Here is a 142844-nt window from a genome sequence, read left to right as displayed (position 1 = left end):
ACAGGGAGAACACACCACACTCCTCACAGACAGTCACCTGGAGGAAACCCACACAGACACAGGGAGAACACACCCCACTCCTCACAGACAGTCACCTGGAGGAAACTTACGCAGACACAGGGAGAACACACCACACTCCTCACAGACAGTCACCTGGAGGAAACCCACACGGACACAGAGAGAACACACCACACTCCTCACAGACAGTCACCCGGAGGAAACCCACACAGACACAGGGAGAACACACCACACTCCTCACAGACAGTCACCCGGAGGAAACCCACACAGACACAGGGAGAACACACCACACTCCTCACAGACAGTCACCCGGAAAGAGCAGAGTACAGGGAAGGTACTTACAATGATGTTGGCCAGCAGAAGAAAGGCAGAGATCTCCTTCAGGATCTTCCTCTTCCAGGGCAGGGGTTTGCGGACAGGGATGGCGATGGAACCGCGAGGAGACATAGGGATGTGGCTGTGTCTTCGCTCCTCTTGTGCATGAAGAGCCAACAAGTTGGAAAAGATGCTGGCCCGTCGTACGTCATGGTGTGGCTCACGGCGGATGCCCTCAATGATGAAGACGTTCTGCACACACAGCTCCAACACGGTCAGCACAGACCAGGCCAGATTCAATGCGTTGGTATGTCCGTCCACCCCTGACCCCACAACAGCCACTATGGTGAAGTAGGAGACAGTAAACTGACCCATGGAGGAACCCAGAAGTAGACCCATGTCCAGGCTCCGTGTTGGGTTCTTGCCTGAGGCATGTTCGCGCTTCTCCAGTCTGTAGATGACGCATCCAGCCACAGTGACCACAAACATCAGAGCAATGGTCACTGTGTTGGTGATGTAGTACATGGTCAGTGCTGTGTTCTTCTTCTCTACGTCATCGGATGTTACGTCAACCTCGTAGACGATGAAGGTGGCCAGGCCGGCAACCAGCACCGCCAGACCAGCAGCCGGGCCCAGGAGGACGTCCCGGAGGTGGAAGCGGTGCTCGTGAGCCGGGTGATCGTCCACCAGCCGGCCCACGTTCTTCCACATCACGTAGGTCATGGCTGAGGCAAACAGGCTGTACTCGATGTTGAAGGGGTACAGGTAGTAGTAGGCATGCTCAAAGATGGTGCAAGACGTATGACTGCACTGGCAACTGCTGTCTCCATCGGCTGCTGCAGCTGAGAGAGAGAGATTGTATCAATCATGGGCGGCACAGTGGCGCAGTCACACAGCTCAGTCATTTCAGGACGTGTGTGGTGCACTAGAGAGGGAGTGAACTGGCATTAAACCTCTGTTTCTCTCATGCTTCGGGGTGTTTTGATGTCTCTCTTTAAGAGGTACTATGGCCCCCTACTGGACTGGCGTGACAATGCAACCATTATCTTATTTGTCTGGAAAAGGATATTTAAAAATCAAAATAGTAGGAGTAAAATCTCAGGTTATTTTTTAATTTTTTTAACACGTTGACTGCTGATGAACAGAGCCAATCACAACGCTTGCTTTCAGCCCACCCCTAACACTCCAGAGCCAATTGCAGCAGCCGTACACAGCCTGCACATATACGCCAAATCTGTCCATTAAATTGAGTTTGAAGCCTTCTCCATGTTCACGTACTGCCTGGGCGTACATTGTGTACACCACTTCTGGGTGTTTTTAAGCGGCTTCTTTCCTCCTCTCTGGTATTTGGACAGGTATCCAAACGGAGCCATCAGTTTCTGAATCACAGAGGAGAGGAGGAGGATGGATACGACAAAGCAGTAACTGTTAGGGTTTCTGGAAGCACCCCATGTGTAGGTGAGTTGGAGCTGGAAAAACATCAAAACACCCAGGGCACACCCTGAAGGACTGAGATTGGGAAATGATACTGTAATCCCGAAGTTAGAACTGTCCAATAGGAACATGTTTACTTATCTTATCTTCAAATCCATCTACTACGGAGGCTCGACCTGACCTTTGGCTTACGTTATCGTAACTGAGAATCCCTGATTTGCGAAATAACCCCCTGTTAAACCACAGTGCAGACGTTTGGCGTTTTCTCAGAAAAGACTCAATCATAAACTGTTCCGATAATAAACATGAGCCAATGTGTGGATCCACAGGCTCTCACGTAGATCCATGGATATACAGTGTTTTTTGAAGTGGGGTTAGAATAGTACGTCCTTGAATTCCAAGACAATAGGACAGTATTTTACAGGGATGGCACTGAAGTAAACATGTGGAAAACATACCTTTAAGTAAAACAGTACGTGAGGTCTGGTTATTATTGCCGTCGGGATACACCGTTTGATGCAGTGACTCCTCTGTAACCGCGGTCATCCACAGCATCAGGTTTGTGACCAAGGTGAGCATTAGCCCACAGCTGTAGATAAAGAGAAGGTGTTAGAGATCGTCATCCCCAGTGCAACCCTAGCCATTTCCTATTATTTATTTCATCCCAATGCAGTTGTGTCTAATTCTACCCACAAGCGACAGATCAGGAGGCAAAAGGATTTCATTCCCACGGCCGGGGGTCTCTGCCTCAGTCTCAGAGACGTCACGGTGCAACTCGAAGAAGGATATTTACTTTCTGGACCTGAATTTGGCAGCTTGCTCAACACATTTAGAGGAGAACACTGCCTGTTCTATTCTCAGAGCTAATGTGGTTAACCGAATGCTGAGTGATTGGGGAGAGGGAGATCATCCTGCTTGGGATGACTATTAACTATTAATTGCCCAGTGACAGGGCTGAGGCTGGCACTACTTCTGTGATTTTACAATCTAAACGCCCTCAGGTAGCAGCACTGCTGTGTCTGATCCACTCGCACCAGCACAACACACACTAACACACCACCACCACGTCAGAGTCACTGCAGCGCAGAGAATGCTCCACCACCACATGCTCTGATGGGGGTCCTGAATGTACGCAGAGAAACAGTGGACTACAGTCTGTGAGTGTGGAACTACAGAGTGCTCCTGTGTGGTCAGTGGAGCTGAGAAAATGGACAGTGAGTGTAGATACAAAGGTAGGTGTTCCTAATCCAGTGATCGTTAAGCTTCTAAACATATTTAAGAAAAACCAGCTCAGCTCCTCACCACGCTCCTACGGACTGACATGTGAAATGTTGTTGCAAGTGTACATTTACACACTAAAAAGGTTTTCCCCACACTCACCGAGTGATGTTCCTCTGAACTTGCACACAGTCCTTCGCATGGAGCCAGAGGAAGTAAGTCTGGAATGTGGAGGAATGTCAGATTAAGAACAATAAACAGAACCCAAACCTTTATTTCAATGAGACAAAAGAACTGTGGCTTTTTTCTTTTAATACTTTTGTGATCATCTCACCTGCACCAGGATAAACACTCCTTGAACAACAGGGAAAGCGATTTTTACAGGTGACTCACAGTGAGTATAACCCACATAGAAGGCAATCTTAAAAACATCCATGATTAAACTACACACCCCAAACAGCACCAGACCACCTGCGGAAGAAAAATGAGCAGACCACTTTAGGCAAGAGTAACAACAGAAATAAACCACAACAAAGCAAACACCATGTGGGGAAAAAAAAACATCTTATATATAAAGGGCTTGACGATACGGACAAAACCGATATCACTTAATTTTGGTCGATACGATATAATTCCGATATCAATACGAACAATATAAAATCCACTCAAAAACTGCCCCGAACAAGACGTCTCCATCAAACAAATATACTGGCTTTGTCAGCATTAATATTTTAAAATGAATTTTAAAGTGAGTGCTGAACTGACAACAGCGCCCTCTAAAGACCGTCAGTGACAGATGCTGTAAATAACGTGTTGTGAAATATCAAAAATGCGTTTAATAATCATTCATTATCTGTAACCCTTATCCAATTCAGGGTCGCGGTGGGTCCAGAGTCTACCTGGAATCATTGGGCGCAAGGCGGGAATACACCCTGGAGGGGGCGCCAGTCCTTCACAGGGCAACACACACTCACACATTCACACACTTTTGATCCACCTGCAACGTGTGTTTTTTTGGACTGTGGGAGGAAACCAGAGCACCCAGAGGAAACCCACGCGGACACGGGGAGAACACACCACACTCCTCACAGACAGTCACCCGGAGCGGGAATCGAACCCACAACCTCCAGGCCCCTGGAGCTGTGTGACTGCTTTTGTTGCCTTGTTTAATAATCATATCATTGTAATTGAAACATTTTATATAGTGATATACATTGATATTGAATTATTGTCCAGCCCTAATATATATATATTGACTTCTAAACCTGTTTTAGACCGTTTTAACTTTATTGTTAATAGATTGGCGGCACGGTGGTGCAGCAGGTAGTGTCGCAGTCACACAGCTCCAGAGACCTGGAGGTTGTGGGTTCGATTCCCGCTCCGGGTGACTATCTGTGAGGAGTTGGTGTGTTCTCCCTGTGTCTGCGTGGGTTTCCTCTGGGTGCTCCGGTTTCCTCCCACAGTCCAAAAAAACACACGTTGCAGGTGGATTGGCGACTCAAAAGTGTCCGTAGGTGTGAGTGTGTGTGTGTCTGTGTTGCCCTGTGAAGGACTGGCGCCCCCTCCAGGGTGTATTCCCGCCTTGCGCCCAATGATTCCAGGTAGGCTCTGGACCCCCCTCGACCCTAAATTGGATAAGGGTTACAGATAATGGATGGATGGATGGATGTTAATAGATTTATATCAATTACCACATTCTATTGACAGGCCATTTTTACTCCATTTATGATATAACTCCAATAATGCTGCAGTGTGTTTGCAGAAATGAACAGACACTATATTCACATTTGTGGGATGATTAATGATTATATTCTAAAATGCTGGTGGCTATGATGATGAAATGATGGCTGTTCCAAGAAAAGAAATCCATCGTTAAGATATGCATTGAATAAACAAACCCATAGTGACCATCTCTTTTTATGCTCTTCCAGGAAAAGGGTTAATTTTTACTAAAATAGGCCACTGTCATAAAGCAAAACACTGACAAACACAGACTTCTTCGAAAGCGTCCACGATAAGCGTCCACGTCTGTGAAGAGTAGATCTTTAGGCTACGAAGTGTGAGAGTGTACGGTACTTATTTGTGTTTCTATAACCCCTTGGTTTCATTTTGTACCAATTATATTTATACATCTGCTTTTCTGTTGATACAATTATGATGTTTGTCAACTTTATTTATAAAAATAAGTAGAGGATCTGTGTAGAAAATGCTAGGATGTTTATCTAACCCTCATTACCACCTAAATGATATGAAAATGTTATTTTCATAAATGTATATAAATGTACAGACATCTTGGTAGTCATCGATGTCATTAGTAAATAGTTTATCTCTAATTTTTCAGTAACAAATTACATTAGCTGTGTTTGCTATTGTTACATAAAGTTTTATTGCCTCCTATTTGAACCCTGCTTTAGATTTCACTCATGTACTTCAGTAAAATGCTGATAGGAGTTGAATTTTCCCGAGTGTATTTAAACTGTAACGCTTCTACTCAGGTATATATTAGTGAGGACACAGATGACTTGTTCCCCAGTTGCAGTAATTTGTCTGATTCTTTGACTTTTGAGCTCCAGTATTTTATTTTCTCCAAGAAGAACTTAATTTTCTCCATCGAGAAAATGAGTGCTGTACTACATTCCGTTTCTGTTCTAAAATGCTGTGATTTCACAGCTGTGGAAGGTACTGTTTATATCTCTTTTCATTCATTCATTGTCTGTAACCCTTATCGAGTTCTGGGCGGCGGTGGGTCCAGAGCGTACCCGCAATCACTGGGCGCAAGGTGGGAACACACCCTGGAGGGGGCGCCAGTCCTTCACAGGGCAACACAGACACACACTCACACCTATGGACAATTTTGAGTCTCCAATCCACTTACCAACGTGTGTTTTGGACTGTGGAAGGAAACCCACGCAGACACAGGGAGAACACACCACACTCCTCACAGACAGTTACCCAGAGGAAACCCACGCAGACACAGGGAGAACACACCACACTCCTCACAGACAGTCACCCGGAGCGGGACTTGAACCCACAACCTCCAGGTCCCTGGAGCTGTGACAGAGACACTACCTGCTTCCCTTCTATTTCTTTTCATTCTTATTATACATATTATTATTATTATTATTCTGCTCTGCTTAAATGTAATTGCACTTTGACTCCAGTTCTTATTCCTCCCAAGTAACAATGCTTTGACTGTGGATTTAAGCTATTCTACCTACCTATAGGAACTTAAGGACACATAGCAAGTGGCTGTGTGGGGGTTAAGTCTCCTGTAGGGTTCATTGGTATAATGCTTAGATGGCTGAATGCAATCAAATCCTCACAGAAATGTTCCAAACTACATTCTCCCAGAATAGCTATAGTTTGTACTGCAGAACACAGGGAATGGGATTTTATCGTGCGTTTCCTGACAATGTCGCCCCTGACCCTGTTTTTGCCCCCCTCGAGAGCTTCTTACCTCTGAGCCACACGGGCCCCGCGTGCACGTCCTTGTAGAGCACGGCCTCTTCCTCGCGGCACGTGTACGCCTTATAGAAGATCATCCACGCGGTGGTGGGGATGATGAGGACGATGAGGAAGATCTGCAGGTGCTTGTTGGTCATCTGCACGCCGTTGAAGACGCTGCCGCTGACCACGGCGCACCCGAGGATGAGGAGGTTGATGAGGATGAAGGCGGACAGCACCCAGCCCCAGCTGCCCGCGCGGTCCCGCCACACGCTGGTCGAGGACAGCGCCACGCTGACGGAGCGCTGCGTGCGCGGAGCCGCGAGCACCGTGGAGATGTGCTGAGGGCCATCAGCTTCGTCCTTCTTCCCCTCCAAACACAAGCCGTTCATGTACAGGTTAAGGTCATAGAAGTCAAGGATCTTTAGCGCGCTGATGTCCATATTACAGCGCACACACACACACACACACACACCTGCAGTGCTCAGGTAACCACACTCCTGAGAGCATCACTTACATATATTTATATATGTGCGATTTCCCTGGTCACATGACTCACCACACCTGGACTGCGTCATACTGGGCGTGGACGATGCTGTAAAAGTTTTATATCCTCGGTTTTTCCTCTCCCATATTCTGTCAGCAAGAGATATTCTGCAATCTATGAAATATTAGATTTAAATTTTAAACTATTTTTAAACAATATGGTGCATTTGTTGCTTAATTTCATAGTTTTTGAGACTGTAACCCAGTAAACAAGGAACGTCCCTGGACGTTCAAAATAGGTCTAAAAGTAGTCTGTCCGTCAAGGACATATTTTAAACGTCAATGGACGTCCAAAATCCATCTTAATAAGTTAGTTAAATGGTGACCAATCGATAACGTCAGTGGACGTCCAAAACGCGTTTTATACAAGTAATTTATTTCGGGACCAATTAATAACGTCAATGGACGTCCAAAATACATCTAATAGTCGTCTTTTCAATGTCTGTGTTTGGACGTCTTTTCAACTTTCATTTTCAACCTTAAGAGAACGTTGATTAGACGGCAGTCATTACGTTATTTCAACGTTGAATCAACGGCTAATTGTTTACTGGGTAGGTTTCAGAGATAAAACAGCTCTTTTGTTTCATTCATTGTTAAGCTCAAACGACGTGTGCAGTCCTTACACATTTACCTCATTGTGAGACATGTACAAGTTACACAGAGAGTAAATTATTCTCAGTGATCGTAACAGTGATAAAAGAAAGGCTATAAGAGGGTTGTGAACAAATGCACAAAGTGCAAATGCTTTTGTTTTGTTTTTAATATCAGGGTTTGCATTTCGGGGCGGCACTGTGGCGCAGCAGGTAGTGTCGCAGTCACACAGCTCCAGGGGCCTGGAGGTTGTGGGTTCGATTCCCGCTCCGGGTGACTGTCTGTGAGGAGTGTGGTGTGTTCTCCCTGTGTCCGCGTGGGTTTCCTCCGGGTGCTCCGGTTTCCTCCCACAGTCCAAAAACACACGTTGGTAGGTGGATTGGCGACTCGAAAGTGTCCGTAGGTGTGAGTGTGTGAGTGAATGTGTCTGTGTTGCCCTGTGAAGGACTGGCGCCCCCTCCAGGGTGTGTTCCCGCCTTGCGCCCGATGATTCCAGGTAGGCTCTGGACCCCCCGCGACCCTAAATTGGATAAGGGTTACAGACGATGGATAGATTGGTTTGCATTTCATCTTTGAAATTTGATTGGTTTAATTATGGTTTAATTTGTGTGTGTGTGTGTACATGAGCACATGTGGTTTAATGAGGATGTATTACTGAGTGAATGTAGCTGACTGGTGATTTAATGTACTCTGAATATATTTAATAACGGTAAAGTACAGTTAAATATATTAAAACCATTTTGCTGCTCATAAGGATGTTGCCTGGGGCTTAGCAAAAGTTTAAATATATATATATATATACTATGTTCTGACATATCTCTTTGGGAACTATTGAGGATAATACATAAGATGGCTACAGTTTTGTAGACATCAGTTCATATTACATTCATTCTGAGATATAGGGAATAACCAGGTGATCAGACCCTCTTAGACGTGGCAGTGTACTATTAACAACGATGGTTCTACAAGGGTTCTATAGCACTTTAAGAACCTTTTGTATGATTAAAGGGTTCTTTGCATTATGAAAAGGTTCTTCAGACTGATGGAGAACGTGATCTGTACAGTGCCTTTTAGAGAAGGGGTTCTATACGGCACCAGACACAGTAGTTTCTCTATTGATCATGTCAAGCTTGTAACGGTAGAGAACCCTTTCATGACGTGAAGGACCCTTAAATCATGCCAAAGGTTTGTCAAGTGTTCAGGGTTCTATATAGAACCATTTTCTTTACTAAAGGACCCTTGTAGCACGCTATCTTTTTTAAGTGTGTGGCTTGTACTCCGCTGATAAGACTATAGACAAGTTTCTGGAAGATTTGAGTTAATAATTTGAAGTGAGGTAATGGAGGATATTAGTATTTTTGGATCACCATAAGCATTTAAAGCTCACCTCATTGCTATTGAACAGAGATCAATAGGAGGCTTTAAACTCCTCTGGTGAATGGTAGGCATTACATATATTTGGGTTACTGTGAGTATTTGGAAAAACTGCAGCTACAATGTTGGTCTTTCACTATTTCTACTTTTATCTTTGCAGACATTCCAGATGGAGACTGGAGGTAACGCTAAAGAGGAACTTTTACCTTCTGTGTTCAGTCAGTCGTCAATATAACGATCCCCAGCCTCAAACCACAAACTACAGAGACGAGCTGAAGTAACAATTACGGGCAGTTGTCTGACCAATGGAAGTCAAGAAAACATATTTCTATTTTTCTTCTGCTCATTCTGTGATGAAACGTTTCTTCTCCTTGTGACAAAGGGATGTCTCAGGGTGGCAAAATAAACCCTCCTTTCCCTGGAAATGAGAATTGTTTTTTAATGGAAACAAACTGATTGGGGCTTGGGAAATTTGGGAAGCTGTACAAATTGTGGATGACCTCTGACTTGCGCCTACTGAGACGATTAGGAGAGGAAATGTTGTGGTCATGCTCCAGTTGGTTGTGATGTCATGAGGATTGATGGACAGCTCTGTGTCGCCTGACATCTTAACGATCTCACACGTTCTGTAAAAGCATGTGTAGTGACTCGGTGGAGTATTAAAACCTCCTCTTGGGAAAATCAGATTGATATACGCTGAGAAAGTGACCAGAAAAAACTCACCTGCAAGTGTATGCAGAATTTAACTCTGTCAGATTCAGCTTTATTTATTGAAGTTTTTTTTAATGCGTTTAAGCTGTGGATGTTTTTCTTCGTAGATGAATTGTAAAGTAACTGACCATTTTTCAAACGGGTTCATGCTCAGCAAAAGCATCCATAATTTGAATAGAATATAATACTGGCTTTAAAAGATACGTACTGCAAACATATTTTTTGAGAACTGACAAAATAGAAACAGGAGCCAAATAAAACAACGGATCATGGAAACTATGTTTTAATTCAAAACTAGTTTCAGTTCTCAGTATCAGAACGGCAGGGCTTTCAAACGTAATGAAACAGTGCAACACTAGCACGTGCGCTTGTGCGATAATATTATTTTGCACACGTTTTGATCACTAATGTGAGCGCCGTGAACTCAGGTTTAGTCTAGTTTTCAGCAGCTAAATGTATGAAATCTCACGACTGATCTGAAGTTTCACTGATGGACAATAAATGTAAAATATTTGTAACAAATAACAATAACAGCATATTAACAGTAAGAGCAAAGCCTCCCTGAGCGTGCATCCTTTAACCGTTTAGACCCTGAACTAAAGTTCTGAAACTGTGTACTTGTTTCTTACACGTATTCTAAACTAAAAAGTTCTCTAGTTATCTGAGGGGTGATATCAATCACAATGTGCCATACCCGACCCCTCCAGAACAACACGACTATTTCCAGGTTTTAGGATCGCAATTTGCTTGCATTGTGCTTATGTAAGAGAACAATAAACCACAGTTTGCTACGTGTCTTAAAGCATATTTGTGCCATTTGAAAAAGAAAACAGATGCATTGCATCATTGTAAAAAAAAAAAAAGTATATTTTTAAAGTTGTGTTTCACTCTCTCTAAAGCCTTCTCTGAGTTGTTTTTGTTATCGTCAAAAAGCAATGAATAAAAGCTGTAATATAACAACTGTTTTGAGAATGTTTATCATGTCTCTGAGGATAAACACACGCTTTTTAATAAAGCAGCAACCGTACAATCAAATTATTGTTCAAGATAAATAGTAAGGTTCCTCATCAAATCTAATTTTTCCTCTTGAGAATAAATAAAACACAACAGGTCGGTTTGGAAAACTCAAGATAAATTAACGATGGTGCCATTTCAGTAGTTATATATTTATCTACATGTATTCTGAAGAAACTCCCTTAAGATACAGATTGTATTTGCAACGTGTATTTTGGACGTTTTTAAATTTAGATAACTATCCAGTTCTATAGTTCTTCCCAGCCTTTATAGTTCTACAGAAGTACGACTCTATCTGGTAATGCAACACAGTCTATTTTCCATGAACCTTTAAATAGAGTCAATTTGATTTTGCTGTAAACACAAGATCAGAAGAGTGTTGTTTATTTTTCAATGACCATGGGCTGCATGTAGGATTGGCTGGACAAACCAGTTAGCCAGGATTTTGCAGCAGAGGGAGGAGGCAAAAGAACAACTTCAACCTGTTGCTGAGAATGTGCCGTAGTGCATGATGTCACTGTCTCTTCTTTATGTTTAATGTATTAAAATGTAAACTGAAAAAAATCAAATTCTGAATCTCCAAGGTTTTAGATGGTTTTTCGTTGTTGTTGTTGTTGTATTTTCAAAAACAGGACCCTTCCATTTTTAATATCGAAAGATGTGCTGTATTCCTCTGAAGAATATAGAGGTGAATAAGAGGTGATATTTCATAACGTGATATAATTCTGTGGCACAGTGCCTATCAACCATATCGTTTTTCACCATTCACTCCTCTGTCTCCGCCCAGAGTGACCCCATATCTGAGTTGTTTACTGAATACCACAGGAAGCTGCAGGTGCCTTGGTGCAAACGCGTTCTGTGTCTTTAAGACTGCTGCTCATCCCCAAAGTCACACAGGAGGACACCTTTGTCTGAAAGGTATAGTGTAGACCATAAACAGAGCTAAGAGTCAAGGGTTCCACAATAAATTGCTAAACCACAGATCACTTTCCTGATTGGTGTAAACTTTCCTCTGCTTTAAGGTAGAAGGTATCTATTAATACAAGATCTAATTATACAAGAATACAAGCGTATCTAATAACACAAGATCTATCAGCGTGGTGGAAAACTGACTAATAATTTACACAATTTCAAATAAATGTTTTGGCAAGTTACAGCTGCATTGGCTTCAACAAACAAATAAAAGGCATTGTATCAAAAAGTCACTTTCCTGTTTAGGAACAGTCCTGAAAAAACCTACTCCAAATATGATCAGTGATCAGTGATCATCCGGTGAGTGTACACTTGATAGTATTTGATTTCTTAAGCACAACACAGTCTAGACCCCATAATCTTTGGTTGGTAATTGTTTTGTAAACATGAAGTTTAAAATACAAAGAAATGCTACACATGCTTCATGCCGGTTAGAGTCAGACATGTAGTTTACCAGGTCCTTAAGTGAGATTATCCCTGAAGGGGATGGGACACCACAGGAGAAAACTGATCTTTCCCAGTAGCAGGTCTCTGAGGACACAAGCGTGGGAGAATGGAAATGACATTGTCTTCCACTTACATTTTCATTGTTATTAAATTAGTCTTCTGACCTAAGCACAGTGATGATGAAAACCCAAGCTTAGCCAGTCTGTCTTCATCATTAGACTCGGCTTTACCTTGAATGACCGAGTCTCTAGAAAGGAACATTTGGCAAAACTAGTAATCACGGAAAACGTTATGTGAACCCTTTTTATCTTAATGGGAGTGGACATGGAGTTTTGGAAATGTTTCACACTCTATTTGAATTCACAGAAACAGGGAGAGAATGCTGTGAAGATACGAAAAACGAGAAGGGAATACAGCAAAATACTGTGGCATTAATGCTTAGGTACTTAGGCTAATTACTCAAAAAGCTAAAACTATTCACTTAATATATTACTACACACAGAAACCAAAATCTAAACCAATATTTAAAAGGAAAGCTGGATATTCGATAGTGTTTAACAGTTAAATGGTTTATATATGACCTTTGGTCCCTTCACAACAATGGCAGTGAAAAACCTGCCAAATACCAGGAAGTCCAACTCCTAGAGTTGAGCACTCTTTGGGCAACAGGTGCCAGATTGCTTCTCAGAAGCTGATTTCCATTTAAAGAGTCTCTACTAAACTACATATGCAATATTTTGGAACTGATATTCATGCTTTTGTCAATGCACTCAATATAAAGATTTAAAAATTACACCGTTTAAGAGAAATATTTAGCGCGCCCAACGTAGTGGAAGTGTGTATTGCCTTAAACAGGTAAAATGTAACCAAACCTCACTTTATAGGAGTATGCTGTGATTTTACATTTACAAAATTACAGTGTGATTGATCATGATGTTTTACAGAGGCACAGTGTCTCTTCCATGATGATGGATGACTGAGGTTGACTCCCATATAGCTGCTGCTGCTGTATACAGGGGACACTGTGTGGGCACTAAAAGCATCGTTTTATGATTAATGTTTAAGAGTTCACGAATGAATGAATGAATGAATGAATGAATGAATGAATGAATGTGTGGCCTGTGTGTCACCTCAAATGTTTACTCCAAGGAATTAGAAGCCATGAGTGTTCCTTTAAGAGAACTAGTTTAAAAACAATGTATATATATATATTTTCCTGGCATTTCTAATTCATTTTACTAATACGGGAAGACTCTGTACGAGTAATCGACTTAAAAACGTTAAAATTCTAGTATTTCCTTGTTTTTTTTGGAATAGATATAAAACAACTAAATGTGTAGAGGGGTATGAACAACACAGTGGTGAGAGGAAACTGTATTTTTATTTTATTAGAATCTCTCACAGCAGTTTTTATGATAATTGAGTTAGAATCTCTCAATTTGTTGAATAAATATTTCAGCAAAAATGTCAAGCTCATGGTGTAAGTTGATTGGATGAACATTATTATTATTATTAGGTAAAATTCAGACGTCCTCTACAAGAAAATGGCTGCTTAGCCCTGTTTGACCTAACCCAGAGTTTCCCGGATTGTTGGGCCTCTGGTTCAGTGTATTGCAGTCGATTTTTTAAAATGTATTTATTTATTCTTGGGCAAAAGCACATCACAATGACACAGATTTTAAAAATGTCTGGAAGTAGTTGCAATTTTCACAGCCAGGCATAACACTTACTCTTCAAACAGCTGTGCAAGCGAATGATGACAGAGTCTATTACTCATTCGCCAGAACCTCCGTGGAACACCAAAAAATATGGTTTTAATGTTTGCTCGGAGTGAACGAATACATCTGAATTACATTGATATGTTTCAGATAATCGCATTAAAATAAAACAAGCCCAATCAGAATATAACTAAACTGTATATGACGATGTTTGTTAACAAAACATTGTATATTAGAAATGAACCATTTAAATTAATGGTTTAATTTAAAGGCTCAGGGAAGGTTCCCAAACATTCAAAACCAACCCTGTTCACTCAGCCTCACTGTGTAAAGTCATTGTGACATCTGACATCTTTCTTTACTGCTGTTGTGCTAATTTCACAATGATTGGCTAATTAGACAATAAATAAGATCCTTTAAAACAAGTGCTTTTAGAGTGCTCTGATACTCTGTGATCAAATAAATATAACCCAGATTAACAAGTCACTATTTTTAGTACTTGAGCATGTGAATACAGCGTATACATATGTGATAATCATGTTTTAAAGAGTGGACAATACAATAGTTTACATAACTCTACCCCTGCCCACACCCTTACACTAACATTCTCACAAATATGCACATGTAATCTGAGTGTGTAAACAGGTTTAGGTCACCATGGTGTAATATATTCCTTGTACACACACACACATACAAATAAAGCACTCTCAAAACGCATAAGCACCATAAGGCCATTAACAGAACATTACCGAAGTATACTGGAGTTATTTACATAATATAATTTAATTACAGGGCGACACGGAGGTGCAGCAGGTAGGTGTCGCTGTCACACAGCTCCAGGGTCCTGGAGGTTGTGGGTTCGAGTCCTGCTCCAGGTGACTGTCTGTGAGGAGTGTGGTGTGTTCTCTCTGTGTCTGCGTGGGTTTCCTCCGGGTGACTGTCTGTGAGGAGTGTGGTGTGTTCTTCTTGTGTCTGCGTGGGTTTCCTTCGGGTGACTGTCTGTGAGGAGTGTGGTGTGTTCTCTCTGTGTCTGCGTGGGTTTAATCCGGGTGACTGTCTGTGAGGAGTGTGGTGTGTTCTCCCTGTGTCTGTGTGGGTTTCCTCTGGGTGACTGTCTGTGAGGAGTGTGGTGTGTTAGGACATATTTTAAAGGTCAATGAACGTCCAAATTCCATCTTAATAAGTTAGTTAAGTGGTGACCAATCGATAACGTCAGTGGACGTCCAAAATGCGTTTTATACAAATAATTTATTTCGGGATCAATTAATAACGTCAATGGACGTCCAAAATACGTCGAATAGTCGTCTTTTCAATGTCTGTGTTTGGACGTCTTTTCAACTTTCATTTTCAACCTTAAGAGAACGTTGATTAGACGGCAGTCATTACGTTATTTCAACGTTGAATCAACGGCTAAATGTTTACTGGGATAGCTTTTACTTTGATTTTCTGCTATGGCAACACTGTGGACATGGGTTAAGTCTTTGAATATAAAATGCATGTGGTGGCTGTGAGTGTTGATAACACACAAAACCCAAACACCGTCGTAATTGTGTTTTACAGATAAAATATGAGTAACATTTACTTATTGCCAAATTAAATATCTGGATGTTGATGATGATTTTTTTCATGCAACCTTTCCTCCTCCAAAAGTGACATAGTGCAGTTTCTGCAGGGCTGAGCTTGGTGTAACTACGACAGAGGCTCTGTTTTCCCTATTACAGGTGAGTGAAGCATCACAATGATTTAGAAGAAGTCGTCACTGTACAAAATCGTACATTTACAGCAGAAGGAAACAAACTTCTTAACTTTCACTGGAAGTGAATGTAGACAGATTTTATTTAGTGCAATTTTGGAGCATTTCTATTGGTCCATTCATCAGGAAATGTTCACACAATGAGAAGGACAGCTGTCAAAAATGTATGGTTTTTTTTGGATAGCAGTGAAGAAAACTTGACTATAATAAGTATATGACCAATCACTGCAGAGCCTCAACTATGTTCTTCTGTTAAAGCAACACCAAGGAAGATGTCTTTTATTGCACTCCTCCAATAGTTACATAGTGCAGTCTCTATAGTGCTGAGCTCAGAGTAGCAACAACAGAGGCTCTGTTCTTTGTATTCCTTAAACCCATGTATCACGGTAACCCTTATCCAGTTCAGGGCGGCGGTGGGTCCAGAGCCTACCCAGAATCACTGGGCGCAAGGCAGGAACACACTCACACATACTCACACACATTGAGTCGCCAGTCCACCTACCAACGTGTGTTTTTGGAGAGTGGGAGGAATCTGCAGCTACTCGCCTGGATATCAGAAGTGATAGAGCAGCATTGGCTACTGAGGTTAGAGCAGTGGTTTATTCTTAACACCACAGGTTTTGTCAAAGGTGGAATATTACAGAAAAGGCTGTGCCCTTTGGTCAGCGGGTGGTTCCGTGTTTCCCCTCAGTTTCCCTGAGTTTTTTTTTTTTTGGTCATAATCGTACTGCTTTGGATGACTGTGTACTAGTCCCATTTATTTGATTGTTACTAAAGAGCTTTAGGGCGGCACGGTGGCGCAGCAGGTAGTGGCGCAGTCACACAGCTCCAGGGACCTGGAGGTTGTAGGTTCATTTCCTGCTCCGGGTGACTGTCTGTGAGGAGTGTGGTGTGTTCTCCCTGTGTCTGCGTGGGTGTCCTCCAGGTGACTGTCTGTGAGGAGTGTGGTGTGTTCTCTCTGTGTCTGCGTGGGTGTCCTCCGGGTGACTGTCTGTGAGGAGTGTGGTGTGTTCTCTCTGTGTCTGCGTGGGTTCCCTCCGGGTGACTGTCTGTGAGGAGTGTGGTGTGTTTTCCCTGTGTCTGCGTGGGTGTCCTCCGGGTGACTGTCTGTGAGGAGTGTGGTGTGTTCTCTCTGTGTCCGCGTGGGTTTCCTCCGGGTGACTGTCTGTGAGGAGTGTGGTGTGTTCTCCCTGTGTCCGCGTGGGTTTCCTCCGGGTGACTGTCTGTGAGGAGTGTGGTGTGTTCTCTCTGTGTCCGCGTGGGTTTCCTCCGGGTGACTGTCTGTGAGGAGTGTGGTGTGTTCTCCCTGTGTCTGCGTGGGTTTCCTCCGGGTGACTGTCTGTGAGGAGTGTGGTGTGTTTTCCCTGTGTCTGCGTGGGTTTCCTCCGGGTGACTGTCTGTGAGGAGTGTGGTGTGTTCTCCCTGTGTCTCCGTGGGTGTCCTCCAGGTGACTGTCTGTGAGGAGTGTGGTGTGTTCTTCCTGTGTCTGCGTGGGTGTCCTCCGGGTGACTGTCTGTGAGGAGTGTGGTGTGTTCTCCCTGTGTCTCCGTGGGTGTCCTCCGGGTGACTGTCTGTGAGGAGTGTGGTGTGTTCTCCCTGTGTCTGCGTGGGTTTCCTCTGGGTGCTCCTTCCAGAGTCCAAAAACACACGTTGGTAGGGGGACTGGCGACTCAAAAGTGTCCATAGGTGTGAGTGTGTGTGTGTTGCCCTGTGAAGGACTGGCGCCCCCTCCAGGGTGTATTCAAGCCTTACGCCCAATGATTCCAGGTAGGCTCTCGACCCACCCCGACCCTGAACTGGATAAGGGTTACAGATAATGAATGAATGAATGAATAAAGAGCTTTACAAAGTAAACTAAAGGCAAAAGGTATGTGAAAAGTAAATTGTACTATTATTTATTATTGATATTATAACTCAGAAGAGGAATGAATGAGTTATGACTCAAGTCGCTACTTGAAACTAGCTACGAAAGCCCAGCTTGACTTGAAATGAAAGAATCAAGTAAAAAACACTAAGCTCTGTGCAGAACGTCAGTGGAAATGTTTAGTACGTCCTACACCCATCAGCATGGGAACAAACGCGTCTCAGGCTCTGTTCCTTTCAGTCGGATCTTAATGTGAGTTACAGCAAAGCAGTCCAGGTGAAGAGTTATATTTACACCTAATCAGGAATTATGAACTAAACTGAAGTGTTAAAGATGGACCAGGGAAATGTTGATTCCTCACAAATAAGCTTTAGTAAAGTGCAATTTGTAATTAGAAAAGTACAAGTGGTTTAAATATGTACGTTTTTTGTTGAGTACATGAAAGTGGATGAAACTACTTACTTCAAAATCCATGCTGTAGAAACTGGACACTATACCAGAATGTCCTTCTTGATCCTTGATGGAGAATGTCCCAGAGTGTCCATCTTGATTCATGATGGACAGGGCACCAGAGTGGCTTTCTTCACTCATGATGAGATCAACCTGCAGGAGCCCAACGGATGATATTTGTGTGCTGCGTCCTCGATGTAAACAACCGGTCTCTCTTACAGTTACTTTGCAAGTGTTCACACACTGAGACGTCAAGAGCATAGCCCACATTTTCAAACCCCCATCACATTCATTTAGCTTTTATTGACCTTGGTACTTCACTTGATTAACAGTAAAACATCCTCAATTAATTTCATGGCCCTGATAAGGGAAGTTGTGTGCACAGTTTGACCTTTGAATAAACCTACGCCACTCCCCTAAAACTACACAGTGCCTTCAGAAGCTCAAACTGGAACACAAATATTTAGAAGCCGTCCAACCAGTGAGATGAAGCCCAAATACAGTCAGTCATCTCTCTTTTGTGATGAATATGCCATATCTCATGCTGTTGGCTCTGTCTATAACCCATGTCTAAGGGACCTCTATCTTAAATTGAACTTTGTCTGAAATGATGCTCCAACAGACTGCTTATCATTCTTTGCGCTCGAGGTACTTACTACAAACTAAAGCAGAGATAGGTCTGAATATATCAGCTGTTTTAAAAGGAACACTATACAGGCAAATGCAAATGTTTGCACACCCCTGGTCAAATCACACTTTGGTCAAATTCATTCATTCATTCATTCATTATCTGTAAGCGCTTATCCAGTTCAGGGTCGCGGTGGGTCCAGAGCCTACTTGGAATCATTGGGCGCAAGGCGGGAATACACCCTGGAGGGGGCGCCAGTCCTTCACAGGGCAACACAGACACACATTCACTCACACCTACGGATACTTTTGAGTCACCAATCCACCTACCAACGTGTGTTTTTGGATTGTGGGAGGAAACTGGAGCACCCGGAGGAAACCCACGCAGACACAGAGAGAACACACTACACTTTTCACAGACAGTCACCCGGAGGAAACCCACGCAGACACAGAGAGAACACACCACACTTCTCACAGACAGTCACCCGGAGGAAACCCACGCAGACACAGAGAGAACACACCACACTCCTCACAGACAGTCACCCGGAGAAAACCCACGCAGACACAGGGAGAACACACCACACTCCTCACAGACAGTCACCCGGAGGAAACCCACGCGGACACAGAGAGAACACACCACACTCCTCACAGACAGTCACCCGGAGGAAACCCACGCGGACACAGGGAGAACACACCACACTCCTCACAGACAGTCACCCGGAGGAAACCCACGCGGACACAGAGAGAACACACCACACTCCTCACAGACAGTCACCCGGAGAAAACCCACGCAAAAACAGGGAGAACACACCACACTCCTCACAGACAGTCACCCGGAGGAAACCCACGCGGACACAGGGAGAACACACCACACTCCTCACAGACAGTCACCCGGAGGAAACCCACGCGGACACAGAGAGAACACACCACACTCCTCACAGACAGTCACCCGGAGGAAACCCACGCGGACACAGAGAGAACACACCACACTCCTCACAGACAGTCACCCGGAGCGGGAATCGAACCCACAACCTCCAGGTCCCTGGAGCTGTGTGACTGCGACACTAACCTGCTGCACCACCGAGCCGCCTTTGGTCAAATTATATACATTAATTAATTGTCTACAGAGGAAAATTTAAATAGGAAAAAAATAAGCATTTTCAAAAAATTACTCCTCTGTTACTTTCCATTAATTGTGTCCTCTCTAGAGTATGTATATTTTTCTCTTTTATTTATCCACAGTGCATGTCATCTGAGCAGGAGCATGCAAACTATTGCGTACAAATGTATATAGGAGAACAATACAGTACAGGAAATTATGTTCTAACATTTACCCGGTGACCCCACACTGAACCTAATGGAGTCCAGTTCATAGTCAGTATTCCCCTCTGATAACAGTATTTGTCAAGAGCGATAGTTCCAGAATTCTGTTCTTTTCCTCTGTCGATGCAGAAGGAAAGAAAATGTTCACCCCGTCCACTCTGTCCAACCGACAATGGGCTTTTATTAACTTTTCACCTCCAGTGACTCATATCAGCCCTTGAGATCAGTTTGATATTAAGCCTTGCCCATTTCCAATTTAATTATTTGACTAAATAAACCAGTGGAGGACTGATAAGCACCGGTTGTTTGCGGGAACACTTCTATTTTAATGCTTTTCAAATGGTACACATTGAGATTCGTTCCAAGATTAAGTTTGTCTATTAAGAAGTTTAGATAACGAAGACATTTGAAATGAATAGCAGTTTATGTGAATTATGCTGTTAATAGTAATATCCAAATGTTATTTCCTGTTTCTGTAAAGCCCACTTCGAGGAAGGATCGTCAATAAACAAAATTTGGGTTTCCTATAAAATGTGATCTTTCTTAAAGCTTTGTACAAAAATGTGCCATAGTCAGATATCGTTTTGTTGAAACGTAAATACACACTTTAAGGTTTTTAGTTTTATATTTGATGCCTATTTATGTATTATCCAAAAATATTTTCACTAAATGTTAGATTTTTACTCTGTGTAATGTGTGATAATTTTCTAAAATCTACAAAACATCTGCTATTTCCCCAAAAGTGTCTTTTACAAAGTTGCGCAGGACTGCGTACGAACACTGTTGTAAGAAGATAATCACAGATATACAAAACCCTCTCCAAGAATATGTTTCAAAATGTCATTCCAAGTCAATTTAGATCCATTTATCATTAAAACAACTAATCCTTACCTACAGCAGTGCTTCTCGCAGGTCTTCAATGATGAGGAAATTCCCACATTCTGTATTTATATCCTCTCTATAGCACTGAGATTTATGGCCATCGTAAGGATATAGACAAAGACATGAAGCTCCATTGTAATAAATAAAACTGGAAAGTGTTCAGTGTACTGTTATGTAGTGTGACAGCCTCATTAATCATGTCCAGAAAGTACAACACTTATGGGATAATGGCTGGGGCAGTATTTATAAAGGAACACATTAAAAGAAACAATGGAGGAAATATTAAATGACTTGTCATTGCTCCCAGAATAGAGTACTATAAGATTTTGTAAGGGATTTTTTTCATCTTAGTCAGCTCTGTTAATTATTCATTCATTAATTCATTGTCTGTAACCCTTGGGCGCAAGGCGGGAACACACCGTGGAGGGGGCGCCAGTCCTTTACAGGGTGACACACACTCACACATTTACTCACACATTCACACCTACGGATACTTTTGAGTCTCCAATATGTGTTTTTGGAGCGTGGGAGGAAACCGGAGCACCCGGAGGAAACCCACGCAGACACAGATAGAACACACCACACTCCTCACAGAGAGTCACCCGGAGGAAACCCACGCAGACACAGAGAGAACACACCACACTCCTCACAGAGAGTCACCCGGAGGAAACCCACGCAGACACAGAGAGAACACACCACCCTCCTCACAGACAGTCACCCGGAGGAAACCCACGCAGACACAGAGAGAACACACCACACTCCTCACAGAGAGTCACCCGGAGGAAACCCACGCAGACACAGAGAGAACACACCACACTCCTCACAGACAGTCACCCAGAGGAAACCCACACAGACACAGAGAGAACACACCACACTCCTCACAGACAGTCACCCGGAGGAAACCCACGCAGACACAGGGAGAACACACCACACTCCTCACAGACAGTCACCCGGAGGAAACCCACTCAGACACAGGGAGAACACACCACACTCCTCACAGACAGTCACCTGGAGGAAACCCACACAGACACAGGGAAAACACACCACACTTTAATGTTTATCAGTTTAATGTAGCAATTCATTGTGGGGTCGCAAGGAATCAGACATCTGCAAATCTAAATACCTCTAAAAGCTACATACATATATACATACAAGAAATAAGTATTATCTGATGTTTGACACCTAGTTTGTTGGGGTTTTTTTTTATCTGAAATACATTTTTTTTGTATAATTGTTTGACTTTCACTTGTGGTGGAAATGCAGACACAAGATATTGTAAATCATTTTCTTCCTTATAGATATGCTTTTTCCTTTTTAAATTTACTACTATTTTACAATTAAAATATTACCTTTAAATATACATAAGACATACATTATCACCAGGCAACTAGGTTATTAAATACAACCTCCCTGCAGTACGTAAACCAGTCTGAATCTACACAGTGGATTTATAGAAAAATGTGGAAAACTGTTTGAAGTTTAATTGAAAGTAAACACCCTGCATTAGGGGCAAGTAAATCTCAAGTCCAGATTAATCACACTGAAAGTACATTTTTTTCCTGGGAGCTGCAGGTTTAGGTAGTACTTCACATAGTTGCACACACAGTAAACATCAATGTTTATCAACAAAAATGACTGTTCAGCTGCTGATTTTAACATATTAATACGTGTACCCCCAGTCAGCAAACGAATATAAAATAATATACAATAAAATGGCAGAAAATTAAAAAATAATCAATTTGTGTAGTGTGTAGTGATATTTGAACACTACAGGGAAACGCCAGGCTCAGGCCACGCCCCTTCCCCCCCGACCGTTAGCGTCCTCGGTGTCCATGGAGACAGGGCCGCTCTGGCGGATAGCGGAGGAGAGGAAGAGGACTAGGCCTCCGTCCAAAACTGAAGAAACACAGCGTACATAGAGACACGGAGAGAGAAAACAGCGCACACCATGGAGGCAGAGGTCCGACAGCGCCATGAATGACAAATACCACCGAGCGGCTCGGGACGGGTACCTGGACCTGCTCAAACAGGCCACGAGGAAGGAGCTGAACGCGGCGGATGAAGATGGCATGACCCCGACCCTGTGGGCCGCGTACCACGGCAACCTGGAGGCGCTCAGACTCATAACAGCCAGAGGGTGAGCTCACCACACACATTCAGTCATTTCTCTGCCTTTTACACACTCATATAACCTTACCACTCTACAACAAGGCTGCCTTTACCGAGGGGGTGGGAGTGGCTGCAAACGACTGTATTAATGGTTTTAATAAGGTCATAAACAAGCAGCAATCTATCACCTGTAAGTTGTGAAGAGAGAGGCTACAGTTTTTAAGAATAAAGATGAATAATTATCATCTGACAACGGGTCAAACAGATCATTTATGTGTTATAACCAGTCTTATAACTGGCTTTTTATATCCCTTAATGTGTAAACTCAATTAATAAACTCCACTCTTAAATTGTAAGGGTAGACTTTGCATAAAGTGGTTCCAGTGTAGTCCATTTTGGCTTATAGCTGCCCAAACCTCTTCTTCTTTCTGCTCCAGACATGAACAAATAGAACGACTGATATTAAAACTATATTAGGTCATTTATATTAATATAATCAGGACAGCGTTTTACTCCTATGGAGTATAGTAAATGCATAACCAAACATTGGTCTACAATTTCAGTCTAATCTAAACATTAGGCCCATGATAATATATAGAATAGTTATTTATTTGTTTGCAGTTCTGTAACTCCTTAAAAGCGTTTTCTTGTGATTTTTTTATTACTTTTAAAGAGCACACACAAAAAGCATTTGCTGAAACTGAAATGATTATAATGATTTTAAGTGACTCTAGTTATCTGATGGCCCACAATTCTAGCTCATAAGGATGTTGGACATAACAGTAGCCCATATTGTCTTGTTGGCTGTATATTATTATTTTATAATCGTTCTGACAGTTTTACACGGGTCTAAGGAGATGTTCCTCCATTTTATAGGAGAAAAACATAATCATAACGGTGCTATCAGCAGCTTGTAAAGTGTGTACAGGGTAAAGTGTTTATAGGGATGTGTAAAGCTTGTGTATAAGTAGAGAAGGCATCAAAATACACAGTGCACCAGTGTTCACATCATTCAACTTGATTTGAATGAAATATTGATCTCATGTTTAATCGATTCTTTGACACTCATTTTCAGTTTTTAAATCTCCTGATTGTACTGTTGCAGAAGTGAAATAATTCAGCTTTTCAGCCATCTGTTTTATTTAATAGTTTGGCCCCTTAATGATGAAGGACCTATGAAAGAACACATTCAAAAGCTTTTTTTTTTTTTCAGAATCCTTCCGCCTGACCTGTTTTCCTCTGCTCAGCTGAGAGACCCATTATGAAAGAGGTTAATTGGCAAAAGTCCTCAAATGCTGTCCTGTGCAACAGTAGTGGGTTTGGCCAACTGAACGGCGCCAGCTATCGTGTGATCTCTCCCAAACAAAGCCTGGCTCGAGTGCCATGTGCACGGGCTGCTAACACACCTCTGTGGACGTACCCGGAGCAATTACAGTGGGTGCCTTTAGTTTTCCCCGGTTGACTGTGCACCACCCTTTTCCGTATTGGGAGCTGCATGTGAGTGCATCACATGAGTTCCCACCACAGCTCAGAACATGAGACTTTACACAAGGCCATGAGAAGAACACGTTGCTCTTCCAATCTTAATTTATTGCGACATAAACTCTGGAGAACTGCTAATAAGCTCTAAATATGGACATTTATGGTCAGTGGTTGATCATATAGCAGTCAGCCCTTGTGAGAATGCATTCAGTAAGTTTAGCAGCTTTATTGCACAGTGGCAGCAATCTATCTAGTCACAATGACAATGAAATATTGGGCTAAATGTGACTTTCAGCTGGGTCCTACTTTGCTGGTTTGGAATAAACTTCTTAAATCAGCATCCCACCCCACACACTGATAACTGACTTGTGGGCTTCGTAGACTAGCTGTTCACAAAATGTTAATCAATGGTACACTATAAGGAATATTTTTCATTCTGGAACACCTGTATCAACAGTAGCTGTTGCGGTTGGATTGTCACGCCTGAGTCAGGGCAGAGCAAACAAGGAAATTACTGAAGAAATTACAATGTCCTCTAGAATTAAACTGTATACTTCAGGTAGACTTTGCAAACTGGGAACTTTGTGGTACTTTGAAGGAGCTAAAGGTTGTAGACAAACGTTTTAAGTCGGGGAAAATCTAAGGCTACATTCACGAATCCTCACCATTTCCAGTCGGTTTGCACGCTCAAAACTGTCCCACTGTCTGTAAATAATAATAATAAAAAAAGGTCTCGGTATGCTAGGCTCTCTCTCTCTCTCTCTCTCTCTCTCTCTCTCTCTCTCTCTTCTGAGGTTTTTTTATACAAATGAGAGAACTCAAAATATTAAAAGACACAAATTGAGATGAGGATATTGCATTATTCCTGCTCCACAGCTGGTAATATTGACTTATTCTTGCTCTTTCGGATTATTTAATTTGGAACTGATGTCAAATTCTGGAGAGCGCTAACTGCATGAAAGTAAACACAGAGCGAAAGTGCTACAGAATGAAACAGCTCGAGTTACACATGAGTTTCTGTGGGAATTCAAACAGTGAAAACCTACAGACAAGTTACACTTCAGCCACATAGAAACAACAGTCGTTTTCTTCATCAACTATACCGTTCCACCTTAAAAAATGCTGAGCTCCTGAATGTAAACAAACCAGAGAGAACAGTGTTTCCCCACAATGGTAGACGTTCTCTTTAACGTAATCCCACAGAGTTTGTAAACCTATAGATGAACAAAAAGCATCCGAACTCTTGTGCTATTTTGTATGGCCAGACTTAGATCAATCTTGCAGCCTGAGGGACAGAATTGGTCATATACCGTTCTTACTTGGACCACCATATTTATGTAGAATCTGGGTTCTTTATTTTAAAATCATTTTGTGAACCACAGTTGGCAACATAATGATCAACAAAATGCCCACCAATCACTGCAGCAGCGGTCTGTAAGCTTTACTTTATCCCAAGTGAATCAAAGACATGTTCATCTTGATCTAGTTTACTGTATTTGCTAACATCCATTATAATATAATCTGTAACTTTGCAATTATTTTTAAGTCAGTATCCATTGTCTTACACACATTTGAGAATTATGTAAATAAATATATGGACAATAAGCCAGAACTGAACTGTATACACCCAGAGACAGTAATTCTGTTCTAACCAGGTTTGTCTTACGTTCTTCCCCGAATAAACTGAAGCGTAAGTGACACGTAGCTGTAACATGTCAAAAAGGAGGTTGAAATCAGGGTCGGACATATTGGTTGGGATAATCCCAACTGCACACACATCTTCACTGTCGTCTGTGAAAACCTCGCAGCTTTGCTCATCTATAATGCACCACTGCAAGGCCTTGGCTACAGCCCGTCAAATATTGATGAACTCCACTGCTGCATGAGTGCCATGGAGCTGAGCGGGATCCAGGTCAGGAGTTGCATACATTAAACTTCTCTGAAAACGAATGCTCATCTGGGGTCATTTTCTTTTACACTCCTTTTCCCAGTAAGTATAGTTTTATGGACTGGAAAGGATTAATCTTTCCTTGTAATCTTTGCCCTACTGTTTACTTTCAAGCTTGTAAAGTACTTTCAACTTTTCTGTACTGAAAAACATTAACACAGAGTTGGCAGTGAATAATATTTATCGCAGCCCTGCTGTTTATCCAATGAAGCTGCATTTTTGTTGTAATCACTTTTAATTCTTAAAACGGAAAAACTGCAACCTGTTTAACTTTTCACGTCACCGGGTCTGTACCCTCAAGGGTATGTCTTCAGTAGCTTTAGATATAGAACAATAGGATACATTATATAAACAAAAGTGCTGGGACACACTTCCAAATAATTGAATTCAGGCGATTCATTCAGTCCCAATGCCACATGGGGAATAAAATTTAAACCTAGCAATGCACCTTGCCTTTATCAAGGATGGGTCATTCTCAAGGATGGTACTGTAATAGGACACCAACATTACCAGTCAGATCATGAAATTTCGTCCAGGCGATAAAACGACAGCAGTATTTGTTGTGATTGATACGTCACTGTTAATGATGCAAAAAATTTTAATATTACGCTTGATACTTCAAGTTAAATGAGAACTGCCAGGAAAGCACCACATGATTACGTGACGTTTGGCTTCATGAACACACACCAAGAATCTGTCCCAAAACCTAGTGAGCTGTCAAGATAGAGAGCATTTTACATCAAAGTGTGCATGCTCCTGAAACGTGGGCTGTCCCAATTCCTAGACACCTTAAATACGCTGCCTACTGAGATACCTTAATCTGGATTTTAAGGCAGCACTGAACTGTTCCTCAGCCACAAAGGCAATCCCATGATGCAATGCAAACACAACTCCTGTCTATTTCACTCTTCTCCCAGAGCAAAATAATTAAAATCAAGATAAACCTGGAAGACTAGAATCCATGGCGCTGAAATGCTAGCTGCTGAGGGAAGTAAACACAGAGTGCAGTGGTGCTATAGCTCTCTGACCACAGCGTCTCAATAATCTGCCTCATGAGGATGGACGTCCGTAAAACACGCTGCCGACTTAAACAGCTGTCCACTGAGTCAGTGCCTACTTAGGCAGATCACTAGGTTTTGGGGCAGACCTCAAGTGTGTTCCAGCTCGGGTTCTTAAACAGCATCTCTTAATAATGGGCCGTGTTACTAGTGACACGCCAACTGCCAGTCACCTGCAGTGTCCTGTTGCATCTTGAATTTGGCAACAACAGACACAGTGGAGTTATGAGTGCAGTGTAGGAACTGTGGATAAGTTTTTGTCAGAACATGCACTGTCCTGTGAATAAAGTGTGGAACACTGGTGTGTTTGTCAGCCTCCTGAAGATGTTATGTGTTGGTGTCTCAATACTCTATACAGTGTACCAGTGCCACAGGTAGATTATCAAGTTGAGGTAATATCATTCATTCTATACAATGATATGTGCAAATGAAAATATTAACTTTTCCTTCTGGAACAGTTGGACTTTTGTGGTACCTTTGAATGTACCTTGAACAAAAAATATATACAGTGGGACCTCGAGCTACGAATTTAATTTGTTTTCCGGAACTGAGTTCTTAACTGGAACTGCTCGTAACTGGAACGAATTTTCCCCATTTAAAATAACGAAAATTGGATTAATCGGTTCCCGCCCTCTGACAAGTCCTCAAAATGTCCTAAATTATGAAAAAATGCATGTTTTTCAATATGAAAGACACACACAAAACTTAAAATTACACAACAAAATAAACTGATGAAAGAACATATACAAAATAGATTAAGAAACATGTATAAAATACGGTACAGTAATCTTACCTTGGCGACAGATGAGCGTAGCTAACGGAGAGCGGCTGAGGAGAGAGAGAGGGAGGGATACTGGCACGGAACGAAGCGTAGATAACAGGACTTTCTTGCACTTTCTAAATTACTTCATAAATTGACATCAGCTTCTCCATTTCTTCGTGCACAGCTGACCTTATTTGTGTCAAAATTGTAGTGCCTTTCGCTGTTTTAGCACTTTTGATTGCGGCTTTTGTGGTCTTCTTGGAGGCCATGGTGCACAATAAAGTTTGCAAAAACCACCAATTGTAAAACGTTATAAAGAACGAGATACGGCTTGATACTGCACGGTCACACGTGAGAAGAACGTGGTGGCTGCATGGAGAGGAATCTGTGAACGAACACCACACCAACTATCGGTCGGATCCCGAAGATCAGCTCTTCGTAAATCGAAAACATTCGTGACTGGATCAGAAATTTTGCTCGCACCTCTACTCGTAACTCGATTTGTACGTATTCAGAACACGTCGTAGCTCGAGGTTCCACTGTGTTTGTACAGGATCATTCTGCGTAAAGAAATGTTCATTAAAGATTAGTTGCATACCATGGATGAAGTTCAGTGTTTACTCCTTCGAGTGTGACATTTGGAAACCTATGTGAGATAGATGGTGCAGTTCATATTTTTTGGAGAAAGCCTAGCATGGACCTTTGAGGAAGTCACCCGTGTTATCAGTCATCGCAGGTATAATAAAACACTGGGATAGTGCAGCACACCTAAAGTCCCTCAGATTCAACTTGAGAGTTACATAATCCCACAAGGGTCAATCAGTGCATACATTTGGAACTATCTTTGAGTAAGAAATTAGGAAATGCATGACATCCCTGCAGGAAGGGAAGCTATTTCCTCGTCTATCTATAATTTGAGTTAGAAACCGTGCTTTCAGGGAAACTAAAACATTCCAGAATTAATGTTGCTTTTTCAGTTTGTGCAGGAATTCAGGGTGACATCACACCTAGTGAAATCCTACCGGTGTTCCCTGAAAGGGGATACCCACAGAGTTACAACATAGGCAAGCCAATGGTCATATTACAGATGCTCTGGTTCAGCTTCATTGGAGATGACCCTCCGGTCACATTCAGTCAGGCAGACAACAGCAGGGTCTTTATAGTTATTTTTATGCTTGTTCTCTATGCACAAATCATGCTTCTGTGCTTTTGTGTTTGTCTTAATATTGTCCACATTTTGAGCATTTTATGGGAGTAATTTACAGACGCAGTAGAGCACTTCAGTTTGATAATCCTGTGAATAATTTACTGCTCCCTATGATCTATGGGTGTTCCTGAGAAGCCAGTGCTGAAAACATGATCAAAGAATCATGCGCTAGCCTCAGCTGTTTCACGTCGACTGCGAAGAATTATAAAAGCTTAACACAGCCCGATCCTGTTTCACGCGACACCTTGAAGTGTTGAGCACATAACTCTGCCATTGTATGAAACATGAACTGTTTTTATTATGCCCTGTCTCATATTCACCCAGATGGAATTACATCATCCATGCTTCCATAGGTGTTCACACCTGGTGCATGAGGATGTGTCGACGAGCCTTTTTATAACATCGGTTATTGACTTCTGTCTCATTTGCTAATGTTGTAGAGGGAATCCAGACAAGTGCGACATATGGGGGAACACGCCACTCCACCTGGCCTCTGCCAATGGCCACCTCAACTGCCTGTCCTTCCTGGTGTCATTTGGTGCCAATACTTGGTGCCTGGACAACGACTACCACACACCCCTGGACATGGCGGCAACCAAGAATCACATGGATTGTGTGCGCTACCTCGACTCCATCGCTGCCAAGCAGACGGCCCTCAACCCCAAGCTGGTGGCCAAGCTGAAGGACCGGGCCTTCCGTGACGCCGAACGCCGCATCAAGGAGTGTGCGAAACTGCAGCGCAAACATCACCGTCGCATGGAGCGCAAATTCCAGAAGGAGGCCACTGAGGCCTCTGTCTCTGATGCCATGAGCTTCTCCAGCTACAGTAGCAGCACACTTAGCCGCAAGCTGCATCACTTCAACACTGCCACAAACGTGCCATATTCCCAGGTGTGCCTCGCTGACATACCAGAATCACATCTTATTTCAGAAATTACCTTGCTGACCTAGTATTCATTCACCCCACCATTTAGTTTTATTTAAATACATAATACAATACACATTTGTCTATTACAGCACTCCTTACACCAGTGTTTAACCTCACTTTTACATCCTGTTTAGAAAGGAGTTGCAATCCCCTCTCTCTGAATTCTCTTTGGATTTGTAATTTTGAGCTGCTTTAAAATCTGTACGTGCAGGTGCTGTCAATTCTAGCATGTCTGTGTGGAACCTTTTTCCACTTCTTTCTTTGGACATGCTGTAGCGTGATACATAGACAGAACACAGTATCTTTTTTCTTTTTTGGAAATGTTATCTATACAAGATTAAGTACCCTTTCCTGATAAGGTCTTTCACACTCATTCTTGTCTCATAAAAACACTAAATTAATTAGTGTTTTCAACTAAATTAAACTAAATTTCATGCTTCATCAATAATAATATATAATATATGCTTCAAAATAACATTCACAATGTGACTCCTGCCATAATTCATCAAATAACTAAAGTTTAAATTCTTAAAAACAAATAAATGAAGTTATCACACTACTATGTAGAAATACACAACTAATGTAACTGATGATATCAAAAGCATTAGTAAGGTAGCCTTTAAAATAATGAAAATTATAACTAATTATTAGCATCACAGAGTCAATATTAGCTGTTTCCAAGTCACGTAACATGGAAACAGTGAACATACCAATTACAGCATGCCAATCGGACAACGGCGACCCTGGGCATTTTTGACAGAATTGAAATGGTATTACATTCCATTTTATAAACATTCAGTATTATAAATTATACATATACTATATTTTAAAAAGTGAATGTCAGCAGTTATGTTGCTAGCAGAGTTGCTTAAATTCATCTGTTAATTGCTAATTGGCAAAAACAATCTGGTGCGTGTGTTTTGTATATAGGATTTATCAAATTCCACCGGTATTGGAGTTATATACCATAGTCCCAGTTGCTGACTTTGTCTCTGATGTTTCAGGCTACCCTCCACGCCACGGCCAGAGGCAAAACCAAGATTCAGAAGAAGCTGGAGAAAAAGAAGCAAGGGGATGGGACCTTCAAGATCTATGAAGATGGCAGGAAGAGTGTGCGCTCTCTTTCAGGGCTACAGCTAGGCAATGATGTCATGTTCCTTAAGCAGGGCACCTACGTCAACCCCAAAGAGCGTGGCCGGCGCAACATCCGTGACATGTTCCCGCGGGATGAAGATGCCATCTCGCGTGCCATAAGCGAGCCCGACTTGCATGGGCCTGATGTGGACTACTCTGAGATCAGCACCGACTCAGGTCACGACTCACTGTTCAACCGCCCGGGCCTGGGCACCATGGTCTTCCGACGCAACTACGTGAGCAGCGGCCTCTTCGACATCGGAGCCCGAGACGAGGGCAGTTTGTCTGTCAGCAGGCGAGCGCACAATGTGCGTCTGCGCAGCCGGCTGCAGCGCTCCCCCAGTCTGGATGAGGACAGTATCGGCAGTGCCCGGAGCCTCCAGGAGAGGAACGTCGAAGAGCTTCCCTGGGATGAAGTGGAGCTTGGGCTGGACAATGACGATGAACCAGAGAGTAGCCCGCTGGAGGTGTTTCTGGCCGCCCAGACCATGCAAGAGTTCATCCCCATCTTTAAAAGAGAGAAAATTGACTTGGATGCTTTGCTGCTGTGTTCTGATGATGACCTCAAGAGCATCCACATCCCTCTTGGTCCCCGTAAGAAGATTCTTGATGCCTGCATGAGACGGCTGGAGACCATTGAGGACCCTGACAGCATAGAGGACACGGCATTGTAAGTTGCAAACCCGTGTGTTTATTAGTTCCACTTAAAATATCCTTTGCAGAGCATGATGTTTTAGTTAATTTTACACTTGCTAAATACCTAATGTACAGTTGATATTGTCCACCGACCCCCTGATGTAGTCAGTCAATGTATAGCATATGTCCAATTAACCAGCTTCATTTCTGAATATTATTTCTTTTTACAGATAGCAAAAAGGAACAGTTTTGGACTTTTTCACAGTGGTAACACAGGAGTACCTGATGCTCACACTCAGCAAAGGATTCACCGAATGGAACTTCTGTCATGAATTGTCAGGACTCTTCTATTTTCGAATTGCACGCGAAGGTCCCGTCATCATAGGAAACGTAATAACACTGAATCTCTAAAATACCTCCTTAACTGGCACATACAGTGAAGTATATAAGCTCATAGTGACAACAATCAAGCCGAAGTTGCCATAAATATCTATGGGCAAATCCTGCTGAGAGCCCTGGCAAGGTCACACCTAATCAGAATCCCTCTCAGCCCAATTATTCTGCCCCTGTGGGGCATGAGTATTAGTGCCTGTGCTTCCAGTGCCTGCACATGTCTAATGAAAATGTAATTTCAGACATAACCTAAGTATAATATTAGGCTTTTTTTAGTTGTTTTTTTAAGCTGTAGACATTAACTGATGCACAGTTTCAAACATACAAAGATTATGCAATGTAAGTGGCAAGTTGGGTCAGGTTTTAACCTTTTACTCAGTAAAACAGTTATTCACTGCGGAAGTGATGTCAATCTCGGATTGACCAGCAGTCGCCAATACTAACCTTTTGAATGATATAGGCTTATACATTAAATAGACTGGGACATAAGCATGAAAAACTTACACCGTCTTCACAAAACTTGTGTCTCTTTGCACTATGTATTAATTGCAGTGTAAAACAGACCCTAATATCAGTTAAATCCAGGACATATCAATTAATACTAATAAACAGTATAGCCAAAAGTTCGTGGACATCTGATCATCTGTTGGTAAGGGCACAGACTGGTAGGTAGTCCTCCTTTGGTGCAGTAACCACCCAAGGATTTGATGGCATTCAGCAACAGGGACATTCCCAAGGACAGGCACTTGTTGGGACAGTGTGTTAAATGCAATAAAAACTAGAATCTGTGATTTGTTAATTCCACTGAAGTTTTATTTAATTGACAAAAACACAAAGAAAAGAAATTCCAGTGTTTTCATTGAACAACTTAATTGCAATTTTTAAATATAAACACATTAAAATTTCATGCCTGCAACACACTCCAAAAAACTTGGGTCAGAGGCACCTTGACTACAGTTACATCACCTGTGTGTGGGTAGGTCAGTCAAGCACACTGTGTCTTTGAAGCCATGTTGTTGAAGCATGTACAGAACGAGGCCTGGCATTGTCTTGCTGAAATAACCATGGACTCCCCAGGATCCCCCACGTCCAATTCAATGCAAATGTCTCGTATATCGTCGCTGTCCAGTTAAACACGTCTCAACATCTGCCAAAATAGTATCTTTACAGAAGAAGGAAAAACATTTCTCAAGTTTCAATGGAAGTATATGTAAAAAGTTTTTTTTCCAAGTCATTTTGGAGCATTTCTATTGGTCCATTCATCATGGCATTTTTACAGTGTGAAGAACTGCTGCTGTGTTGAAATGATGTAGTAAACTAAACATCCACAAACATGGAGATACATGTTTTTAACTGGACAATGACGATGTGCAATTCACACATAACTTTCCTCATTAGCATGGAAAGCATGACGCACATTTTTTACGAAAAACAAGCTGAAACATGGCCTCCCTCGATTACAACACGTCTCCACATCCTTTGGACCAGCTGACATGAGCTTGGGCACCGAGAACTCATTTCCACATAGAATTTATTTGCCTTTCTCTAAATGTAATATAATTTCTGGTAGCATTTCTTGATGTAGTGGTGGATGTGTGACAAGTTTTTTCCAAAGCGCTCCCCAGCCTGTTTGGCTATATTTATGACAGTAGCATGACATCTCATCTCATGCCATGCCATCTGAGGGCTCAAAGGTCATGCACTTTAACAGTCCTGCTGTATACATACAGAGATTTCTCTGGATCACCTCAGTGTTTTACAGTATTGTGTAAAATACATGTTGAAATATATTTAAAACTTGTTTCTGAACTGTTAGAGTTCTCCCACAAAGTGGTTAGCCTCAAACTATATTTGCTTACAAAAGGTAATTTGGTAACTTATTATGATTCAGATGTATCTTAAATATTCTGTACATTTTTTCACTCTTATTTTGCTGTTGTCCCAACTGTTTGTGGAGTGTGTTTCAGGCATCAGATTCTAAGTTTATTTATAGTTACAAAATTACATTCAGTTTTTCTGTAAAGTACTCTTTGTACTTTTTAAATAAAAACTTCAAGCAACAAGGGTGTGTTCCCGATTTGCAGCCAGTGATTCCGGGTGGGCTCCGGACCCACCACGACCCTGAAATGGCTAAGCACATACAGACAATGAATGAATGAATGAATAAATAAAAATCTCAAGAGAATGAACACTTCACAGATTCTGGTTATTATCCCATTTTACAAAATGTCCCAATTTTTCTGGTAGCGGGGTGTGTATAAGCTGTGTGTATGTCTTCGTCCTCTGTATGTGCACTTTAAAGTAGCTGAAATCACTAATCCACAAACTTTTAGACAAACGTTGTGTACATTAGTTCCTAGTGGGAACACTACTTTCTTAATGAAAGACTGCACAAGAAATGTCTTTTACGCTTTGTTGGGTTGTTTACATGTGTCAAGCCATTCTTCAGTCCAGGAGACAAAACGAGTGTGTTATCATTTCTGAAACATCCTGCTTTTTGCTGGCTGATTGTGGTTTGCGCTCATGCCACATTATTACAGACACATTGTTAATCTACATGTAATACAGCACGTCCTACATGAATGTATCTGGCATCCAACACAACTGCAGTTTTAACGTTATTCCATACTATACTATTCAATACTTACTTATTGTGTACTTCTTTTATTCATTCATTAATTCATTATCTGTAACCCTTATCCAGTTCAGGGTCACGGTGGGTCCAGAGCCTACCTGAAATCATTGGGCGCAAGGCAGGAACACAACCTGGAGGGGGCGCCAGTCCTTCACAGGGCAACACAGACACACAGTTGCCAATCCACCTACCAACGTGTGTTTTTGGACTGTGGGAGGAAACCCACGCAGACACAGGGAGAACACACCACACTCCTCACAGTTCTTTTATTCATGTTTTTTTTTTATTATTTTATAAACTGATAACAAAAGATTATAATTACAAGTGAAATCCACAAATGTTCATATTAACTTTATGAGCAGTGATTAAAGACAATAAACTGATAATGTGATAGCGATAGTGTCCCTGTAAACGTTTGTCTTTGAGTCACACCTAAGATTATATTTTACATATTGTTTTTTGCAAAACAGCACAGGGTTTTATATGCAATACCATTGTACGCAGTGTTTAAATACAGTATAAAATTACCGCATTTCAAATACGGTATACAACTGAGTGTGTGCACGTGCGATGTATATCTGGTACAGTTTTATCCTGTATTTCAGATCAGTACTGTATATATTTTAAGACTACATCTTCCCAGAAACTCCTGGACACGGAACTGAAATGGTTTTCCCATAAAATTATAAGAGACAGGTTGTTAAAATACCCCCACCCACATATAAGTGTATTAAATTTCTCTTATTCACTCTTTCATTGTCTGTAAGCGATTATCGAGTTCAGGGTCGCGATGGGTCCAGAGCCTGCCCGGAATCACTGGGCACAATGCACACACCCTGGAGAGGTGCCAGTCGCCAGTCCACCTACGACCATGGGAGGAAAGCGGCGCACCTGGAGTAAACCCACACAGTGAACACACCAATCTCCTCACAGACAGTCACTTGAGATGAGGCTCAGACTCTCAACCTCAGGTCCCCGGGGCTTTTTAGGATAATAGCTGTTTTCTACTGTAGGAGGAAATGTCACGATAACGCCATGGGCTGAATGGTATTGTCTTTGCCTTTATGACGTTGTTAAATTCCCAGAAAAGAGCATCCAGAGTATGTTATTCCAGACTTCATGTTTCCTAATATGCTTTTTATGCCTTTTATCACATAGACAAATCAGTCCTCTGTCTGTGTCATGAAGGGCACAGACACTATTTAAATCATGGCATTGTCATGTTCTTTCTCTTACGAAAGAATAACAATGTCAACAGTCTTTTTTTATATATCAAGACTCAGAAAATGATCAGAAAAGTAGTTTAACCAGCAGGAAGTAAGGGTAGCAGGGGAGTCTTAGTGGGATGAGTTACCAGGGTCCCAAGTCGGGGGAGAGTCCTTGAGGAGTCTGTAATTTTATTTTCCTTTAAATATAAATATAATTTAAACATCACTATAAATGTTTCTAACTAATGTGAAGAATGGGTAAATAAACCTTAGCCCTACATATTTTGTCTGAGGCACCCTCACTCCTTCCATGAAATGGTTGAGTCCACCTTCACCGGGCGTTTTAACTTGGCGCATTTAACTGGGTTGGGTGGGTGGACTCGTGATATGACATCAAAAGCTAATGATTTGTAATGTCCTCTCTGTAATGACAGTTGAAATTATGCTATGCTATATTTGATGCTATGGAAGCAGATACCCTAAGCCAGGTCAAAATGACCCTTATTATACAACTCATCAAGCAGCAATACCTTGTGAAATTGTTGTAAAAAAGGGCTTACGTCAAATGAACATTTATTGATTCCACATAGAAGTGCCATTTGAAGCCATAAGCTGTTAAGTAATCTCATTATCTTTGTAGACGAAGTCAACATTATGGTCGTAGGTGTTTTATGGCTCTTTCCATAAACTTTATTCTTCAGTAATACAGTAGATGAGGTTTTTCGTCTTGTTGAGGATACTTGAGTGAGGTGAGTGTCAGTTTTTGGTTCCCTTTTCAGTTCTGTTGCTGTTCTCAATGAGAACCTTTAGCCAAACTTTGTGCTAAGTGCTAATGGAACACATATACACATTTCTCATATAATAGAGAAATCCTTATTCTGTGAAAATGAGATGTTTCCCATGATTTCACCCCACACCCTTCCATTTGAATGTACTCTGGTGTCCTTAAGTGTAAAAGTTCACCACAAATTCTTAAAAGTTTAGTGTTTAAAAGTATGGGGTCGTTCTGCTAGCTGCTGCAAGACCTTAACCTTTGTCCTGAAAACCTAGCCTGTTACAGTAAATGAATAAAGCTAAATTAGCGTAGCGGAGGAAGGGTGGGGCAGCTGAACAGGACTGATACAATTTTATGAAGGACACCTAACTTTTATTATCTGTAATCTTAGCCTAAAACTACGAAATATGAGTTCAAAGGTCAAGTCATGATGTTAAGGCAGAGGTCAAGCAAATCCATTGGCTGAATCCAGGGCTGTAGAACATGTGGCAGAGCTCTTATCACTCACTCCCACCAAATCTAGCGGCTAGCAACGAAACAATTAAACAGTGTTATCTTTTTTTTTTTTTTTTTTATCTTCAGGTTTAATCCCTCAGCTCCCGAACTGATAGTGAGAGAAAAAATACAAATACAAACAGAAGATAGGAAAGGGCTATGGTTACTAACATGATTTTATCTGCTGGCTGAATCTGTAAACAGCAACAAAAAGCCATTATTAATATTATTACCTTGATGTTTATTTCTGATTGATTTTAGCTTGTCATTTACCCATGTGAAGGTTGAATGATTTGTTCTGGATCACACACAACACTCAGATTATTCCAAAGTTAATGGATAGAGATCCATCAGACAACTCAGTGTGAGGGCTGCTTTATACCTCTCTAGCTGGCCATGACTCTGAGCTGATATGCTCTGTGTTCCATAGATGGCACTGTGGCGCATCAAGTGTTAATGTCACACAGCTCCAGGGTCCTGGGGTTGGGGATGCGAGTCCTGCTCCGGGTGACTGTCTGTGAGGAGTGTGGTGTGTTCTCCCTGTGTCTGCGTGGGTTTCCTCCGGGTGACTGTCTGTGAGGAGTGCGGTGTGTTCTCCCTGTGTTTGCGTGGGTTTCCTCTGGGTGACTGTCTGTGAGGAGTGTGGTGTGTTCTCCCTGTGTCTGCGTGGGTTTCCTCCAGGTGACTGTCTGTGAGGAGTGTGGTGTGTTCTCCCTGTGTCTGCGTGGGTTTCCTCCGGGTGACTGTCTGTGAGGAGTGTGGTGTGTTCTCCCTGTGTCTGCGTGGGTTTCCTCCGGGTGACTGTCTGTGAGGAGTGTGATGTGTTCTCCGTGTCTGTGTGGGTTTCCTCCAGGTGACTGTCTGTGAGGAATGTGGTGTGTTCTCTCTGTGTCTGTGTGGGTTTCCTCCAGGTGACTGTCTGTGAGGAGTGTGGTGTGTTCTCCCTGTGTCTGCGTGGGTTTCCTCCGGGTGACTGTCTGTGAGGAGTGTGGTGTGTTCTCCCTGTGTCTGCGTGGGTTTCCTCCGGGTGACTGTCTGTGAGGAGTGTGATGTGTTCTTTCTGTGTCTGCGTGGGTTTCCTCCGGGTGACTGTCTGTGAGGAGTGTGATGTGTTCTCCCTGTGTCTGCGTGGGTTTCCTCCGGGTGACTGTCTGTGAGGAGTGTGATGTGTTCTTTCTGTGTCTGCGTGGGTTTCCTCCGGGTGACTGTCTGTGAGGAGTGTGGTGTGTTCTCCCTGTGTCTGCGTGGGTTTCCTCCGGGTGACTGTCTGTGAGGAGTGTGGTGTGTTCTCCCTGTGTCTGCGTGGGTTTCCTCCGGGTGACTGTCTGTGAGGAGTGTGATGTGTTCTTTCTGTGTCTGCGTGGGTTTCCTCCGGGTGACTGTCTGTGAGGAGTGTGATGTGTTCTCCCTGTGTCTGCGTGGGTTTCCTCCGGGTGACTGTCTGTGAGGAGTGTGATGTGTTCTTTCTGTGTCTGCGTAGGTTTCCTCCGGGTGACTGTCTGTGAGGAGTGTGTTGTGTTCTCCCTGTGTCTGCGTGGGTTTCCTCCGGGTGACTGTCTGTGAGGAGCGTGGTGTGTTCTCCCTGTGACCCACCACCATCCTGAACTGGATAAGGGCTACAGACATTGAATGAATGAATGAATTTTTGCATCCCAGTTTTCCACCTAGGCCACTGCTCACTGGACTTGATAATGGAGAGTGACTAATACATTTTTAGAGTTTGCATTATTATGTATTTTTCTAAATCAATTTTGTAGTTGTACACACCTGAAATGTATCATAATTCATAGATGTGTAAAGTATGACTATATCTTCATCTTGAAAAATTAAGGTGTCTTTTTTAACACCTTAATTTTAATTGTTGAAAACAGATTTATAAAAATGAGCTCTGTTCTTATTGACTGCCCTGCACTGATTTTTGAAAACAGGAAACTCCAAACAAGCTGCTGAATTACCGTATAAGGACTGTATGGACTAAGTATTGTATGGTAGGGTTTTAAATTCTTTACATTTTTTAACACAGTTAATGAGTCATTTCTATCTACAAACAATATGAATAGTTTTTATGAAAGTAATTACTTATTATTTTACTCTTTTAAACACATTTTAAATATGGGGCAGCTCTATGATAAATAGGTCTAGTACAGGATCTTGGGTATATCCTCATCACTAGGTTTCAGGTTTCATAACGAGAAGAACAATCATTACAGAAAACTGACTGCTCCATTTAACCTTGTCCAGGAAACGAACCATAAACACAGATAACTTCTAATGTAGTTTATGAGGCTTTAAATAGTGAGCTTGATTCAGGGTGATTCACCCTTTATATTTGTAATGCCAACATTGAATTTTTACATTTATTTATTGCTTTTGAGATAAGGATTGATCCATACCTTGATTTAGCAGGAAAAGGTTTTACACACAGAAATATAAACACAAGAATTAACTTCTACAAATCATACTTATTACTTAATTCAGATTTTAAAATAAGTGTTTAAACAGTTAACTAAGATCTATATGTGTGTTATCATTGTTCTCTTTATTCTCACATTGGTTTTCTTTAAGTTCAATATTACGATTGTTCAAAAGAATAATGTCAAAGATTTCAGCTGTAGTCATCATCAGCCTGGCAATATTTAAACTGACAGAGAGAGGGAGACAGAGAGAGAGAGAGAGAGAGAGACAGAGAGAGAGAGAGAGAGAGTAAAGAATAAAATAGATGATAGGTTCATTGTTTTACTATATATTACACATGTTCCAGATACTGACAGAAATCTGTCTCTGATGCTATAGCTTCTGCAAGATGGACATTATGAGATGAAGCTGAAGATGAATCAAAATGTAAAGTTAGTCCATGTAAGAACTTGTTTATTCTCCATAGAACAGGTCCCCACATGGGAGAGGCCTTATTTACAAAACAAAAACATGTAAATCCTATGAGTTGACATCTACGCAAACTGTTCGTTCATGCTTCCATTCATTTTGTGTAACCCATTGATCCTGATCAGGGTCGTGATGTGTGGGCTTAAAGCAGGAGCACACCCTGGCCATAGCTTCTGATCATGGTTCAAGTCCCTAGCACACAAAATGGTTGTGGTAAGTAGTAAACCTGACCACTAGAGGTCACACTTGAGCTGTGTTTGGCATCACTGTACCAGCGCACCACTTTGTTCATGGAGATGTCAACATAGTTTCATTTCACTTTTTAAAAACCAGTGTTTCTCTCTTAAGGTCTTATATAACTTTTTTAAAAATATATTTTTGTCAGTAATGTACAAAATATGTAAGTGTTTCCATGCTATTACTCAGTAATGCTGTGATTAATCATTTGTTCAGTGTGAAAACAAACAAACACAAAACACCTAACGTCACACAGCTCCAGGGACCTGTAGGTTGTGGGTTCGATTCTGAGGATACTACCCTCTCCTACAGTGAACTTGTAATTTATAGTAAACATCGTACGTGATGTGAATGTGGACCAATATTCACTGTGAGTTTTTTTGTTGCAAAGCTATGGACAGTGGCTTGAAAATCATTGTGATGCTTCACTGACCTGTGATAGGAAGAATAGAGCCTCTGCCGTTGCTACTCTAGGCAAAACATTGACTTAGTATCTCAAAATTATGAGATAATATCTCAAAAGAATGAGATGTCTCAAGATAATGGGATTATATTTCAAATGAATGAGATATTATCTCGATAGATTGACTTAGTATCTCAAAATAATTAGATAATATCTCAAAAGAATGAGATGTCTCAAAATAATGAGATTATATTTCAAATGAATGAGATATTATCTCAAAACATTGACTTAGTATGTCAAAATTATGAGATATCTCAAAAGAATGAGATGTCTCAAAATAACGAGATTATATTTCAAATGAATGAGATATTATCTCGATAGATTGACTTAGTATCTCAAAATAATTAGATAATATCTCAAAAGAATGAGATGTCTCAAAATAATGAGATCATATTTTAAATGAATGAGATATTATCTCAAAAGAATGAGATGTTTAAAATAATGAGATCATATTTCAAATCAATGAGATATTATCTCAAAACATTGACTTAGTATCTCACAATAATGAGATAATATCTCAAAATAATGAGATGTTTAAAATGAGATCATATTTCAAATGAATGAGATATTATCTCAATAGATTGACATAGTATCTCAAAATAATGAGATAATATCTCAAAAGAATGAGATGTCTCAAAATAATGAGATTATATATCAAATGAATGAGATATTATCTCAGTCGATTGACCTAGCATCTCAAAATAATGACATAATATCTCAAAAGAATGAGATGTCTCAAAATAATGAGATTATATATCAAATGAATGAGATATTATCTCAGTCGATTGACCTAGCATCTCAAAATAATGAGATAATATCTCAAAAGAATGAGATGTCTCAAAATAATGAGATCGTATTTCAAATGAATTAGATATTATCTCAAAACATTGACTTAGTATCTCAAAATTATGAGATAATATCTCAAAAGAATGAGATGTCTCAATACAATGAGATTGTATTTCAAATGAATGAGAAATTATCTCAGTCGATTGACCTAGTATCTCAAAATAATGACATAATATCTCAAAAGAATGATATTATCTCAATAGATTGACCTAGTATCTCAAAATAATTAGATTGCAACTTACATATTATTGAAAAAAAATAAATTGGTGCCTTTTTTATTATTATATTATGTAGCAGAAGCTGACTTTCATAGGGTATCAACACTAAGATAAAGTCTCACATTTAAACAAATGACTTGGGTGGACGTAAATGTTGTGTTATTCGTATCAGTTTGAAATTCACAGTGATAACAACAGCCTGATTAATTGAAAGGGTCATGTAAAATTCCAAGATATTAACAGATGGCTTATGGGTCACACAGTAAGCACTGGATCCAGCATGAGTGACATCTTTAATAATTTAACAGCCTGTTATTAACATTATAAACATGGACACTGTGAGAGGTACGAAGTATTTCTGTAGCACTCTGAGAAACTGAAAAGCTTCAGGAAATTCCTTGTCAAGCCTCTTCCAATTATTGGGACTAAATGGACGGATGTTTCCTCTGATAGGTATCTACAGATAAAACCACAGAAACAAGATTGAGAAACTTACTCAAAAACAGTTATGATGCAGATACAGGAATCGGTAGTGTAAAACACATGGCCAGATGTTTGTGGACATCCTTTTAATCCAAAATTTCTTCTGAAATCCTTACACATACTTCAGCCAGGAGTACACTCTGGGTGTGAAGAATGGCTCCACCTCTCTCCCATCACTTGAGCACAGTCAAGAGGCAATGCAATACCAGTCTAAAAAAAAGCAGTGACTGTTATCACATGTTTCGGAGGATGCTTCACACTCCCAGATCGGTGGCTTTGTGGGTGACTAGCGGTGACTAACGATAGAGGAGACAACTGGGATAAAATGAAAAAGAGGGCTCAAGAGTGCCCCCTATGTGCAATTAATGTGCCCTTCTTTCAAGTGTGTATCATTCCAAACTGTTGTGAGGAACATTTTCCACAATCCACTCTGAGCCAGTGATGTTTTGGACATGAATCAGTTGCCAGACAGATAAAAAAAAATGACGTTATGTAACTCTTAATTTTTTATTTACTTTTTAACTTTTTACAAATAATTTAAAGAGCCATGTATTTGAAAATGGTGAATTTAGGGGGGAAAGTGCTGGTAAATTTGTATTCATTTTATTCATTTATTTTTTAAAAAATGAAGGGTTAATTAAAATGCATATTCCAAAGAGTACCTTAGGGTTTGGGACAAGCTCTCAGGACAGTGCTACTATAAAATAATAGTCTCAGATCTCATTATTCCTGAAGACATGTTAGAGCATGTAGGAGGTGTGGAGTAGTGCGGGGGTCAGTGACCTGGAGGGAGACTTTTCAGTGACATTTCTCAAGGATTGTTCAAGGATGTTCTCTCTGTTTGCCACCTCTGTAACATTAGGATGTAGAAGCTATGTTTTGATGAACCACACAGGGTACCACTTAGGAAGTAGGAGTTTGGTATTCAGCATATCATTGAACACAGAACTTTATCTATAAAATGGTAACTTTAGGGGAGGATGTTAAAAACATTCTTTAGTTGTATATAGATTTTTTTTCAAGTATTTTTGGCATATCTTCACTCCTCCTATAGAATCATCGCTTTAGTTTTGAACTCTGTGTTGAGTTTGGTGCATTTTTGAAAGCAAGGCAATGCTGAAAAGCTTGTGTGTTTTCCTTTTATGATTTCCATGACGAAGTGAGTGTGTGATGAAATTTATTTATATAACGATTCCCAACCAAGCTTGTCCAAATAAGGGTCCTCTCTCAATGCTTCAGGGATCCACTAGAGGGCCTGAAGAACAAAAAACAATTTGCCATTTCAAATTGGAGGAGAAAAAGATCTGGGTGTTTGTGCCTAAATAACACACATTCATTATTTCTGGAATGTGATGGAACCTAATGCTTAATATGAAGCCAGGGCCGTCACTAGAGAACCTTGAGGTGAGGCTACAGCACGTCCCATTATTACTCACAGGAGGAGTTTCAGTTTCAGTGGAAGAGAGATGACACCATGAGAAGAAGCAAAGAGAAGAAAGGAGGATGAATAATTAAACTTAGATCCACCCTCACCGTCTCTTTAAACAGGAGCCCAGTGGGAACAGCTTTTGTTGATGGACTGCTGTAATGCAAAGTCAGTCTGACAGGCAGTAGGTCAGAGTCAAGAAGCTAAAGCTAGAAGATCTCTCCTATACGATAAAATAATGTGTTCAGATTGCGATAAATTCCTCAAATAAAAGCATGTACAATGTAGTAAGTGAGGTGCTACAGTGGTGCAACAGGTGTCACAGTCACACAGCTCCAGGGTCCTGGGTTCTAGTCCCGCTCCGGGTGACTGTCTGTGAGGAGTGTGGTGTGTTCTCCCTGTGTCTGCGTGGGTTTCCTCCGGGTGACTGTCTGTGAGGAGTGTGGTGTGTTCTCCCTGTGTCTGCGTGGGTTCCCTCCGGGTGACTGTCTGAGAAGTGCGTGGTGTGTTCTCCCTGTGTCTGCGTGGGTTTCCTCTGGGTGACTGTCTGTGAGGAGTGTGGTGTGTTCTCCCTGTGTCTGTGTGGGTTTCCTCCGGGTGACTGTCTGTGAGGAGTGTGGTGTGTTCTCTCTGTTTCTGCGTGGGTTTCCTCTGGGTGACTGTCTGTGAGGAGTGTGGTGTGTTCTCTCTGTGTCTGTGTGGGTTTCCTCCGAGTGACTGTCTGTGAGGAGTGTGGTGTGTTCTCTCTGTGTCTGCGTGGGTTTCCTCCGGGTGACTGTCTGTGAAGTGCGTGGTGTGTTCTCCCTGTGTCTGCGTGGGTTTCCTCTGGGTGACTGTCTGTGAGGAGTGTGGTGTGTTCTCCCTGTGTCTGCATGGGTTACCTCCGGGTGACTGTGTTCTCCCTGTATCTGCGTGGGTTTCCTCCGGGTGACTGTCTGTGAGGAGTGTGGTGTGTTCTCCCTGTGTCTGCATGGGTTTCCTCCGGGTGACTGTGTTCTCCCTGTATCTGCGTGGGTTTCCTCCGGGTGACTGTCTTTGACGAGTGTGGTGTGTTCTCTCTGTGTCTGCGTGGGTTTCCTCTGGGTGACTGTCTGTGAGGAGTGTGGTGTGTTCTCCCTGTGTCTGTGTGGGTTTCCTCCGAGTGACTGTCTGTGAGGAGTGTGGTGTGTTCTCTCTGTATCTGCGTGGGTTTCCTCCGGGTGACTGTCTGTGAGGAGTGTGGTGTGTTCTCCCTGTGTCTGCATGGGTTTCCTCCGGGTGACTGTCTTTGAGGAGTGTGGTGTGTTCTCCCTGTGTCTGCATGGGTTTCCTCCGGGTGACTGTGTTCTCCCTGTATCTGCGTGGGTTTCCTCCGGGTGACTGTCTTTGAGGAGTGTGGTGTGTTCTCTCTGTGTCTGCGTGGGTTTCCTCTGGGTGACTGTCTGTGAGGAGTGTGGTGTGTTCTCTCTGTGTCTGCGTGGGTTTTCTCCGGGTGACGATCTGTGAGGAGTGTGGTGTGTTCTCCCTGTGTCAGCCTGGGTTTCCTCCGGGTGACTGTCTGTGAGGAGTGTGGTGTGTTCTCCCTGTGTCTGCGTGGGTTTCCTCCGGGTGACTGTCTGTGAGGAGTGTGGTGTGTTCTCCCTGTGTCTGCATGGGTTTCCTCCGGGTGACTGTCTGTGAGGAGTGTGGTGTGTTCTCTCTGTGTCTGCGTGGGTTTCCTCCGGGTGACTGTCTGTGAGGAGTGTGGTGTGTTCTCCCTGTGTCCGCGTGGGTTTCCTCCGGGTGACTGTCTATGAGGAGTGTGGTTGAGCTTAAATAGCAAACTGAGCTGATAAAATGGGAAGTGAGTATAAAAACAAGAAGGTGGCTTTAATGTTATGGCTTGTTGGTGTATGAGAAAAGGTTATAGAAAAGTGTCAACTGTTAATTAAAACATCCAACAAAATCCCTGAAAACAGCCAGGAGACAGAATCCTCACGTGTCTTATGCAGGACAAATGAAGGAGGTTTTAGAAAGTAGAAAACAAATGAGTGGAATGAATGAGAGCTGGATGTTTTCTCTGCTCTCCTTCTCTCGTCAGCCTTCCAGGCAGGGAGCAGTGTCACTGCTACAGTTGCTCAGCTGACCCTTACACTAGGTGTGGCCTGCTACAGCTCAAACAGCAGCGCTGTGTATACCAGTTTGACTGTAAAAGAAGAAGGAGGGAGGGGAAAGGGTGTGCGATAAGTGCTGAAATAACTGGAACTACAGCATGCTTCTCTGTTTCTGACTGCAGTCAACTCCAGCACTGTTTACGCCACACAGAAGGAGAGTATGAGCACAGAGGAAGCAGTTTCACTCAAACAAATCCAAGACAGCACTCCGCCAGCCATGGATAGTGAGCAAAAAGAAAGTAGCCAGGCAGCAGAAAACCCAGAAGAAAGCACAAAAGCTGTTGACAATGGCTCTAAACCAGCAGACCTTTGCGATGGCAACATTCAGTCCTGCACTGAACCTCAAGCTGTGGAGGTAACATGTGATTCCTGCATGGAGAACCCCCAAAAAGCGTCTAAGTCCTGTCTCACATGCTTGGTGTCGTACTGCGAGGAGCACTTGAGGCCACATCTGGAGAACAGCAAGTTTCAGAGCCACAGACTGGTCGAGCCACAGCTGGATATGGAGCTGCGCACCTGCCACCTTCACCAGCAGGACCTGGAGCTGTACTGCATGACCGAAAGCTGCTGCATCTGCTCCAGCTGTGAGAGCCAGGAGCACCAGGGACATGAGATTTCTCCAATAGGAGAGGCTAGAAAACACATAGAGGTAGGTTATCACAGCCTCTAGGGAATTTCAAGATGTTATCCGTGGCTTCCTGTTCCAGTGGAGAATAGTCATTAGTCATTCTTCTTTAAAGGGAAAGACAACCTTTAAATAAGAAAAATGATGTGTGGCCTAGCCTTGAATGGATACAAAAAAATCAAAAATCTATTTGCCGGAAAATGGCAATATATATTTAGTCCAATTAAAATAATGAAACTATGACAGTGAAAATGTTAGTCTCAGGGTGTTCGTTGGATCTTTCAGCAGGACAATGATCTAAAACACCTGTCCAAATCAACACAAATATAACACAAAAATGAACAAAAATCAGTCTTCACCTGTGGCCATATCAACCCATGTTCAAACTCCATAGAAACTCTGTGTGGTGAGATACAGGAGACCAGAGAGGACCTAGGACCCTGGATGATCTGGACAGATTCTGTAAAGCGGATGTTCTCAAATTCCTCTCTCTTTATCTTCTAACCTTTTAGGATGTTATCAGAGAAGACTCAGCGGTGTTGTGTTGTCAAAGGCAGAGTGAAAGGTTAAAATAATTATACCTTATAACCTTTATTACTCATCTTTTCCAGGGGTGCAAATAATTGTGGAGGGGACTTTATTTAAACTGAAGTGTACATGCACTTGAGTATAAACTAGCACAGGGAGAACCCACCACAGTCCTCACAGACATTCACCTGGAGGAAACCCACGCAGACACAGGGAGAACACACCACACTCCACACAGACAGTCACCCGAAGGAAACCCACGCAGACACAGGGAGAACACACCACACTCCTCAAAAACAGTCACCTGAAGGAAACCCACGCAGACACAGGGAGAACACACCACTCTCCTCACAGACAGTCACCCGGAGGAAACCCACGCAGACACAGGGAGAACACACCACACTCCTCAAAAACAGTCACCCGAAGGAAACCCACGCAGACACAGGGAGAACACACCCCACTCCTCAAAAACAGTCACCCGAAGGAAACCCACGCAGACACAGGGAGAACACACCACTCTCCTCACAGACAGTCACCCGGAGGAAACCCACGCAGACACAGGGAGAACACACCACACTCCTCAAAAACAGTCACCCGAAGGAAACCCACGCAGACACAGGGAGAACACACCCCACTCCTCAAAAACAGTCACCCGAAGGAAACCCACGCAGACACAGGGAGAACACACCACTCTCCTCACAGACAGTCACCCGGAGGAAACCCACGCAGACACAGGGAGAACACACCCCACTCCTCAAAAACAGTCACCCGAAGGAAACCCACGCAGACACAGGGAGAACACACCACTCTCCTCACAGACAGTCACCCTGAGGAAACCCACGCAGACACAGGGAGAACACACCACTCTCCTCACAGACAGTCACCCGGAGGAAACCCACGCAGACACAGGGAGAACACACCCCACTCCTCAAAAACAGTCACCCGAAGGAAACCCACGCAGACACAGGGAGAACACACCACTCTCCTCACAGACAGTCACCCGGAGGAAATCTTACCGTTATATATAAGCTTACATCAATAAAGAAATAAAGAAATACAACCCAAGTACACCCAATCTCTTAATTCACACAAAAGAAAAAACCCTCTATGATTATGGCAATCTGAGAGAGAAATTACTGCCCCAAGCCAACCCCTCACTAGGACAATTAAACCATACACTCTGCAGGAACCTGATGACACTATGACACATATGAACAAAGAGTACATATGAAAATATTATGGAAACAAGACGGATACGTACCAATATTCCTAAGTATAGCTCAAATTGAAATATATATAAAAAAGAAAACAGTGACCTGCAGACAGCCAGGCCTTGTTCCTCTAATTAAAATAAACTAATTCTGACCCACGTTTATCTTCCAGAGCTGGTGAGACTGAGGTAATTCGACACTGTTTGGCTGCACTCCACCCAAAACGAAAAGCTAAATAATTAAATAATAATAAAAAAAAAGCTTCGGGAATACGAAAGGCTCAGGTGTAACTCAATGTAGATTCTTTTTTTCTGTAATATTTTTGGTTGGACGTATGGCGTGTAACTATTTCCCTAAGTACATGTATTTTTGGTAAATATAATTCGTTACTATCCCCCTCTGAACATATCCTACATCGCTCACCTTGTCTTGACCCAGTTGTGAGTTAATCATTGAAGAGACTGGCAAAGGCTTCAAAGAAATTCACAGCTTGGAGAAAACTTTAATCTAAGAATGGAAGCAGCTGTTTCGATTGATCTTGGGAAGACAATTTAACAATGACCTTTTCTCAGATACCTCAGGCTTTGTAGACATTGTAAGCTTGTGTTTTCATTAAAACCAACCTCAGAGGAGAGCTTTATAACAAGAACATTGGGAATGTTTTGGTAACAAAGTCTTACATGTAAAATTGTCCAGCGGCACTCTGACTTCCTTACCACATACTTTGCAATTCCCTCCCACACTCTGGGCTCTTTGTGTGTGTGTGGGTGTGTGGGTGTGTGTGTGTTTGTTTATCTGAAGGCAGAGATCCAACAGAAGCAGAAGGAAATGGTGAAGACCTTGTCAGCGGCAGAACAGGCCATCAGCAAGCTACAGAGCAACACCGAATCCATAGAAGTGAGCCCTTGCCTTATATAATACTTTACTGCGTTACTGTTATCTCTGACACTGCTTTACCTTATGATATGAAGCTGAGTCCATGGGTTAAAGGAGAATTCTCCTGTGCAAAGTCATCCTGAGTGGTTTGATGTGAAAGGTTCACTGCAGAGAAACATAAGCTTCTTTCAAACAACCCAGAGATTTTCTAGGAATTTACCTGGAGGAGTGTCCCGGACTTTACTCAGACTTTATTATCCAAGCTAGTCCCTAGTACCAAGTCCAGGTGAAGTCAGACTGAGTGAACACGTGTGTGAACAGAACCTGGACCCCATGCCTCACTCTCCACTCCAGGCATCACCAGACCAGACTCCTGAGGGTTTTTTTTTTTTTTGGAGTGAGCTTCTCTGGAGTTTTAGCTGAAAATGGCTTTACTGATTAAGACCCTTGTTTACACCTGGTCATTTCACACTGTAGTATCAGGGTTATGTCCTGATAGACATTATTCATTCATTCATTCATTATCTGTAAGCGCTTATCCAGTTCAGGGTCGCGGTGGGTCCAGAGCCTACCTGGAATCATTGGGCGCAAGGCGGGAATACACCCTGGAGGGGGCGCCAGTCCTTCACAGGGCAACACACACACACACACTCACACCTACGGACACCCTTGAGTCGCCAATCCACCTGCAACGTGTGTTTTTGGACTGTGGGAGGAAACCGGAGCACCCGGAGGAAACGCACGCAGACACAGGGAGAACACACCACACTCCTCACAGACAGTCACACGGAGGAAACCCACGCAGACACAGGGAGAACACACCACACTCCTCACAGACAGTCACCCGGAGGAAACCCACGCAGACACAGGGAGAACACACCACACTCCTCACAGACAGTCACCCGGAGGAAACCCACGCAGACACAGGGAGAACACACCACACTCCTCACAGACAGTCACCCGGAGAAAACCCACGCAGACACAGGGAGAACACACCACACTCCTCACAGACAGTCACCCGGAGGAAACCCACGCAGACACATGGAGAACACACCACACTCCTCACAGACAGTCACCCGGAGAAAACCCACGCGGACACAGAAAGAAAACACCACACTCCTCAAAGACAGTCACCCGGAGGAAACCCATGCGGACACAGAGAGAACACACCAACTCCTCACAGCTGATAGACATTATGCAAGTGCTAATGCAGTAAAGACACAATTATTCACTGTATGTGCTTAGGTTTGGCAGTCAGACTGCAATGTGGCGTCACACATACAGCTCAGTTCCATGATTAGCCAAGTCACTATAAATGATCAGAACTGGAGAATATAATATTGGCTTTAATCTTTGCTTCTAGACCTCTGTGGCTGGGGTACGTGCTGTAATAGAGCAGCAGTTCTCAGCCCTGAAGGCTGCAGTGGACGATGCCCAAAAGAGCACCATGGAGGTCCTGGAGGGGGAACATAAACAGGCTCTGAGTCAAGCGGAGGGCATCCAGACGCACCTGGAGCAGAGGATCGGAGAACTGAAGAAGACCATGGCCCAAGTGGAGCGTCTCAGCAGGAATAAGAATGATGTTGATTTTTTACAGGTCAGGTTTGTTTGGGGTTCATTTACATAGCGAGGCTCATCGTCGAAGAAGGTGTCAGGTGTTTTTAACCTACTTCAGATCTCAGTTTTATTAGACAAAGAGTCTAAGAAGTTATGATTATGTTTCTGGAGATTGTTCCAACTGAAGGTTTCCTCGCCATGTGCTGCTCTCAAATCTGTTTACGCTCAAAACCGGTCTAATGTGTTACTGAAGCCCTACTGTCTGTAAATGATTAGAAAAATTAACTGGCTCAGTTCGGTATGCTAGGCTCTCTCGCCCTCCCTCCCTCTCTCTCTCTCACTCCCCCCCCCCCCTCTCTCTCTCTCTTTCTCCCCCCCTCTCTCTCTCCCCCTCTCTCTCTCGCTCTCTCTCTCTCCCCCTCTCTCTCCCTCTCTCTCTCCCCCCCCCCTCTCTCTCGCTCTCTCTCTCTCGCTCTCTCTCCCCTCTCTCTCTTCCCCTTTCTCTCTCTCCCCCTCACTCTCTCTCGCTCCCTCTCTCTCTCTCGCTCTCTCTCTCACCCTCTCTCTCTCTCTCCCCCACTCTCTCTCACTCCCTCTCTCTCTCCCCTCTCTCTCTCCCTCTCTCTCTCTCTCTCTCTCTCTCTCTCTCTCTCTCCCCCTCTCTCTGTCACCCTCTCTCACCCTCACTCTCTCTCTCTGTCTCCCCCCCCCCTCTCTCTCTCATATAGCAGAGGCATCTGGGGCATTTTTAGACAACTGAGAGTACTCCAAAGTTGAAAAGCGCGAATTGAGATGGGGATGTTGCTCTATTCCTGCTCCATGGGGGGGGGGGGGGGGGCTGTTTCAGATCATTTAAGGTGGAAATGTCTCCAAACTCGTGAGACGGCTAACTGCATTAGCATCAGTGCTACAAAACTAAACAGCTCGATTTACAAATGAGTTTCTGTTTTAAAGTTAGTTTTTTATGTTGAGCCATTTCATGTCATATTCCAAATCAATGGTATTGCAGGAATACACAGACTGGAGAAAGGGCTTGGTAGATGTCTCTTTGCCAGGAGTTTACATCAGCCTCATCGACCAGCTGGCGAATTTTAGCATTGTTGTTAAGGAATCAACTCAGAGTTTGTGTGATCTGCTGCTGTCAACCTACATTGATCAGCTCAAGGAACTCTGTAAAAGTGGTAAGAGTTAAAGCAATGTACATATATTTCATTAAAGTGTATTACCTAGATGACAGAACCCTGAATGCCATCTTACTTTCCTCACAGAGAAACTAGGAATTAAGACCATGGTTCAGCCCAGTTCCCCGATCAAACGACTAGCAACGTTCCCGGACCCTGCAACTAGAGATGACTTTATCAAATGTAAGTTATTAACTCTGTTTTCTTAAAAAAATATATATGAATAAATGTATAATAAGAGTGTGGTGTGTTCTCGCTGTGTCTGCGTGGGTTTCCTCCGGGTGACTGTGAGGAGTGTGGTGTGTTCTCCCTGTGTCTGCGTGGGTTTCCTCCGGGTGACTGTCTGTGAGAAGTGTGGTGTGTTCTCCCTGTGTCTGCGTGGGTTTCCTCCGGGTGACTGTCTGTGAGGAGTGTGGTGTGTTCTCCCTGTGTCTGCGTGGGTGTCCTCCGGGTGACTGTCTGTGAGGAGTGTGGTGTGTTCTCCCTGTGTCTGCGTGGGTTTCCTCCGGGTGACTGTCTGTGAGGAGTGTGGTGTGTTCTCGCTGTGTCTGCGTGGGTTTCCTCCGGGTGACTGTCTGTGAGAAGTGTGGTGTGTTCTCCCTGTGTCTGCGTGGGATTCCTCCGGGTGACGGTCTGTGAGGAGTGTGGTGTGTTCTCCCTGTGTCTGCGTGGGTTTCCTCCGGGTGACTGTCTGTGAGGAGTGTGGTGTGTTCTCCCTGTGTCTGCGTGGGTTTCCTCCGGGTGACTGTCTCTGAGGAGTGTGGTGTGTTCTCCCTGTGACTGTGTGGGTTTCCTCCGGGTGCTCCGGTTTCCTCCCACGCTCCAAAAACACACGTTGGTAGGTGGATTGGTGACTCAAAAGTGTCCGTAGGTGTGAGTGTGTGACTGAATGTGTGAGTGTGTGTCGCCCTGTGAAGGACTGGGTGTGTTCCTACCTTGTGCCCAGTGATTCCAGGGAGGGTCTGGACACACCGCCGCCCTGAACTGGATAAATGAATGTACTCACCTGAGTAATATCACATCAAACTTATACCTCTATCCATGTATTAACAAGTAAAGCAACACAAATGTGTTTTCATTTCCTGTTTTTTTTAGTGACAGTATCTGTGCTGTGACTAGCCACCACTGAGGGGTTGAGTGTTAGTATTTTATTTTAGACCAAAATATGAAACAGATAAGAACAGGGTCTGAAAAGATCAGTTCCTCCGCTGACAGATGATGGGTGTATTGAGATGCTCCACTGTAATTATATAAGTTACTAGCTTTATTAGCACTTCTACACAGCTGTTTTGACTCAGGGTACTCTTCTTGTAACTTATAAAAATGTTTCAGCCATTTTACAGCAAATTAATAATTGATTTACTGTAACACAGATTTCTTAAATTACAGCATTTTGTTTGATTTTGCTGCGGTTTCTGAAACCTCATGTCCATGCTTAACTTATATAGAAAAAGAAAACTATCCCAGAATTCCCTGCAATCTGACATACATTGTGCGTTTTTAAAAGTAACACTGAATCATTCTTTTAAACTTAAAATTACAGCTTCAGAATCATTGTGATGCTCCACTGACTGGTAATAAATAGAATAGGACCTCTGTCATTACTACTCTGGGCTCAAACCTGCTGAAACCGCACTATGTAACTTCACCTATGTAAAAAGGTAGCCCATTCATATTAATGTAATTTCCTGTAATTGTAATATCCTGTGCAGATGCTACCAACCTGAGCTTCAATCCTGACTCCACACACATGTTCCTGAGGCTCACTGAAGACAACAGAAAGGCGAGCAACACCACACCATGGCAGCACAATTACCCGGACACTCCTGACCGCTTCGAGCACTGGCGGCAGGTGATGACCTCAGAGAGCCTTTACCTGGGCCGCCATTACTTTGAGGTGGAGCTGACGGGTGAGGGTGCCTATGTGGGACTGACCTACAAACGTCTTGACCGCAAAGGCCAAGAAAACAGCAGCTGCATTACGGGCAACGACATCTCGTGGTGTTTCGGACGAGAGAGCCACGGCTACTCTGCATGGCACTGTGATGAAGAGACCACTCTTGAAGTGGATGAGTTTCCAAGGATTGGACTCTATGTGGACTATGAGAAGGGCCTGCTGGCTTTCTATGGAGTATCTGAAACGATGACCCTCCTTTATAACTACACCACTAACTTTCTGGAGCCATTGTACCCTGTTTTCTGGCTCTCCAAGAAGGACAATGCAGTTGTTCTAGTCAAGCCAGGCAACTAATATCAGCAGATAGTTTATAGGAAACTTGGTATTTTGCGTTTTATCATATGTGCAACTTACACGAGATGTAGATGACCACATATAGGAGCCACGATGTTTAAACTTAAGAGTTGATTAAAGTGTTTAGGTTTATAAAATTTTAGGTGAACATTTATTTTTCCCAGACATCCACCAATGAGAAAACAAACACAAATCCTCAAAAAACAAAAAGCCCATTCAGTCCAGTTCCATAGCGGTTTTATTTATTTCGATAGAAGAACATTACACAGCATCACTGTCCGTGGACTGATTTTACAAAGATGAATGTATGTGATTTTTCCTAAACCATAAGTAAATCTGCATATTTAAAAAAATATACATCAAAGACCCATTTGTAATAAAGCATTACACTGTATTTTCATAGCATCACTGAGACAAACTGGTACTAAATTAATCACAACAGATTCTTACTTGAGTAGAAATCCTGTTTGAAATGTTTGTATAATTACATCCTTAAGACGTAAACAAAGACATTCGTAGATAATGCGAGCCTGTTTCTGCACTGACAAACAGTAAAAGATGTTGGGAATCTCTACACCCTATTTGGTTAAACCTCAGGAGCTGAATTAGAGACATTTAATTCTTTAAAAATGGATGGAATTCTGCTATAACGCTCATGTCCTTTTTTTTAAAACAACTTTTCATTTAACAAATGAAGATAGTTAATTCTTTCTTGCAGCAGGCAGTACGTACATTTTACGCACTGAGGTCAGTTTCATCATAAACAGGATTTACAAAGTGCACACCCGAGTGAGTTAAGGTAATGCCTTTCAAACTGTCTGTTCCGTACAGCCCAAGCTGATCTGGCAACGCTTGCGGTTTCTCAAACATTGGGTTGTCAAAGCCGTGATCTAGGGGCCCTCCTAGTTCTCCGATCTCACTGTCTCTCTTCCAGTAGCTAATAGAGGGCAAGCGTGGCATCCTGAGCTGACCTCGACGGTAGAGGACCACAGCCAGGACCATGAAAGCCAGCAGAACCAGGACGCCCAACACAATCCCAGCCACCTCGCCACCGCCCAACCCAGTCACATCATTAGAACTTGCCAGAAAGTCTGCACTTTCTATTCCCAGGTGAGAGCCTTGGCTATTGATGTCCTTCACTATGTCTCGGGCAAGGGTCTCAGCCAATGTTCCAGATTGTGAACCTGTGTTCTGGTCCAAAAGGACTACCTGGATTTCATGGGTGGTTGAGTAAGGGATGACACCCAAAAACCTCAGCATTTTCGACACTTTTGAAACTGCCATCTGAATGGAGTTATACTTTGGCAGGGCAAGGAAGAGATGTTGTAGACGTTGGCGATAAGAGTCGAGGTTGAAGCTGCTGGTGAACTGAATGGTCACAATGGCGCCACACACATCGCAGCAGTGTCCCGCTGGACGCAGGGGCTTCTGGCAGTCCAGGGGTGAGCATTGTACGCTTTTGCAAATCTCTTTTGAATTGCCAGCATTGCCACATTGACAGCCGGTTGTATCTGGGCATGCTGATCCACGAACACTGATCGACGAAGATCCCTGGATTTGAAGTTTACCGAGGGGCGAGTTCGCATACTGGGAGAATTCATAGTTGTTGCTGAAGGCCTGCCCTAGCACTGACACACTTTTGACAGTAACGGTGTTTTCATTCCCAGAAACATTCACTTGAAATGATGAGGCATCCCTGAACACCACATCGTCGTACTGGCAAGGTACACTCTCTTCATGAACGAAGAAGAGATACGAACCTTTCTGGAAGTCGTCTTTAGAAGAAGCCGCCTCCCACATAGCTGGATTAAACCACTTCAGAGAATCAGAGTCTTTGAACTCGGCTGTGACACCTGCCCCACAGCTAGGGTCTTGACCGTTTCGAACAGAAAAACCAGCACCAGACGCCAGAATAAACTCTCCATGCATGGGCAGATGCATCTCAGCAAGTGTATGAGTGGCCTTCACATACACAGCCACTTCCCTCTGAGCTGGAAACACCACTCGGTCACTCCCGCAGGGCACAGAGCCTTTGTCCCAGTTTGCAGAACTTTCAAAGTTAGTGTCTGGGATCCACTGCTTGTAGACCCCACCGGCAGAACCGAAGATGCAGAGGAAAGGAAGGAGATCTCTTGCAGTAGCCATCATGACAGAGTGAAGAGACAGGACAGAATGCAGTGAATGTGACCTTTGCTGTGTCAGTAAATGTGTGACTATCACATGAAAACAGTAAACTCTTGTTAATGAGAATTCGTAACAGCGGTTTGGAAGTCAAATATTTACCACAGACAGAATCACTCTGAGGAAGAGCAAATGAAGAAGGAAACCAGTTATGTCACCCTTTTACAGTCTAGTTCCAGGACATTCTTATAATCTGTTACTGTCGAACGTGCTGGGACAGCCACTGGGTTTCTATTAAAGCAATATCAAATCTTAGGAAGGGCTAATGTAAGTTAATGACAACTGTGATGGCTATCTCTGTTTTAAGGAATGCCATTTGCAGAAGTGAATCTTACCTGACCTAAAACTTTTACTGGACTTTACAGTAAATATTGAAAGATATTACGATATTTAAGATCGATTTTTGCACTCAAAATGACATGTAATATACATAGGATTTCGTTAGTATAAAGATTATAAGCTACAGAGTCTAGGTTTATCATGAACGTGGTGTGATCTGGTCCTGTAACAAATCTGTCCTGAAAGAGCACGCATGGACATTGTGTTATGTAGTGTTGTTATGTATTAGAATGGCTCAGTAGAACAAGAATTTAAGTAAAGTAATTTTTGAAAAGATAAATTGGCAAACAAATCTGTTATAAGTACTCAGTATACACACTATATTGCCAAAAGTATTCACTCACCCATCCATATCATTGAATGTATGTGCTCCACTCACTTCCATGGCCACAGGTGTATAAAACCAAACATCTAGGCATACAGACTGCTTCAACAAACATTTGTGAAAGAATGGGTCGCTCTCAGGAGCTCAGTGAATTCCAGTGTGGTGTTGTGATAGGATGCCACCTGTGCAAATGTTCTCGCTGCTGAATATTCCACAGTCAACTGTCAGTGGTATTACAACAAAGTGGAAGAAACTGGGAACCACAGCAACTCAGCCACAAAGTGGTAGGCCACGTAAAATGGCAGAGTGGGGTCAGCAGGTGCTGAGGGGCATAGTGCGCAGAGGTTGCCAACTTAATGTAGAGCCACTCACTACAGACCTCCAAACTTCATGAAGCCTTCAGATTTGCTCAAGAACAGGGCGTAGAGAGCTTCATGGAATGGGTTTCCACGGCCGAGCAGCTGCATCCAAGCCTTACATCAAAAAGCGCAATGCAAATTGTTGGATGCCATGGTGTAAAGCACGCCGCCACTGGACTCTTTATTTATTTCACAAACAGCATTCCCAAAATATGCTTAAATCATCTTATAGAATTTAAAAATCTGTATTTATACAGAAAGTTCTATAGTATTTCCCTGAAAATATACTATACTAAAAATACTTTAGTAACATGTTTATTAAAATTATTTTTTAGCATTACATTGGGTTACATTGAAAATGTATATATTATTGACACAATAAATGCTTTTTGATACGGTAACACCATATTGGTAATTGACCAAACCTTTCCATTTTACATTAAAATATATTAAAATCGGTTTGAAATTAAGCTCTCCATTTTGCATATTTGATAACTGAAGTTATGTGGTTGTTTTGTTCTTGGAAATATGAATTTAATTTTGTAAAATGTGTTCCCACTCCAAACGGATTGGAGACAAGAGAGCTGTGTGGCTGTATCTCAAATGTTCCCCTACTCCCTTCAAAGTGCACTACTTAGGTCCTAACTCGATGCCTTCTGCTAAACACATTGTGTCTAACAGAGATACACGAATTTGTATTTGGCATTTAGGTTTATACCGAAAATGATATAAGTCTATAAATCTTAATGAAACATAGTTGAATGCACTATAAACCTAAAAAGTGTGAGAAGCAGTTTGAGACACAGCCTCTGTTGTGGAACTCGTTCTCCTCGTTTGAGCCACGCGACGTCACAGCCTTGGGGAAGCATCTCAAATGACTCCGCCCTCCCTACATAGTCCACTATTGACAACAGCTAAATAGTGCACTACTGAAAGGTATTGAGGTCAGTTTGGACTGCAGCCGCAGCTGAAATACAACAGGGGTCCTTCAGGCAGAGCTACTGACGCCTAATGTTTACGTACACGTCACCAGGAAGTTCACCCGAAATGTTAAGGCAGGTGAGTGCGAGTCTTTTCAGGAGATATTACATTAAAACACTGTTGGGAAAAGTTTATATTTTGCGTTAAGCTTTTAAAGCGGAACGTCTTGAATGCAGACAGAGCTGATATGACATTTGTGTAACTGATATTACACTGCGTTTACAAACTAGAGCCTGAAACATGACCACAGCTTTAATGTATAATGATTTCACACGCTGGATAATCAAAAGACAACTGTAATAAAGTATGAATAAAGTAATGAGACTGATCTAAACAGGATTCCCAGGCGGATGTCCCCCTCTTTGATGAGGATGAGAGTGACACCAGCAAAAACAAGTCAAAAATCCAGTGAGTCCTTTAATCTTGTTTTCTTTTATTATTATTATTATTATTATTATTATTATTAACAATTACTGTTATTACAGAGTGAAATAAGACCTAACATTTAAAAATCAATTAGATGTTAACCATCATCAGGGATGTAACTAAACCTGAGGCGGTAAATTGAGCTAAATTCTGGATTATTCTTTTAAACCGAATAAAAGTGAATCCTAATTTAATATGAAACAAAAGTTAAAGTAAACATCTGTACACCAGAGAAACCTGAAGGGTGCTGTTAAGGGTTCACCCACGGTATCGTCCCGTTTCCAGAAAAGTTGTGACACTAAAATGCAATAACAACAAGAATCTGTGATTTGTGCATTCTTTTGAAAATGTATTTAATTAGAAAAAGCTTAAAACACAGTCCAAAACAGAGGGGACAGAGGCATGTTTAACACTTTCTTGCATCGCTTTTCCTCAGAAATGCCTTTTTTATTCATTTGATACAAATGAATATGTTTGTGTCAGTGCATGAATCAATGTCACCTGGAGGAAACCCACGCAGACACAGAGAGAACACACCACACTCCTCACAGACAGTCACCCAGAGGAAACCCACGCAGACACAGGGAGAACACACCACACTCCTCACAGACAGTCACCCGGAGGAAACCCACGCAGACACAGGGAGAACACACCACACTCCTCACAGACAGTCACCTGGAGGAAACCCACGCAGACACAGAGAGAACACACCACACTCCTCACAGACAGTCACCTGGAGGAAACCCACGCAGACACAGAGAGAACACACCACACTCCTCACAGACAGTCACCCGGAGGAAACCTACGCAGACACAGAGCGAACACACCACACTCCTCACAGACAGTCACCCGGAGGAAACCCACGCAGACACAGGGAGAACACACCACACTCCTCACAGACAGTCACCTGGAGGAAACCCACGCAGACACAGAGAGAACACACCACACTCCTCACAGACAGTCACCTGGAGGAAACCCACGCAGACACAGGGAGAACACACCACACTCCTCACAGACAGTCACCTGGAGGAAACCCACGCAGACACAGAGCGAACACACCACACTCCTCACAGACAGTCACCCGGAGGAAACCCACGCAGACACAGGGAGAACACACCACACTCCTCACAGACAGTCACCTGGAGGAAACCCATGCAGACACAGAGAGAACACACCACACTCCTCACAGACAGTCACCCGGAGGAAACCTACGCAGACACAGAGCGAACACACCACACTCCTCACAGACAGTCACCCGGAGGAAACCCACGCAGACACAGAGAGAACACACCACACTCCTCACAGACAGTCACCTGGAGGAAACCCACGCAGACACAGAGAGAACACACCACACTCCTCACAGACACAGAGAGAACACACCACACTCCTCACAGACAGTCACCCGGAGGAAACCCACGCAGAAAATCACCTACCTGCTGTGCCACCGTGCCGCCCTACCAAATATATACAGTAGTTTTTTTTTCTTCTTTTCTTTGTGTTATTTTCAGTTAAATAAAGCTTCAAGAGAATAAACAAATCACAGATTCTTCAATGTCTATTGCATTTTACTAAATTTCTGGAAATTGGAACAGTCCTTCTGTGCCATATATTGTTATTTTTTAATTGTTGGACACGTGTTTATTGTACTGTATGTTTCACAAATTAAATGTTTTTTTTTCTCCTCTCAGACACCCTTTGGCTACTTTTTTTCACTTATTCTTTCGCCTAAGTGCCGTCCTGGTTTATCTGCTGTGTGAGATTATAAGCAATAGCTTTATTGCCTGTATGGTCACAATCATTCTCCTGTTGTCATGTGATTTCTGGACAGTCAAGGTGCGTATAATTACCTTTATTTTTTTTAATAGTATTTTGAAAAAACTGGTAGCACATACATAGAGTCATAAAGTGTGTTCATAGAGTTGCTGAGTACGTTTGGGTCGTTCTGATGAAAAACGTGACCATTTTCAGTTGTTTCTCATTAAGTCAATATGTATTTACAAAGTGATTAGTTATTTAGTTTTTAAAAAATGTTACACCTCATAGTTTATCCTCAAACAGGGGTGTCTAAACAAATCCACGGTGCCTTTCCGACCAAGCAGAAGTGACACCTCATTCCACCTGTTTTTAATCAATAGATCTTCAAAGTAAAACCTGGCCTTTGAGGATTTGGTTTGACCCCCTGCACTAAAACAAATTCTGATATATATCTACAGGGTGGGCCATTTATATGGATACACCTTAATAAAATGGGAATGGTTGGTGATATTAACTTCCTGTTTGTGGCACATTAGTATATGGGAGGGGGGAAACCTTTCAAGATGGGTGGTGACCATGGCGGCCATTTTGAAGTCGGCCATTTTGGATCCAACTTTTGTTTTTTCAATGGGAAGAGGGTCATGTGACACATCAAACTTATTGGGAATTTCACAAGAAAAACAATGGCTTCCAGTATCCATAGTTTCAGGTGCTGCACATCTTGATGGTATGGTGTGGTATATGGGGCACAAAGATAGTGGGGCCATTCTTCATAAATGTAAACATCAAGGCAACTGGATATGTGAAATTGCTACATGATGGTGTGTTTTACTCTTTATGCGCTGAAGCTGGCAAGTTTTTCCAGCAAGATGGTGCACCACGACATTATAGGTGTCAGGTCCGAGCGTTCCTAGATGAACAGTTTCCTGGAAAGTGGATTGGTCGTCGTGAGCCAGTTGAATGGCCCCCAAGGTCTCCCGATCTGACCCCCTTAGACTTTTATGTTTGGGGTCATCTGAAGGCAACTGTCTATACTGTGAATATACGAGATGTGCAGCACCTGAAACCACGGATACTGGAAACCTGTGCTAGCATTTCTCCTGTGGTGTTGCTATCAGTGTGTGAAGAGTGTGAGAAGAGGGTTGCATTGACAATCCAACACAATGGGCAGCACTTTGAACACATTTTATAAGTGGTCAGAAACTTGTAAATAACTCATGAAAGAATAAAGTTACGAAAAAACAAAAGTTGGATCCAAAATTGCCGACTTCAAAATGGCCGCCATGGTCACCACCCATCTTGAAAAGTGTCAGAAATAGGAAGTTAATATCACCAACCATTCCCATTTTATTAAGGTGTATCCATATAAATGGCGCACCCTGTATATTAATATTTTAGGGTCAGGATTATATTATATTATATATTAAAACATATGATGTTGTGCAGACCTTTCTGGTTTTAGATATTCCTTACAAATGCCATGATAGTGCCACGTTCAAAGTCACTGAAGTCTTTAATACAACCACCAGTCTAAGAGTTTTTCTTTGGAGATTGCAGGACATGAGGAGGGTGTGACTGAGCAGTTTCTGCAAACCTTGACTATTGACTGTAAACGGTATTACGGCACATGTTGCGTTGCCTTTTGACAAACGTGTGTCTTCTATTAGAACGTCACTGGACGGTTACTGGTGGGACTGAGATGGTGGAATCAGGTGGATGAGAATGGGAAAAGTCACTGGGTGTTTGAGTCTAGGAAAGTAAGTGTATTTCAAAGCACCAAAGTCCTCCTGATTTTCAATTACTAAAATATTACTCTAATTTCTCCCCCTGCTGACTTTTATTGTGCGTGAACAAATGTCAAATAGTGATGTTTTTCACTGTGACTGGTAGAATAACTTTTAATTTTCAGGTACGAAAAACATTTCTATAACCTCCTTCGAATTTGGGAAAACTTTGTTTCTTTTTTTTCTGTTTCCTTTTTCAGGAAAACAGCAAAAAAAACATCTCAACTTCAGAGTCAAGGATTTTCTGGCTCGGTCTTATTGTGTGTCCCGTCTTATGGGTTTTCTTTATCTTCTCCGCGCTGTTTTCCTTCAAAATCAAATGGCTGGTGAGTTCTTAAAAGTCAAGCGTATTTACAAGCGCATAAACATTGCTTGGGTTTATTTATATTTTTATACTTAATACAAGCCTTGATTCCCAAAATGTAAGATTTGTACTTTTATTTTGTAAGTTATTTAAATATTTATTTTATTTACTAATGATGCATACGCATTTTCTGAAACGTATGCCTTCAGCACACGGCAAAAACACTTGATACAAGAGCACTTGTAGACGGAGAATGCTGTTAAATATCAACAGACTTCTTATACAATGATCCAGTAATGCTTGGGTTTACAAAGAGCTTCTAGGGAGGGTCTCCTCCTTGTTACAACTCTGAGGGAAGTCTTGGGGACAGAGAATCACTACCGTGGTTTTTACAAATTCAAATCAGATTAAATGAAGTAAATAAAGTAGCTAAGCTACACAGAGCAGACTGGTTTTAGAGCTCTGTCCGTGTGTGTGTTGTGTTTTAGACCTCAGTATGTATTCTGTTGCAGCTGTCAGAAGTTGTATTATGTGGGAAGGTAAATAAGGCCTTGTATGGTATAAAAGCTTAGTGCACTTTAACCCACACAGCCATTGTGTCACTGTTGAAGTGCTGGAGTTCTGATCAAACACACTCAGCACACAGTGTAATCCGCCGCTCTGTTTGGTCTTGTATGTTTGAGCAGGCGGTGGTGATTATGGGAGTTGCTTTACAGTGGGCTAACCTCTATGGGTATGTTCGGTGCAAAGTTGGAGCTGGGACGAATCTGAGGAGCGTGGCTACAAACTACCTTGGTCTTCAGCTCTTTAAACAGGTAAACTAGCAGTTAGCAGCGTGTTTACGTTCCTTCAGGATACACATTCACGCAGACTTTAAACTGACCAGTGTTGTTTTGTTTTCACGCAGGCAATGAACAAATCACAAGGACCTTAATGTGACAAAGTTAGCGCTGCTGCTAATGTAATGTTTTTTTCTTTGACATTCAGAGGGACACTCTCTTCTTTTTCGTTTACCTTTCTCTGACCACATGAGCGTGGAGGAGCCATTTTGGCTTTTTTTTATTTGATGAAATCTGTGTAGGGAGTTTGAACCAGGTTATTATTACCTTTATTTGTCCATTCCATTTGAATAGCAATATATTGTTGATATATTCCGAGGTTTGAGTGGAATATGTAGCTGTATATTTAAAAGGTTTTGTAAGGGCCAAAAATGAATTAATGAAAAGAATAACTCTGTCCTGCTTCTTAACCGTTGATAAAAATGTACATTTTAGTAGCTGTAATAATTCCATGTAATTTGCTGATGGATGCATGAGAGGAATATTTTAACAAGGGACTAGTTCATTTGGCAGTTCTTTGTAATAAAAAATAATAAAACCCCAGAAATGTGTGTTATATTTATTATTAAAATTGATTATCTTTATAATTGAAGTATATTATTAATAATAATTTATGCTAGAATATTAACTGTAGTTGTACAATATCAGGGTGGTGCAGCAGGTAGGTGTCGCAGTCACACAGCTCCAGGGACCTGGAGGTTGTGGATTCGATTCCCGCTCCGGGTGACTGTCTGTGAGGAGTGTGGTGTGTTCTCTCTGTGTCTGCGTGGGTTTCCTCCGGGTGAATGTCTGTGAGGAGTGTGGTGTGTTCTCCCTGTGTCTGCGTGGGTTTCCTCCGGGTGACTGTCTGTGAGGAGTGTGGTGTGTTCTCCCTGTGTCTGCGTGGGTTTCCTCCGGGTGCTCCGGTTTCCTCCCACAATCCAAAAACACACATTGGTAGGTGGATAGGTGACTCAAAAGTGTCCGTAGGTGTGTGTGAGTGTGTGTGTTGCCCTGAGAAGGACTGGTGCCCAATGATTCCAGGTAGGCTCTGGACCCACCATGACCCTGAAGCGGTTACAGATAATGAATGTACAATATATTTTAAAGTACCCCCCCCCATGTCACATGTCGACCAACCACAGCACTTTATTTTATATTTAGGCATCGAGGTGTTATATTTAGGTGTACGAGTCTTGTCGCAGCAACGAGGAGTTAACAACTCCAGCAGCACTGCTGTGTCTGATCCACTCTCACCACCACAACACACACTAACACACCACCACCACGTCAGTGTCACTGCAGCGCTGAGAATGATCCACCACATCACACCTGCTCTGTGGGGGTGGAAAAAAGTATGCAGAGCAACAGGTGGACTACAGTCTGTAACTGTAGAACTACAAAGTGCTGTGTGTGGTCAGTGGAGCTGAAGGAATGGACAATGAATGTAGAAACGAGGTGGTCAGTATGTTATGGTTGATCGTTGTTGTATATGTTGTAGAAATATAAATAGCGCCACTCAGTGGCTAATACCTATAACAATCTGAAGACTGGTGGAGAAGCCAGCCTTCAAATATCAAGTATCCTCGTCATTGGCCAGTTCTTAGGCTTTCATAACATCATTAACTCTAACTGGTCAATCTCTGGCGTGTATTTCTTGGATACGATCAGCATCACGGAGCATTAAATTACAAGTTGCACTACATTTTTGTTGTTGTTGTTGTAGCGCCCTCTAGTGAAAAATTTACTACAAAATTCCTCCAGGTGACTGTCTGTGAGGAGTGTGGTGTGTTCTCTCTGTGTCTGCGTGGGTTTCCTCCGGGTGACTGTCTGTGAGGAGTGTGGTGTGTTCTCTCTGTGTCTGCGTGGGTTTCCTCCGGGTGACTGTCTGTGAGGAGTGTGGTGTGTTCTCTCTGTGTCAGTGTGGGTTTCCTCCGGGTGACTGTCTGTGAGGAGTGTGGTGTGTTCTCCCTGTGTCCGTGTGGGTTTCCTCCGGGTGACTGTCTGTGAGGAGTGTGGTGTGTTCTCCCTGTGTCTGCGTGGGTTTTCCTCCCACAGTCCAAAAACACACGTTGGTAGGTGGATTTCAGAATCAGAATCAGAATCTCTTTATTTCGCCAGGTATGTTAGACATACTAGGAATTTGTCTTGGTGACAGCAACACATGTATGACATGTAACACGTACACAGACTGTTAACAAAACTTTAAAAGAGGTACAATAAACAATAAATAGACTAAAAAAATACAGTTAAGTACTAGAAAAAAAGAGCGTTAAGACATAAATTAGACAACATAAAATATAAACTCTATACTGTACAGATATGCGTATGAATATAAATGTTTCCAGATATTCCTAAAGTAGGTTATATTATATATATTGTTGTAGAAGTTACAGAAATAGAACTTCTGTACAGCTGTGCAAAATAGCATAGTGCAAGTGAGTAAAGTGTCCTGTTCAGTGCAGTTATGTCCAGTCGGTTTAGTTCAGTGGTTTGGAGACTCAGAGGTGTTCACTGTGGTTGAGGAGAGCTACAGCTCTGGGAAAGAAGCTGTTGGCATGTCGTGTTGTGCTGCTTTTGATGATCCTTAGTCTTCTACCAGAAGGGAGAGTCTGGAAGAGGTGATGTCCAGGATGTGAGGGGTCAAGCATAATTTTGCGAGCGCGTTTCCTCACCCTGCTGGTGTGGATCTCCTGAAGCGTTGGCAGGTTACATCCAATGATCTTCTCTGCTTATCTGATGATGCGCTGGAGCCTGGCTCTTTCTTGTGAGGTAGAGGAACCAAACCAGGTGGTTATGGATGAGGTGATGATGGACTCGATGATCGCTGTGTAGAACTGGATCATCAGGGTCTGTGGCAGGTCAAATTTCTTGAGCTGTCTCAAGAAGAACATTCTCTGCTGAGCTTTCTTGGTGATGGAGACGGTGTTCCTCTCCCACTTCAGGTCCCTGGATATGGTGGTGCCCAGGAACTTGAGTGACTCTACAGTGGAAACTGCGGTGCCCTTGATGTAGAGGGGGGATACAGGGGGTGGGTTGCGTCGGAAATCCACCACCATCTCTACAGTCTTGTCTGTGTTCAGCAGCAAGTGGTTGTCACTGCACCAGGACACCAGCTGACCAACCTCCTTTCTGTAAGCAGACTCATCACTATTGGCTATGAGGCCCACCAGAGTGGAATCATCTGCAAACTTCAGGAGCTTTACAGCTGGTTCCTTGGAGACACAGTCGTTGGTGTAAAGGCTGAAGAGAAGGGGTGAAAGAACACACCCTTGTGGAACTCCAGTACTGAGTGTTCGAAGGTCTGAGGTGTGTTTCCCAAGCCGCACATACTGTCTTCTGTCTGTGAGGAAGTTTGCAATCCACTGACACATGGAGTCCGGCACTGACAGCTGGGACAGTTTGCTTTGAAGTAGCTGCGGCACAACGGTGTTGAAAGCCGAGCTAAAGTCAACAAACAGAACCCGAGCGTAGGTTCCAGAGCTGTCTAGATGCTGAAGGATGAAGTGGAGAGTTAGGTTGACCACATCATCAACAGATCTGTTTGCTCTGTATTGGCAACTCAAAAGTGTCCGTAGGTGTGAGTGTGTGAGTGAATGTGTGTGTCTGTGTTGCCCTGTGAAGGACTGGCGCCCCCTCCAGGGTGTATTCCCACCTTGCGCCCAATGATTCCAGGTAGGCTCTGGACCCACTGCGAGCCTGAACTGGATAAGGGTTACAGATAATGAATGAATGAATCTATGAGATACAGTGTAGTAGATATGAAACAAAGGACTTTTCACTACAGCACCCACATCAGCCCAAGATATCTCACGTGTTTATAGAGCCTCATATACTCACAGAACCTTAAAGTTATAGTTATAGTTATAGTCAGAAATACTCAAAGTCAGCACTGGTTTCTTTTTGAGTCTGTGGCTTTCAGACTGTCACTGAATTCACAGAGTCCCCTGGAGAAAAGGCTGTACGTCTGTTTTAAGACAGGTTTGGCCTCGTTATCTTGATTAAAACTCAAAGATATGTTCTTGGGGAAAAAGAAAAAGTTTCCCTCAAAGATCACAGAGTTCAGGAAGGCGTGCAGTGGCCTGTGGAGAATAGACACTAGTGGAGTTCACAGAACAACAAAGCAGTGCTGCGCTTTGAAACGAAAGGCACTTAATGACTTATTAATAACTGGGTGACTTTGAAGTATTTAGAGTTGGGCACATTATCATCTGCCACATTTAATACAGACATAACATGAGCCTGGATACTTTTATACTTTTATAAATATAGCATTTTATTATTTCATTCTTTATAAAGATAGCTGACCAAACTGGAAAGTTATTTTTATTGATCTGGGAATCATCATGGAATTAAGTAAACACACACACACACACACACATACACACACACATACACACACACACACACACACATACACACATACACACACACACACATACACACACACACACATACACACACACACACACACATACACACACACACACACACACACACACACACATACACACACACATACACATACACATACACACACACACACACACACAATGCTATGGTTATGGATAAATAGTCAGGAACATGAAATCCATCAAACTAAACAGTGAGAACAATTTCAAACTAAAAAATAAAATGTGAGAGTAACTGTTAAAAATATATAAAAAAGCAACTAACAAAACTAAAGCCATTCAACACAGAGCTGAGAGAAACATTTTCAAGCCCAGAAAGGAAGTCAAAGTCAAGGTTTTTCTGGAGAGATATGAGATAATAAACAATTAACTGATTGAAAACCAGTTGTTTAAAGGGTCCCAATATTTTTAGGGGCCACTGTATGTTTCTTTGTGTTAAATTAGTGTCATCTTAAAACTCCAGGTTATTAATTTTACAAAATTCTGTTCTGGAGAAGCCTATCACACTTAAGCTGTAAACGACATCCAGGCTGAGATACGTCCAGAAACAGATCCTGTCCCAGGAGTAAGCATAGTCCTGTCTCTCCTTTTTCTCCCTCTCTTCTTTGTCCATGTTCTCCAAGAAGCTAAAAACGTTCTGGACAGCGGCCTCTTTCGTAGTTAGCTTTACAGAAGTTGTCACGGTGTCACGGAGGTTGATATCTGTTGAAAGGGAGGAGGGAGTCACTGGGCAGCTTTATTCTCTTCATCAAGTAAATTACAGGTCACATACCGACGAGTACAAGCTTAAAGGGACTTTGTGAATCTCCCCCTTCAACACTTGACCCCTTTGCACCCACATTGTTCAACGTTATCAAATGTCAATAAAGTGCACACTTCAAGAAGGCCTTAGGGCTTAGGGTAAGAATGGAGAGGGGTAAAGCTGCAGACAGCAAAAGTAGAGTCTCACACGTCTTTGCAGGTTTAAAAATCTTGGCCAAATGGATACATTAGGGACATGTTCAGAAAAACGTGGACATATGGTCTCTCCAGTTGAACAGGTGTCATTCAGCTTGCTCCTTGTCCAGAGGTGGGCAGGGGACAATAAGACATTTTTTCTTCATGAGCGCTGGACTTGTGAGACCTTATCTACAAGCTCTTAGTCTAAGAAACGGAACAGAACCCATTACGAGTGTCTGATGTGTCTCTTTCTCCCTGCTAAACTCCGTAGGACCAGTTGTGTTTGTTTTGGTAAGACACAGTTTTGTGTTGCTACCAGGAAATCTGCAAAACTCAACCTAAAGCCAAATCAAACCACTCAAAATGAGAGAGTTTATGTGTATCAATGTAGGTTATGCTTACAGTTTTTCTGGTATTTGTCACCCTGTCGAGCTTTGCCTGGTCCACGCTTGTCAGACCACATGCTACCGTTTTTAGCCAGTCGCGTCAACACCATGGATAGCAGCACGCTTACGACCAGGACGATCAGGCAGAAGCAGTAGTGATAGTCTGATGAACACAGAAACAAGTGTTATTCGTGTAAGTGTTCTGAAGGTAGAATTTATCTCCATGGCATGAATATCCCTGCTAAAATACAGTCTTCGTTAGTATTTAAATCACTAATAAACAAGTTTGATGATATGATCAGGGTAAAATCTACTGTGCCTTTCTTAAAGGTACACTCTACTCTATACAACTGAATGCTGTAATGAACTTAGGGTGACCATATTGTGGTTTTTAAAAAGAGGAAACTAGGGTCCTATGGATGATCATCATGGTTAGGGTGTTGTGTGTGTGGAGGCTTCAAGCATCTTGGTGTGTGTGTGTGAGGACAGCAGCGAGTTAAAATCATGCAACTATATTAATAAACATTTACTCATTCATCAAAATAAAAAGCCTATTGCTAAATCATTCATTCATTATCTGTAACCCTTATCCAGTTCAGGGTCGCGGTGGGTCCAGAGCCTACCTGGAATCATTGGGCACAAGGCGGGAATACACCCTGGAGGGGGCGCCAGTCCTTCACAGGGCAACACACACTCGCACATTCACTCACACCTACGGAGACTTTTGAGTCACCAATCCACCTACCAATGTGTGGGAGGACTGTGGGAGGAAACCGGAGAAAACCTACGCAGACACAGGGAGAACACACCACACTCCTCACAGACAGTCACCTGGAGGAAATCCACGCGGACACAGGGAGAACACACCACACTCCTCACAGACAGTCACCCAGAGGAAACCCACGCAGACACAGGGAGAACACACCACACTCCTCACAGACAGTCACCTGGAGGAAACCCACGCAGACACAGGGAGAACACACCACACTCCTCACAGACAGTCACCGGGAGGAAACCCACTCAGACACAGAGAGAACACACCACACTCCTCACAGACGGTCACCCGGAGGAATCCCACGCAGACACAGGGAGAACACACCACACTCCTCACAGACAGTCACCCGGAGGAAACCCACTCAGACACAGAGAGAACACATCACACTCCTCACAGACGGTCACCCGGAGGAAACCCACGCAGACACAGGGAGAACACACCACACTCCTCACAGACAGTCACCCGGAGGAAACCCACGCAGACACAGAGAGAACACACCACACTCCTCACAGACGGTCACCCGGAGGAAACCCACGCAGACACAGGGAGAACACACCACACTCCTCACAGACAGTCACCCGGAGGAAACCCACACAGACACAGAGAGAACACACCACACTCCTCACAGACAGTCACCCGGAGCGAGACTCGAACCCACAACCTCCAGGTCCCTGGAGCTGTGACAGAGACACTTCCTGGTGCACCATCGTGCCACCTGTTGCTAAATCAGCTCCTTTTTATTTCAAAGTATTTCTTAAAATAAGAAAAAGCATTCACGTCCTTTTACAAAACATATTTTTTATTTTCGTGCCAGTGTGTGATAAATTAACTAATACATGAAATTAAACTGATTTGGATTCATTTGCATTTGAGTTCATGTATTTTAGGCTGCTGTAAATTGGCCGTGAAGAGAAGCAGTTTAACCGATGTTGGACTTAAAGAGATGTGTTTAAAGCTGTATGTAGAAGCAAATCCTGACGTGAAATCAGTACAAAATCCCTGACATTTAACACAGTTTAGAATGTCTGCCTGGATGCGTATGAAAAAGAGGACGTATGGTCACTCTAACTGAATACAGACACTACTTTTTTTGGGTGTTGCTAAAATGCCTCGTATGTCACATTATGCTGAGTGTGACCTGAATAATCATATGTTGTTGTACTCACAGAGCAGTGGGCTGCAGATGCCAGAGTCAGGCACGTTTTTGCTGAGCAAAAGCAGAAACACAGTAAAGCTAAACACCAGCTTGATCTTGAAGGGGTTGCGTTCCCCACCGTCCAACGGCAAAGCAAAGCTGACCAGGTCAACCAACATGATGAGGGCACTGGGCAGCACCAGTGACACCAATGCATTAAAGGGGTTGATGGCAAGAGAGACCTGTGAACAAGTTCAGCAGTTCTTTTGGGTTAAGGGTCCCATTTCATCAAGTCACCTGTGATACCAGCTACTGAAGCCTCTTCATAAGAGACACATGCAGTTCATAAGAATGGATTATGTTCAGATCTTTAAAACTGTATCAGTGTGTATCTGTTAAGAGTTAAGTTCTTAAACTGGACATATTTCACCCCCTTTCCACAAGTTCAAACAGTTCCCTGGGTTCAGAATAAAATGTCTGTGACATGACTTGGTCAAAATACCACAAGGATCAAACACCACAACAGTGTTCTCCCCCTGTCTACACAGCCCTGTTCAGAGCAATCGGTTCCTTAAAATGAGAACAAGCCCAAGCTCAGTTCTGATTGAGAGCCCAGGAGTGAGGAGCGAGGAGAAGAAGCTCTGGATTTTGTCTGTTTTCTCTCTGTTTTCTTTGTTCTCCGTTCTCATTTTCACCATGTTTTTCACCTCTTGATTCTCTGCACTTGTTGTGTTCTGCTCTTTGTGCTCTCATATAAAAGCAGGACCAGTGCTGTGTTTGAAGGTGGGACAATTCTAAAGTCTAGTTTGAATTTGAAATTGAATCTTGAATCCAGTTTCCTGTTTTTAATCACTGTTAATTAACTGATCTTTTAATTAAACACAGTGGCTACATGTTGTCAGACCTACCAGTGATTACAAAATCCAGGACTGGACAATATCTAGGACAATGCAATGCTTCAAATTACATTCACTAACAAACAAATGCACTGAAACCACTTTTGAAATCACTGTTCCAAAAAGGTCTTTGACATTAGAGCAAAGCGTATATTTACACTGAGGTAGTGGTCTTCTTGTTTTTGGTGGAGATCCACTGATAAAGTTTTCCACTCCCCTTGATCAGCTCCCACTGTAGATATCGACCCGTACTGGAGTTTCAGGCCGCAAGCTGAACCAACACAAGTAAGTTACTGACAGTAAACGATGTAATTCAGATTAATACGATTTCTTCTGTTGTGGAAGTGTGAAAATGAACAAAAGGCAGAAATACACAACTGAAAGGTAGTACATCACACAACACATTTCCTTCACATGCAGTTCTCGGGCGGGGACCTTTAACATTTTACAGTAAGGGTATGTAAATGAACAATACATAATACGGTGTTAGGTAATTAGGTAAACTACAGTCACTAATAGCATTAATTAACAATAGAAATAAGAATGAGCATTATTTTGGGATTTTATAATGTTATTTAATGTTAGTAAAATTGTAGAGTGTAACGTGTCACTCATATGGATGTAAAAGACCACATTAAGGCAACGAGAAATGGAGTATCTACACTTGGATTTAACAAGGAGTAGTAATTTATTCGGACAAGTGGGGAGCCTACATTAGGAGGCTATAGAATATGTACAGACCATTATTAGGGCTGCCAAAAATCCCATAATTCATTCTTCCTACAGAGTCTAGTGCTGCATTAGCAGTTTTATTTCGCATTAGAAACACAGCGTCGCTACAGTGAAGTTCAGAAGGTAGATTACATTTCCTACTGGAATACGTATTAAATTTCATACCTCCCATTCTTTCCCTTCCTCTCTCTCTCTCTCTCTCTCTCTCTCTCTCTCTCTCTCTCTCTCACTCACTCACTCACACACAGAGGGCTCCTGTTTCGTCTCCTTCCTCTCTTAATACAGCTGTGCTCTAGCATTAATTTTCTCTATTAAAGCATCGGTCTCCGATTCGAAAGCTCTCCCTGAAACTAAAGAGATTCTGCTTTAGAAATAAACTGAGATATTATAATAGAATACATTTTTATAGTAAAGTAGCAAAAGATTCCTCTTTCTTGTTTGACATTTCACATTTATCTCCTTCCCAAAAACACAACTTTAACACAACGCCACTACAGTTACTAAATATTAAAGTAACCTCAAACATATAACAATAACAATAACAATATAATTCCAATAAAATAAGTGTTAAACTTACATTGATTCCTTTATTTTACATTTAAATATCTGTTATTAAAAGCTTCAATTTTAAAAAGGGACAGTATTAAATGCGATTAATCACAATTAATCACAGCAAATTGTGAAATTAATTAGTCAACTGCACCAAAACACTCTAAAATTCATTCTTACAACGTGAAAAATATATAATACCCGAAATATATTTTGCTGCTTTCTGGCGGCTGCTTTAACATCATTCGTTTGTATCAGCAAAACTTTACAGCTGTGAAACTGGTCACATAACACTGACAAAACAACTGCGTGCCGTGCCCAGTGCCTGCCTTGCTACGTGCTGAAGGTTTGACCTCACTGCTTTATAATAAAGGTGCTCCAAAATGTCTGTGAGCAGTGCCATAGATGAAGAACCATCTCTTACACAGACATGGTTCTTTATTGAAACAAAGTAGGTTCTTCTGTGTCATCGCTCCAAGAACCGTTTGCAGCACCTTGTTTTTTAAGAGTGTGTAGTAAAGGGAAAACATTTACGAAACAAATTCATGGTTCTTACTGCTTTGATTCCATCCATTAATGGCCACAGGACATGAGTCGGATACGAAGGGGTAGGTGAAGAGGTTGATTCCACACACCACCGTTACGTGCACAGCAATGGCATAATTCACAGTGCCGTCGCGTCTCACCAGAATATCCTTAGAAACCGGCTTCACCACTGTGTAAACTCTGAAAACGACAGCGAAAGCTTGGCTCTAGGCCGTAAGGTCAACACATAAAGGTTATGTTCACTCCCTCTGAGCTTGGAAGACTCAAGGTTAATGCCAAGGTCTTTTTGCCGGTTATTTCCCCAGAAATCGCTCTGAAGTCTGTTGAATGTCAGTCAGAACAGATCAGTAACTACAGCTCATCACCAACTAAAATATCCAATATTTTCTTAATGTTGACACTTCTTGCCTTTTTCAGTGCTTCCATTGAGTTCAGGAGGATGGCTTCTGCAGGTAACTTTCCATATTTCCTGCCTTAAAAATATATTCGTAGCTGTTTTTGTAAAATATTTCACTTTCAGAACTACAGCAATTGATCTCAGCTTCCAAACATTTACAGACTGCTGTTTACAAAGAAGAGGTGATGAAACACAGCAGTAAACATGTCCATTCCCAACTTATTTAAAAATTAACCAGTTGCAGCATTTGGTAAACTATCTATGTACTATTTTCTAACTAAATAAAGGCTTCAATGATTCGAATGTGATTGTTTATATTGTGGTGAGGGCCACATGGAGGGCCCTGGACTTGCCAGTGACCAATCTGCAGGCCAAGACCAATCTGGTCTCTGTTCAATTTGTCTTACATCCTGAGGTCATGAGAAAGAAGACCCTTGAGCAGTAACAGCTGCGTCTCAGTCCTCTTCTTAGAATATGCTACAATGCGTACATTTTTGGAAATGACGATGTTCCTACGTCAAGTAAATTACAAGTAAATTGCTTATCCGTACGTATACTTCACAATAAAGGTACGTTAATTAACAGTACTAAAGTATTCAGTGATAAGACAGTAAAAGCATTACTAAACGATTAATCAATGTCACAATTAATAATTATAAGTAATTATAAAAACAAGCACATTCCTTATTTTAGGATTTTATCAAATATTTCGTTTCTTATCATTTGTTAATGATTAATTGTGACATTAATCATTACCGAACCACTTAGTAAAGATTATTACTGTCTTATTAGTGTCCCATTAATGAATGTACACTTGTTATTAAACGTTAACAAAAAGACTGGACAGAACGAAGTATATAATAACTATAAAATCTCACTCACGCATTGTCCACGGTCAGATTAGGGGTCCAGATTTTATTGGCTGGCAGCATAAGTTCATCAAAGTTGTACTGTGTGTTTGTCCATGCAAGGTCTGGATCTTTCCATTCCTATTAAATTGGCAACAGAGCGTGTTCCATAAACATCTGTTTGTATTGCGTTAAACATGGAGTAATCGTGTCAGGAACTTACCATTTTGATTTTCATGAAGCTTGAAAAGCGCAGAACTTTCGTATCCTTGTAATGGGAAAAAAAACAAACAATCGGAAAAAGTTATTCAGTGTAGCTCTTTGTTTATATTCGCAACATGCAAATCAAGTCGGTTAGTGCCTTTGTCTGTAAAATGACCGTTTTTTAACGATACAAAATTACGATTCTTGTTTTGTCTGTATTTTACACATTGTCCTATCTTCTCCAGAGGCGCTTGGTAATATGTATGACCTATATATAATACTCTATAATGATAGGTTGGTTACAGGAAGAACACTTACAACCGACAGAGTCTGGTACTGGATGGATGTGAGGTTCACATTGACGACACACTCCGAAGTCTGTGGAGAACTGTACAGATGCTTTCCGATGATTTCATTTGCTAGACATCGACGCGAAACACAAACTGCTGTGGCTCCCATCAGCACTGTATCTAGAATGCAATTCACATTCATGCAGTTCTCATCACAGTTTATAATACACTACTAGAACTGGGAAATTAACAAAGCAATAAACCTGAACTGAAGGTTTAACGTTTGTCATTTTAACATTGTAAATAAACGTGTGAGAAATAACAGTGACTGCTCACCTGAAAAGGAAGAAATGCCAAGAAGAATAGGGATGAGGATATCTTTTGAGGACACCATAGCCTTAAATACACACAATGAATACTGTTATATCTACAGTTCAGAGAAAAACATTTGATTTGAAGTGTCCAAAGAAAGCCATGCATCTCCAAAACAGGACAAAACCTTCCTGTCAATGGAAGTCAGTGTATAAATGTTTCTATTGGTCCATTCGTCATACAACCTTCACAAAGTGTGAAGGACAGCTTCTGTGCTCAAATGATGTAGAAAATTAAATAATGACAAAAATGGAAATACAGATTTTTCTTTTGACAGCGACTAATGCAAACCACAACTTCTAAACCTTCCAAAGAACAAATAAACAGATTAATAAAAGTAAAACACGTCTTCTAAAACCTTATGATATTGAAAATCATCAGTGTTTTTTATGAAACTGTGTGAACGAGGACCAACACAAATGGTGCAAAATTCTAAAAACGTATTAATATAATATAATTTATTTGTTACACAGCATTAAACCTACCTTTAACTGAAACCTAACCCAAACGGAGGCTGCAGGACTGAATGCTTCTGAGCGTTTCTCCTGAGGACACACATCAGAAAGCAGTTTAAAAGGCTCCACTGCTACCGTTAGCATGCATGTGATGTATGACGTAAAGGAAAAGCACAACTAAAGCATAAGAGAGCATCAACATAACTATAAACATGTACAACCCTTTTAGCCACTCACCTGCCGTGGATCCGAATACGCCACTCAGAGCTAATACATGTGGCTTCTGTGAGGTCTATTCACTGTTCCCTCCATTATTTGTCCTGCTGATCTTGATGCTATTGGATGGGAACAATACAACAGTATTGAAGCAGTCTATTACACCTGGATGGTGACTCTGTGGGTTTACTCAGGCTGTTGATTCAGTTGGGTTTGATTTCAACTCACAGAGTCATGCATGTATGAGTTTGTATAGGTTATTGACAATAGTAGATCAGTTTGTTTAACCCTAGAAATGCCCAAGATCTCTCTACAGGTCTTTGGCACATTTTACACATTTAAAAAGGACCAATTTTCATCGTTTTCTATGTAGTACTTTTTCTTTACAAGTTGGAATTGTATTTTGTTACAGAATTTTAATGGAAAGCAATGACATACTGCAGTAATTTTGCAGATCAGAAGCTTTACCTTAGACCAGATTAATAAAATTGTATTTTGGCCACACGATCCTTGCCTAATCAAAGGTAAAAAAACAAAACAAAAGCATTTAAAATGAATAAAATCATCTTCAGAGCGTGAGGCACATTAGGAGCTGGTTTGAATTCATCCTTTGGTCATAGGTTAAATGTAACTTTACACCGTCATCCGTACACACAGAGCTGCATATGCATGTAGTCCCCTAAAGCCCTGCCTTGCATCTTCACAGGATTGGTTCCTTAAAGGGTATGTTATTTTAGTCTGATTCTCTTATGTTACTGTGAACTCTTTCAGAGTTGTTTGTCTCTTTTCTGCCTGTGTATCATCGGTTTATAACCGTGATGCTTGGGGGAAGATTGTTTATGGAACAACTGAGGGCGAGAACGTTTTCTATAAATTGTGTATGCTCCCACTGACGGTGGGAGAGAGTAACCAAGTCACGACCAAGAAACATCTCTGTAAACTTCTCCATCTCTACTTTAAAATAAAACATCCTTACTCTTCACACGCGCATGACTCTTTCTAATTCATTCTCAGCAAACTCAACCAACAGATATTATGTTAGATTATGAAACAGGATAGCTAGTCAGGAAGTGCATTCCTGGTGAAAATGTGTATGAATCCATGAAATATAAGGCCTTTTAAATAAATGAATTATTTATTTATTTGTTTATTTTTGCTCTATGACACGATAGGATTCTATTTATATCTCTCAGGCAACATCCAGTGATTTTTAATGTCTTTACAAATACACAAATTTCTTTCTGAGTTTCTCATCTCCATAATGACTATATGATGTTTTTGACTGTTAGCCACAAGCAATATGAAAACCTGCACAAAATGGTTAAATATATATATATATATTTTTTTTTTTTCCCGACATAATTTTATGTTGTAGTATTACTGACTTCATACAGTCAGAGCCATCTTACATTTTTCTGAATAATCAGCAAACACCTAGTTTGAGGACAGGTAAATATTGACCATAATATTGAGGACAGTGAAGTTGTTGTGGTACAAAGTGAACATTCAAAGTTAAAATTCATTGATTTATTTACTATACATCATTGTTTAAATAACACACAGACCATCATTTGACACCCGCAAAATGATTATTTTCTTTATTCTTGACTGATATGCGTTACATTAACTTTATTTTTGATCGACAAGAAAATCCAAAATCTAAAGAGTATGCAGCGGGCTACTTCCGGTTTCAAAACGAATCACGTAGCCTGCGCGCTCCCGACAGGGGATGCCTCTCGCGGCACACCTGTTGCATGGCAACAGAATTCAAGAAGAAAATTGTAAACACAAATTCCACACTAAAATGCCATGCTGGTGAAGTATTGATCTGTTTATTTAATTAATTATTCCATTTTAATTAAAACAGCATAATTAATTAATTTTAAATAATTATTCATTTCCGTGATCAGTGATGACGTAGATTGGTTCTACTCCCGTCGCCCCGGAGAAGTCGGACACTGTTTGTTTGTAAATAAGAGTAAACATGTTTGTGTTTAAAGGTGCGATTGGAACGTAAAGCGCTTCTACCTGCGATTTGCTTCAGTTCTTAACGGACCCTTAAATCGATCAACTGAACTTTCCAGAGCTCCAGGCTTTTCTATTCTTCTTTTTTTCCAGCTTTCCACAGTTTCTTTTTACTTTTCCGAGATTTTCTCCACTGTTTCAATGGAGTTTTTCGGTTCCCGCGGCTTCTCTCACCTGAAGCTGCGCCACCTGCTGTTGGCGGCTGGCACCGTCTCCGCCGCTGCTGGACTCTACGTCCTCTACTCCCGCAGGAGAGCTCGGCATCGGCCCACGACAGCGGAGGACCTCCACGTTCAGGCCGAACCTGAGGGTACAGTCATCAAATGTTTAATTTGTTAATTAATCCGTTAATTTTTAAAGCTGCACAGTTTGCCCTTGTTTAAATTCTGTAGCACGGAACAGAGAAACGGGAGCTCACACGAGCCTGTTCTCAAACTTACAATAACCAATAACGAACCAATAATGGCAATAACCAATCGACCAATAACGGTAGTTCTACAGTCAGACCGTCCAATCAGAAGAGTTTAGGCTACTTCACCACGCCTCCTTCTCACTCAAGCGAACCAAACGGAGTACGGGAGGGCGGGACTAGTTTGTGAACTAAACTTCTCGAAATTCTATAAGCTCTAGAAAAACAAAATCCCGGACGTTTGTGAAATTCCACCCGGACATTTTTTTAAGCCTAAAAAAGAGGACATGTCCGGGGAAAAGAAGACATCTGGTCACGCTAGCTAAGGAGCCCTGTCGTTCCTATAGTATTATGGTTGTTTAGCCTATAGCAGTAGTGATGGGAATTTCGGCTCTTTTTGGTGAGCCGGCTCTTTTGGCTCGGCTCTTCATAAAGAGCCGGCTCCTAAATGGCTCTTTGTTTTACCATTTATTTCCACTGGTACAGAACAATATTACCTACATTTTACATGACTATATGGACAAAATATTATGTGTGTGGCAGTTATCTCAGATCGTTGTTATGTGTTTCTTTGCGTTGGCTGTGGTGTCTATATGTAGATGCTTAGCAGTTCATATATTATTCCAGGTGGTTGCTAGGGTGTTGGTATGTGGTTGCTGTGGTTTGGCATAATCTCTCATTTACACAAGTTTAATTCCCTTATCTGTGAATATTTTGTCACAAATGCCTTTTCTGTTCTCCTCTGATTGCAGGACATCGCTGACCAGAATTGGCAGGTTGCACTCTGCCCAGTGACCACTGATGTAAGTGTGAAGACAGGCCACGCTTTTGGTATATGGTGACTGTGACTTCCAGAACTGTGTCCAACAGGGTTCTTCCTGTTTGCAGTTTCTGAGGCTTTTCCTGGAGAGGCTGGTCCCTACTTTTCTCTCCAGTGAGATACAGAAGTCTAACAGGACTCTGCACCTTTCCCACGAACGTTGGCTCTGTGGACACTCGCAGGTAACTTGCACACCTCCAACGTTGTTCAGAGCTACACAGCAGTTGCTTTTAACAGCACAATGTGACTGATTTAGAAGTGTTTTTTATATACTTCTATTTTACAGAGTATTTACATCAGGCGGCACTTTGTGCTGCAGGTGCGTGGGACAGTGTCTCACTCGAGGTGGATCCTCACCAACGATTTCTATACGTTCACTGATGAGGTGAAATTACACTTCTTATGTTATGCTAATGTTCCTATATTGTGTTCAGTAATTATTCATAAAAGTTCTTAATTTCTCGCACAGGGCCCCTGTTACTATGCCTCAGTGCACACGGTCACCATTGCTGAGGTATGACCTTGTCTTAAAGTATGATAGACATGAGTGTGAGGTGTCACTTAACAGGAGTTTTATGTTGTGTACTTTAGCACATTGACGGCCGGCTGGCTAAAGTGGGCTCCTACAGCTGGACCAAGCACCTCCGCACTTCATCTGAGAGTGGTGTGCAGGTAAGTAGGTTCCAGTTGATGCTAACTCATTTCTGCTTGTATCATATACCCTCTTAAGCCAGGTCACAGTTCTGCATTTTAGCCAAAGGTGCTACAGGTTGGATATCTGTTGTTCTGCAGGTCACAGAGCCTTTCCAGACCTATCAGGAACTGTACATCTTCGATGATAGCTGGATTGTTACTTATTGCTCTGAGCCGGAAAATGCTCCACCTGAGCCACAGCCTACGTGCACTTCCCCTCCATACGAACAGTCCAGGCCTTCGGCTGAGGTCAATTTAAATGTCTCTATATATGGTGTAATTACCTTCAGAATTTCAACATGGCTGTAACAAACACTGTATATTTGGTTCTGCAGGCTGAGGGTGACTGTGCTGAGGCTTGTGAAGTGCCTGCTTTATTGTGAGTACAGCATTGAGTTGTGTTCTCAGAGTGGAGTACATTTCTCCTTTCTCTCATCTGGGTCATGAGTACATATGGAATGATCTTTGTTTTCACAGTACCTACATGTTGTCTAAGAGTATTACCAACTTCCCTCTTAGACTGGATGCCCTGCGCCATGCTTTTTCTGTAAGTGTGAATTCTGACTGTTTTTAAGTAATAAAGTCTCCCCAGGCTTTACTTATCTGTGACTTCCTTCACTTTGTAGGCCATTATGAGTGACCAGTTTTGCTGCAATCACGTCTCTGTGGCTGGCAGGATGATCCTTGGTGCACTGGCCAGTCTAAATGCCAAGGTAAGAAAGCATGACCTAAAACACATGCATCTTGAATCATTCTAAACCGAGGGGTCAATTAAAACATTCTGATCATCTGTCTCCTTCCTTCAGAATCTGACTGACTTCCAAGTGGCGTTTGACAGCTTGCTGGCGGTAGCTCAGTATCCCTCCAACCGTGAGGCTATCGAAGCAGAGCTGGCGCAGATTGGGGTGAGTTTAGATTCTAGTCTAAATCAGAACACAGTTTACCACACTGATTTTACTCTGACACTGGATTATCTTGTTCTCTCAGATTATGCACTACAACCTCATGGATGTGGTGTTTGAATTGGTGCTGTTTGGAGTTCTTGGAAGAATGAGGCCTCAGAACTGTCCAGTAAGAGAGATTCCTTATGGCAGTAGAGACTACAAAGAGTTAGATCTTAAATGCTGTACAGCGTGTAGTGAGAACAGGGGGTTTAAACCAGTAACACAGCACTGGAACTGAGTAAACCTGCAACATAGAATATCTTACAGCCCTGATGGTGGATCAGGACTTTTTACATGTAGAAATTCATTCTACAAGAGCAAATATATGACATTATCTCATTATCTTCATTATCTCTCACACTCTTTCAGACTCCAGGGGGATTTCTCAGTTACCTCATGGCCATGCTGCACTCTCTCTTCTCCTCAACTGAGCAGAGATATCCCAGGGCGGACCAATTCCAGCTTACCATCCAGGTAACAGTCATTATCCACCATGAGAGAGCTTTAGTGGAATTGTCTTTAATCAGTTTAGATGAACATTAACTTACACACATTGATTCAGTCAAATGAGTGAAATTCAGTTTGTACATAATTCCTCACTTGGCCTCTCTCTTTTCGTCTCTCAGAGCACGCTGTTGCAGCTCCTGGATGACGTCTTTGCCCTGGAGGAGCGTGTGTATGAGGATCCCGGGACCCTGAACACTGCAGTGTGGGAGTATATTGAATACCACACCCAGCAGCTCCTGGACAGGCTTGAGGACTTCTAGAGGACTCCCTCATTTCTAATCTAGCACCTGATCACCCTCTCATCCCTTCAATGCCTTTTCCTTATCCTTTCCTATGCCCGTGTGTCCAGTGTTTCTCAGTCCTGGTCCTAAATTTCCTCTAGAGTTCCTCTGCTCTGAGCAGCTGGGTGTTCTCTCCTCCTCAGTGCACCGTATTCAGTGTATGAAGGCCTCCTTAAAGACCTGATGTTTTGAATCTGGTGTGTCTGAGCAGAGAAATGTGTGGGACAGGGCTACCCCAGGACAAGCACTGAGACACACTGAGTTACACCCCACCCCTGTCCTTTCCCTACCTTTCTTTATAAAAACAAACAAAAAAAACATTATATTTCAATGACATATTAATGCCTTTATTGCTGTGTTATAGTTATGCCATTATTGATCTGCTAGTTTGTGCATGTAGTAGTTTATATTTAAGCATTTGCAATGTGTTTACAGCACTGTTTTTACTGATAGAAATGTGTAAAACACTATGATTTTAATCTCATTCTCTTTCTTCACCCGCTGCTTTAGTATTTGTATTGAGTTTGAAAATATATGCTAATGCTAATGCTAATTCTAACCCAAGTTCCTCTTTTCTCTCATTGTGTTCCTGACCGCGCTGTGAGACGCAAGGTGGGATTGTGTTTTATTGGTGTAAATATTGGCAGTAATATATAGCACGTGTTAATGAGTAGCCTGGCCTTTGTCTTTTCCTCTCTGTCTGCAGGGAATGCCGCTCACTGTGTTTAGGTTCCAGTCGCCGAAATGGGGATCAAATGAGGAGGCCTGTCCCGTGATGTCATCCACCGTCTTCTAGCACCACAGCTCCCCGTACGTACATTCCAGTTAGTCACTTTTCTGTAGTTGACTGCTGTTTTATACATAGTGTTTTATGTATGGTGTTCCCCATGTTTATTTTCTCTGTGTGAATCTCGATGCTGTTGAGTATTCAGATTCTTTACTTTTCTATCTTCAGCTTCAGAAGCTCTGGAATACCAAGACCAGCTGAAGGAGTAGCCTACAACTGGAAACATTATAGACAACGTAAGATAAACCTATTTTCATTTGTATACAAAATGTAAGAAGATATATAATATTCAGAATATGAAGAATATTAATTATACTGTTTGTTGTTTTCCTCAGGAGGAGTCAGTAAAGTAGGGGGGTGATTTAAGGAATTAGGAATGATGATGAGGATGATTTGAGGAGTCAATTAACTAGGGGACAGTTTGAGGAGTCAGTAAAGCCGGGGGTGAATCAAGGAGTCAGTAAAGCAGGGGCTGAATCGAGGAGTCAGTAAAGCAGGGGATGAATCAAGGAGTCAGTAAAGCAGGGGATGAATCGAGGAGTCAGTAAAGCAGGGGATGAATCGAGGAGTCAGTAAAGAAGGGGATGAATCGAGGAGTCAGTAAAGAAGGGGATGATTTGAAGCGTGTGCCTTTGACTCAGAGCTGGGAGAGTCCAGCGTGGGGACTGGTCTGCAGCAGGCACCAGCATGTCCACGGCTGAGACGAAGAAACACTTGTTCTCATACTTTGTATGAGGACATCTGTCATTACTCCCATGTTCTTTAGATTTCATGGAGGCAACCACTGGATCTTGAATCCTGTTTGGTTTTAGAGCAAGGGGAAGTGTTGCTGACAAATATATTCATATATTGAGTTGTATGAGGCTTCGTGTGTTTAATTTCTTTATATTGATGAGCAGGGCTCTGTTTCTTTTGTTGGCTGAAGCTGTTCTCATGGGCAGTGTTGCCTTTTGATTAGGTAAAAATAATAGGTTTGATACATTCTTGATACCCATTAATTTTCCTTATGAACCATTAAATGGAACCATTGATTCACCTTGATGTTGAGTGTATTTCTATGTTTATATATATGTTAGGCTTTAAGCTACACCTTGCTTTCTACATATTTTTCTGACTTCCTGCTTTATTTAACGTAATGAAGCAGCACAGAGATGAAGGCAGCTGGATTATGTACGATGACCTGCTTCCTACTCGCTGCCCTGATCTCCAGGAGATCAAACGTAGTTTAATGAGAGAGAACCATCTGATAATGGTCTGGACACTATGATGATTAAGCTTCAGCTAACCATACTAATGACTGTATAATAACACAGTGAGCTATAAAAGGGAGTGCAGCCATCGTTTTCCACTAGAGATATGTGTAAGGCGCTGTGTTAGTGTTATTATTAGTCTCACTTGAGATCCTTTCCCAGTTTGTGTGTGTGTGTGTGTGAAGTGAAGAAGTGCATGCAGCACCTTGTGACTCAAACTCATTTCTGGGAACATTCAAACCTATATATTGTAACATAAAAGCTACATAAATGAAGAGGAGGCTGATTTTATTTGGAGAATGAATGAGAACGTTTGAGCGGCTGAACATGGCGCCTGTATACGGAGAAAAGAGCCAATCTGCCGTTCATCTGTTGTGGTATATATATATATATATATATGCTTGAATTGAAGCCAGAATGAGCTGAAAAAAATCTATGTTTTGGGATTTAAAAAGGATTAAACATCATCTATAAAAGGAATACCTAATCTATAAGGAATATGGGTTTGAATGAATGATAAATAATTCTTTATAAAATTTGGGTTTGAAATGAAGAGCTTTAATAAAACATTCATTCATTGTCTGTAACCCTTATCCAGTTCAGGGTCGCGGTGGGTCCAGAGCCTACCTGGAATCATTGGGCGCAAGGCAGGAATACACCCTGGAGGGGGCGCCAGTCCTTCACAGGGCAACACAGACACACACACATTCACTCACACAATCACATCTACGGACACTTTTGAGTCGCCAATCCACCTACCAATTTGTGTTTTTGGACTGTGGGAGGAAACCGGAGCACCCGGAGGAAACCCACGCGGACACAGGGAGAACACACCAACTCCTCACAGACAGTCACCCGGAGGAAACCCACGCGGACACAGGGAGAACACACCAACTCCTCACAGACAGTCACCCGGAGGAAACCCACGCGGACACAGGGAGAACACACCAACTCCTCACAGACAGCCACCCGGAGGAAACCCACGCGGACACAGGGAGAACACACCAACTCCTCACAGACAGTCACCCGGAGGTAACCCACGCGGACACAGGGAGAACACACCAACTCCTCACAGACAGTCACCCGGAGGAAACCCACGCGGACACAGGGAGAACACACCACACTCCTCACAGACAGTCACCCGGAGGAAACCCACGCGGACACAGGGAGAACACACCAACTCCTCACAGACAGTCACCCGGAGGAAACCCACGCAGACACAGGGAGAACACACTACACTCCTCACAGACAGTCACCCGGAGGAAACCCACGCGGACACAGGGAGAACACACTACACTCCTCACAGTCAGTCACCCGGAGCGGGAATCGAACCCACAACCTCCAGGTCCCTGGAGCTGTGTGACTGCGACACTACCTGCTGCGCCATTCAATAAAATACTACTGACTTAATCATCTATGTATGTCTGTTATTTAAGTTTGTGATGGCAGCAAAATCCTTAGGTTTATGAGACAAGCCAAAGACGTGTCAATAAGGTAAAACAACCCTGAAGCAAATGGTGATATAAAACGGAAGACAAATATAGCTCGATGCATTTAAACGTAAAGGGCGAATATATTATTATTTAATCTGTGTTGTCTCTGTAATAGGGCTGCAACAACTAATCGATTAAAATCGAGTGTTAAAATTGTTTGCAACTAATTTAATAATCGATTAGTTGGGTCTAAGTTATTATACACATAGGTGCAGTTGCTACACGTGACGAACTCTGGAAGAAGGGTTTGAAAAATGGCGGAGGTGGTCACAGCAGAGGATAATGTTAACACAAGCAGAGAGAAAAATGTCAACACTTTACATTAACGCCTTCAAGGAACAGCATTAGGTGCAAAATGTGCACAGCTGATCTCGCATGGCACGGCAGCACAACATCACTGCATGAGCACCTGAAAAGGAAGCCTGTTGGTGCTATGTGTGAAAGAGATGAAGTATAGTAAGTTAATTCTAACTTTTCTCTCACTCAATGTTACTAGAGCCTGCTAGAGTAGTTAAAAAACATTTGTTTTTCTTAGAACATTGATATTACACTCGCGTTTAGCGAACAAGACTTAGCTTCCCCCCGAGTTTTCTCTTCCTCCTTAAATGTGTCAGCTCGACCAGCAGTTCCAAAACAAGCCGTAGTCTTAGTCAAGATAACGTTAGTGACAAGTTCTATTTTTTCTCTCACTCAATGTCACTAGAGCCTGCTAGAGTAGTTAAACAAGATGTCTCATTTTTGTAAATTTATATCACTCTTGTATTTAGCGAGTTTTCCGTTCCACCTTAAATGTGGCGGCAGTTACATTCAGAGTAAAAAAAAAAAAATCAATCCAAATATTTTTTAAAATAATACATTTAAAGCCTTTTTCAAGGCCTTTTCTGACTGGCATTGCGTGTTAGTGTTTGAGTATCACAGCCAAGTGTTTATTACATTATAAGTGTATATTACATTACATACACTGTGTTAAATATTGATAAACATAAAATTAATGTAACGGTTGGGTTAATTCTTCATGTAAACACTAATTTTTAATAATGGCAGGTTGTGTGTTCCTTATATAATTACAACATTAGTTCTCTAAAATCTTAAATATCTTAACGATATCTGATCATGTGTTAGTTGAATTTCCCTTTTATTCTTAGCACATGGCAACATCACCCAATATCCATTTATGTAATTTCAGTTTGCCTGCGTTGTTGTCTGCATTTTAGATCAGTAGTTATTAACTTTAAAAAGATGTATGTCCATATCTACACTTTCTCTCTCACCTCAGATAAAAACAGCCCAGCATTGCTGACTATGTTTTGAAGAAGATCTGCACACCACAGCAAGCAGCTGTTCTCACTGATGGTGTCCTGAATACGCTAGTCACAGACAGGAAACCAAATTTGGCTTGTCTTCCTTTTTATCCGATTAATAATCAATTAATCGAAAAAATAATCGTTAGATTAATCGATTATCAAAATAATCATTAGTTGCAGCCCTACTCTGTAAATTCTATTGTATTGTCTCTTTTATACTCTTGGGACGGTTTGCTATTTGGATTTAGTTCTTAGGGATATTTTGTAATACAGAAAAAGATTATGTAGATATTTGAGACCATATTTTCCTAAGAGTTATATTCTTTTATATCCGTTATAATCTGAATTTTTGAAGTTTTGACTTTTCTCTTTTTTATATCTACATTCTCTTTGAATTCTTAGTTACATTAGCTTTGACAATCCAGTTAGCTTTGTTCAATTTCGGTGACAATTAAAGAGGTAAATACGCAAAACCATATGCAATAAATATGCAAACAATTTTTAATACGTGGTAAAGTTCATTTTAATTTAAACTCTTTACTAAAACACACATTTTTGTTTAATTCTTTTTATTGATTTTCTTACGTCTGATACATGTTCATGTCATTAATTATAAAAAGCATAACATTTACATTTTACATAAACCTTTCCAAAAAACAAATTATGATTAAAAGTAGAAACATTAGGAATAATGAGTAAATAATGTGACGATCTAAAAAAGTATCATGCAATGAAGACACACACAACATTATCAGTCCTTACACTGTGGACTATGGCTCTGTAGATAATGGAATTTTTTTTAATGTTTCTATTTATTTCTATTAAACGTTACCAGAATTATTTAATTTGAGTATATTCCAGAGTAAAATGTAATCATGTCCCTGCTTCTCCTTCACACTTATTGGATGTATCTGCGTTATTAATATCAAACGGCTGTTAAATATGGGGTAATATACACCTGTACTGTATCATTTTTAGACTTATATTGTGCATTTTGACACAACATTTACCATCCTTCATCTACATTTCTGTATCTATAGCTCTGCTCCAAGCTTTTCTTATCTACTCTGAAGACCCCTCCGTTATTTTATTTCCATTGTACAAATCCATCACATCGAATATCCACTTGGATCGTACTGGATCTTTTAAGACAGGAGGAAATCTATCGTTCCCCGTTCTGGTGTAAAACCTGGAGCCTGGAGGACCACCTAAATATGCCTTTTACAGTATTTCTACCATTTACATCTGGAGTTTAAACACTGATAAAGGTGGAGTGGTAAACTTTGCTATTAATCCCTGTGAGAAGTAGGATTTAAGAACTGAATATTTAGCCATTTGTATTTGCAGTGTAAAGAATGGAGTGGAAGACTCCTCTTAGCTCCTGTCTAGCACTGATTCGCCTTAAATGTTACTTTATGTCGGTTTTGATGCTGCACACAAACTATTCTCAGAAATCCTTGGACCCTGATTGGCCCCTGAGGTCAATTCTTTTAACGAAAAAAGCTCTAACATGTTCCTTAATATTCCTTTTTTCCAACTAAGGGTTCTACTATGGCCAGAAATCCAGATTGTTTACTTTGCAAAATTCTGTTCTAGTGATGCCAATTACAGATAAGATATAAATAATGTCAAGACAAAAGTAGATCCAGAAGTAGATTTTGTCAAGGCGGTTTGCCAAGAGCTGCCTCTTCTTTGTCTTCTCATTCGACTTATCCATGTTCTCCAAGAACGTTACTATCTTCTTCATTGAAGCCTCTTCTGTAGACACCTCAGCAGAGACCGTGGGCACACCATTCACGATTAAATCTGTTAAAATACAACAGAATAGGAACAGGGCTGAGATGCTAACAGACATTCACAAGGACTTTTTAATTATCTGCTTTTCTGCATTAAACAGAGATATTCAACGCCTAAAACACTTAGTGTTTAAACTAAAAAAACAGGCGTATTTACACGGACAGGGCTGAACTGCAGGAAAGCCGGTCAAGCATGCACTCTGTGTTTATGAAGCCCCACTGTTGAACACAATGTAGAACAAGGACTGGCAACGTCTTGCTAAAATAACCATTTACGTCCTTGAAAAAGACGTCACCTTGATGGCAGCCAATGTCTCTCTAAAATCCAACTCAATGTCCATGTTCCATGAAAACAAGCTGAAACCTGCTCTTTTGAACCATGAAAGTTAAACTCCATCCCAGAGAACACACAAGCGATCTGCACAGAATCGGCATATGGCTTTTTGGTTGTTTTAATAGTTTCAGGTTACTTTTTTTTTTTATACAGAGTGTCAGACTGTGTAAAGTAACAGTTTTTCCAGAGCACTCCCAAGCCGTTGGGCCTATGTTTATTAGAGTAGCGTAATAATTTATGCACAATGAGCGGTGGCTTCCAGCCTCGTCTTAAACAGACTGAGATTTCTCTGGATTTTCTGGAGTATTTTGTAGAATAGATGGTGAAAGCCCAATATACTTTGTAGTTTTACACAAACTGGTGATCCACAACACATCTTTGCTTCCAAAGACTGCGCCTTTGCTGGATACTCCTTTATAACTTTTATGTTCATCTACTTATAGTGGAATCTATAAACTCTTCACTCTGTTTTTGCCACTGATGCAATTATTTTGAGTGTGTTGCAGGCAAATTATAACAAATTATAAATGTGTTAACATTTTAAAAACTACACTCGTGTTCGTCAAAAAAAAAGTAATCAGGAGAATTAATAAATTGCACGTTCTTGTTTTAATTGCATTTACAAAATGCTCCTTCTTTCTGGAAATGGGAATGAAGTTAAAAATGAAAGTGCAGACTTGTTTATTTCACAGAATATATTAGGGCTTCTCTGAAAACCTAGAAAGCCACGAGGGATCCATTTCCTAACTGCGTTGTGTTGCAAGTCCATTGGCCAAAATCAGGAAGTAAAGGTTCTGTTTAGACGTGTAATATTTTGCAAGATTGTAATAAAGCGTTTAGGTTAAATTTCTTTGAAAAATGTATTGTGTTTCTGAAAAACTAACACAGTGTTTGTATTAAACGTCATTGTTGTGTTTCCAAAGCTTACCCAGTGTATCGTTATTTGCTTTGGGTTTGTCCAATGCATCTGCTTGTTGCAGCGTGCAGGAAAAGAGCATCCCATCCGTCGCTAGTCGTGTGAAGATCATGGACGTCAACAAGCTCACAACTAGAGCAACCAAGCAGATACAAAAATGATAACCTGCCAAAATGAGATGTGAATGAGAGGTTAATAAGGTTTCATTAGATACACTGCTTATGTGTGTTAACCATTAGCTTTATCCATCCCATAAATCCTAATACTCACGGATTAGAGGGCTGCAGATGCCCGTGTCTGGCAAGCTGTCAGTGAGGATGAGGAGGGACATGGTGAAGCTCAGCACCAGCGTGATTTTGAAGGAGCTGCGTTTCCCTCCCTCAAGAGGCAGAGCAAAACTCACCAGGTCAGCCACCATGATGAGCACACTGGGCAGGATTAGTGTCACTATTGTATTGAAGGGGTTGATGGACATAATGACCTGACGGGTTAGAGACAAGACACAGAGAAGTAGAGCCTTGAGTCGTGAGAATCTTTTGAGTCCAGTTCAGTAGGAGACAGCAATGACAGGTCATCTATTAGATTTAGACCCAGGTCGTACACATTTATGAGTCATTTCTGACAACGATAAAACGATCCACGGTCAGTTTGGTCAAACGCTCGAGAGCCTAAAGTGGCCAAAATAGTAAAAAAGATGTTGGTTCATGCGTCAGAAAACAGATCTGGGTCACTTTTGGCAAAGACCTGGAACGGATTTGAGACAACAGTGACCCAAACAATGAGTTCTGATTGATATTTAAACCTAGATTTGTGTTTGTTTGGCTCAGTGAGAGTGGACCACCCAAGTGCTGTGAATCTGGCCAGTGACTTATGAGAACTGGGCTGTGGGCTAGACGTTGGTTATCTGGGACTTTGAAAGAACCTGAAACAAACCTGTCTGAGGTGAAAATAATATTACGTTATATTTATATTTTAAGTTTTATTTATATTATTCCTAATATTTGAAACCTGTGGAGCATGAGTTATCTTCTTTTCCAATCACAAAATAAATAAACAAAACATTATTTGATCCGCCATGTTACGATTAGCCTATTACTGTACTTTTATTATGTACTTTATTCTCCGAATAAAGCTAAGATAGAGATAGTTACATAGAGATAGTTGCGATCATGGATGGATCCATCCTGATTGAGGTCCACTGACATCGTTTGCCATTCCCCTCGACTAGATCCCACCATAGACACTGATCCGTACAGAAAACGCAGGCCGCACGCTGAAACGGCACAAAAGTGGGAATTTGTATGTTTCGGAAAACGTAGCAACAGCACAAAGTGAATGAGACAAGCTGACGTTTCACATACAGTTTTGGCTCCATCCGTTAAGGGCCACAGGGCACGGAGCCTCGACAAAAGGGTAGTTGAAAAGGTTGATTGCACACACTACTGTAGTGTACAATTGGATGGAATGCTGCACAGTGCCATCTTGTCTCACCAGGAGTTCGGTAGAGACTGGCTTCACCTCCGTCATCACCCTAGCGCACCAGAAGAGAACAGAATCCAGGTCGAATATTTACAATGGAATAAGATAAATTCCTTTTCCTTACAAACAATACTGATGACATACACTTGGGGGTTGGACTGTGGTTGGACAGAGCATCCACGGCTGTGGCTGTTTAGTCTTTATTCTTAAGCATTGAATAACATGACAACTTTTTAAACTGATATTGTACTGAAACGGTAGGCCTTTAAATAAAACGATTGATAGGTTCTTTATTTTCCTCAAGGAGGAAAAATGTTAACATTGTTAATATGATGGATATTTATTCCCTTTAATTCTTTTATGAAGCATCAGGTCTCTTTAGTGGAATTTGTTAGGCATTGAACAGAGGACTTTTGCTCAAGTAATAGTTACATTTATCTTTTAATTAACATATTAGCAGCCATATGGAGTATTCATTCATTCATTATCTGTAACCCTTATCCAGTTCAGGGTCACGGTGGGTCCAGAGCCTACCTGGAATCATTGGGCGCAAGGCAGGAATACACCCTGGAGGGGGCGCCAGTCCTTCACAGGGTAACACAGACACACACACACCTACGGACACATTTGAGTTGCCAATCCACCTACCAACGTGTGTTTTTTGGACTGTGGGAGGAAACCGGCGCACCCAGAGGAAACCCACGCAGACACAGGAAGAACACACCACACTCCTCACAGACAGTCACCCGGAGGAAACCCACGCAGACACAGGGAGAACACACCACACTCCTCACAGACAGTCACCCGGAGGAAACCCACACAGACACAGGGAGAACACACCACACTCCTCACAGACAGTCACCTGGAGGAAACCCACGCAGACACAGGGAGAACACACCACACTCCTCACAGACAGTCACCCGGAGGAAACCCACGCAGACACATGGAGAACACACCACACTCCTCACAGACAGTCACCCGGAGGAAACCCACGCAGACACAGGGAGAACACACCACACTCCTCACAGACAGTCACCTGGAGGAAACCCACGCAGACACAGGGAGAACACACCACACTCCTCACAGACAGTCACCCGGAGCGGGAATCGAACCCACAACCTCCAGGCCCCTGGAGCTGTGTAACTGCGACACTACCTGCTGCACCACCGTGCCGCTCAATGAAGTATTCAGTAGTATTCAAACTACTATTACTATGAATACCATTAGTATTTATTCACAAATTGGTCCCAGTTTACATTAAGTTCCTCTAATAACTGGGTCGTTACAAATGAAGCACCTGTGCTACCATAGTGTAACTAACCACTGACTAGAGCAGCCTTAGAGTGATGGTATACTCAAGTGGTTTATGAGTAATTACATGATAATATATTTAATATTTGAATCATTAATTTGTATCTGTATGAAACAATAAAGGTTTATTTGTTGTGTGGTATTTTAATCCACAACCTGAGAACTTCAGAGAGCTGTGAACTGACAACAGCATCTTTGATCCTGAAGCGGTTACAGGACATGAATGACTGAATGAATGAATGAATCTAGCAATTACAGGAATTAACAGAGGAGGTTAAAACAGCCATAAATAAATAAATAAACAAGCCTCAGCGTTAAAAATGAAAACTCACGCATTGTCCACAGTTAGATCCGGAGTCCAGATCATGTCATATGGCAGCATAAGTTCTGAGAAATTGTACTTTTGATCAGACCATGCCAAGTCCGGGTCATTCCATTCCTGTTAAACACAGCAAACAGAAACAAAACATAACCCATCTCTGCGTGTGAAGTGCTGCAGATTGGAATGATTGGGAACTGAACTAACCATGTTGATTTTCATGCGGCTGGAGAAGCGTAACTTTGACGTGTCCTAAAAGATAAAAGATAAACAAGCCGTTTTTGTTTTGGACGTGACGATAGACGCATCCTCCACTCACGCTACTTAGAAGTCAGTTCCGCAGGGGGGCGGCGTACTCACCACAGACAGGGTCTCGTACTGGATGGATTTGAGGTTCACCAGGACGGCGCATGAGGGAGGCTGCGGGGCACTGAACAGCGACTTTGCAATCATGGTATTAGCCAGGCATCGCCGCGAGACGCAGTCTCCCGCCACAGCATTGGACCACGCTTTGAGAGCGGCAAACAGGGTGGAAATGTTCATGAGCAGGTCTTTTATCGTGTGTGAAAACTGGTGATCAATTTGAGGCCCAAATACATGCAGCATTCCAAATAAAATCAGATTGATCTAGAATTAAACTGTAGATATCATCTTAATGATGGAAGAGTCAGGTCATAACTTTAAAGAGATGTTGTCCTGACAGTAACACTAGCATTTCTTACCAATTAAATATGAAAGGATGCAAAATGTCTCCAGTGTTCTCTCAGCAGGCCCCATGTTACCTTCCCTACAAACATAACAGAAGCATTTATAACAGGACAATTAGAGAAACAGCGTGTAATTTAACCATAGCTTCCACCTACCTTTAATACCTGAGTAGAGGAGCTGACCCAGAGTCTCTGCTCGGGGGTTCTTGAAGACCAATGTCAGCTCCTAATAAGGCCGTCTCTCCGATACGAAGTGGTTATGACGTAAGAAAAAACACACAGCTCTTGTTTAAAGCCTCTACATCCACACGTCAATGCAACGCCAGCACTGTCCCACGGCTGTGGCCACTGCTGGGTTTTTAAATGAACCCAGGCATTGATGTTTAACCACGCGAGCATCGTTTTAATTACCTCCATACACCCGAAGAGGGGCTGTGTCCTGACAGACTTCAAAAGGATCAGCCAAAGCAATCATTTCAGACAATTCATCCAATGCTTCCAGTGTGTTCTCCAGGTTTAATTAAGCTATTGAAAGAGTGCAATACAATGGAGGCCATCATCAGATGCTTGTAATATGCAGCTAGATTGTGGCTGGTCAGAGCTAATTAGGAATTCTGCTGGTTAAACTGGTTTAGCGCCAGTGTTAGAGTATTGATAATGGACAAAACCAAAGGCTCCACATGTTTGTTTTATTAGTAAGTCAGTTTACAGGAGGCTGAATTACAACCTGGAGCTGGGAGAGCCACGTTGTTTTCATGGCCTCCCCCCACATTTAATAAAGAGGTCCCAGCACCAATGTCACTACAGAGAAAGCTGGTGGAGCCCAGCCAATGGTTTTTCTGTAATTAAGGGATTTATCAGGGAATGCGATCCCCTTTTCTGCAGCTAGACGTTGTGTAGTCTTCACTAAATCATCACTAGGAAACTCTACCTTGTATCTACTACACTCGCTGTCCATTTTATGAACTCCACTGGCCACACAGGAGCACCCTGTAGTTCTACAATCACAGACTGTATACCCCTATTTCCACCTGCCCTTCACTGGCTCCCACAGAGCGATGTGGTGTGACGTGGTGGTGGTGTGTTAGCGTGTGTCGTGCTGGTGCGAGTGGATCAGACACAGCAGTGCCTGCTGGAGTTTTTGAATGGAAATGAGATAAACGAATGATCTCTGATGTTTACATAGTCCTGTATGTGTCTCCCACCCTCTCCAACAATGATCTCTGGATATGCAAATGAGCAAAATAGTATTTGTGCTTTGTAATTGTGAAAAATGAACCTAGAGAATTAGACTGCGTAAACTCGATTTATTTGTAGAAGATTTCACCAGTTATTTACAGCAAGGGAGAAACCACACTGTCTCTCCGGCGCATTTGTGAGCGTATGGATTTATGCAAAACACAGCAGCACATTACAGATGTGGTAATGGGACGAGTTGTTTTAACACATTAATTAAAACGTCAGTTTGCTAGTTGTTAGTAATGAATCAATTAGTAATTCAGCTGTAAGTAACGTTTGGATTATGACCTCAAACACAGAGCAGTGGTTCTGCTGAAATGATACGGCATTAGGGCAGAGAAACTGTTATTCAACTGTTATTCAACTCTTTCTGCTTTGTTTTTGACCAATTCACTTATAGTTCCCTAAGATATATATATTATTTTCAGAAATCCAGATTATTAAACTTACAGAAATCTGTTCTGGTCACAGAGAGCACACACAGACTATAAATGATATCAATGCTCAGATAAACCCAGAAGCACCTTTTGTCCAAATTATCTGCAAAGATCTGCTTTTTCTTTGTCGTCTTCTCCTTTTTGTCCAGGTTCTCTACGTAATTCACAATCTTCTCTAGAGAATCCCGCTCCATGGTAAAGCCGATGTATTTCGAGACTGCGTTGTTCACGCTGTCATCTGTTAAAAAGAGGAGAGTATCAGTGGACAACTGATTTCTACAGGAGTTTATGTTGTGAAACAGTGTACGTGTGAAGCTTCTTCCAGCCATTTTGTGATGTAACACTGCTTTAGTCGTCCGTACGACCACAGTGACCCTCTCAGTGGTAATTAGCATGGTCTAGTTTAGTGCGTTGTGTGTCCTTTAGACCTGTCTGAGATTTGAACCTGCCTGTTGTCTGAAGCTTTTGGAGTTTGAAGGGTTTGAGGCTACCATCTGCAGCCAGCTTTGTGAAAACCATGGACAACAGCATACTCAGCACCAGGACAAGGAGGCAGAAGCAGAAGTGATACTCTGACAAACAGAACACAGAGATGTAACCAGAACAGACACTGTATACAACAAAAAACATTTTTGCTGAAATGGTTAAACTGGTAATGAACCTTCCCAGTAAACAAGGAACGTCCCTGGACGTTCAAAATAGGTCTAAAAGTAGTCTGTCCGTCAAGGACATATTTTAAACGTCAATGAACGTCCAAATTCCATCTTAATAAGTTAGTTAAATGGTGACCAATCGATAACGTCAGTGGACGTCCAAAACGCGTTTTATACAAGTAATTTATTTCGGGACCAATTAATAACGTCATTGGACGTCCAAAATACGTCTCATAGTCGTCTTTTCAATGTCTGTGTTCGGACGTCTTTTCAACTTTCATTTTCCACCTTAAGAGAACGTTGATTAGACGGCAGTCGTTACGTTATTTCAACGTTGAATCAACGGCTAAATGTTTACTGGGTTAAGTTCTTCACACGCATTTCTTAAACAAAAATTCTTTACGGAACCCAAAGTGGTTCTTTTATGGCATCGTTCAAAGAAAATTGTGTAGCTCCTTTATTTTTAAACGTATACCGTTCAGAAATAAGCACAACTGGGAAGCAATGATACGAGGTAACAATGTTATTTAAGTTCCTGTAAATGCTTTGCAGCCTATGGCCACCAGGGGGAGGCAGGAAGCTGGCGTCATTAAGTATTGTCTTTGAGAGGGGGCAGGATATAAAGCTGGATATAAACGTTAGTTAGAAAACATTAAAAGGTTCCTCATTTCTTTTTCTTATAGGACACATTTGACTTTCATTTCCACGAAGGAGGAATAGGCGCTGCTTCTTATCACAGTGGAGCAGCTCCCTGCCGCCCCCTGGTGACTGGAAGTCTGGTCCCTTACACCAGCCAACCATTTACTGAGTGGCTCCTTTAAAAAATATAAACTCTAACACACATTAAAATATGTATGAATATTCGTGGTTAAACAAATGTAAACATCAATTGCTTTCCTCTGTGTGTGCACAGACAGCAGTGGCGTGAGGTTTTGTGTTAGCTGACTGTGCTAGCTCCAGTGTACAAACCCAAGCTGTGGTATTTAAGGTGGAAGAGAAAACATAATTAAGAAGACTACTAGTCCTTTATTCAGCTAATGTTAAACTCACTGTTAGTCTAAAACATTAACTAAAACTACAAACTCACACAGATAGCGAGCATATATCGGTCCACTGTCATAAAATGGCTGACACAACACTGACTGTAGACGACTGCTGGTCCACCATTGGGACACTCAGATTACTGTCCTGTACAGGATATAACTCATTTATAATCTCCTCAGACAGAGTTTACATTCACAGAGACTTTTATTCTGGAAAACACACTAAAACAAATATTACCAACAACTCTGACAGATAAAATAATGAGTATAAGACTGATATAAAATGATTAAATGATAAAAATGTAGACACTGTGCTGATTTAAATTATTTACTAATGTTATTTATAAAGAATAACAAAGAACCTAATGAAGGACAAAAATATAGATTGGACTGTGAATGGAAAAGTGTTAAAAATGTGGCGTTTTGTCTAAAATTCTGTTTAATCAGCAGCGGTCCGCCCAGAAAACGCTGTGTAAAACACTAGTGGACCTCCAACTTTGTCCTCAGTGAAACAACAGTGGTCCGCCGTCTCCTTGCTCTGAGGGCAATTTCAACATAAACACTAAACTAACATTAAAACTGCAGCAGATACATTTTCACATCTGTACAATTTGCCTGTTTATGAGGCAGATGTGAATAAAAGGAGGTAGCAGGTAGTGTCGCAGTCACACAGCACCAGGGGCCTGGAGGTTGTGGGTTCAATTCCCGCTCCAGGTGACTGTCTGTGAGGAGTGTGGTGTGTTCTCTCTGTGTCCGCGTGGGTTTCCTCCGGGTGACTGTCTGTGAGGAGTGTGGTGTGTTCTCTCTGTGTCCGCGTGGGTTTCCTCCGGGTGACTGTCTGTGAGGAGTGTGGTGTGTTCTCTCTGTGTCTGCGTGGGTTTCCTCCGGGTGACTGTCTGTGAGGAGTTTGGTGTGTTCTCTCTGTGTCTCTCTGTGTTTATATAAACACAGTGTTTATATAAAATATAGTCAAATTACTGACCAATACTTTTTCCAATTTTGTATATAAATGTTTCCTCAAAACTACTGCATTAATGTTAATGAGTCCTTCTTACAGTAACAGAGGGCTGCAGACTGCATTGGGGAGTACTCACGGAGAAGGGGGCTGCAGGCGCCGGTGTCCGGCAGGTTGTTAGTGAGGATGAGGAGGAACATGGTGAAGCTGAGCACCAGTGTGATTTTGAAGGAACTGCGCTTCCCTCCGTCCAGCGGCAGAGCAAAACTCACCAGGTCAGCCACCATGATGAGTGCACTGGGCAGTACCAGTGTCACCATTGCATTAAAGGGGTTGATGGACATATTGACCTAGTGTGGAAGGAGTTATCACTGTCAGGGTGAGTGAAAGAAAGAAAGTATCTTGACTCTTCATTGTTTCGTTTAAAGTGTAGTTATACGCTCTTCAACACACCAATAAGCAGAAAAACTATTTTATCAGCTCCACTTATCCACAGTGGTCCAAATGTGGTTCTAAATCCTTTTTTTATTTTACCCTGACAGGACCCTCACAGAAAAGATAACATTGTGGTGGTGGATCATTCTCAGCGCTGCAGTGACACTGACGTGGTGGTGGTGTGTTAGTGTGTGTTGTGCTGGTGTAGAGTGGATCAGACACAGTGGACCACAGAGTGGACAGAGAGTGGACACAGGGTTTAAAAACTCCAGCAGCACTGCTGTGTCTGATCCACTCTACACCAGCACAACACACACTAACACACCACCACCACGTCACTGTCACTGCAGCGCTGAGAATGATCCACCACATTATAATGTGGGTCTCGTCGCCCCGAGTGTAGATACAAGAAGGTCGTGTTAATATTTTTTTCTGGTCAATGTATGAAATCATTATTATGTGGGTGTTGCTGTGTAATATTTTGTCTCTTGCATTGTGCTAATGTTGTAGTTGAAATACGACTCAGGGCAACACATGCGAAACATATAGTGAATTTAAGAAGACTCAATACTATTCAAATACATAGATTAATAAACTCAATCGATTATTATATATATTATACTAATTATTAGAAAGATGGAGATCATTTACTAGGAGAAAGTTGCGGTTATTTGTTCGTTCATTCCGACTGAGCTCTACTGACAGGGTCTTCCATTCCCCTCGACTGTCTCCCACAGAAGACACAGACCCATACGTGAGATTCAGGCCACAAGCTGAACAAACAGAAACGTGGTCATATCAAAACAGGGCAAGACACTACACAAAATCAATATAGAAAGTCTCTGAAATATGGGTAAGAAAAACCGTATATAGCTCTGTACTTCTTCACCATCAGTCGACGTTAACCCTGTCTCCTTCAGCACATATTTGTTAATAAGTTTAACCATTTCACCTTCTCAGAATCATTGGGCGCAAGGCAGGAACACACCCAGGACACTCAGTGCATCCCAGGGCACCAGACACTCACATCTATCTAATATTAAATTGTTAAGGTGTAAATTAATTTACACTGGTTTGAAGTGACCTGGTCAGATTGTTCACAATGGTAGTGATAGGAACCGAATGGCCTCTAATGTCCTCTACACTGCTACATAAAGTATCTTAAATTAATTCATTTTTTTCTTTTCTTGGCAGAAATGTACATGCAGGACACGCTATGGCAAAATAATACTGACAGATATGTTTCAGGGTGTATAATAAAAAATAAATTAAATGGACATGTCTGTGTTGTAGAAATCACCACTCAAGGATCCTCCAGGTGACTGTCTGTGAGGAGTGTGGTGTGTTTTCCCTGTGTCTGCGTGGGTTTCCTCCGGGTGACTGTCTGTGAGGAGTGTGGTGTGTTCTCCCTGTGTCTGCGTGGGTTTTCTCCGGGTGCTCCTGTTTCCTCCCACGCTCCAAAAACACACGTTGGTAGGTGGATTGGTGACTCAAAAGTGTCCGTAGGTGTGAGTGTGTGTGTCGCCCTGTGAAGGACTGGCGCCCTCTCCAGGGTGTGTTCCCGCCTTGCGCCCAGTGATTCCAGGTAAGCTCCGGACCCACAGCCGCACTGAACTGGATAAGGGTTACAGACAATGAATGAACGAATCCTGAGTAGCTGTTTTTTGCCGTTTTGTAACTAAGCTATAAGGTAGAAGCAGGTTATCAGTCCTGTGTGTAGACAAGATCAGCTTGAACAGTCTGACTTTTAGTAACTTACAGCTTTGATTCCATCCATTGATGGCCACGGGACATGAACCATGCACAAAAGGATAGGTGAACAGATTGATCCCACACACCACAGTGGTGTACATGAGAATAGTGTAGCTCACAGTGCCATCACTTTGTACCAGTATATCATTGGAAACAGGCTTCACATTCATTTTCACTCTGTAAACACAAAGAGGATAGGGCAAGATTTATTGATGTATTGCACCACTGCAAAATCTATGTTGCTATTTCCAAAATCTAAATAGAAGCAACTGCCATTTAAATATTATATATTTTAATTAATTATATATACATATACCTAGCGGAAACAGGCTTCCAACAAGCAGCTATATATTCTTTGGAACATGAGATCTTCTTATATGTAGTGGATATATCTATATATATATATATATTTATCTTTTTATGACAAACCAAAGAGGCACTTGTGGAAGCCAGCAAGGGGTTAATAGTACACGAACGCATATAGCAATTCAGTACATGACGCAGTGCCACAGACAAAAGAGACATAATCAAACGGCCTTCCGACCCACACAGAGAGCGAAGCCAGCTGTGCTCATAGGGCCTGACAGCCTTGGACGGCTGGGGCATCATTCACGGTTGAACCGGTGACTGCCTGGTGATATCCATATTTACAACCACAAAAACAAAGACAATAATGAAACAGATTTTCACTCACGCATTGACCACTGTGAGTTCAGGAGTCCATATTCTATCATATGGTAGCACAATTTCCGTAAAGTTGTACTGTGGGCCTGACCATGCCAGGTCTGGATCTGTCCATTCCTATAAAAGATGGAGGAATTTGGTGTTATACGCATTGACCAAGTGGGGAAAAAAACAGTTTCCCCAGTTTTTTATTGCCACCCATATGTATCCCATAGTACAGTACAGAGCCTAACCCAGAACCAATTTGTGCAAGGCAGGATCACATCCTGGACAAGCCGCCAGTCCATGGCAGGGCACCTCACACAAACTTTCACTGTGAGGGAAGCCACGGCACATGGAAGAAACCCACACAGACATGATGAGAACTCCTCATAGATAATGATACAAGGTATTAACAGTGTATATACCGCACTGTTATGTTCTATTTTGCATTTAAATCTAGTTTATTCTGTTTGGTTTATATCCGTGTTTATCTGTATGTAAGCTGCAGTAACACACTAATTTCCCTGCAGGGAATAGTAATAAAGTTCTATCGTATCTCTGTTAACAAGACGATGGAGCCCAGGGCCTAGCTGTCTCCTTCTAAACAGAAACAAAACGACATTTTCCTTTTTTTTTGCCAGTTGGATCAGACTGGTGTAGTTTTTACAGAATAATATCATAAAATAATTAATAAGACATTGATCAGTGTCATTATGTTTTTCCAGATGGAATTATTCATTCATTCATTATCTGTAACCCTTATCCAGTTCAGGGTCACGGTGGGTCCAGAGCCTACCTGGAATCATTGGGCGCAAGGCGGGAATACACCCTGGAGGGGGCGCCAGTCCTTCACAGGGCAACACACACACTCACACCTACGGACACTTTTGAGTCGCCAATCCACCTACCAACGTGTGGTTTTGGACTGTGGGAGGAAACCGGAGCACCCGGAGGAAACCCACGCAGACACAGGGAGAACACACCACACTCCTCACAGACAGTCACCCGGAGGAAACCCACGCAGACACAGGGAGAACACACCATACTCCTCACAGACAGTCACCCGGAGGAAACCCACGCAGACACAGGGAGAACACACCACACTCCTCACAGACAGTCACCCGGAGGAAACCCACGCAGATACAGGGAGAACACACCACACTCCTCACAGACAGTCACCCGGAGGAAACCCACGCAGATACAGGGAGAACACACCACACTCCTCACAGACAGTCACCCGGAGGAAACCCACGCAGACACAGAGAGAACACACCATACTCCTCACAGACAGTCACCCGGAGGAAACCCACACAGACACAGGGAGAACACACCACACTCCTCACAGACAGTCACCCAGAGGTAACCCACGCAGACACAGGGAGAACACACCACACTCCTCACAGACAGTCACCCGGAGGAAACCCACGCAGACACAGAGAGAACACACCATACTCCTCACAGACAGTCACCCGGAGGAAACCCACACAGACACAGGGAGAACACACCACACTCCTCACAGACAGTCACCCAGAGGTAACCCACGCAGACACAGGGAGAACACACCACACTCCTCACAGACAGTCACCCAGAGGTAACCCACGCAGATACAGGGAGAACACACCACACTCCTCACAGACAGTCACCCAGAGGTAACCCACGCAGACACAGGGAGAACACACCACACTCCTCACAGACAGTCACCCGGAGTGGGAATCGAACCCACAACCTCCAGGTCCCTGGAGCTGTGTGACTGTGACACTACCTGCTGCGCCACCGTGCCGCCAGATGGAATTAAACATGTGTAATTCAATCAGACTGCAATGTCGCTTTTAAACGGTCTGTGACGAGCTGTGTGTGTTTTCCCCTTGTCTGTGTCTGTTTCCTCCTGGTGCTTCCGGGTTAAGTGGATTGCGATACAAAATAATTTACAAAAACGTCAGTAGGTGTGAGCGTGCGCACGTGTGTGTGTGTGATGTCCAGGGTGTGTTCCTGCCTTGTGCCCAATGATCCCAGGTAGGCTCCAGACCCACCACGACCCTGAAGAGGATGAAGCTGTTACTGAATATGAATGAGTGAGTGAATATATAATCTTTTCTTTTTTTAAATCAAGAACTACGATATTCAGGACACACGCAGTGTTTGTAAGTCCTTGAACCTACCACACGAAAGCTGTTAAATGTACAAGAACATTTTCAATGATGAAATAACTTCACAGACCTACTACTGTATGTGTGTAGCTTCCTTATAAATAAATCCTGATTCCATGTGAACAGTTAAAAAGCGTACTTACCATGTGAATTTTAATCTGGCTTGAGAATTGCATAGCTTTGGTGTCCTGGCGAGATTGCACAGAAAGAGCAGAAGACAAATGTAAGTTGTCCTTTATAATCACAGCCATACGTCTAAAAGTGACCAATTATATGTGAATGAAGTGGCTTGGGGCAGGGTAAAATAATCAATAAGCTTTTCTGGGAATATCTGACATAACTGCATCCTATTTCCTCACGTAGAGAAGAAAATCGAGTGACAGGAAACAGACGCGTGTGTAGGTGCAGATTTGATTGCACTATAAAAGTGCCATTCTCAGACCAATCTGTCACTAGGGTTTAATCCTCAGTGCATTGTGTTACGAGCCTTAATATCCCACTGAAACAATATACACACTTTAAAAAGACTTCTTTTAGTAAAGAAAATGGTTCTATGTAGAACCCTGAACAAACTAAGAACATTGTGCATGATTAAATGGTTCATTGGTTCCTCAGACTGATGGGGAATGTGCTATAGATGGTTCTATACGGCACTGTTTAGAGAAGGGTTCTACATGGCACCAATAAAGGATCCTACTAACGTTACAATGTAAAGAATCATGCAAAAGGTTCTTAAAGGTGTTCAGGGTTCTACATAGAACAGTTTGCTTTACTAATGGACCTTTGTAGAAGCATCATTTTTCAGTGTGTATATTTGGAAACAAACTGCATTCCATCCATAACCACATTCTTCACCTTAAAAATGTGTTTCCACTGGAAGAAGTGTACTTTTGAGGGTACTCTATATATAACAGTACACAATGTGGCATTGCCTTCTGTGTATTTGCCAAACCCTAGAAGGAGGTGCTGATATTTAAAACTTACAACAGATAGGGTCTGGTACAGGATGGATGTGAGGTTCACGTTGATCAAACACTCTGTAGTTTGGGGAGCACTATATAACTTCCTGTCAATGATCTCTTCAGCCAGACATCGGTGTGAAACACAGGCTGTTGTAGGTCTCCCCAAGTCTAACAGTGACAACAGGAATACAAACAATACGGCGTTATTTTGACCTAAATTGAAGAATACTATATATATATATATCTCACATACACACACACACACTTACCAGTCATTGAAGACAGAATTAGAACGAGATATTTCAGAATATTCAGTGCAGACATCACACTGATCCTCTGTAAAAGCCGATATGAAAAAACAAAGTTGGCTTAAAGCTGTCCCTCTGAATTTCGAAAAGTCTTACTTCTCTTGCACTACTTTCTTACTGGCAACTCCTCTCTCATCTTTTATAGTGAGCAAACATCACACTGCTTTTTAAAGGCACCACAACCCTCTCTGACGCGTCTGTTGTGCAACATCAAGAATAACAAAGACATAGACCTTCCATATCCCAGTACAAACATATTGCCTGTATATAATGTTTTAAGTGTCTTCATATATGTTCATGCATGGTTTAAGAGTAAAATGAGTAATATAGCAAAGCATTAGGCCCGATTATCCATAGCCCTTTCACCTGCACCACATCTGAAAAGACAGTTCTTAGCTGGAGGGTACAGTATTGTTTGAATGCAATTTACCAGCTATATGCATTTTCTCAGCCTTTGTTTACTGTACATGTGCTTGATGCTAATGGATTCTTTTAAAAGCTGAACTGAGTTGATCTATTCAGATGATTCAATTGTGTTGTTTACTGATGGCATCAAATGAGTCGACAACGTTCGTTTCTTTAACAGTTGATGTTTCAGTGAGCTGATTTTACTAAACGATGTGACAAACCCATGAACAAAGCCACAACCCACAGTCCATGTTGTCATTTTAACGGAAACTAACTACAAAGCGTGAATAAGACAGACCCCAGGGTGTTGTTCTGGTTTCCTCAGATATACCCCGTGATAACTGGTGTGTTTTGGTAGTATTTTAATGGTTAAACACCATCGTAAGCACAAACAAGGATTAATAATTTGGGGTTTGAGGTGCGGGAAGATTCAGCTGGTTTCAAATACAATTGAGTAAACATACATTCCCAGTAAAATATGTCCTTAGTGAGTACTAGTGAGTAATAGTGCATATTAGTGAGTATAGTGAGTATTAGTTATTATAGTGAGCATTAGTGAGTATGGTGATTATAGTATTAGTGATTACAGTGAGTATTAGTGATTATAGTATTAGTGATTACAGTAACAGTGATTACAGTGAGCATTAGTGATTATAGTATTAGTGATTTTAGTGAGTATTAGTGATTTACAGTATTAGTGATCGCAGTATTAATGATTATAGCGAGTATTAGTGATTGCAGTGAGTGTTAGTGATTATAGTATTAGTGATCACAGTGAGTATTAGCGATAACAGTGTTAGTGATTATGGTGAGTATTAGTGATTTACAGTATTAGTGATTGTAGTGAGTATTAGTGATTTGTAGTATTAGTGATTACAGTAAAAGTGAGTATAGCGTGTATTGGTGATTATAGTATAAGTGTTGTGTGTATTATTGATTTATAGTATTATCGATTATAGTGAGTATTAGTGGTTGTAGTATTAGTGATTACAGTGAGTATTAGTGGTTATAGTGAGTATTAGCGGTTATAGTATTAGTGATTACAGTGAGTATTAGTAGTTATAGTGAGTATTAGTGGTTATAGTGAGTATTCCTTAAAATGTCCTTATGTTACAGTCAGACTTAAATGTTGAGGGACTTACACAAACACTAGTTTGATACATGCATGCTTTATGGCTTATTTGGTGGTGGATATAAATTAAGTCCGACTACAAAACCTGACACACAGCCAACTTCCTCTTTATGAAATTACAGATGGTTTAAAGATGTGTAATGAGACGACACACAACCTGTACCCAGTCACTGCCACACTGCTCATCTGCAGCTCGACACACACCTTACTACCTTTCTGCTCTGTCACATGAGTGTGAATTATTTATGTTTTTTGACATCTAAATTAAAAAAAAAAGACACCCGACTCTTTAAATCCACTATAGTTTATTTTTATACATATCTGTTTATATAATGAGACAAATATTGAGCACGGTATATACAGTAGGTCACATCTCATTAGCAAAATTGATATGCAGACAAAAATAGTAATATCGGTTCACGATAAACAACTCTTATTAAACACATAGCAAACGATGTTTGGCTAATCGCTAGTTTTGTTTCTTCACGGTTGAATACTGTGGGAACGTGGAGGCTACGGCCCGAAACCTTTTCCAAGCGCCGTGGTTTTTGGTGATAACATGGAGAGTTCAAAGAGGACGTGCTTATGTTTCTTTGTTTTCTGCCAGAGCTAGTCACGATGAAGACTGAAGAAGAAACATCGATACACAAGCTACGCAGAGAGAGAGGAGAAACCTGTAGCTATGCTTCCTTCTAGGGGCAGGCGCGTGGCGACACAGTCACGGTCAATGGCAACGGTCACATTAGCCTGCTAACGCCATTCACTATTGACTAATTGTGACCAAGAGCAGGCTTTCACATATGCTTCCCAACAGATATATACACAACATATGATTTATTAAACAGCATTATTTCATACGGTAGGTAACTGGTTCCTACATCCACAGTGAGAGAGATTGAATTTTAAAGACTCTAAAGTCTCAATGGTCTAAGCTGCTGAACATTCTGTGGTCTTAAAAAAGGACAATGAGAGCAAGGATATAATTAGAAACTTTATCACTTTTACACCAGCCATTCCTACAGCACAAGGAGCCACGCCCACTGATAGTGTCCAAGTCTCCGGGTCCTTCACAGTCCAGGAAAAACCTGTCCTTTACCAGAGTTACTAGTTAGACGTAGCGGGGAGAATAGAGCATTGTGATACGCGAGTTGAAGGCTGTAAGGTTTGAATGGGTGCCAAAGTGTGTGGTGGAGGTGGTTGCGAGAAAAGTAGGGGTAGGATTTGAGGGGGTGGAGAACCTCTGACATCATTAACCCCCTCCTTCAGTCAGGGAACTGGCAATGTGAGGTTCCACTGCTCTACATCCTCTGGATCTCAAAGAGACGGACATCGGTGTCGTACCATATCGGTGGGTCCACGTTACTACAAAAGAAGAAGGGGGAAAAAATTAAAACACAACTCAACCGATTTTTCCCAAAATAAATAACCATTCGCCAGAATACCGTACTCCCCTCCAGTGAAAGTCAAGTCATGTATCAGCTTGTTAACATGTCCGTGTGGTGTTTACACACTAGAACTACCATCATGAGGGAGATGAGCAGTAAGGGACCCATGTTGTCAATTTGCATCGTGGAGATTTTCAGCTGCAAGTGAGTAGAGGCCAATATATGCTTCTGGGTCAAAACTACGGCATACGTCCTGCATAGATCTGAACCCTGTGCTGTACCCTAGACGTAGCCGGACGTGCACCTCCCCAGAAATATAACTCCAAGTTATATCAAAGCAGACCGCAACGACTGTGACTTGTCCTTGTTGTGAGACGAACAAGGACCGAGCCGAAGCAACGAAGTCCAGAAATATGAACCACTCTTCTCCACACAACAAGGCAGCAGCAAATTCATGGCAAGAGAGTTTTTCTCAGACGCATGGAGGGGGACCAGCTTTGTATTTGTTGCTTTCCTAGTGCTGCGTGCAAACCACACTCCGTTACAATTATCATTCTACTACAGTGAACTTTACAGATTCATTCATTCATTATCTGTAACCGCTTTACCAATTCAGGGTCACGGTGGGTCCAGAGCCTACCTGGAATCATCGGGCGCAAGGCGGGAATACACCCTGGAGGGGGCGCCAGTACTTCACAGGGCAACACAGACACACACACATTCACTCACACCTACGGACACTTTTGAGTCGCCAATCCACCTACCAACGTGTGTTTTTGGACTGTGGGAGGAAACCGGAGCACCCGGAGGAAACCCACACGGACACGGGGAGAACACACCAACTCCTCACAGACAGTCACCCGGAGCGGGACTTGAACCCACAACCTCCAGGTCCCTGCGACATTACCTGCTGCGCCACCGTGCCACCAACTTTACAGATTTATAAAACTAATTCTACTACATTGTGGACTACATGGTGTGGAGGAAGATATTTGGGATTCAGCCCTGGTGGTTTGGTGGTGTAACTGCAGAATGATGCAGAAACCAACAGAAATAAAAAGGATAACAACGGTGTAAAGCCATTTAGATTTTGTTTTATAAATCTGTAAAGTGCACTGCGGCACTGGCTTTGCAGCAACTGAACCCAGAAACACAAGTCGTCCACGGTCCAGATTTTCAGACATGTGGGGATTTATTTTTCTTGAAAAAAACTTCTAAATATATCATAACAAACCGAGATGAGCTTTTAAAGGTTTTTGGGCATCTGCACTTGCCTAAAACATCAACAACAACAGAACAACACATTTAACATAGTAGTAGAGAACATCGTAGTCGAAGAAAGCTGCTGACAAAATTGTTAAAAGGATTTTTCTATCGCCAATGAGGACCTTAATGAGGCATAATCCCTGTGAAGACATTAGCTGTGTTTTTTTCTTTTTTGGCCGAGTGTTGAGTTGATGAGGTTCGTGTGTTTACGGGAGTCTACGACATTCTTGGAAGCTTACCGCAGGTAGACGACACCCCACATGTATGTGCGGAACCACATGGCAGTGCCGGCATTGGCCTGGTACTTTCGGATTAGGATGGGATGAGGGACAGGAAGAAGCCCCACAAGGGTGCCGTGCTGAAGGAATTTCAGGATCTCTGACTCATCTGTCAATCCCCTGTAAGCAAGAAAACAAATTAGACAGAGTTCTGCAACACTGACTCACACCGAGTGTATTTATCTTTTGTGATGATGATTATGCTTCTGTTACTTGTCGATGCAGATCTTCTCCACCTGGGGCACCAGAACCTGCAGCAGACGCATTATGGTCTGCAGCGGGAGTTTACTTTTCCAGGACAGCACCTGTGCCACAAATGTTACAGAGATTACAGTCGGTCCTCATCAGAACCATCCTTTCAGCAACATTAAGTAGAAACTAGATATTGCAAACCTATTCCCTATAGGGGAACACAACCTGTACAGGGCATCACACACTCACCCAACTTGTATCTACACTCATTGTCCATCGTCCATCAGAAAGATGAAAAGTCCTATCCTCTAGGATGCAGTTAAGGGACATGGCTTTGCTCAGATCAACCACAAAAAGGCAACAGCTGAGGAGCTGATTTTATTATTAATTTTGCAGATTGTACATCAGACCATTACATCCATTAAATCCATGGTGAGTTTGTTTTTGTCAGTTCTATCTATTGTTTATGCTGGTAATGACTCTCACAGGGGGCGTTGTGTTCATTTTCATTGTGGACTTGTTATACCGATGTTTTAAAATGCAGGATGCACAGGGCAGACATCAGGCTCATGGGTACTCTTGGTAAACAGCAAGAAAACCATGGCTTTAACAGACAGAACATAAAATATTGGAGCTGTTCCTTAACTTACATTAATTATGGCAGAGGCCTTCCACTGAGGTCAGAAACAGACTGCTACTCACCCACTCTGGTGTTGGGTTCCAGTACGTAGCAGCCGAGGATGCACTTGACAGACGTCTCCTTGCCATTTCTGCCTCTGTGTAGAAGACGTCCTGGAGAGAATGGGGGATTACCTTCAGATCATTGGCGTGTATTTAGAAGTATCTTCCATAAAAACTTTGACGTGTATCTGACGTGTATCGGAAAACTAACTGCAGAAGGACTTGTGATGTTTTTATTCAGCTGCACTGTTAGCAATGAATTCCGGGTAGGCTCCGGACCCACCGCGACCCTGAATCGGATGAGCAGTTTCAGACAATGAATGAATGAATGAATGTTAGCAATAAATAGTGATAATATCCTAAACCAATAAAAGCCTATAGTTATGAAGGAGTGGTTAGTAACGGTGATAAATTACACCTCACAACATGGCCCTTATTCAGCTAAACTGTAAAAACAAGCACAGACTTGACCACACAATCATCTGATACATGAAACTTATATAGGCCAAGAAACAAGATTAAATCTGAGCGCAGTTCGGAAATCAGTTCATGAAATGTGTGTGAAACCAAGCACCTCATTTACATGTCGTTCACATAAAATATGCTCAAATTCATGCAGATGTTTTGATTTAGAGCCAAATATAGGATAAAATTCAAAAGGCTTTGAGCCAATGGCTGTTCTCAGGCAGAGTTTGAGGTGCACAGCTCCCGTTTGACCAGTCTGAGTAGTTTTAAAATCATCATGACTGGAAAATGTGAAATACTAGAAAATACAAAAGATTTCTTTACGTCAGTGCACACGTACAAACAACTACACACATTTTGTTTTGGACTGCCATATGCACATTTACTAGTATTATTGCCATTTTCTATTTTTATTATTATTATTATTATTATATATCATATTGTTTGATTTGTAATTAAATAATGAAAAATTATTTATGTTGTTAAAGTTTTACATGGGCGGCACGGTGGAGCAGCAGGTAGGTGTCGCAGTCACACAGCTCCACGTGGGTTTCCTCCGGGTGACTGTCTGTGAGGAGTGTGGTGTGTTCTCCCTGTGTCTGCTTGGGTTTCCTCCGGGTGACTGTCTGTGAGGAGTGTGGTGTGTTCTCCCTGTATCTGCGTGGGTTTCCTCCGGGTGACTGTCTGTGAGGAGTGTGGTGTGTTCTCCCTGTGTCTGCGTGGGTTTCCTCCGGGTGACTGTCTGTGAGGAGTGTGGTGTGTTCTCCCTGTGTCTGCGTGGGTTTCCTCCGGGTGACTGTCTGTGAGGAGTGTGGTGTGTTCTCTCTGTGTCTGCGTGGGTTTCCTCCGGGTGACTGTCTGTGAGGAGTGTGGTGTGTTCTCCCTGTGTCTGCGTGGGTTTCCTCCGGGTGACTGTCTGTGAGGAGTGTGGTGTGTTCTCCCTGTATCTGCGTGGGTTTCCTCCGGGTGACTGTCTGTGAGGAGTGTGGTGTGTTCTCCCTGTGTCTGCGTGGGTTTCCTCCGGGTGACTGTCTGTGAGGAGTGTGGTGTGTTCTCCCTGTATCTGCGTGGGTTTCCTCCGGGTGACTGTCTGTGAGGAGTGTGGTGTGTTCTCTCTGTGTCTGCGTGGGTTTCCTCCGGGTGACTGTCAGTGAGGAGTGTGGTGTGTTCTCTCTGTGTCTGCGTGGGTTTCCTCCGGGTGACTGTCTGTGAGGAGTGTGGTGTGTTCTCCCTGTATCTGCGTGGGTTTCCTCCGGGTGACTGTCTGTGAGGAGTGTGGTGTGTTCTCTCTGTGTCTGCGTGGGTTTCCTCCGGGTGACTGTCTGTGAGGAGTGTGGTGTGTTCTCCCTGTATCTGCGTGGGTTTCCTCCGGGTGACTGTCTGTGAGGAATGTGATGTGTTCTCCCTGTGTCTGCGTGGGTTTCCTCCGGGTGACTGTCTGTGAGGGGTGTGATGTGTTCTCCCTGTGTCTGCGTGGGTTTCCTCCGGGTGACTGTCTGTGAGGAGTGTGGTGTGTTCTCCCTGTGTCTGCGTGGGTTTCCTCCGGGTGACTGTCTGTGAGGAGTGTGGTGTGTTCTCTCTGTGTCTGCGTGGGTTTCCTCCGGGTGACTGTCTGTGAGGAGTGTGGTGTGTTCTCCCTGTGTCTGCGTGGGTTTCCTCCGGGTGACTGTCTGTGAGGAGTGTGGTGTGTTCTCCCTGTATCTGCGTGGGTTTCCTCCGGGTGACTGTCTGTGAGGAGTGTGGTGTGTTCTCCCTGTGTCTGTGTGGGTTTCCTCCGGGTGACTGTCCGTGAGGAGTGTGGTGTGTTCTCTCTGTGTCTGCGTGGGTTTCCTCTGGGTGCTCCGGTTTCCTCCCACAATCCAAAAACACTTTTGGTGACTCAAAAGTGTCCGTAGGTGTGAATGTGAGAGTGTGTGAATGAAGTTTTACATTCAAATTTACATGCACTCATTTCAGATTCAACTTTGATCATAAAGACATGCCTGAGATGAACTTGAATACTTCATTCATTCATTCATTGTCTGTAACCCTTATCCAGTTCAGGGTCGCGGTGGGTCCGGAGCCCACCCGGAATCACTGGCCGCAAGACGGGAACACATCCTGGAGGGGGCGCCAGTCCCTCGCAGGGATGAACTTGAATACTAAAAAAGGACTTTGTTTGGGCTCATTTTAAGATGAAATTTGAATTAGCGTCAATTTTTGTATCCTTTCCGTTTTCTGAAATGACTTATAAACCCAAATGTCCTTTTCACTGTGTGCAAGTTTCCTAATAAATAAGTTCCTAATAAGAAAGAACGTAGTTCCTTCTAATGACACACTGCCATTTTGTCCAAAATAGGAATAAGCATAAAGTACATTTTAAAACTTTCCTAGCATTGCTAACTATTATCCACCCAGTTCCGCCCTGAGGTTTGCTAACATAGAGCCACTACAGTTGAACGTCAGGTGGAAGATGTTCTCGCTCAGTCACTGCTCACAAGAAGCCTCTCACCTCATTGTCTCTTCCTGAGTTGGACTCCGTGTCGCTGGCTCCAGTCACTCCGCTGTGCTCTGGGGAGCGTGGCGATTCCGTCTGGGGCACAGCAACCATGGTTCCATCTTCTGACACCTGGGACTTCTCTGTTAGTTTATCAATGCCTGCAGAGAAATGACCAAAAGCTGTTAACCTCTAGAGACTAATATTATATCCACAGCCAATTCAACACTTAAAAGTGTCCGTAGGTGTGAATGTGTGAGTGAAAGTGTGAGTGTGTGTCGTCCTGTGAAGGACTGGCGTCCCCGTTATTTTAGTCTCTGGTAATTATATCACACTGATTAGTTATTTCTGAATCTTTAATTTAAAGTTGGAAAACAGTGTCACACAAACAGTATGTGAGAGAGAGAGAGAGAGAGAGGGAGAGAGAGACAGAGAGAGAGAGAGACAGAGAGAGAGAGACACAGAAAGAGTGAAAGAGAGAGACAGAGTGAAAGAGAGAGACACGGAGAGAGAGAGAGAGACATACAGAGAAAGAGAGAAACAAAGAGAGAGAGACACGGAGAGAGAGAGAGAGAAAGAGAGAGGCATACAGAGAAAGAGAGAAACAGAAAGAGAGAGAGAGAGAAAGAGAGAGACATACAGAGAAAGAGAGAAACAGAAAGAGAGAGAGAGACGGAGAGAGTGAGAGAGAGAGAAAGAGAGAGACACACAGAGAAAGAGAGAAACAGAAAGAGAGAGCGACACAGGGAGAGAGTGAGAGAGAGAGAGACAGAGAAAGAGAGAGACACGGAGAGAGAGAGAGAAAGACAGAGAAAGAGAGAGACACACAGAGAAAGAGAGACACGGAGAGAGAAAGAGAGACACGGAGAGAGACAGAGAGAAAGAGAGAGAGAGAAAGAGAGAGACACAGAGAAAGAGAGAGAGAGACAGAGAGAAAGCAATCAATGATCAATATTTCCTCTCTGAAGCAGTAAAACTCTCTAATCCACAAATAAACTCCTCATTCCTGGGTTAACTTGGGTGTTAGCGCACGACAATACTGCTTTAATGAAAATGTGGGTTGTTACCTGGCATGGCAACAAGGCTGGCCTTCAAGGTCCCTGGCTCAGCAGGGACAGCTGGCCGAGACCCCTCCATGGACACCGTCTCCTGGGAGTTTGTGCGAGAGATGGCGTCTGGAGATTTTTTCTTTCTTTGCAGAGCCTTCTGGATGGATCCTGTGTCAGTGGGTAGATTCGCCAGCTGGTGGAAAACGCCACGCTTTCGGATGATGGCATACACCAGGTTACTGTTCCCTGGTGGAGAATGTATCACCATTACCATCCAAACACTAAATAAGCTTTATTAAAGTGTATAAAGGTGTTTCTATTGCAGTGTAGTGTGTAATCATTAATGCCTGGGACTAATGGGACTATTATTCTCTTGTTCTTGATTCCAGAATGATTCTGCCCTACAGTGGACGTAAAACATCTACCATCATGTCTTACCATCAAACTGGTACTGGATAATGTTATTGAAGGCCTCTAGGAGGAAGAAGACCAAATGGTGGTTCTGAGCAGAGGAGAACAGGAACCAGTTGGTGGAGAAGGCTTCCAGGAGATGTAAGAGTTTATTGGCTGCCACCATGGACAGGCTCTTCAGGTATGGAGACACTGGACGATAAAAGGGCACCGTTAGATGAAGAATGTGTTCACAAAAACATGTAAAATTCAGAGAGAAATCGGTGAAAGGGGAGAGCCACACCTATTACCAAAGACCCTGTCGAAATCTAAATCACAGCGTTCGATATTTAAGGTTAAACTTATATAGCGCTTTTCTAAAACCCAAGGATGCTTTACAATCAACACTTATCTGGGCACACACACTGGGCCAATCCATATCTGGGCACACACACAATCACTCACACACCAGGACAGTTATTACAGAAGCCAAATCACCTAACCTCCATGTTTTGGGATGATATGTTTGCTGCATTATGTATAGCTTAGTCCTTCAATAAAAAGAGCCTTTTCTACTGTAGGTCAAAGCGTCCTCTTCTTATAGCATTATGAATATATATATTTTTTTGTGTGCAGTAGTTTTTGCACTGATTTCAAGTATGTTTTGAGATATAGCAGGGGGTCGTGGTTTGGATGTGCAGGCCTTTCCCAAATGTAATACAGGGGGTCCTCGGGTTACGTCAGTCCCAAGTTACGGTGTTTTCGTGGTTACGACACATCTCCCATTTACTGTATAAAGCCTTGTTTCGACTTACGTGGTTTTGCGTCGTAAACGTCGTAACGTGAACTTCGTGTTTGGTGCGACGCGGCGGAAGAATACACGGTTACGCGGCTCGGGACCGAGGAGGATATGTGTGAGGATAGGATCAGTGCTTACAGTATGTTATTTACGTACAGTATGTACGTAGGTTCCGAAAATCGGTTTACGACGCAACGTAATTAATTATGATTGTCATGTGTTAAAAAAAACATTTGAAATATGATAAAACTATCAAGATTTTCACAAACCATCAACTCGAACACAACTCCAAATGTTGGACCAATTGTGCCGAAAAGTGGAGAGTAATTCTGATGCGGAACGGATGGACCTTTGATGTCTTTCATCACACTTACCGTTCACTACAATGGTGAGCAGGCAGTCATAGAGCGGCTGCAAACGCTGGTGGCCACTAGTGATGATCTTGTGGAAAACCTGAAGAAATTGGGTTTGAGATTGGTAAAAAAAAAAAATGATACTTGAATGTGTGTGATTTTTAAACCAAAAAATTCCAGTGCAAGGCAACATTTCTGTATAATTTTTTTAGAATAATTACAACACATTCTAAAACTCTTTGTAGATTTTAAAGCTGTGTTGACTTCATACCCAGGACATTTATTATGTTCTTTTATTTTCCCACATTTCTGTAATGAAACATCACATATATTCACCTTAAGGGAACACAACTGGACTTTGTTGGTCATTAAAAAAAACAATATTATCCAGGTTTCAACTACAGAATCCTGTGATAAAGCTTCACGCTTCATAGTTTAACTCTTCTAGACCATCAGGATTCTTGAAGTGAATGGGAAACGCCGAGAAATGTTCTCAGACGGTACGTGTTGCCCTTTAATGACTCAGTGTATTAAGAATAAGTGTGAGTAAAGCATTGTGTACATATTAATATAATTTTCTCGAGTTCTGTCTCAGTGCTTTTACCTCAGAACCCATTTGGGCTACTCGTCACATACCGACAAAACCCGACTGCGCTGCCCTATCGCCCAACATCACGGATATGGCTTTGCTAATGTAAAACAAAAGCAAGAACGAAGGACAGATTGGGCCTCACCACAACGAGGAGGTCAGCATGCGTGCCAGTGAAGACGGGAATGTCCATAGGGACATGAAGAGAGTAGGGTTTGTTCAGACGCACGCCAAAATTCCTCTCTCCACTCAGCAGCAGCAGGATGAACACGCCGATGTGCATGAGACCAACACGAGCTAGGGACCAGTACGTTGAAGTCAGTTTTACTGACAGAACATTTAAATGCCAACATTTGACATACACAACAGTAGATGCAAAAGTGGCAAAATCACAGAACCCTGAGAAATAAAACACTGACGCTCACCCGCACATTTAGTCCAAGAAACAACATTCAGCGTACTCACACTGGTCAGCCCTGGCATCATTCAGATAGTAGAGAATAGGGACCAGGACATCCAGCACGTCGCTGCTCTTCAACACGAAGAAGAGGAATTTCTGAAGCACAGAAAAATAAATAACGTCCATTAAACAAGAGCTGTTTCTCATGAATGCAATGCCACAGTGTGTGGTTTTTAAAGATTTTGAAAACCTCTCGTTTGGAAATATATGTAATTGTAAAGTCACGTGAGCTTTGGACTCCCACTGAGGAGATGGATCTTATTTCTGAGCAGTGTTTGTGTGACTTTAACAGAAAACTCCAAACAAATCTTATCCAACACTCTAGACTTTACACAATATACACAGCAGCACTGATTCCTAGCGTATTCCTCCTAATTCATTCATTCATTATCTGTAACCCTTATCCAATTCAGGGTCGCGGTGGGTCCAGAGCCTACCTGGAATCATTGGGCACAAGGCGGGAATACACCCTGGAGGGGGTGCCAGTCCTTCACAGGGCAACACACACTCACACACACACATTCACTCACACCTACGGACACTTTTGAGTTGCCAATCCACCTACCAACTGTGGGAGGAAACCGGAGCACTCGGAGGAAACCCACACCACACTCCTCACAGACAGTCACCCGGAGGAAACCCACGCAGACACAGGGAGAACACACCACACTCCTCACAGACAGTCACCCGGAGGAAACCCACGCAGACACAGAGAGAACACACCACACTCCTCACAGACAGTCACCCGGAGGAAACCCACGCAGACACAGAGAGAACACACCACACTCCTCAGACAGTCACCAGGAGGAAACCCACACAGACACAGAGAGAACACACCACACTCCTCAGACAGTCACCCGGAGGAAACCCACGCAGACACAGAGAGAACACACCACATTCCTCACAGACAGTCACCCGGAGGAAACCCACGCAGACACAGGGAGAACACACCACACTCCTCACAGACAGTCACCCGGAGGAAACCCACGCAGACACAGGGAGAACACACCACACTCCTCACCGACAGTCACCCAGAGCGGGAATCGAACCCACAACCTCCAGGACCCTGGAGCTGTGTGACTGCGACACCTACCTGCTCCGCCACCGAGCCCCCCTCCTAATTCAGTGAATTTTTATTCAAATTTAAACAAAAACAATCCATAGTGTTGCTTTACGTAGATCAAAGTGGTATCATACTTTGTTAAAATCACAGAGCTTCCAGAAGAGGACCAGCAGCTCCTGGTGGAACTGGATCTTTTTGGTGGAGTTGGGGAGGTAAGTCTGAGTGAGCGGGTTCGTCAGCAAGCGAGCCAGACCTTTCAGCACAAAGTCATAATCCTGGAGGCAAACAGAGAGACAATGTCCTCTTACGAGTTAAGAAACAAACAACACGTTTAAGGAGGGATTGCCGTGATACGTACCTCCTCCCTGTGAATTCGTGACAGGTAGTTCACAAACAGATTATCTGGACCTGCAGACTGCAAACATGGACAGAAACATAACAACAATCTTTAACGTTAACATGCTGCTAAACTTAAATGTGAAACTAAACTGTTGCAGCTCCATTAGTCTCTAGTTATTTAGAGTGCAATGTTTGTTGGATAAAATGTAGCTATACATTTCAGACACTTTGTGTATTTGCTTTGTACACTTTTTTTTTTGCACCTGTGTGTGTGTGAGAGAGTGTGTGTGTGTGTGTGTGTGCTGAAGGTGTGGCAGTGCTCCTACATCCTGCTCGTCCATGCTGGAGGGGGAGGGAGGGCGGTGGGTTTGGCCTCCTTCGTGCTCCAGCGTGACAATGAGGATCTGAACGGCCTGCTCCACCAGCTGCTCCCGGTAGTCCGAGAAGAGGAGGTGGTTGTAGGGAATGCCGTAGCCCACGGGGTCATACGCACACACCACATTGATCAGAGAGGTGAACAGGGGCAGGGCGTGCCTGGAGGGAGCGCACACACACACACAGACACGCAAAAATGTCGCAAAGGCTTTTTTAAAATCACTGACACGTTTAGACAGGTCACAGGTCAAATTCTGTAATTAGCACTGAATATGAATATGTATTTTGAAAAGATAAATAGCTGGATAAACCATATCCGACATGTCAAACCATTTACTGGTGCGTAGACTTCAAGAACGTCTTCAAAATCAAGAAAAGCAAAGTCTGCATTCTCAAATCTGAGTCTTCAAAGATTTATTTTGCTACAAAAAACTGGGCACGCTCACAAAGAGCTGACTCTCAAAGTTGATCACAGTTTGCCCTGAGCCTTTAGGTCAATTTTAAAAAGCAATAACGAAAAACAGAAAATGCCAATCCATATTTCAATCTTAAAATATATAAATAAACAAATAAATAATTCAAATTTTATTTAGCAATGAATATCAGGAAATAACACATTGTCCGATTTCTGATTTGAAAACTAAAGAAAATTACTGGGAAACAAAAACAGGAAAATGCTCCATCTGTAAGTGATCGGGACGAGTCAGGCCTTGTGCACTTTAATTGGACTATGGCTCTAGCTCTGTCCAGGATAAAATTGAGGGCAGCTCTGAACAGTGAGAGCAGAATCTATGAGGTGGACAAACGAGGTAGGCGTGTCTAATAGAGTGGACAGTGTGTCGACACAGACTCAAGCAGCACTGTTGTGTCTGATCCACTCAAACTATAAACGATCACAGATCAATGGATTGTGGCTAATGTGACTAAGGATTAACAAAGGTTTAAACTTTCATCACATAGTAACTCAAAAATACACGTCTAGTTCCTGAAGCTAGGAAAGTGCGATATGTATTTCAGGCATTTAACAAACAAACAGTAAAGATTAATGTATCCAAATGAGCTTCACTGACTACTACTATGTAAACTTTATCTCTGTAAATGTTTATGCCTTAATCTAAGCTTCACCTGTTCTCTGTGGAACAAAAGAAGGTGACCCAGGGGTTGAGGATGTTTCCATCAGATGACGGTGGCAGATACATGGCCTCTGAGAAACACGTTAGCAACAGCCTCAGCAGCTCTGTCCTGCAGACCCACAACACACACAAGGTCAAAGGTTAATATCCGATTTCTAATGCTGTGTTTTTATTACAAATATTCTTGAGAAGAAACTACTTCCTTTTGGCTTTTTTGTCTGACCTTTGCTTCTTTAATTTTGAATTTACAGCCGCAGCCGAGTTAATATAGCAACAATCTTGCCTCAGACTTGCTGCGTCAATTATCTCAAATAGACTTGACCAAAATTGACCTGGGGGCATTTTACTGAATAGCAGACTGTGTATAGGCCACGCCCCCAATGAATCCTCTCATTATCAGTGGAGAAAAACAAGGTCAATGTATATACATTTTTTCCTGATGAAAATCTACCGTCGTTGTAGCAAATCATCTTTATAAATAAATAAATAATCATTTTAGTAGGACAGTGATCAGCACTTTAGCTTTTTTATGAAACATTAATTCACAATGCTTTTAAACCAGCAGAAATTCATTCATTCATCAGTTGTCTGTAACCCTTATCCAGTTCAGGACGGCGGTGGGTCCGGAGCCTACCCGGAATCATTGGGTGCAAGGTGGGAACATACCCTGGAGGACGCGCCAGTCCTTTAAAGAGTGACACACATTCACTCACACCTATGGACACTTTTGAGTCTCCAATCCACCTACCAACGTGTGTTTTTGGAGCGTGGGGGAAACCGGAGCACCCGGAGGAAACCCATGCAGACACAGGGAGAACACACCACACTCCTCACAGACAGTCACCCGGAGGAAACCCACGCAGACACAGGGAGAACACACCACACTCCTCACAGACAGTCACCCGGACGAAACCCACGCAGACACAGGGAGAACACACCACACTCCTCACAGACAGTCACCCGGAGGAAACCCACGCAGACACAGAGAGAACACACCACACTACACACAGACAGTCACCCGGAGGAAACTCACGCAGACACAGAGAGAACACACCACACTCCTCACAGACAGTCACCCGGAGGAAACTCACGCAGACACAGAGAGAACACACCACACTCCTCACAGACAGCCACTCGGAGGAAACCCACGCAGACACAGAGAGAACACACCACACTCCTCACAGACAGTCACTCGGAGGAAACCAACGCAGACACAGGGAGAACACACCACACTCCTCACAGACAGTCACCGGGAGGAAACCCATGCAGACACAGAGAGAACACACCACACTCCTCACAGACAGTCACCCGGAGGAAACCCACGCAGACACAGGGAGAACACACCACACTCCACATAGACAGTCACCCGGAGGAAACCCATGCAGACACAGGGAGAACACACCACACCCCTCACAGACAGTCACCCGGACGAAACCCACACAGACACAAGGAGAACACACCACACTCCTCACAGACAGTCACCCGAAGGAAACCCACGCAGACACAGGGAGAACACACCACACTCCTCACAGACAGTCACTCGGAGGAAACCAACGCAGACACAGGGAGAACACACCACACTCCTCACAGACAGTCACCCGGACGAAACCCACACAGACACAAGGAGAACACACCACACTCCTCACAGACAGTCACCCGGAGGAAACCCACGCAGACACAGGGAGAACACACCACACTCCTCACAGACAGTCACTCGGAGGAAACCAACGCAGACACAGGGAGAACACACCACACTCCTCACAGACAGTCACCGGGAGGAAACCCATGCAGACACAGAGAGAACACACCACACTCCTCACAGACAGTCACCCGGAGGAAACCCACGCAGACACAGGGAGAACACACCACACTCCACATAGACAGTCACCCGGAGGAAACCCATGCAGACACAGGGAGAACACACCACACTCCTCACAGACAGTCACCCGGAGGAAACCCACGCAGACACAGGGAGAACACACCACACTCCTCATAGACAGTCACCCGGAGGAAACCCATGCAGACACAGGGAGAACACACCACACTCCTCACAGACAGTCACCCGGACGAAACCCACACAGACACAAGGAGAACACACCACACTCCTCACAGACAGTCACCCGGAGGAAACCCACGCAGACACAGGGAGAACACACCACACTCCTCACAGACAGTCACCCGGAGCGGGACTCAAACCCACAACCTCCAGGTCCCTGGAGCTGTGACAGAGACACTACCTGCTGCACCATAGCGTCACCCTTACAGCAGAAATATTATATTAAATTTGCACACAATCTGGATCTGATTCCAAAATACTGTTATCAACATGGAAAACCGTGTGATGTGCTGTGAAGGTAAAAACAGTTCAAATGAAATACATTTTTGACAAGACCATGAAGCTCCAGTGGATACTATAAAGGTCTTTTTTCATCTTCTACATTTCAGTGCAGGGAAAACTGCGTAAACTGGATTTTTTAGGAGGCTATAGCTTTATCGCAGGCTTCATTTGTTAGTTGTGTGAACTCACTTGTCACTGGCTCATTCAAACAATAGACCTGAGATACAGATCACCGTAAACAGGCTTTATGTGGCGGTTACTGATTAAAAGGTTTCCATGACAACAGTCCTCTGGAAAAAGAAGCCTGCTCGATTCTGTGCTCACCTGTTCAGGTCATGAATGTAGTTGAGTGGGGGTGACTGAGCAAAGCCCACCCCCGCCTCCCAGATGTACTCACAGCTGTCCAAAGACTGCATGTCCTCAGCAGAGTCCTGTCAATGAGAGCAGTAACATGTCAGTGTACACTATTCAAATGATTCTCACACTTTTACTGATAAGGAGCACATCTATGTCGGTGATAAGTGATGCTTTGACTCAGTCCAGTGACAGTGTGCATTGTACAAAAGTGAGAGACACGTTTTCATTTATTACATGTTCATTTGCCATTATTTATTATACATTTTCAAAGACATTGGCATTGGAATCTGAGAAAAATCTAAAATAAAAATCCACATGTTTTCAATCCTTACACTGTAAGAAGACAACTCCACTCTCTACTCTGAGTCTGTCAAGAAACCATTACTAATACAACATTTGCAAACCAAACAAAGCAGCCAGGTAAAGAATGGTCTGAGCTCTGGAGCAGCCAAATCTAAACCTCACTGAATACGTCTCGGATTATTTGGACTGTGCGTAAAAGCAAATCCAAACAAATTCACATACTCACTGCACTATCAGGCTTGGAAAGTGTGGGAAAATATCTCATTATTACTTTACTTTCAAAAACAAGCAAGTCACAGTAGAGTGAAGGACACTGTATTAAAAAGCAAAGGATGGACAAGAAACTAAATATATTATTCATTCATTCATTCATTATCTGTAACCCTTATCCAGTTCAGGGTCACGGTGGGTCCAGAGCCTACCTGGAATCATTGGGCGCAAGGCGGGAATACACCCTGGAGGGGGCGCCAGTCTTTCACAGGGCAACACACACACACACATTCACTCACACACTCACACCTACGGACACTTTTGAGTTGCCAATCCACCTACCAACATGTGTTTTTTGGATTGTGGGAGAAAACCGGAGCACCCAGAGGAAACCCACACGGACACAGGGAGAACACACCACACTCCTCACAGACAGTCACCCAGAGGAAACCCACGCAGACACAGGGAGAACACACCACACTCCTCACAGACAGTCACCCAGAGGAAACCCACGCAGACACAGGGAGAACACACCACACTCCTCACAGACAGTCACCCGGAGGAAACCCACGCAGACACAGAGAGAACACACCACACTCCTCACAGACAGTCACCCGGAGGAAACCCACGCAGACACAGGGAGAACACACCACACTCCTCACAGACAGTCACCCGGAGGAAACCCACGCAGACACAGAGAGAACACACCACACTCCTCACAGACAGTCACCCGGAGGAAACCCACGCAGACACAGAGAGAACACACCACACTCCTCACAGACAGTCACCCGGAGGAAACCCACGCAGACACAGAGAGAACACACCACACTCCTCACAGACAGTCACCCGGAGGAAACCCACGCAGACACAGAGAGAACACACCACACTCCTCACAGACAGTCACCCGGAGGAAACCCACGCAGACACAGAGAGAACACACCACACTCCTCACAGACAGTCACCCGGAGCGGGAATCGAACCCACAACCTCCAGGCACCTGGAGCTGTGTGACTTATTCCTCCCTTTACTTAAGGGTTCATTTAAATGGAAGTAAAAAAATGAAGGGTTAGTCTATGACTCTTGTAGCATGCGGCATGGCGACCGAAGAAAAACAACCAAACATGATGCTCAAACAACTGACTCAATTGCAAAATAAATGAAGGAAAATAATGCAGAGCTGTTCTAGAGAGTGCTTGGTAAATTCAAAGCAAATGCGATACCGATGCATACTGTCTTTGCCCTGAGCACAAACACACTCAGCTACCACTTCATGAATTGTTTTCTGTGGCACGAGTCGAGACCCTGTTGAAGGCATTACATAATTCCACACTACTACTGCTTCACTACAGTTAGCATGCTTCACAGGCAAGGTGAGCAAGCCGCACAGTTACACAACACTGATTGTAGCAATGCTTTTGCTGCTATGCTCAAAATGGTGTCACGCTAATATGAGTCAGTTAGTGAGAGTTGAAATGGTTAAAGGTGATGTTCACAATTTTAATCCAATGCACTTTTTTTTAATAAAAAAGAGAATCCTCTTTCCTCTTATTTGCTAGCGCTCCTGTCTTTTTGTTCACTGGAAAAAGGTCCAGTGTTTGTATGCAACCCTGGCTCAGTAAACGGGGAAACAAACTAAACACCTCTGTTCGAACTGACTCAGGAGCGCTCCCTCGCTCAACTTCCTACACAGGTTCCACCAAGAAATGGTATCTGGATCCGTTCGGATGGTGGGGAGGAATTCCGAACGTTGAAAAGCTTGACAAGAGATGAGGATGTTGCTGTGTTTCCGCTCCATATTTGGGTAAGGTTTACTTATTTTAGCTGTTACAGCTACATTACTTAAGGTGGATGAAAGTAAACGCAGACTGAAAATGTTACAAAATGAAACAACTCGAGTTACAAGTGAGTATTCAGTGAATAAAAACTTACAGACAAGTTAATCTTCAAACAGAGTAAAGCTACAGGAAGTTCCTCTAACGTACCGTTCCACCTTAAAATAAGTCACATTACTTAAGGTGGAACTGGCTTCAAATTCAGGAGACAGTTAACTCCAGGAAAATAAATGCATACCAAACAACACAGTTTGAGTTACAAGCGGCAAGCTACTTTCAGCTTCTTAATCAACACCGTTCCACATTAAAAGAAACCCACGCAGACACAGAGAGAACACACCACACTCCTCACAGACAGTCACCCGGAGCGGGAATCGAACCCACAACCTCCAGGCACCTGGAGCTGTGTGACTTATTCCTCCCTTTACTTAAGGGTTCATTTAAATGGAAGTAAAAAAATGAAGGGTTAGTCTATGACTCTTGTAGCATGCGGCATGGCGACCGAAGAAAAACAACCAAACATGATGCTCAAACAACTGACTCAATTGCAAAATAAATGAAGGAAAATAATGCAGAGCTGTTCTAGAGAGTGCTTGGTAAATTCAAAGCACACAAAGCCCTTATTTAACCTCTATCCCCACCTTAATGCCACCCCCTGAAAAGCACACATGCACTCTTTCCTACGTTTGGTACATTTTAATTGAACACATCTACTTCCTCATACCATAGGCTAGCTTGCCTCATCAGTAACGCTTTAAAGGGAGCAGTAAAATGGAGGCTGATCTTGTTTGCATATGAATGAAGTAACATTAGGGACTCTGGCCAAGTGTAGAGGACAGAAATAACTGCAGTAAAGTAGTGAAGGCGTGACTTGGCAAAAAAAAAATGAACAGGGAACTCACTCACCGGGCCTCCTCTCTTATGGCTCTGCACAGTGAAGTCCGGGCAAAAGAGCAGGTCAGCGATGGCCAGCAGGAGTGACTCTGCCAGTGGCCGAGCTCCTTCATCGTCATCATCCATCTCGTCCATCTGTTGACACCAAATAATTAAAACGATAGCTCAGTATGAGTGAATCCTAATAGGGGTTGTATGTTTCTTGAAATATTACCTGTTTTCTAGTACTTTTCATTTATTATAAGCACTTAACAGAAGCCTGTGTGTCTTCTAACAAACGGCAGCATTGTTTTGCGTCTGGGAGAGATTTTTCTCAAATATAACAATGGTAACTTAAAGGTGGCATTCACAATTTTAATCAAAATACTTTATCCCAATATGTTTCAACACAATTTGCTAGCTCTTCAGTCAGTTTTAAACTCGAGCAGCCCTGCTGTGTCTGATCCACTCGTACAAGAGCAATACACACTAACACCACCACATCAGTGTCACTGCAGCACTGACAAGGATCCACCACCCGAATCATACCTGCTCTGTGGGGGTCCTAACCACTGAAGAGCAGGCTGCAATGCGGATACGAAAGTATGCAGAGCAACAGGTCGAGTACAGTCTGCAACCGTAGAACTACAAAGTGCTCCTGTACCGTTTTCCGTGCTCGTTGTGTTTGTTTTGCTCAGGTTAACCAGTCGTGGGGTTGGTAAGTGCTCCCAGACTCACTCGAAAAAGAAGAGGATTCTAGATGCGATACCGATGCATACTGTCTTTGCCCTGAGCACAAACACACTCAGCTACCACTTCATGAATTGTTTTCTGTGGCACGAGTCGAGACCCTGTTGAAGGCATTACATAATTCCACACTACTACTGCTTCACTACAGTTAGCATGCTTCACAGGCAAGGTGAGCAAGCCGCACAGTTACACAACACTGATTGTAGCAATGCTTTTGCTGCTATGCTCAAAATGGTGTCACGCTAATATGAGTCAGTTAGTGAGAGTTGAAATGGTTAAAGGTGATGTTCACAATTTTAATCCAATGCACTTTTTTTTAATAAAAAAGAGAATCCTCTTTCCTCTTATTTGCTAGCGCTCCTGTCTTTTTGTTCACTGGAAAAAGGTCCAGTGTTTGTATGCAACCCTGGCTCAGTAAACGGGGAAACAAACTAAACACCTCTGTTCGAACTGACTCAGGAGCGCTCCCTCGCTCAACTTCCTACACAGGTTCCACCAAGAAATGGTATCTGGATCCGTTCGGATGGTGGGGAGGAATTCCGAACGTTGAAAAGCTTGACAAGAGATGAGGATGTTGCTGTGTTTCCGCTCCATATTTGGGTAAGGTTTACTTATTTTAGCTGTTACAGCTACATTACTTAAGGTGGATGAAAGTAAACGCAGACTGAAAATGTTACAAAATGAAACAACTCGAGTTACAAGTGAGTATTCAGTGAATAAAAACTTACAGACAAGTTAATCTTCAAACAGAGTAAAGCTACAGGAAGTTCCTCTAACGTACCGTTCCACCTTAAAATAAGTCACATTACTTAAGGTGGAACTGGCTTCAAATTCAGGAGACAGTTAACTCCAGGAAAATAAATGCATACCAAACAACACAGTTTGAGTTACAAGCGGCAAGCTACTTTCAGCTTCTTAATCAACACCGTTCCACATTAAAAGACGCAGAGCTTCTAAATGAACAGGTGGAAAGAGGAGTTGGTTTTGCTCTGAGAACAATAGGTATCTACAATCACATATGTTGCCTTTATTCGTGACAGGAACCAGAAGCAACACTGTCTGGACACTAGCCATTGTGTGTACTCTCCAATAAAGATGTGGTTTCAAGTCCAGACACATGAGTCACTGACATGCAAGTCCCTACACCTGGTTCCCTCCATGCTAACACTTCATTAAAGTGTCACTCACAGCAGCGGAGGGCACTCCTAATGAAGGGAGAGGGTTGCAGCGTGTGGGTGAAATTTGGGACACCCTTATCATACTCCAGCACAAGGAGGAAGTGCCTGTCACCACAGATAGGGACGCACACCCTCTGTTCGCCAGGCTGTGCTCTCATTACCGCAGGAAAATGAAAATGTTCCAGATTTAAACATGCTTTAATACGTCTTTACAGGAAAAAAGATCACAGTCCATTTGTGCATACATTAAAGCCAAAGTGGAACCAAAACATGGTGTTTCTCCTGTTTTGTTGAACACACTGTAGATAACGTCGACTTCCCACTGCCTAATAATTATGTTGGGACCGTCCTCAACGAGGCAGGCCCTCCATGGGAATGCACAAACCGAGGCAGAGTGGACAGGCCAACAGAGCAGAAGCCAGGGGGCTAACTTCCTGACTAGCATTTTCAAATGGTGTGACTCACAGCTCAGTTTATCCTTGTACACTTCACTTACTCAATGTGATTCACCACTCTGCACTTTGCATAAGCGCAGACAAACACTCATGCGGGATGACGCTTCCTTAATCTCGAGCAGGTCATGATTATTAAACTCAAATCATCTACTAAAGTCACTGTGGTTCAAGTCTGAGCTGGGGCTTTTCCTTCTTTTTAATTCACGTATAAAACGACACACAATTTGCTTTCGACAGCGATGTGTTTCTTTGGGTAATATTTAAAAAACATCTTGTGTTGTAGCTTCAAAACGATCACACCACAAAAAACAAGTAGGTCTCTTGTCTGTAAAGTCGGCCAACGTCTGGAAAAATACACCGCTAAAGGTTGTGGCTGACCCAGGATTGTTTTTTTTGTTTTTCATATGCTAATGAATAAAGCTACACAAAATAGTGGGAGCTGATCTTAGACCAGTTCCCTTGCTTCAAGACACCTGATACACAAAGGCCAGCCTCCTGAAAAACACAGACTAACCTTTTTTCCCCTCATTCCCTCAAAGAACAGTCTATGAGCAGAGGCTGGGTAAAATAAACATTAAAACCAAATTAAACTTAAAAAATGGATAGGGATACCTGGAATTCATCATGGTTTTACGTGTTTGATGCTTATGGATAACGTCTGCAATGTTTAATTTCACTAGCATTGCTACAAAACCAATAAAAAAAAAAAGTACAAATGAATAGGTATGTAATGACAATGCCATCAACAACTACGCAGTTTATTTCATTGTTTACCACTTCTCTGGGCTTTTCTTTTCCAATTTTTATGATTTCTATGATACACCCCAAAGCATGTGATCATCATGAAAACAAATACACAGAGTTGCATTACCCACCCCCTGTAGTAGCACAGCCGTGCTCTGTATACGCCACACTACAGCAACCCACCATTCAGAAGACGTTTGCATAAGTCCACCAAAGAGGGTCTGCCACCCAGTTCCTTTCACTTCTATCTGGAAAATCAATGCACATCCCAAAGTAACAGAGAAGCCTCCATCGTACTCACCCCTGCTCGACCAGCGCCGGGCACAGTGGACCAGAAGAAGCCTCTCCAGTCCTGGTCCTCAAAGATGTAGGGCAAGATGCGAGTGAGGATACGGGTGCAGTTCAATACCACCTGCTTCTCACGCTCACTGGGACAGCCCGACTCAGCCGCCTGCACCAGCTTCTCTACCGCCTGGGGAGGTCAGACGGGCAATGAGTGGGTAGAAGAACAAGAACTGGAACATCTAAACAGTTTATAAAATGTATGCGATTTTTCTCCATTACCCCAAATGCAGTCGATTAAAGTGAGAGCATCTTTAGGTTTGCACCAATGTCAACAACAAGCATTGACTGTTTTCATTGTAGAATAGGTATTTGTTAAACTCGGTATGCGTTTAAATCATGTTCAATACAATTCTCAAACTAAGATTTCCAGCATGTTCTTACCAACCGAGGGACATCAGAGATTGACGTATTTTCTGAAATAATAACCTCACATTTTAGAGACTTTGAACACTGTATTAAAGCTGTATTTTTGTTAAAGACGGCACGTCTGTGTCAGTGGATATTGATGGGTTCAGGATCATCATTTATTTTTAGCTGCTCGCCTTGAAAGGGAAATGAAAATAGCTAGGATCAGAATCATATTGGCATAATCCAATAGGTATAGACCAGTGGCGGATGCTGGTCTTTCAAGGAGGGGAAGCTCAATTTCGGCCTACATCATAAAATGTGTCGGTTTATTTATACGTAAATTCTACCCTCCGTTCCTTTTTAAGAAAATGATCTGTGACCCTGTCGTACCAACAAGGCGTCTTTTCCAGGGACTTGACTAGTGTCCTCTCAATGGCCAGCAGAGCTAGGCTGCTTAAACGGCCTTGGCCCATGTGAAGTGTGTCCGCCTGTGAGTGCTTTGTGACGGTGGAGGGGCTCAGCAGCACCCGCTAGAAACTGCGATAGAAGTCAGAAAGAGTGATAGAAGTCAGTCTCCAAACACAAGCAGCTGCAAAAAACCCACCAGAAATAGAAGCTCGATTTGTCACCAGTTGTTTTTAACAAAGAAAATGCCACTAAGAGGATTAAGAAAAGTCTCCGGTTCAACTCAGAACAGAATGAAAATGTAATGCTCCCACGGATCTTTACACCAAAGGATCGCTGATTCGCTCATTTCGCTGTCAATCAAAAAGGGATTCAGCCTCAGACAGATCATCCAATCATCACGCAGAAGCTGAGCGTCCGGGCCAGCCGAGGCCAGCCCACTGCCCCATAGACCCCCAGAGATGCTTAGCGTCCGATGGGCGGGACAAAGCCCAGCATTTATCCAATGACTCGTCTCGTTTCGCTGCACTTCGCTGCTTCGTATTGAACTCTGTGGACTCTGTGTTTAAAGCACTGTGAAGCTGCGGGAATGATTGAGAGGAAAGCCGCGTCTTTACCAGTGATAAGAAGCTGATTCTGAACAAAAGTTGAGTGCGTTGTAGTGCATATTTATTCAATGACATGTACACACAGCAGTATATATTTGATCACTTATTTTTTGACATTTTAGGGGAAGCTGAGCTTCCCTTGCAGTCTTAGAGCAATCTCCTCTGATATATATTTACACTTCCTTTTAATGTAATCCAGGTAGATGTATTTTTTTCCATATTCCATATAGATATTGACCTAGACTCATAATTCCCATATCGGAACATAACCAAAACATATGTAGTATGTTTATCAGCCAATATTCATGTCAGTACTGGAAATAAAATGAGGCATTATGTAAGCTCTAATTTTAATAGATGAAAATTGCAAATAACAAACCTGTTGTCAGGGAGATCAAAGAGACCGCCCCCACATGGACAGATAAAACAGTTTAAATCCCAGTACGCTTCCTAAATTCGGAAGAGAATTGTGATTCTGAGCAATGAAAATGGTCGTGGAGAATAAGGAGGGCTGGTAAATGACTTAGGATCAATTTCACCTTACTGAGCTATAGGTGAAAGACCAATGAAAGAGGCCATTCATATCCATATGGACAAAGGGGAGTTGATCCCAGATCAACGGCCTTAGTGGGAGATACTTGATAAATGAAGGCCCAGCACTGGTTCTTTTGGACACCTGAAAAGTGAAAATGAGATTCTGAGGTGTTTTATTTTTTCTGTTGATATGGAGCTTCAAAAGGAAGCAGACGACTGGAGTCAGGAAGGGAAACACAGACTGCTTTCCTGTCCCTGCATGGTGTGGGCACTACTTACACCCAAAGAATCTCTGCCTCGAATGAATGAAAACAAAACCAAGTAACACAGCCTTGCGTCTACAGGTCCAGCTCCTCAAAGACTTCCCTTTGTGCTTTGGTATCTCACAGTCATGCGGTTTTCTTCAAATCAATATGAGCCCCATGGTTTGTTTTAACTTACAATCATTCCAACCCACCTTGTAACACAGGGTTGCCAGATTGGAGGGGGATTCCTCCCTCACTGCTCGGATCTCTGCAGCAGGCACAAGGGCAAAAACGTCCTGCACTGTGGTGGCACTGTCGGCCCAGAACTGGTCCCAGAAGGCGTCATCTGTAGCTTCCACTGGCTGTGAGGAAAAGGAGTTTCAACTGAGTACTTTGGCCACAACAAAATATCTAATTCTGCTTATGCGAGTTTTGTGAACTGCATACTTCAGATAAACCTTTAGATAAATAGTTATTCTTCAGAAACCTTATTAGGAATTGTCTCATTTAGTTTCTTTGTCATTATCTTAAGAACAATTAAGAAGAATTTAACTATAACCAGTATTTTGCATTACAAAACATTGAATTAATTAATTCATTCATTCATTGTATGTAACGCTTATCCAATTCCGGGTGGAGGTGGGTCCAGAGCCTACCCGGAATCACTGGGTGCAAGGCTGGAACACACCCTGGAGGGGGCGCCAGTCCTTCACAGGGCGAGACACACACACATATTCACACCTACGGTCACTTTTGAGTCGCCACTGCACCTACCAACGCAGCACCTGGAGGAAACCCACGCAGACACAGGGAGAACACACCACACTCCTCACACTCAGTCACCTGGAGGAAACCAACGCGGACACAGGGAGAACACACCACACTCCTCACAGACAGTCACCCGGAGGAAACCCACGCAGACACAGGGAGAACACACCACACTCCTCACACTCAGTCACCCGGAGGAAACCCACGCAGACACAGGGAGAACACACCACACTCCTCACAGACAGTCACCCGGAGGAAACCCACGCAGACACAGGGAGAACACACCACACTCCTCACAGACAGTCACCCGGAAGAAAACCCACGCAGTCACAGGGAGAACACACCACACTCCTCACAGACAGTCACCCGGAAGAAAACCCACGCAGACACAGGGAGAACACACCACACTCCTCACAGACAGTCACCCGGAAGAAAACCCACGCAGTCACAGGGAGAACACACCACACTCCTCACAGACAGTCACCCGGAGGAAACCCACGCAGACACAGGGAGAACACACCACACTCCTCACAGACAGTCACCCGGAGCAAGACTCGAACCCACAACCTCCAGGACCCTGGAGCTGTGACAGAGACACTACCGGCTGTACCATTCTAAAATGATTATAATTATAAAACATAAATAAATATTAATTATTTAATATGAATAAATTAATAATATTAACGTGTTTCATGTTAAACCCTGTCAGGAGTCCGTGTATTTCTCACCACTCCGTACCATAAGCTTTCTGTGAGAGCTTTGAAACCTGTTAAACACTTTCGACGTCTGGTTCCACAGAGAACAGTTTTGTTTACACGTCATAACCAAACACGTGAATTTTAAAAAATGACTGGAGTTCTCCTTTAATTCAGGTGTGACACACACACAGAACGAATAACAGCATTAAAGTAAGGCTATATCGTGATACACCAGTAGATAACACTACATCACATTCGGTGACTCTGGCCCACGCGTGACCGAGCTCAAAGAGCCGATTCTTTACCGAGTGAAGCTAAAATCTCGCGTCATCATTGAAGCAAGACTCCGGTTGAATCAGCGTCAAACCTGACACGGTTTTCTGCATTTAATTCACACTCAGACAAAATGTCCGTTTGCCAAATTATAAACAACAGCTTATACTCGAGCCTAGGGGGCAATAAACTGAAAGGCGTTGAATTAAACTGCAGGGAAATAATGAACAACACGTTGCGCCAATGAAGCTGGGAGCAATGACGCCGAGGGAAACTGAAGGCGATTAGAAATCGGACACTGAGCAATTTCACTCTCACGCTCAGTGTTCCTGAGAAATTCACGAGTAAAACCGAGGCTGGGAGCTAAAAACCGCTCGGCAGGTGCAGGGTGTTTATTATTATAGAGATTGTAGGGAGATTTTATCGAGAGAACACATGAAAGCGCGTTAAATATCGACTACAACAGTCTTGATTCCCACAGCAGGTAAATGTACGTGTGCGCCTTGAACGCGTTTATTTCTAATGGATGTTAATGTTGCGGAGGTCTCTCTCTCTCTCGGTGAAGTCTCCATCTGTTACAGTGAAACCTCGTTAAAGCAGCTCAAACGCAGACAGATAAACCCCCACCTGCGTCTTCGTGGTCAGTTGTATCACCGCTTTCCTGAATTTCAGCTTCGAGTCCGTGTTGCCCATGTTTTCTCCCTGTTTTTATTTCTAAGGACACAGACCCAGCTCTAATCCTCCACACCAGCTCTCGCCTCCTGCCTGCGTCATCGGCGGGGGGGCGGGGACTGAGCTTCCGGCTTCCACGCGCCGCGCACTGTTGCTACGAGCGACACTCCTGATGTGATCCAGATGTTTTCAGTAACCGTTGTTTATATAGATGTTCGTGAATACAGAGGCAACAAAAGATGGGATATGTTTATCAACAGGTGAACAGTCGGTTGGAGTTGGTGTTCTTGAAGCAGGACTAATACGGTTCTGAGCAACTTTGGGCAAAAGTGTGATGGATGAACCATGCATCTTCACACTGGCAGGTCTTGTGGGGAGTCAGGCACTGCTTAGTACTTACAAAAAAGGAGTCCAAAGGAAACACAACCGGGTCAAGGGCACCCAAAGCTTGGGGAGTGGAGGGTAGCCTAACTGTCTGGTCTGATCCCAAGGGTGTAGATTTGCTCTTGACATTCGTAGGGACCTATGAATCTACCCGCCATATGCCAGTTTATTTTTTCCTCTTTTTGATCCTTGATAAAATGATAAAGAGCCGATATGATACATATTATATTCATTCATTCATTCATTGTCTGTAACCCTTATCCAGTTCAGGGTCGCGGTGGGTCCAGAGCCTACCTGGAATCATTGAGCGCAAGGCGGTAATACACCCTGGTGGGGGCGCCAGTTCTTCACAGGGCAACACAGACACACTCACACCTACGGACACTTTTGAGTCACCAATCCACCTACCAACGTGTGTTTTTGGACTGTGGGAGGAAACCGGTCACCGGGAGGAAACCCACGCAGACACAGGGAGAACACACCAACTCCTCACAGACAGTCACCCGGAGGAAACCCACGCAGATACAGAGAGAACACGCCACACTCCTCACAGACAGTCACCCGGAGGAAACCCACGCAGACACAGAGAGAACACGCCACACTCCTCACAGACAGTCACCCGGAGGAAACCCACACAGACACAGGGAGAACACACCACACTCCTCACAGACAGTCACCCGGAGGAAACCCACGCAGACACAGAGAGAACACGCCACACTCCTCACAGACAGTCACCCGGAGGAAACCCACACAGACACAGGGAGAACACACCACATTCCTCATAGACAGTCACCCGGAGGAAACCCACACAGACACAGGGAGAACACACCACACTCCTCACAGACAGTCACCCGGAAGAAACCCACGCAGACACAGGGAGAACACACCACATTCCTCATAGACAGTCACCCGGAGGAAACCCACACAGACACAGGGAGAACACACCTAACTCCTCACAGACAGTCACCCGGAGGAAGCCCACGCAGACACAGAGAGAACACGCCACACTCCTCACAGACAGTCACCCGGAGGAAACCCACGCAGACACAGGGAGAACACACCACACTCCTCACAGACAGTCACCCGGAGGAAACCCACGCAGACACAGGGAGAACCGACAACCTCCAGGTCCCTGGAGCTGTGTGACTGCCACCGTGCCGTCCCATATTCTCTTCTATGTTCTTTTAAACTCATACATCAACAATAATAAAAGTAGATGGAGCACTGCATAATCTCCACAAAGATAAACAAAGTAGCTAATAATCACAGAATAACAAAATCTCAATGTGTCTGTTCTCTGACACAGAATTTCAACCGAAGTTAGACATTCTACTCTGGGAGACTGTGAGAGAACTGACAGTTGGCAGTCTGTTGTGCAGTTCATTTCCAAACCATGTTATTCATAGCTACAGACAACTGTAGTCTGCTGTGTGCTGTGTGCCAAAGACTAACATTGCCAGTAACGTTTTATGACAGACTCATTTCATTAGTGAACTTGACTTTAAGTGACTTACACGTTTCTTTGAAAAATAGTTCCATATGTCCACCTTCTTTTTTCTTTGCTGCCATCCTCACTCACCCACGATGCACCTGAGTCTTGAACAGTAAGTCTCGCATATGAGACTTACTCATTGGCATTGCTCACTATCAAACCTAGCTACAGTCTCACGTGACAGCGGGGAAGGCACAGTCAATCACACTCACCATGTGTGTTACTCAAGTCATTCATTCATTCATTATCTGTAAGCGCTTATACAGTTCAGGGTCGCGGTGGGTCCAGAGCCTACCTGGAATCATTGGGCGCAAGGCGGGAATACACCCTGGAGGGGGCGCCAGTCCTTCAAAGGGCAACACAGACACACACACACACATTCACTCACGGACACTTTTGAGTCGCCAATCCACCTACCAACGTGTGTTTTTGGACTGTGGGAGGAAACCGGAGTTCCCGGAGGAAACCCACACAGACACAGGGAGAACACACCACTCTCCTCACAGACAGTCACCCGGAGTGGGAATCGAACCCCGGGAATCTGTCCCTGGAGCTGTGTGACTGCAACACTACCTGCTGCACCACCATGCCGCCCCTGTTACTCGAGTCGAGAACATGAAATAACCCATTTATGCTTCTCTAGGTTAATGAGATGTTGACAGATCAGGTGTTTATTTTTTTAATTTATTTATTTTTTTGGTGGGGACACGTCACTTCCATTCATGCTAATTCTACACACTTGTTTGATCCCACAGAAGAGCTACTATAGCACAAATTACCGAAACATTAATGCTGACTACGTAGAAAGACGTTGCAGCTTACTATGTATAGGCACTACCCGGAATCACTGGGCGCAAGGCAGGAACAGACCCTGGAGGGGGCACCGGTCCTTCAGAGGGCGACACACACTCATACCTACAGACACTGTTGAGTCACCAATCCACCTTTTGGACTGTGGGAGGAAATCCAAGCAGACACCGGGGGAAGACACTTCCTGCTGCGTCACCATGCCACCTCACTTTGGTAAAATGTTAATTTTAATATATATATTTTTTGTATTATATTGGGTTACATTGAATTTTCAATTAAAGTAAACAAACAAAAAATATTGACAAAATAAATGCTATTTGATTGGGAAACCTGTGAAAATGTGACCAAAACTATCCCTTTTACATTAAAATATACTAAAATATAATTGAAATTAAGTTCTCAATTTTGTATATTTGATAATTAGAGTTGTTAATAACATTTTATGGTTGTTTGGTACTTGGTTGTTTGGTATGACCCATCTATTTGTTGGTCGTGAAGGCAGTGGCGTATACGACATTTTCAAGGACTCTGTGGATTTCTTTCTCGGAAACTACACAGAACTACACCATTTTGTTGAGCGAGATGAAATTTTGGGGATTTAACAAGCTAGCTAGATAAATCCAGAATGCGTCTGAACACCGGAGATGTCGCAGCCGCCAAACAGTGACGTAATTCGTGGGCTCGTGACTTCGCGCATGCGCAGTGCACTGTAAATAAGAGTTGTAGCAGGTAACTGTTAGCCGGTGAGTCTGAGATGAGACTCTGTTTGACTGTTTTAAGGTCGTTCAGAGCTACGACACAAAACGTCAGCGATAGAAGACTGTTGTGAAGATTAATACGTGTTCCTGAAGTGCGGGATCCTTCAATAAACTTCATGTTCACAACTTCAGGGAGCAGAGCTAGCGGAAATGTTAGCGAAGGCTGAGTGCAGCCGGGGCGACTGAGATGAGTTCAACTAAAGGCAGCTGTGCACTCCCAGAGCTTCCGAGATAAACAACGGTGTGAGGCGGTGTCTGTGTGAACGGTCTGTGTAGTTTAATTCACAGAAGGGCGAGAGGAATGTAGAGGATTGTGGGGTGTCCTCTGGATGACTCAGTAACTAGCTCATTTAGCTAGTGTCGTTGTCAGCTGCTAAAGTGACGTTGGAGTTTAGTTTTCTGTTCTTGCCGAAGCTGCGTGTGCGTTTAGGGGACTTTGTGGACCTACAGAATTGAGTGGCAAAGGGGACACCGTTATTTTTGGGGCGTTATAGCCGCGGTGCAGTCATGTTGTCTGAAAAAAGGTAAGTTGTTTTCCCTCAGAGGCCGACAGTGAACGCCTCTGTGTTCTATTTGCTTTGCTAACGTCTCTCTCTCTCTCTCTCTCTCTCTCTCTCTCTCTGTATGTATGTGTATATATATATATATAGTTGTGACCTCTAACATAGTACATGAAACGTTACTTAACACTACGTCATATTTTACCTTAAAATTACAACTTCAAAACCACCGTGATGCTCCACTGAGGTGCAGTGGGGACAATAAGGCAGCTCTTGTTGCTGCTCTGGGCTCAGAACTGCAGAAACCGCACTATGTTACTTTCGGAGAACGGCAGGGAAAGTGATTCCATGTTTTTGAGACTGTAATTAGAACACAGCAGTTTCAAAGCAGTTCTGATCCATGGCTTTGACTTACTTTGCTCATAATGCATCTTCTAGCCAATAAACAAACTTCACCTGGACATTTTAACAAGATAAAAGTGTAGGTTATCACTTTAAGGAGTTGTTTTGTGCTCAGAATAGGCTTCTTATTGATGTTAAATCTGGTTTTACCTGCAGGAAACGTCAGCACGCTCGTGGTGATGATGAGGACGCACAGCTGATGCCTCAGGCCAAGAGATCAAGCACAACACACCGGTCTTCTGAGATAAGTCAAGAAGCATGGGAGGCTGAGGTGAGGACTAGATTGAGATAATGTTTTTTGCAACATCTGTACAGGTCAATGGCAGATGGGTCAGCCAGTGCACAGTAAATGTGTTGGAGTTATTGATCGGTAACATTTTTTTAATCAAACTCTTAGCTTATTAGGGTAAGGAAGTTTTAAATCTGCCAATAATACCTCAATGTAGAAGGGATTTTATTTCCTCTTATTCATGCTGCTCTGCACAAATTCCAATAAAACCGTAGATTTGCATCATCTGAGCATGCTCCATTTCGATTTAAAGCAATTTTTCATGATACGTTAGTGGTATTGCTCCCTTGCTCCATGATCCTTAATTGATCTTATTGGATGAGACTAGCTAGAATAGTTCTATTTAACTGGACGGCTCGTATATCAGACTCTCTCACACCTATTTAAATGTTACAGATTCAGTAAAAATTGATGACTGCCCACCTGCCGTAACACACAACATGGGGCAGCCATGGCCTTGTGGATAGGGAACTGGGCGTGTAACTAGGAGGTTGCTAGTTCAATCACCAAGAGCCGGCAGGTCATAACTGAAGTGCCCTTGAGCAAGGCACTTATCCCCCAACTGCTCCCCGGGCGCCGTGGCTAGGGCTGTCCACCGCTCCGGGTATTTGTGTTCATTAGTGTGTGTAAATGTGTGTTTCACTGCACGGATTGGGTTAAATGCAGAGAACAAATTCCTCTGTGTGGATTCTAATTCTGATTCTAAAATGTAGCTGATGATTGTGAATAATGTGATTCTGCTGAATCTTTAGTCCTCCAGCAGCGACAGCAGTGGGGTCAGCAGTCCGGAGCATGCGGCCGGGAGCAGCAGCAGCCCCAGCAGTCAGTACGGAGTCGACAACCTGGCAACCCTCTCTGGCCTTGGTCCCTGCAGTCCTCTCTGCAGCTCCTCTGACCAAACTGGCCCCAGCAGCCTGGGCTCCTATCACCACATCAACCAGGTCCTCAGGGAGGCCCACTTCCAAAGCTTGCAGAACAGAGGACAGACCAGGGACAGGTGATTCGTTCATTTCAGGGACATTCCTCTCATCTGTGGTGCATGACAACATTGACACCTTTAGTTCTGCAAAAAGCCTGACAACGTTCCCTAGAAGACGGGGTGAAGATTAAAGGTTAAAGCTTCCATCAGCTTCATTGCCTTTTCCAAATCTTTACTTTGTAGGTGTTTTACCACATGCTAGAGCTCTCATTTGTGTTGGTGTGCTGTTGAATAGAAAGCGTGACCCGGAACTGTAAACCCATTGACGAATTAGAGCACAAAAGTGTTCATATTGTAAGCAATAATGGCTTGGTTACAATGCAAACTTTTGTGCCATTCACACTGTGTATTTTTCCTCTGAACAGACCAGTTTACATATAAATGAGAGCTTCGCTTTGTGAATGATTTCATCCTGGATGGAACTGCACTTGAAGCATATTAATACAATTTTATTATTATTTTTGTGTCAGGGGTTGATGTGCAAACTCAGTGGCAGTTCATCCGTGCACTCGGGGGGTGGGGGGGGGGGGGGGGGGGGTTAAAGAGGGTCCATAGCCAGCCATATAAATTCATGACATAGCAACAAGGGCATCATCTACAAATAAATTATTTATTTATTAAACCCCATTTCTGTACTGGCACTCGATGTATGTTACTGTATACGATAAACCTATGTATACATGGATTATAGGAAAGGTGCTTGGTTCTATGCGATGAAATGGCCACTCTAGTATATTTTTGCTCCTCCTTGAATGCACTGATATGTGTTCAGGTTACCCCCACCCATCTCTTACTTTCTGTAGTTGTTTCAACGCAGCCATCCACGTGGACCCTCTGGAAGGTAGCTGCTTGAATTTGCATTTTGAAGATTGCTGATTATTTTTGTTATATCCTTTTTATATGTAATGATGCATTACAATTTACATTCAGATCACCTACATTTTAAAAATAAAGATGGCTGTTCGTAAGTAGTAGAGTACTGTTTGTTTATTGTTACATGGAATTCCACTCATTTTTCATTCATTCTAAACCAGTGTTCACACGGTTGGAGGCATATTACGACCAACAACTATATATTTATAGTTTTCTTATCCTTTCTGTTTAAAAGAAAAACATGTATCCCCAAAAATCTGTGATTAGAAATGCTCAAAAATAGCTTGGAATAAAATGTTACATTGACTTGTATTCAGATTTAAAAAGCTTTTTCCTTCTACTGTAAAGTTACTATTTTGGAGATTTGTGTTTTTCTTTGGACAGTGACAATGTGGATAATGGTAAAGGAGTGGTTCATCTGAATAGTAAAGTTTTCTTTAGGTAATACCTAGATGTGCATGCACATTTCTGACATTAAAATTATGCTTCAGGCCAAGATCATATACCTAACCTACCTAATGATACCTATAACATCTTGCATCGCTAAGCTAAGGAAGAAATATAGAAACATACAAGTAGAAAATAACATTTTCTCTCTCGTGGACTCCTCCAGCTGTAGTCAGGCAGTGCACATTCATATGTTTTGGGGGGAGTGACTTTCGAAGGAGGGTTAAAAGAAGTATATTTTTTTGACTGGTTATTTTCAGGGGGTGGGACTCTTATCTGTCTATTTATTTATTCATTCATTCATTCATTATCTGTAACCCTTATCCAGTTCAGGGTCGCGGTGGGTCCAGAGCCTACCTGGAATCATTGGGCGCAAGGTGGGAATACACCCTGGAGGGGGCGCCAGTCCTTCACAGTGCAACACACACACTCACATTCACTCACACCTACGGACACTTTTGAGTCGCCAATCCACCTACCAACGTGTTTTTTTGGACTGGGAGGAAACCGGAGCATCCGGAGGAAACCCACGCAGACACAGAGAGAACACACCACACTCCTCACAGACAGTCACCCGGAGGAAACCCACGCAGACACAGGGAGAACACACCACACTCCTCACAGACAGTCACCCGGAGGAGACCCACGCAGACACAGGGAGAACACACCACACTCCTCACAGACAGTCACCCGGAGGAAACCCACGCAGACACAGAGAGAACACACCACACTCCTCACAGACAGTCACCCGGAGGAAACCCACGCAGACACAGGGAGAACACACCACACTCCTCACAGACAGTCACCCGGAGGAGACCCACGCAGACACAGGGAGAACACACCACACTCCTCACAGACAGTCACCCGGAGGAAACCCACGCAGACACAGAGAGAACACACCACACTCCTCACAGACAGTCACCCGGAGGAAACCCACGCAGACACAGGGAGAACACACCACACTCCTCACAGACAGTCACCCGGAGGAAACCCACGCAGACACAGGGAGAACACACCACACTCCTCACAGACAGTGACCCGGAGCGGGAATCAAACCCACAACCTCTTCGTCACCGTGCCGCCCTATTTATTAAGAATGGGTATTTTCAAACTCTTGCTGGTTTCTACAAAAATACTCCAGTGACTTAGCTGTGCACAAATTGGATAAAATCTGTTTCTCCTTTTAAATGGTAAACTGTGGTAAAATGGTTGAGTGTAAAAGCTATTAATGTCATTCTTTTTAAATGATTTCCGTTTTTTAGATGTTCCCAAAACATTAGCCAAAAATTGTTCCCTTTTTATTTGGTGAGATAGCAGAAAACCCCTCTTTAATCCCACACGCCACGCGTGATGAATAAAGGCCTGTACGGTGGGCTGGCCATTAATGAGGGATGGACTGTTCTTCAAGAGAAGAAGTGGGAAAAGGTCACTTTAATTAGAACACTACATGTCCTTGTCTTGTCATGCCACCAGCCTATAACAGATTACGCATATTAATACTCCTCCTGTAAGCACAGCTCCTCTTTATTGTGTCCTCATTACGGCTTCTTTAAAAATAAATAAAGAAATAAAACAGCCCTCCTCCTGAGGAGGATGTGTATGATAGATGTGCTCATGTTCACCCAGGATCCGTTTCTTCAGGGTAATGGTGGAGGCCTTGTTTGGTGTTCTTGGAAGTACAGACTCCTTGAACCTGAACTCTTCTAGGTATTACACAGCATACTTTGCTGTGCATTCCTGCGTTTATTACCTTCAGCTAATTCTGGAGACATAGTTGTGCTTAGTTATTTTGTTGTTGTTGTGTAGGGAGTAATCTGTTACTCCAGGATAGTGCTGGTAGATTGTTTCCTTTTTAAAATAATTACATTTACAATTTCTAAGATATTCTTTAAATAGAACACAAACAGTGCTAAAATTTCTAAATATACTGCACATTCCTATCCGTCTATGAAAACTAAAACCTGTCTTCTTTTTAATGAAGTGCTGGAGTGATTAAATCAGGGAGAGCAACAGCAGAGAGCTGATGATTCAGTTGGAATGCTCTTGATTTTGACTAGGCGAGGTTTGCTGAATTAATTGGCAATGTGATGAAAAATGATGGTTATTTTTTGATAAGTTAATATATCACACACAAAATCTACGAGTTATTGCTTTGTGGGGCTCTAGACAGACTGGGTTTGGTTTAATTCCTGGGAGTAACTCGTATGTTTTTGTGCTAGCTGTGTAGCCTTGAGTATGCTAACTAGCAGGCTAGCATACATAATACATAGAGTAGTTCACTTATTTAAACCAACATAAACATGTTAAATTGAGCAAATTGTCATTTCCATGGTGTTAAAAAAGGGAAGTACACTTG

The 142844-nt window shown here is 42.8% G+C and overlaps 11 protein-coding genes across 15 annotated transcripts in view; 5 read left to right on the top strand and 6 right to left on the bottom strand.

The window, feature by feature from the left end:
• Positions 1 to 6926, bottom strand: part of otop2 (otopetrin 2) — an 8469-nt gene extending 1543 nt beyond the window's left edge. Inside the window, exons 1-5 of the mRNA XM_066642526.1 lie at positions 6443 to 6926; positions 3320 to 3456; positions 3148 to 3206; positions 2226 to 2356; positions 361 to 1175 (exon numbers count right to left, since the gene is read on the bottom strand). Of these exons, the coding sequence (XP_066498623.1) occupies positions 361 to 1175; positions 2226 to 2356; positions 3148 to 3206; positions 3320 to 3456; positions 6443 to 6872 (1572 nt within the window). The 5' untranslated portion in view covers positions 6873 to 6926. The remainder of the gene's footprint in view (positions 1 to 360; positions 1176 to 2225; positions 2357 to 3147; positions 3207 to 3319; positions 3457 to 6442) is intronic.
• Positions 6927 to 22566: 15640 nt separating this feature from the next.
• On the top strand, positions 22567 to 35382 carry ush1ga (Usher syndrome 1Ga (autosomal recessive)). 3 transcript variants are annotated; one of them, XR_010795198.1, is made up of 5 exons: positions 22567 to 22838; positions 29709 to 30159; positions 31201 to 32000; positions 32197 to 32356; positions 35064 to 35382. XR_010795198.1 is itself a non-coding variant. In XM_066642587.1 (4 exons), exons 1-4 carry the CDS (start codon positions 22675 to 22677, stop codon positions 32198 to 32200), a joined length of 1419 nt encoding a protein of 472 aa, XP_066498684.1. In that variant the 5' UTR covers positions 22567 to 22674; the 3' UTR covers positions 32201 to 34221. The 3 variants fall into 3 exon arrangements, 2 of the variants coding, with proteins under 2 accessions (XP_066498684.1, XP_066498685.1); XM_066642587.1 differs by lacking the exon at positions 35064 to 35382 and having other exon boundaries at positions 32197 to 34221; XM_066642588.1 differs by lacking the exons at positions 32197 to 32356; positions 35064 to 35382 and having other exon boundaries at positions 31201 to 32004.
• Positions 35383 to 46229: 10847 nt separating this feature from the next.
• Positions 46230 to 54770, top strand: LOC136664806 (tripartite motif-containing protein 16-like protein). The gene is made up of 6 exons (XM_066642221.1): positions 46230 to 46809; positions 49326 to 49421; positions 50764 to 50997; positions 51967 to 52138; positions 52226 to 52321; positions 53851 to 54770. The coding sequence occupies exons 1-6, from the start codon at positions 46321 to 46323 to the stop codon at positions 54387 to 54389; spliced, it is 1626 nt and encodes a 541-aa protein (XP_066498318.1). The 5' UTR covers positions 46230 to 46320; the 3' UTR covers positions 54390 to 54770.
• A 189-nt stretch (positions 54771 to 54959) lies between these two features.
• Positions 54960 to 57887, bottom strand: amn (amnion associated transmembrane protein). The gene has a single exon (XM_066642222.1). The coding sequence runs from the start codon at positions 56535 to 56537 to the stop codon at positions 55125 to 55127; it is 1413 nt and encodes a 470-aa protein (XP_066498319.1). The 5' UTR covers positions 56538 to 57887; the 3' UTR covers positions 54960 to 55124.
• A 657-nt stretch (positions 57888 to 58544) lies between these two features.
• zgc:112148 (uncharacterized protein LOC550424 homolog) lies at positions 58545 to 64219 on the top strand. The gene is made up of 7 exons (XM_066642240.1): positions 58545 to 58652; positions 58912 to 58982; positions 60689 to 60833; positions 62423 to 62512; positions 62740 to 62865; positions 63530 to 63658; positions 63751 to 64219. Exons 1-7 carry the CDS (start codon positions 58605 to 58607, stop codon positions 63775 to 63777), a joined length of 636 nt encoding a protein of 211 aa, XP_066498337.1. The 5' UTR covers positions 58545 to 58604; the 3' UTR covers positions 63778 to 64219.
• Positions 64220 to 68200: 3981 nt separating this feature from the next.
• LOC136664355 (5-hydroxytryptamine receptor 3A-like) lies at positions 68201 to 79268 on the bottom strand. Its single transcript, XM_066641505.1, has 12 exons — positions 79013 to 79268; positions 76835 to 76932; positions 76628 to 76687; positions 76107 to 76167; positions 75799 to 75950; positions 75500 to 75544; positions 75311 to 75417; positions 74042 to 74211; positions 72363 to 72475; positions 71340 to 71550; positions 69415 to 69561; positions 68201 to 68775 (listed from the first exon to the last, which is right to left on the bottom strand). The coding sequence occupies exons 4-12, from the start codon at positions 76162 to 76164 to the stop codon at positions 68525 to 68527; spliced, it is 1254 nt and encodes a 417-aa protein (XP_066497602.1). The 5' UTR covers positions 76165 to 76167; positions 76628 to 76687; positions 76835 to 76932; positions 79013 to 79268; the 3' UTR covers positions 68201 to 68524.
• Positions 78798 to 85902, top strand: LOC136665188 (uncharacterized). The gene is made up of 18 exons (XM_066642777.1): positions 78798 to 78826; positions 79019 to 79148; positions 80000 to 80050; positions 80136 to 80249; positions 80354 to 80452; positions 80537 to 80581; positions 80659 to 80739; positions 80860 to 81009; positions 81096 to 81139; positions 81238 to 81307; positions 81387 to 81473; positions 81567 to 81665; positions 81748 to 81831; positions 82074 to 82178; positions 82331 to 83104; positions 83199 to 83302; positions 83448 to 83515; positions 83615 to 85902. Exons 1-15 carry the CDS (start codon positions 78798 to 78800, stop codon positions 82469 to 82471), a joined length of 1329 nt encoding a protein of 442 aa, XP_066498874.1. The 3' UTR covers positions 82472 to 83104; positions 83199 to 83302; positions 83448 to 83515; positions 83615 to 85902.
• Positions 85903 to 88035: 2133 nt separating this feature from the next.
• Positions 88036 to 94024, bottom strand: LOC136665186 (5-hydroxytryptamine receptor 3A-like). The gene is made up of 8 exons (XM_066642776.1): positions 93842 to 94024; positions 93689 to 93733; positions 93495 to 93601; positions 91734 to 91903; positions 91524 to 91645; positions 90643 to 90853; positions 90385 to 90537; positions 88036 to 89132 (listed from the first exon to the last, which is right to left on the bottom strand). Exons 1-8 carry the CDS (start codon positions 94022 to 94024, stop codon positions 88876 to 88878), a joined length of 1248 nt encoding a protein of 415 aa, XP_066498873.1. The 3' UTR covers positions 88036 to 88875.
• A 1506-nt stretch (positions 94025 to 95530) lies between these two features.
• LOC136665185 (5-hydroxytryptamine receptor 3A-like) lies at positions 95531 to 104753 on the bottom strand. Its single transcript, XM_066642775.1, has 9 exons — positions 104747 to 104753; positions 104500 to 104645; positions 103659 to 103703; positions 101397 to 101503; positions 100710 to 100879; positions 99602 to 99723; positions 98655 to 98865; positions 96293 to 96436; positions 95531 to 96102 (listed from the first exon to the last, which is right to left on the bottom strand). Exons 1-9 carry the CDS (start codon positions 104751 to 104753, stop codon positions 95852 to 95854), a joined length of 1203 nt encoding a protein of 400 aa, XP_066498872.1. The 3' UTR covers positions 95531 to 95851.
• Positions 104754 to 106628: 1875 nt separating this feature from the next.
• On the bottom strand, positions 106629 to 133663 carry hid1a (HID1 domain containing a). Of its 2 annotated transcripts, none has more exons than XM_066642471.1 (19): positions 133510 to 133663; positions 131356 to 131505; positions 128960 to 129130; positions 125565 to 125687; positions 122281 to 122387; positions 119611 to 119727; positions 118437 to 118644; positions 118130 to 118186; positions 117906 to 118046; positions 116714 to 116804; positions 116394 to 116545; positions 115681 to 115759; positions 114556 to 114720; positions 114136 to 114363; positions 113084 to 113229; positions 110149 to 110238; positions 109468 to 109559; positions 109216 to 109374; positions 106629 to 107687 (listed from the first exon to the last, which is right to left on the bottom strand). In XM_066642471.1, the coding sequence occupies exons 1-19, from the start codon at positions 133573 to 133575 to the stop codon at positions 107624 to 107626; spliced, it is 2406 nt and encodes an 801-aa protein (XP_066498568.1). In that variant the 5' UTR covers positions 133576 to 133663; the 3' UTR covers positions 106629 to 107623. The 2 variants fall into 2 exon arrangements, with proteins under 2 accessions (XP_066498568.1, XP_066498567.1); XM_066642470.1 differs by lacking the exon at positions 133510 to 133663 and adding an exon at positions 132650 to 132778.
• Positions 133664 to 136308: 2645 nt separating this feature from the next.
• LOC136664950 (protein VCF1) lies at positions 136309 to 139683 on the top strand. 2 transcript variants are annotated; one of them, XM_066642469.1, is made up of 3 exons: positions 136309 to 136453; positions 138057 to 138171; positions 138942 to 139683. In XM_066642469.1, exons 2-3 carry the CDS (start codon positions 138100 to 138102, stop codon positions 139188 to 139190), a joined length of 321 nt encoding a protein of 106 aa, XP_066498566.1. In that variant the 5' UTR covers positions 136309 to 136453; positions 138057 to 138099; the 3' UTR covers positions 139191 to 139683. The 2 variants fall into 2 exon arrangements, with proteins under 2 accessions (XP_066498566.1, XP_066498565.1); XM_066642468.1 differs by lacking the exon at positions 136309 to 136453 and adding an exon at positions 136902 to 137522.
• Positions 139684 to 142844: the final 3161 nt, after the last annotated feature.

Source organism: Hoplias malabaricus, chromosome 13, assembly GCF_029633855.1.
Source record: "Hoplias malabaricus isolate fHopMal1 chromosome 13, fHopMal1.hap1, whole genome shotgun sequence".
Taxonomy (NCBI): domain Eukaryota; kingdom Metazoa; phylum Chordata; class Actinopteri; order Characiformes; family Erythrinidae; genus Hoplias; species Hoplias malabaricus.
This window is presented reverse-complemented; position numbering and strand designations above follow the sequence as displayed.

Coding starts and splice junctions, on each gene's coding strand:
- ush1ga (XM_066642587.1), top strand. CDS start 22,675: ATGAATGACAAATACCACCGAGCGGCTCGGGACGGGTACCTGGACCTG. Junction 22,839..29,708: donor AGACTCATAACAGCCAGAGG/GTGAGCTCACCA, acceptor CTAATGTTGTAG/AGGGAATCCAGACAAGTGCG. Junction 30,160..31,200: donor CAAACGTGCCATATTCCCAG/GTGTGCCTCGCT, acceptor CTGATGTTTCAG/GCTACCCTCCACGCCACGGC.
- LOC136664806 (XM_066642221.1), top strand. CDS start 46,321: ATGAGCACAGAGGAAGCAGTTTCACTCAAACAAATCCAAGACAGCACT. Junction 46,810..49,325: donor AGGCTAGAAAACACATAGAG/GTAGGTTATCAC, acceptor GTTTATCTGAAG/GCAGAGATCCAACAGAAGCA. Junction 52,139..52,225: donor CAAGGAACTCTGTAAAAGTG/GTAAGAGTTAAA, acceptor CTTTCCTCACAG/AGAAACTAGGAATTAAGACC.
- amn (XM_066642222.1), bottom strand. CDS start 56,537: ATGATGGCTACTGCAAGAGATCTCCTTCCTTTCCTCTGCATCTTCGGT.
- zgc:112148 (XM_066642240.1), top strand. CDS start 58,605: ATGTTTACGTACACGTCACCAGGAAGTTCACCCGAAATGTTAAGGCAG. Junction 58,983..60,688: donor AAAAACAAGTCAAAAATCCA/GTGAGTCCTTTA, acceptor TTCTCCTCTCAG/ACACCCTTTGGCTACTTTTT. Junction 62,513..62,739: donor GGGTGTTTGAGTCTAGGAAA/GTAAGTGTATTT, acceptor TTCCTTTTTCAG/GAAAACAGCAAAAAAAACAT.
- LOC136664355 (XM_066641505.1), bottom strand. CDS start 76,164: ATGGTGTCCTCAAAAGATATCCTCATCCCTATTCTTCTTGGCATTTCT. Junction 75,418..75,499: donor GCTTCATGAAAATCAAAATG/GTAAGTTCCTGA, acceptor CCAATTTAATAG/GAATGGAAAGATCCAGACCT. Junction 74,212..75,310: donor AATCTGACCGTGGACAATGC/GTGAGTGAGATT, acceptor TGTCGTTTTCAG/AGTTTACACAGTGGTGAAGC.
- LOC136665188 (XM_066642777.1), top strand. CDS start 78,798: ATGTTTGTGTTTAAAGGTGCGATTGGAAC. Junction 81,308..81,386: donor CCCTGCGCCATGCTTTTTCT/GTAAGTGTGAAT, acceptor TTCACTTTGTAG/GCCATTATGAGTGACCAGTT. Junction 81,666..81,747: donor CAGAGCTGGCGCAGATTGGG/GTGAGTTTAGAT, acceptor TTGTTCTCTCAG/ATTATGCACTACAACCTCAT.
- LOC136665186 (XM_066642776.1), bottom strand. CDS start 94,024: ATGAACATTTCCACCCTGTTTGCCGCTCTCAAAGCGTGGTCCAATGCT. Junction 90,854..91,523: donor ATGATCGCAACTATCTCTAT/GTAACTATCTCT, acceptor CTAACCCGTCAG/GTCATTATGTCCATCAACCC. Junction 90,538..90,642: donor CATCTGCAGCCCTCTAATCC/GTGAGTATTAGG, acceptor TCATTTTGGCAG/GTTATCATTTTTGTATCTGC.
- LOC136665185 (XM_066642775.1), bottom strand. Junction 103,704..104,499: donor TGTACCAGACCCTATCTGTT/GTAAGTTTTAAA, acceptor CAATCTCGCCAG/GACACCAAAGCTATGCAATT. Junction 96,103..96,292: donor CAGGTTCAAATCTCAGACAG/GTCTAAAGGACA, acceptor TCTTTTTAACAG/ATGACAGCGTGAACAACGCA.
- hid1a (XM_066642470.1), bottom strand. CDS start 132,733: ATGACGTGTAAACAAAACTGTTCTCTGTGGAACCAGACGTCGAAAGTG. Junction 119,728..122,280: donor TACATTCATGACCTGAACAG/GTGAGCACAGAA, acceptor GTGGGTCTGCAG/GACAGAGCTGCTGAGGCTGT. Junction 107,688..109,215: donor TGGGGTGTCGTCTACCTGCG/GTAAGCTTCCAA, acceptor CTTCTTTTGTAG/TAACGTGGACCCACCGATAT.
- LOC136664950 (XM_066642468.1), top strand. Junction 138,172..138,941: donor AAGAAGCATGGGAGGCTGAG/GTGAGGACTAGA, acceptor CTGAATCTTTAG/TCCTCCAGCAGCGACAGCAG.